The following is a 113,970-nucleotide window of genomic DNA, read 5'->3' as shown; positions in this document are numbered from 1 at the left end:
ATTCCTTCCTAACTCAATCAAACTCCGACTAAAATCTAAACACATGTAGGGAGTGGATCTTGAACTAGCCAGCAGTCATTTTCAGGAAATTGTTCATCAGTGTTCATATGAAACTAAATGCTTACGGAATGAACATGGGCAGCGGTCGGCCTCAATTTCAGTTACGTCAATCCGCTAAACTAAAGTAACATGCAGAATACATTACTTGAGGAAGTTAAACTCATTGAGGGAACTTTTCCCTGCCAAACTTCTTGCTTTTGTTTTATTCCTCAACTTGTCTCGCATTTTTTCTTGTTATTTATGTGGATTTGCTTCATGTCGTTCTCTTTCTTGAGGATAAGCTCCACCTGAAAGGAACATCATTCATTATTCATTGCCATCTTTAGATTGAACACCATTCCTGCAACAACTGAAGGGATGTTTAGATCCTCAGACCACTTTGGGATCCTAATCTTCCAAATCAGAGAAAGATAAGCCAACGTGTAACAGATATGTTCATAATCCATATTTGCATTTCAAATTCTCTACGTTTTGTGAAAAGATATCCTCACAAGATCAGCATCTTCTGCATATTGAGAGTAGATGACAACGATGTACTCAAATGAAACTTATCTTCGTTATGTGGTAGCCACAAGCTAGAAAAAGAGTCGGAATCTATAGGACTGATAGGGATGTAAACCGGTCAGGTCAAAGTGGGTCAATTCAAGGCACTACCAAGTCTTACATGGTTAGGTTGCCCATGATCGGGCAAAAGATCCTGATGCGAGCAGCTGAAACCAAATCCGGATCCAACAAGTTTTAAATAGGACATCTCTTTCAGATGCAAATTAAACTCAAACATTGAGTCTCAATTCCATTAACTACTAGAGTTGATTCAGAGTCAAACTAAACTAATTCACAAATTTGCTTAACCAACTTGGGTCTAAAGCTTACATATAGCCTTAAGGGGTGTAACATAGCTGGTCGAAACGAGGTGCTTGTTGGCGGCACATCTCTACTTTGATTCGCATGGGTGCTACTCACCTGGGCCATTAAATGTGGCAGTACTCTGTCGAGTTGAAAGTGGTCCACTCACCCAAGCCCTGATGCAGCACTGGACCCTAGAAGTAACAGGAAGGAGTTTTAGGGGTAGCTTTCGGGCCTCTTTTTCGGGCAGTGGGTTGCTAACCTCTTACTCACATGAAAAACATTCATATACATCTGTATCACATAGCACCAGTCCCTCCGTGCAAAAATGTATTTTATTCTCGACCTGTTTTCTTGGAAAAATTATTGCAGCAGATCACTGTTACATTGAAACAGATACATATTCTTGTCTGTAAAGTGAAGATGAAGATGAAGAACGTGTTTCTTTTGTACACGGTACAAGATGTTAACCGGATATAATGCATGGAGGGGCCAGGAGATGTTGGCCTATTGCGTAGTACATGCAAAGAGCGATTAAATAAAGACCTTTTCGATTTTATGGGACCAAGTGCAGATCTGCTAGTTTGAACTCATGCCAACGGACAGTGCAACCGCAGAGACGTATGGTCGATAATAATTAACAGATTGCAGCAGAACAGATATGGTTGGACGAACAACCCAAAGTGCATGAGTGGATATGGTTCACGAATGAACGCCATTTTTCATTCCCAGGTACCGTGATGAGAACAAATTGTTCTTTGGGTTCTTCTGTCTACTGTTTGATGCTTAGTTCCAACCACTAAATACCCTCTGATTTGGCTCAGTTCCAACCACTAAACACCCTTGATTTGGCTCAGTTCCAACCACTAAACACCCTTGATTTGGCTCACTGGCTGGGGCTAGTAGCTGGTAGGTAGCAGATCTTTAGTTCAAGTGGCATGGGTGCCACCGAAGAAGCATGCGACTCCTTCATTCATGCTCTGCTTGGCTCGGGGATATAGCTCAGTTGGTAGAGCTCGACTCTGCAATTCGGTCTTTTGAGTTGGATGTTTAATTGTCCATTCGGTAATGATAATATCTTGTACCTGAACTTGTACGTGAACTGGTAGCTCACTTTTTCTATGTAACGAAGAAGAAGAAAGAAATATGCTACTGCAAAGATAGGCTATGATGTTCTTGGCTAGGAGTACTGTAACTTGGGATTAGAGGAGTAGCCTCGAGGTTTTATGCGGCCGCTAGGCAAGCAACAAAGTCTCTGAATCGAGGCAGTTTGTTAGAAAGCAAGAGAATGCAAGGAAAAACTACCAAATACCATCTGAGAGACCTCAAAGGTTTACCAACCAGAAGCTTACTAATGTACCAATGCATGATTTGGTAGGTGTCCGTCGATTCTCCCTTCTTTTAGCACCCCACAAAAAAATGAACCTGGCTTTATTAAAGAAGGAAAAGACACGTGAACAGATAGTAGCACAAGAAAAGTATTGCCCACAGATTTCAATTGGGCATAAACTAACCACTTGCTCACCAACTAAATCTCTGTAAGCATAGCAAGCTAAGGAATAGGCCTCCAAGGCTATGATATCTACCATTTCAACTGTCTTATTCAACAACTGCAGGTGAAGAGCTGATGCTAAATAAAGATCATGTTGATGTTAAAAGATGTAGATGCTACATGGTATCAAGTAAAAGTTGAAATACAAGACTCATTTCATGACAAATTAAACTTTTGTTAATGAGTCGTTGAAAATTGGAGTGCATAATCTTCGGACCAGGGCTCGTTTAAAGAATTAAGAATTAGATTTATGTGGTCAGGACTCTTCCATGCTTCTGGTCAGACAAATCTCTCCTTTAGATTATGCCAAGAAGCTGAATCATGGGCATTATTAAATTAACTATTTTCCCACAAATGGCGACCATAAAAATTCTGCAACAAAGACGAATTCATAAGTGATGATTAGTTCTATTCGTTTTTTTAAAACTGTTTCCATTTTTTTATTGGAAAAAGTTCAGGTCCAACGTAGATTATTGCAGAGAAAGATGTAAGGTTGTGGCGTAGACTTTTGGGGGCATCTTCCGTTGGAACCTATTTGAAGAAATAAGCAGCATAACCACCGATCGATGGGGACTCCACCCAAAGACTTTTTTGCTGTTTCTTTTGTTCTTTGGGCATGAACGAGACTGTCGGTAGAACAGTGACCCTATCACTTAACACAAATTTACCATAAAAAACAGGAATGATGTCATGGGATATAGATATGATTTCATATATAATTTATCGGGATATAGATCTGATTTCATATTTAATTTATCGGGAATTGGTTGAACAACTGACTGTACACAAGAGAGGCAACCCCATCCTCCTTTTTTCTGTCCGTCAACTGGTTCATGGTTGTTTCAGAACTTGGCTGGTTTTAGGTATATCATTCAGCTTGAGTGTCATGCATGCCATCATTTATAATACAAAAGTGTAGCACCTATGAAAATCGAACTTTAACCCTTCAACTAACCAGCCACATAACGTTCCTCGGAATGGATTGATTGAACAATTGGGACTTATGATTTACAACTGGATTTGGATTCACTATCATCTGGTTAGAGTCCTATTTTGTGTTTGAACAGAATTTGGAAGTCTTGTATATAAACATTCTACTACTCCCAAAAAATCAAATTTGAGTTTTGAATTTGAATTCGGTTGTGGACCTAACTAATCAAACTCGATTATCAGGGTCAGACTTGGCAAAGCCTGGACTGGACCCGAGTCCGACTATGCCCCTACTTTCAGCTTTGACATTTTGTGCATGCAAGATTTGACAGCCCTCGTCCTTCCAATATTAATTCCCATCTCTCTCTCTCTCATGTGGAGGGTTTGAGACGACATGGCATGTGCAGACAAGAAGAAAATTCTATCAATTGTTGAAACCTAATCCACCTAAAGACAAGGCCCAACAGGGTTTGGTGACTCATATTATATAATCTAACAATATTTGTTAATGAACATTCTTTGCCTCTTTAAGTAGTTGGTATTTTAAAGAAAGAAAATATTTCACTTATGGGAAATTTATCTCACTTTTGAGACTAGTTAAGGAGGAGAAAGTTCCATCTTTAAGACTATATTTCCTTTTTAAATAGTATAAGATCTTCAAAGAAGGAGATTGATTTATTTTGGCTGTCAAGGTATACATATACCTTAACAGGGGTTAACAGGGGTTTGGCATAGCTACTCACACATACATGAAACTAGCATAAGGTTGGTCTTTTGTTCGATTCCTATAGATGTCAACCTCTTAGCCAATAAACCTTAAACCCTAAACGGTGGAGGGAAGGGAAAAGAAAGGGCGCCTTGGTTTCTGTTGGACTCATTTTGGATGAGGCTTATGTTGGACTCATTTTCACCTGCACTTAGGCACTTTGAACGAGGTCATGACATGGACACGTGGTCTGACGTAGTCCCGTACAGATCTATCTAACTCCACTCCACGTCATCAATTAAAAAAAAATGTCTTCATTTGGTTGCTTTTCTAGAAACCCATCAACGTTGAATTCATGTTGGGCTCGCCCTATAACGACAAACTCCTAAAAGTAGATAGACTCTCAAACAAGTATATGGTTCAGATTCATATCATTTAATTAAGTCGAAGATCATATCTTTAAAACCACACATTAATCGTTTACTTCTCACTCATATGGTGCTGCTTCGTGGCTGTTATGATTTTAGATTTATTTATAAGCTATCGAGGGCCGTTTGCCAAATGCAACAGTTTGTAATTGTTTCATGAATTTTTTTATAATATTTTCTATGGTGTTTTATGAGTGTTTTCATGAATTTACTCCAATCTTTAGTTCATATTCATGAAACAATTACATATTGTTTTGTTTGCAAAATAGTAGATGTATCTTATACGACCTTTATTAGTAACTAGTAAAGTTCTTTATTTGGTCATCAAGGTACTCTTGTATAGTAAATAAGTGTAGTTTCATGATACAACACCAGACCTCCATGTAGGGAAAGGGAAGGGGAGGGGGTGGTGCTCGGGGCTTTGGCTTCACCCTCAATTTTTTTTAAAAAAAATTTACATAGAATTTTTTAAAAAAAAATATTTATTATATACAAAAATTTTGAAAAATTGACATTTTGGTCCTGGTCGAAATTTTGAAACTATAATTCATCCTTCTCATGAAAAATTCCTAACTTCACTCCTGCCTCCATTCATAGAGACTACAAGCATGAGACCTGAAGATAAAAAAAAAAAAATTAATGAGCTCGTGGACTCATTGACACTTAGCATATTGTTAGATGGGAATTTAAACATGCAAGCATTGAATACATTAAGGATGAATAGAGAGCTAATTGTGATAAGATGCTTTGAGCAAGCGACGTGGTGCGAGCTACTACACTTTCAAACCAAAATCGACCTAAATTTCTTGTAGTTCTCAATTGTCTAAGAAGGAGGCACACTTCGCTTTTGGCCAACTTTTTTCCTTTGTATTTGAAATACGGTGCGTTTCCGCGATGATAAGCTCATGAATTATTGAGATCATGAAAGCTCCTTTAATCTATTTTTTAGCATTGATTTCCCTGTATCTTTCTTCAAATGAATTCAAGACCCCAGCACCTTGCACTCCCCCGCACGCATACACAAACCGGATGTTAAATGTAGCCGAATGGTTAGAAATGAAAAGTATGCTGTTAAAATGCTGTTGATATTGAGAGTTTATAGTACTTTTAGCAATGTTTACAGTGTTTTCAATTATGGTTTTTAAATTTTTAGTCATTCAACAATATTCGACATTCAACACATTGGAATACACATCTCTCTCTCTCTCTCTCTTTATATATATATATATAAAAGGCCACACAGCGTAGGTGGTCTGTCGGCAAGTGGGCCTCATCGGTCGTCTCCTCAATTTCCCTTTCACAAATTGTCATGTCATGAAGCCGTACGATAGCGAAAGCGAAATATAAAGTGAATTGATAATAATAGTAATAATAATAACAATGTTTAATACGATCAATTACGAAAACTTTTCATTCAATTGTTAGTGCGCTCTCATCGTTTAATGGATCAACGATGGTTTCGGTAAAATCCGATAATGTAGGGGAGGAGGAACACGGAATCACGGCGACTGCAAATGGTTGGATTTAGTTGAGAGATGGCTTTTGGTAACTCGCAATCTTCTGTACTTCGATGTCCATCTTCGGAAGCACCTGGATAGATTATGTTGTATTTTATCATAGATTATGAATTCAATTGTAATCCATACACTTGAAAATTAATTAGAAAGCACCTTGTCTCTAAGTGCCATAATAAATGTCGATGATGTCATTTTAGATCACAATCAATTGGTAGCCTTCGAATTAATTAGTAAAAGAGCTCAACTATAGTTTTCCAACTACAAGCAGCAATCAGCTATTAAGAGTAGATGGTGATTATTTTGTTTTCCAAATACTATATTTGGATGGAAGAAGATGAAAATGTACTAAAGGATGAAATGAATAATAAGAAAAAGCAAAGGAAAAAACAAAGTAGCATGCTCTGGTGTTAAAATAGAAGCAAACAAATTGGATATACAAACGATCCAATTATACCACGCACTTTACTAGCAGTGGAGTTACATGTGGGCTGCTTACCAACCCACAAAATTTCATGATTTTTATATATTGATGCCTTCAACTGTTTGCACCTTTGTATATATTGGCAACCCTTGGAATCTAAAATTCTTTGAATTAGTGCCTCTCACACCAGGATTTCTGGCTCCGCCACTGCTGATATTACCAATGAACAAGTAATCCTCCAGAAAGCAGTTAGTTGCTTGTTTAGAGATGATTTTTTTGACGAATAAGAAGGTAGACCATACCTCCATGATTATTTTGCTAGAAGGATTCTCTATTTTTATATATATATATGTAAGTCAAAAGTGCCACATTATTTTTCAAAACTGTATACATTGATCAACTACCCTACCCATTGGGGATGACATGACCGCGCAACTACATTCATATTCCAACCATCTCATCTCATTCACAACATGTATCATTTACCTGAACCATAAAATAGATTCATAAACATTAGCAACTATTGCATGTTTTGATTACACTCAGCAAATTGGACACCCTAGCAATCTATTCAAGCTTGGTAGCCAGCCATTGTGCTCTGGTCTGCATTGGGCATCAAGAAATGGGAGACAAACTCATTTATGGTTGCCCCCACCATATGAACTGCGCGGTTTGATTCATCTTCGGTCCGGCCAACCAACTTTCATCCTCTGACCATCGACTTTCGGCTAGGTTTGCGGCCGTACAGACCAATCGTTGTCGGCCTCACCGGTTTCCGGTTGGCGCCGCAGATGCGCCAGGGTGGCGTGTATGCATGAAACTCTAGATCTAAATCACAACCTCTTTTTTTTTCTCTCAACATGGCAACAAGCACCTCTAAAACAGCAAGAGGAGAGTTATGAATAAGTGTTCAGGTGAAGATCCTGGACTAAAAGTCTCGAACAAAAAGATTCTGAGATATGTTCTTTACTACCAACAAGATTTTGGAAAGGCATGGTACTGGTGATCAAGTAACAGTATTTATTTGGTGTACACACACTTTCTAGTGTTTGCTTTTGGGTGATATCTTATGATTAACTATTCATATAGGTGTGTTTGATTTTCTAGGTAGATGCAAACACCTGATTGTTCTTGGTATGGTTGGAAATGGGCAATTTTGTTCCTCGAATAGGAAGCCGGAGAAAGGTTATCCCTTTGAGATGAGTAAATCGGGGATGATTAATCCCAGAGAAGAAAATGATTGAATGTTTTGGATCATTTTGAGAGATTAGATTGGGGTATTAAAGAAGGAAGAGAAAGGACTAAGCCATTATTGGTGTTGAATAAAATAAGCCTATCCTTAGAGTCTAAATAGGCAGCATTAAATGTTTGGTACTCTTAAGTCCTGTACTTGTATTTTACCAAAGACTTTTAATTCTCATTAATTGGTAGTTGGTACATAGATAGAAGAAAATTGAAAGGCAGACTATTTTAATCCACATGATAGCTTATGTGGAGAAGGATCCTCCGTCTCCTCCCTTCCTTTTCAAATGCTCATATCCTTTTAAGTTGGCACCCCGTTCTAAAACTCATATTTGATTTTGCCTTTGTTGGCCAAACTAGTCGGTCCCTGAGGCAGCTCGAATCAAATCAACTTCTAACTGAGTTCAATTCATTAAAGGTGATCAAGTTAGTGATTGGTAAGGCGGAAGTCTAATGAATTCCAGCGTCAGGTTAAGCCAATTCGATCAATTCTGCATGTTGTTTAATGATTCTGCGTTAAGTGTCTTGTTGTATGAAAAGAACTTTGTCAAAAAATGTATAAGTACGTTTACACATTTTTTCTTAAGGTTATGAGTTATAAATTATGTAGCCTTACTTACCCTCTTTTCTTTAACAAACTAAATAAAAAAAAAGTGCAGGTCAATGTTAGAAAAATTGCCTTGAATAGGTAACTGATTATATATTATATATTTTTCTTTTTTTAAAGAGATAAATATAATATAATTTTTTTTGTCGATTCAAATATACTAAGCATTGGTTTATTCAATTCAGATTCTGATTTTGTAACACCGGTGGTTGAAGTTACTGATCAGTTGTCTTGGCCAGGTAATCTTACCGACCAGGTATTGAGTTTGGAGAGTAGGGCTGCACCTGAGCCAAGTTAAACTTCATAGAACAAGCTCGAACTCAATTCAATGATACAACATCGACCTCTAGCTCGACTTGCTTAACTCCTTTATGTTGGCAGGTCTCGTTTCCTTTAACTTGTTCAGTAGTTATTTGTTTAACTATCCTCTCATTATATTTCAACATTCCTTATGTAGTTGAACCGAGTCCAATTTAAAGAGTCGAGTTCTTACAACTCAAACACAACTCGTTTGCATTCTTATAAACTCAAGCTCGAATTGGCTTGACTTGTTGTGCAGCCTGCTCGAGCAAACTGGTTTATAACCACTGTATCGAATAAATGAAAAAAAGAAACGAAAAGCAAATAGTCATTCTCAACTTTTCTTTTTCCCTTTTTTGCTCAAAACGATAAGAAGCAGTTTAGATCTGAATTTCAAACTTTTAGAACTGAATTCTCATTTGAAAAGGGTAGCGGTTGCGTCACGTACAAAATTTAATAGTATACCACTTCTATGAATCACTCGTAATGTTGCATCTCTCCCAAGAACGGGACCCTTTATCATGACTTCTATAGTATATCACTTCTACAAATCACTCGTAATGTTGCATCTCTCTCAAAACCGGGACCCTTTATCATGACTTCTGCTTGTTGCATACCCTGGTCTACTACCATACGAATAGCGTTTATTGCTGCGGTTTGAGCAGCAAATGGGGTACCCCTTCTTGTGCCCTTAAATCCACAGGTACCTACAGAAGACCAAGAAACGACCTGATATGGTTTTTACATAAAATCTGACAGGACCCTTGTCAGATTTTTCATATTTTCAAGTCCTATTAAGATATCTCTAAACTGTAAACCGCACAAATATGAATGCATTTTTCTGTACTGGATCTGATCCTTTTGCAACCCTAGCCAGGACCCACCTTGACCTAGGCAGGTTTCCAACATCTTCACTCTAACCAAGTTGGGTTGAGTGCCTGCTCTTCCAGCACCACATCTTAGGCTTAATAATTTCAGGTGTCCATCAAGGTAGTTGAAAAAGACAAACCACCAATTCACCGCTGTTTCTTACATAGGAGGAACACCTTTATCTTTTCTGAATTATGTCCCTTAGATAGTGCTCTCTCTGGAAATCAATGTGATATTAAATTCTTTAATACCATCAACATCAGAAACTATTTAGTAATTTCTGCTCATTGACAAAGGTTTTACTGTGCACGCATCATCATAGTGGCTTTAGTCCACCAAACTTTCCATTAAGAACAAAGATCACATAGTTCCAAGACATTTTTAGAAGAAAAAGCTCTGAATTTATTTAAAAATATGCATATATGAGGATACGAGTTATTCCGTTAATATCGTGATGAAAACATATTAATATGTTTTAAGTTAATTACTTTTTATTCAGCAACAGTAACATTTTCAAAAAGCTTGCTGATATCTGTGACCAGAAAGAACCAAAGGTACGCCACCAAGCTTAAAAAACATGTCTGATAGCATACTTAGAAGCGTCACCTCGAAGCACCGAAAGCAGCCTTGAATCTTGGGAGGATGATGGGAAAGAGGAGATTTCAGTCTTTACTTGGGCGGTTAGATTAACCTCCCGCGCACCCAAAACTTATCTAGGAACTAAGTGACTAGATATTTCATGTCTTAGTCTATCACTAAAGATGCTGATAGATCCGTAATGTTATCCCCTGTCTCCTTTCAACACTTTTGACAAGGTGGGTCAAGCCCACTAAGCCCAGGTGGGGTTCTGAGCTCGGTTGGTAGGCTGAGCCAGCGAGTTCAGTGAGTCATTAGATCGCTGTTGACCGAGCATAGTATGCCGGGTTCAGTGGGAAACTAAGACTAGTTTTCAGGGAACAAGCTAACGACTGGTCCACGGTGCAATCCAGTCCTGTTTGACATGTAAGCCATGACTGGTCGTGGATAGACTCTGGCTCTACTAACTAAATCCATGACTTCTTACCAATTAATGGGCTTTGGCCAGTCCTGTTGGTGATGGTTTAGACATCGGCCGGAAATTGGTGAAAAATGGAATGCAAGAAACTTTGCGTGCATGAAAGGGAGACGATGACCAGCTTGAAGCTATCTCTATATAAACCCACCAAGTTATCGATGTGCATCAGCAACCGAGAGAGAGAGAGAGAGAGATCAAAGAAAGAGAGAGAATACTGTTAGGCTGTTAGCTCTATTGGTTGCCTGTACCATCCTCCCCAATTTTGTACTAGCTAGCCCAATAAGAAGATCCTAGTTCAACCACTAGCCAGTATTTTAGCAGCAGCTTTGCTTTCTCTTTCTCTTTTTCCCTTGAAAGAGAGAAAGATTGTACCCACTTGGTGGCATTTCTGTTTCCTTCCCTTCTTTCGCAAGATGGCACTGCCACTTTCTTTCCTTCTGGTGATCGTTTTGGAGTTGATGTGCAGCAGCACCATTATTAATGGCCAGCGTCCCCCGTCTCCCGGCTACTATCCCACCTCCATCTTCCCTTCCTCCTCCTTCTACCAGTCATTTACAAACCTCTGGGGGCCTCAGCACCAGTCAGTGTCTCCTGATCAATCATCTGTCACAATTTGGCTTGACAGATCCTCAGGTTGGTACCTCCCTCTGTCTTGGTGTCCATGTATCTGACTAAATTGCAGAATTGTGCTCATAATTCTTGTGTAAATAAATCAGGAAGTGGGTTCAAGTCTAGACAGGCGTACCTGTCAGGCTACTTTGGAGCAGCAATCAAACTCCAACCTGGGTATACTGCAGGAGTCATCACCTCGTTCTATGTAAGATGTCCTTCATCAGTTCCCCTGTGACTGAGTGTGTGTAGCTCTGAAGTCTGAACTAAGTTGAGTTTGTTGAAAATTTGCAGCTTTCTAATGGGGAGCAGTATCCTGGGCAGCACGACGAAGTGGACATTGAGTTCTTAGGCACCATCCCCGGCAGGCCTTACACCTTGCAGACCAATGTGTACATCCATGGAACTGCAGAGAGGAAGATAGGGAGGGAGGTGCAGTTTCAATTGTGGTTTGATCCCACTGCTGATTTCCACAACTACGCCATCCTCTGGAACCCAAGAGAGATAGTGTGAGTGCCCATTCCTCAACTGGTCTTATTATTAAGCAATCTTCTGTTATCAGTTTAACTGGCTCTCTGTGGATTTATGGTGCCTACCCATCTCCCGTTTTTTTGACAAGTGACAACATTTAGTGTTAATTCGACCATGAAGATAGTGATCCTTCGGTGATGCACGTCCGTCTTTCGAGGGACACCTCGTCACAAGGCTCACTACTTTCATAGGTCACCAATAACTGGAAACTTGGACGTCTTTGGCAGCTACTTTTTGCGCCTTCGTCGTGTTTGATAAGTTTTACTGTAAAATGAGTGGCAGATACACATCATTTGGTGAAAAACAGAGTCATACCCTGTCTACTGGATCCTTTTCAGAATTTTTTTGTCTTCTACTAGACTACTACTTTGTTCTGTAAAAGTTTTCCAAATGGTGATTGTGGTATTCAACATTTTTTTCTCTCCTGCTACTGTAAAAGCTTTCTAACAGGTTGTGGTGGTGGTACCCATCTTGTGAAAACTTTTACAAGTGTTCGACTTCCATGGAGAAAACCAGTTCCTGATTCAACTGCTATGCGGCGATTCTTAGATTTTCCTCTCTCCTACGGAAGAAAAAAGTTTCCTAAGTATGGCTTGTTGGAGTGTGAAAGCCTTCCCTAATTTCCACATAGAGCACCTCTTTTTTATGGAAGACAAAAGTTTTCTGTAAGGGCATTTATGTCTTTTTTTGCTTGGCGGGTTTTGCCCTTATCTCATGTTTATGAGGGCCGTCATTTTTGGTGATAGTGAAAACTGATCTAGGTGGCGGCCGTGAACATAAGAGAATATTGTCTCCGAACCACTTAAAAACTGTGTGTTCATACTCTCTTTTCTTTTTCTGATTCGATTCTCTTGGTGTGTTAAAAGAGCGTGAGAGTGCCGAGTTCCTAACATAGCTGTGAAGTTTCTCTTGACTAATCAATCACTTTTTCTTCCAATTGATTTCCCAAACGCCTTTTATCTCTCAACCAGAGAAAGTTGGTCTCATTTCTGAAGTTTGTATAGAACTTCTGCAGTATTTAACAGCGAACCAAACAGGTTTGTTTAAGAAAGTGCGACAGGAACTCTTTTCCTACCCCACCAAGCTATTTTATTCAAGTAGTATAGGGACATTATAAAAGACACCCATGACCAACTGCCCACACCTCCATCTCTTTTGCCCTATTCTGCAACTGCAAGCTAGTTTATCTTACTACATGACAATAACTGAATAACTTATGGTCCTGTCATCTCTCTCTTTTCTTCTTCCTTTTTCTGCCTGCAGATTCTTCGTCGATGATGTCCCCATCAGGATCTACGCAAATAAGTCTCCAGACACCTTCCCCATGAGACCAATGTGGGTCTATGCCTCAATATGGGATGCATCATCTTGGGCTACTGAGAATGGAAAATACAAGGCCGATTACAGTTACCAGCCATTTGTGGGGAAGTACAGCAGGTTCATCGTCAGGGGCTGCCCGGCCTATTCCTCTCAGTACTGCCAGCCGGTTTCAGCCGCTCCCGGCGGGGCCTTCGGCTTGACCTCCATGCAGAGCCAGGCCATGCAGTGGGCTCAGAGGTTCCACATGGTCTATGACTACTGCAAGGACTGGGCCAGGAACCGTGCCCTTTACCCAGAGTGCTGAACCTCCACTGCCACCTTCATTAAAGCTTGAAAACAAAAGAATTACAGTAAGAAACATGCCTCTTGTTGCCAAAGCAAAGATTTTTGGCCTCGTTCTGGGCGTGAAGACAAACATACATATTACATATACAGTTATCTGCATAAGTACATAAAGATATCGGGACAGTTTGGACACTTGGGGCGCATTGAGTGGCCATAAATAAGAGACAGAAATTAAGTATGAAAGCAGTGTAAGAGACAAATGTGGATTTTTCATTGTTTGTAATAATGTACTGTATCTCCCCTTCGTGAAAAGGGGCATTAGTTTACATGTTTATGGTGGAAAGATGGCAAGAATATTGACCGTCTATAAATCTGAACATACTTCTTTTCTTGTGCAACATGCAAGTTCCTAGCAAACTCTTCCTGTTTGTGTCAAAGAAACGAACTTAAAACTGATTTGGTCACTAAGTTTAAACTCCTGGACAGCAGGACTACTGGGGAAATATTTTGGCCCCAACTACTGGAGTAGGAGGGGTTCGCGGAGATTGTGACAATGGAAAAGATTGTATTTATGAGAAATTCATAAGCAGGTGCCTAGGATATAATGAAATAACAAAAACATGCTCCAGTTTTGAAGAATTTTGATCAACCACCTCTTTTTTGAGGGCTATACTGCTAACTAGCGTGGGAAGGCGTGTTCCCACATTTTATGGGAGGTAGGGCTGTTCATAAGTGAGTTGCCTAGATGAGCCAGCTCGAACTGGGCTCGGGTATCTTGAAAGAAACTTGAACTTGACTCGAGTCAAGTTTGATTTCATTATCTCCAGCTCAACTCGGCTCGAGTTCTTAAAACTCACTAATCTCAAGCTGAAGATTGACTTGAGTCGAGCCAAGTATTTCATTAAAAATATATATATTTTTTTAAAATAAAGAGGCGGCATATAGTTTTAAATATGGAACCTTCCACATTCCAATAACATGCATGCCCATTTGACCAATCTATCTGTAAATTTTGCGAGATGTATTTTTATATATTTTTTTTTTCGACCTTAACCAAGTTTTACTGAGTTGAGCCCGCTTAACTTGAGCTCGATTCGTTTAGGTTGTCGACTTCATTTCTTAACTCGAACTCGGTTTAAGCGAATCGTTGAACAGCCCTAATCAGAGGGTTAAAGGGGATTTTTGTGACTTTATTATACCTTTACATGAAGAGGTCTTCCATTGAATAAATAGGAACAGTTTGGTTTTTTCCAGCACATAACACATGGTCCCTTATTAAGTGCTATAACACATGCCCCTCATTTACAAGGAGAAGAATGTCCCAGCCTATGAAATCACTACTTAATGAACAAAAGATCTTAAAGGCGTGTTTGAACTGTACTTGTCTGCACTAAAGGGTACCCTATAAGAGTTGTTCTCATAATCAAACACGCTCTAAAGGTGTCCAAACTCCTGTTTGATTTGTGGAGTCACTGATGGGATTGCTCCCACCAGCAAGGTGCCAAACCGTTCAGGTATGTGTCAGCTAATGTCAAATTTGTGCAGCAGAAAAAATAAAAAGCACCAGAAACATATGTGGGCCTTTATATGAGGACAAAATTGTACCAAGGTTCAAAACAAGGACCGTCTTGGACAAAATTAATTTCCTCATTAATTGTTTCAGAAATGACATGCCTAGTGTGCAATTTCTCAAATGTCATCAACCTTCATTATAAACTTTCATAACCTTTAGTTGCATGGCAAACACACACACATATATATATATATATATATATATATATATATATATATATATATATATATATATATATATATATATAAAAAGTTGGTACCAAGAGAGAGACTGTTGCCTCCTTTTTCACGGTGCCGGCGACCCCGCCAGTGCCTTACCGACAGACTGAGACCACCACTGTGGACTCCAGTTTCAAGTCTGCCGGTGAGGCCCCGGTGTTGAGAAGGGGAGATTGTCGTCTTCCCCACGATACCCAACACTGTCATGGACGGCCTCCCTTCTGCGGTGGTGGCAGGGCGTCGGGTGACGTTGTTGCTTTTATATATATATATATATATATCCAACATTTCTTGCTCCTTTTAGCATTCATTATGATGATTGATTGATGGTAGTTGAAACATCGGTGGAATTTCAACAGGAGTGGTGACGCCGGTAGAAGATGCACACTCATGAAACAGCAAGGCCCAATATAATTGATTGCAGATTTTGGTTGATCCACAAAACTCGAAGCGTTAAACTATAAATTAACCTCCTCCAACTCGAAGGTCTTAAGTCGGCCGACTGGCTGGATATGACGGCCGCGGCTGTCGGCAAGCCATCACAATCTCGGCCGCCGCTGGCGTCTCGTAAGTAGAACTTGGACAAGAGGGTTTCAAAAATATTTCTACCAACATTGGCTTAGATAAGCACCAATAATGAAAGGAAATGGACTACATTGATGTCACGCTACATCATTAAATTTTAATAATCAGACCTCGCAACTAGAAGATTCTGCAATATCTTTATCAAACGCAGCAATGTAAATCTAATGACAATAATACATCAAAGTTTTAGAATAGGAACTCCCAAGATGCACCAACAATAAGTCAATTTTGATTCAATTAATTGGAAGAAGAAGAAGAAGTGGGATCATTCAGTACCTTCTCAAATGACTGCTTTACATCTATATATATATATATATATATATATAAAGAAAGGTCGCGACTGTGATGTGAATAGACCGGACAGATTGGATCATTGATTTCTATTTTGGATTTCAGGTGAGTGGGATTTGACCCACTGCCTGAAAGAAAAACAAAGCCAAAGCTTCCACCCAAACTCTCATCATCCCCAACGAACATTTAGATTTTGAATTTGTTTACCTGGATAATATCCTGATTCGCTCACTAGCCAGGTTTGGATTCGAAGCCCAATATCTGCCTGGAATCCAATAAAATTACGATTTGATTACATATAAATGTCAAATCTTATGCTACTCAGATCTGCATTGAGTTTTAAATGTAAAAGGTTGAAGCCTGAATTCAATCAACAGAATCCGATGTAGTTGAAAAAATACACTTACAGATGGTGACCAAGCTTTGATCGTCAATGTTCTGGTTCTGGAAAATAGGTGTTGGTACTATTCAGGCTAAACGGAGACGATGTGCCGGCAGCCGGTAGGCAGATTGCGCCGGAGATGGGATGCATCATAAGATGTATGTACTTCTTCCACGCCGATCCAGTGCTGATCCCGTTGGTTGATATGGTCCCATGGTTGCAGCTCCTGGCCATTTGTTTCCTTATGTAAGGGCATATATGTCATTTTGTACAAATGCGGGTTTGCCCTAATCCTTATGTTTTGAGGATGGCCACCGCTTGAGAGTGTCTGTTCTGTGTGTGTTCATAGAGAAAGAGAATACAAGTGATCTGTGTGACCGTGGACGTAGGAGATTGTTGCTCTGAACCACGTAAATCGGTTGTCTTCTTCCTCGTTGCTTCTAACCCCTTCTTGAGAGTGCGAGAAGAGTATTTATTGTGTTGTTCCTAACAAGGACACGGCCTCACGTCTTCTTTGCGTCATGATAGGGGCAAATTTTTCATTGGTAAAATACAGGACAAAAATTCCACAATAAATTGGAAAACAAAAATCGCATTTTTTGACTTCTGTCACATGAAAACTTGAAATAGTTCATTATAAATTTTAATAGAACACAAATTTCAAGACAAGAAAAAAAATGCAACAAATTTTCGGGCTTGAAATATTGATTGGAGTAGTAAGTGGCTTCGCAAGTTCCTTGATTAATCTCCTGTCATCTTTGGCTAACTTGACAGATCCCTTAAAGGAGTTGACTGCCCAAGATCTCATCAGATCAGGTGATACGCGATCTTGGCATCTTAGATATTTAGATTTTTTTTTTTTTGATTTTTAACAAAGATTTGCGTATGTTTCATTCAATCATGAATTACAAGAAATATTTTGTTCCCCTCGAAAAAGAGGTTCATGGATTAATTTGATGGATAATAAGATCCACAATAAATTCGACTCCCGACCATAATCAATGGCCTGCTCAAGTTTTCACGACGCTCCCCTCTCTCAGATTTCATACTTGTCTATCAACTGCTGAATCAATTCACTATTAGCTCTTCTGCAAAATTACAGAAAGTGGGCTCAAGTCCACAATGGAGCTAGAAATGTTTGACTAAGGAGCAATATTAATTCAAAAATTTTAGACCACCATAGAATTTTTTCTTAAATTGAATGATTAGGAAGCATTAGCATATAAAATACCCAAAATAGATTGGGTAAACTAACATGTAAATAAACAGCTTTGCTGGACTGTGAGGGCAATTGCCCACACATGCCCAGATGTGGCTCGGCCCCTGCAGTCAAACTCCACCCAGGCTGCAGGGCAAGAGTTATCACCTCATTCTACATGAAATTCCACTGGACCAACCGATTAAATTATTTTGAGTTGTGTTGTGAAAGTCTGAACTAAGTTAATGAGAATATATAGGGAGTGGACACTAGGCAGAAATGTGGATTTGGGACATGGAGTTGAAGTGTACATGGTCAGTTCTTGGGCACCATTCCATGCAAGTCCACACTTTGTAGACCCATCATGTCTACTACATCAATGAAGCTGCCAAGAGGAAGATGGGACTTGGGAGGGAGGTGAGGTTTTCATCTTTGTGGAATAAGAAAATACGAAGCAACGTGACAGATGATCAATGTAGGTTTCTGCAGATTTAGCTCACTCTTGGCCTCCTTTGGTTAGTTGCCTTTTAAGTTTCATGTTTCAACCACCGACAGGCGTCGTTTAAACTGTTTATCTCTCAAATTGTGGTGAGCTAGCTAGCCTTATATTACGGGCCTCCAAAAGAAAGGCAATTAATACCTTTCAAATCTTGTATATTGTAACAGAAGAAAATGGAAATTACATGATCTTTTCTCTGTGAATCATCTTCTTTACGGTTCTTTCTGTTTGCAGAGGGAGGGTGGAGAAAGATATTCATGGATAGCTCACTTGTTCATTGATCTAGTCACCTGGCATTGCAGCTTGCCATGTAAAACATCACTAAGGCCACACTTTTATTGGTTGTTTAGAATTGTTAGTGCTACTAACAAGCCTGTCAAACGCACATGCATGAACAAAATTCCTCTCACTTGAGTTTTATCTACGAAACAGACTGCATTAATGGATTCAATGTTGCCCATGTAACCAGGAAAGGGACCAACTTAGAGAGAGTAGCCCCAACTGTTGAAGAAACAGAGACTGTGTCTTGAAATATGCGTTCTCAGAACACAATGTCCTTCTTAGCAAATATCCCCAGAGAAAATGAAAAGTGACATGCATATATAAGAAGACCTAACTGAAAAAACTCAAGGAGCAAGTGACAAGCATGGCTGGAACTACTCAAGGTTCATGTGAAGCCTGTTGAAATCATTGGAGTTCTTGGGTTTTATCCCTTTCTTTTTTCGGATATCGTTCTCAAGCACGCTAGCTATCAGATGACTTAGTGTCATGAACATGAATTTAGATATGATCTGGTCAATTATTGGAAATCGATTTGGTTTGATCTGGTTCTTTAGTAGCATCCATTCTTTTTGTTGTTGGCATTGGCCTGTGGTGCTTAAAATTAATAATGTTAATGTTGCATGCAGCATCAGCGCAATCAGAATCTTCATTATTGGCAACTATCCAACAAAAATTCAACTATGCAAATTCACTTGCAGGCGCTTTCCTCAAAGTTTCTGGATGGATAATATCAGTGAGACTATAGTTGATGGATCTTCATGAAAGCAAGAGCAGATCATTACCAAAGAACTTCATGATTATAACACAGTGTGCACCAATGAGTTGTCGAAATGTTGTCGAATGAACGGCTGCAACGTCGTTATAACCGGAGAAAATTCATTGATGTATATTGCAGGTTAAACCAGCAAGGCCAGATCTTGAATGATATAGAAGGCAGAAGTAATTTCTCTTGAATGTGCCAATCAAATAACTAGATCATGTTTTGCTGTTTCCAGATTCATCGATTCGGATATCATCTAGTTAGTCTCGAGTTGAACAGCATAAGATGCATGTCGTTCAAATTCTTTCATTAGGATAGATCCAAGAAAATCAAATATCCATAAGATTCAAAATTTTATGAGACAAGTGAGAAAATATGCCAAAATTATTGTTTGATGTACAGAAGATTATTACAGAGAAAAGGGCTGTATTATCTACATCAATTAACTAGTCAGGATTGATATTGTTTTTAAGATTACTGATCTCTGCTGATTCTTATTTGCACTGATATTGATAACAGTAGTAGTCGACATTAATCTGACCAATAAGAAAAAAATACAGTGGGAGCCAGGCTAGCCCCTACGACCACGAAATTGGCAACGGCTCCGGCCGTCGGCACGGCCGTAGCTCATTACCTGGTTAAGGCGCGGACCCGGTGTAGGAACCGACCCGTTATGGCCTGACCCGGACTCGGTATTTAAAATCTAAATACTGAACTCAGCCACAAAACCCAATTTTTCTAATTAAGACCAATTAAAATAAACTTATCAATTTTTTCAAAAAATAATATAATGAATAAATAACAATTATCAACTAGGGCGGAATGAGCCGGGTTGGGTAACTGACATGCTCCTTAAGAAGCCAGGTTCATCTCTCTTTCTTTTGGGAACCGGCTTAAGCTCGGGGAGTGGGCTCAGTATCAAGGTTGGTCTGGGTTCGGCCAGGCCAAGCTCCGGTCAAACTTAACCCAGCCCATCCACATGTCGGCCACAGTCCCATAAACTTGTCAAAATATAATATAAATACATTGTAATAGCTAGGGGCAGAGCTAAAAATTTTTTATAAAAGGAGTCAAATTAAAGTTTCTAAAATTTGACTAGTGCCGAAATATGAATTTTTAAAATTTTTATATAAAACAAGTGAAATTTTTTAAAATTTACATATAAATTCTTTATTTTTTTTAGGTGGGGCGAAAGCCCATGCCGGCCTCGGCAGTTAGTAATAACAACTATAACTTGAACAGGGAATTTTTAGACTTTTGCCTCCAACATCAAGTCGCTAGCTGTCATTGTGCAAGAGAATTATTCCACCAGATCTAACCACAGTGGACGGGTGGATAAGCAAAGAAACCTAAACTACCATGGGCAGTAGAAGTGTCTCAATAAATCAGAACAATTGAAGTTTTGGGTGATCCAAATCTGGGTGGGTAGGTGAACAACCCTTTGGGTAGGCGATTTGGGGTCATTTCCATATGAGACTCTTAAAGAATGATTTCACCAGTCACTACTCTTGCCCAAACACTTTCATGGAGAGTGATGGCAGCCCTAGAGGTGAACACGAGCTGAGTCGAGCCCGAGTTCAGTCAGCTCGAACTGAAGAATAGCTCGATAGAAGCAATTCGAGTTCGACTCAACAGTTACGTGTTGAGCTCGAGCTTAACTCAATTAAGGCTCGACAAACTCGTTCGAATAGAATTGATATTCATTGTTACGTGTTGAACTCGAGTTCGACTCGATTAAGGCTCGACAAACTCGTTTGAATAGAATTGATATTCATCGTTACGTGTTGAGTTCGAACTCGACTCGATTAAAGCTCGACAAACTCGTAAACTCGTTTGAATATGTCGACTTGATTAAGACTCGGCAAATTCTATTAAGACTCGAGCTCAACTCAACAGTTACGTGTTGAGCTCGAAGTCAACTCGATTATTTGAACAAGTCGACTCATGAACTCGAGTTTGACTTGTTAAACAAAAGACTCGACCCCAACTCATTCACAAGCCTAACTTTTAACGCCATGTTCCCCACCTCACATTTCAAAAAAGAATAAATAAAATAAAATTTACACTTTAAAATTGTCAAAAATGTGAGCTCTTATAAAACTTTTGAAAAATAGGTGTTGGCTTATCAAAAAAGTTTCAAAAATTACGTTTAGCTGACGTCATAGCACGAAATCCGAGGTCCTCGATGAAAGGGACAGAAGAACCAACTTAACTACAACCTCCCTCGAGAAAGAAACTGTTACCTGCCTCTTTCATGATCAAGAAAAGCGCCTAACCTTCTTCTTACTCCCTCAAATCAAAGTATCCCATTCCTAATCACATACCTAAACCGTGAAAAAAAATGTCTCCACTTCTTTGTCAAAAGTCAAGTGGATGTGCTTTCACACTCAAAAGCTAATCCACGCACATCCTGGAAATGTGATTGACCATGTAGCAAACCAGTTTTGACCTTCGAATTTCTGTTGACTGTAAAGAAAGAGCAGTTTACAAGACGATGCTTCTGAGGATATCAAAATAAAAGGCAAGCATGATTTTTCATTATTGCGAAAACTTTATATCTTTCATTAATGTCTTTTACAGCATAAAGAATTAATGTCTCATACATTTAAATAGAAACTAGGCAATTTGCATAATTTATCAATGTTGTGGTTCTATAAGCATGTAGACAGATGAAGTTCGGCAGATTGGCCCACCCGAGAAGTCAGGTTACACAGAGCACCGGATTAAGTGGGAAAAGAATTCCACAGCAAACTTAAAGCTCGTGAAAGCTTCTTTTCGGCTTTGGCCCCGACTTTTGACCGTCTTTTGTTTGCATTTGGCTTCTGCTCTTGTTCCTAAATCAACTCAGCAGTTGGCCCGGCGTTGTTGGCGCCCCTCCCTGATCATCAGGCGAAATTGATGTGGAATGGATTGAATCGAATCCTAGGAGTCAAAATTAAGCACGACCAACTACCACCCATCTCCATCTTCTGCTCTGTATAAATCCATTGCTCTCTCTCAGTCTCCCATGATCTTACCAGTACCAACACTGGCAGTATCACTCACTGATCAGCTAATTAGTCGTCTTCCTCCTCTGCTTTGGCAAGAAGAAGAAAGATGGCAGTGCCTTTTGCTTTCCTTCTGCTGATTGTGTTGGAGTTGATGAGCAGCAGCATGCTTATTAATGGACAGAGAGTACCACCTACGGGCTACTACCCGACCTCCCTCCTCCCTTCCTCCACCTTCTACCAGTCCTTTAGAACCCTCTGGGGCCCTCAGCACCAGTATATTTCTCCTGATCAATCATCTGTCACTCTTTGGCTTGACAGATCAACAGGTACTCATCTCTCATCATATGTGTGCGTGTGTTACCTGTTAGAACCTCAAGTTAGAGCCACGTGGTGTTGGTTCTGGCTAGTAAGCAGCTAGTCACGAGTTCAAATTTCTTTGTGGTTTACTATATGCAGTAGAAAATCTGTACTTGCGTATTCAGGTGAAAGTTTCCTAGGCTTCTTAAACTGGCAGGGCAGAAGGCATGATCTAGTAATCAAACGGAGCACTTGCAACTCTGTTTGACAGAAGGAACAATGTGCTCTTAAAACACACGTTCTTAGAACTTGTAACACAAGAACACTGTATTGCTGTTTTAGGAAACATGATGTGATTATAGTCTTGTAGATGTTGTTTCTGAACTCATTAGTCACGCAATTATATCATAATTGAGGGCTCGAATTACTGGTTTGGGGGCACAGAAGTATGCATCTGTTGTCGCAATATTTCTCTAATTAAACACCTTGGCTGTACTAATATTTCTCGTGGTCAAATTAATCAGGAAGCGGGTTCAAGTCCATAAATGCATATAGATCGGGCTATTTCGGAGCAGCTATCAAACTCCATCCTGGCTACACAGCAGGAGTGATCACTTCATTCTATGTGAGTGAGCCATATGATCTTTTCTTTCCTCTGATAGCCTCATTATCTATGTGCATGTGACCTGCTGTTTTACTGAAATATTCATGGCATAAACTTTGCATTATCAGCTTTCTAATGCGGATCAGTACCCTGGACAACACGATGAAGTGGATATTGAGTTCTTAGGCACCATTCCCGGCGAGCCTTACACGCTGCAGACCAATGTTTACATCCATGGAACTGAAGAAAAGGGGATTGGGAGGGAGGTGAAGTTTCATCTGTGGTTTGATCCTACTGCTGACTTCCACAACTACGCCATTCTCTGGAACCCAAGAGAGATAGTGTAAGTCTATCACCACTGCCCACTGCTGGCTTCATAGGCATACTGAAAATCTTCACTGAATCTCCTTGCTATGATTTTGCTGTCTTTTTTTTGCTTACTTTAGGCAGGGAGTTTGTGATCATCTCACTGATTTTTTCTCATGTTTTGCAGATTCTTCGTAGATGATATCCCCATTAGAATATATACAAGAAAGTCCCCAAACACCTTCCCTTTGAGGCCAATGTGGGTCTATGCTTCAATATGGGATGCATCAGCTTGGGCTACGGACAATGGAAAATACAAGGCTGATTACAGGTATCAACCCTTTGTGGCCAAGTACACCAGGTTCATCATGAGAGGCTGCCCGGCTTATTCGTCTCAGTACTGCCAGTCAGTGCCGGCCGCACCCGGCGGCACCTTCAGGCTGACCCTCATGCAGAGGCTGGCTCTGCACTGGGCTCAGAGGTACTACATGGTCTATGACTACTGCAAGGACTCGTCCAGGAACCGTTCCCTCTACCCTGAGTGTTGGATGATCTCCAACAGTGCCTCAATCAGGTCTTGAAAGACCAAAAGCAAAGAAAGAAAAATGCTTCCTAGCATGCCTTCACTTTGTTGAAAGGCAACAGTGTTCGTGGCCCTTTTTAAGAGCAGAAGATGAAGGGCAGATATACGTAGTGTGATATATTGAGTAGTTAGGATACATTTGTATACGTATACAGATATACCGTTCAGCTAGATAGAAAAAAATATCGAATGTAAGAGATGGTACTCCAAAAGTTTACTTGCTTTCCTCAATTGTAACGTATTACTACATGGGATCAGGTTCCCTTGAGAAAAATGCATGACGGATCCTTTCATATGTTGCAAGAACATCAAATTGTTATAAATGAAGCAATTTTCTTTTGGCCTCCATTGTTTCTTGATTTTTTCCCGTTTCTTGAAATGGATTCATTGGTAGAGTGGAAGAATCTAGCGTACCGTGATAGAATGAGCGATCTCCTTATAAGATGAGAGAAAGCAAACAGATTCAACCTGAAGTTCATTCGAGATGTATTCTTCCTGGTCATATTAATCGAGACTTATGAAAGGCATTTCACAGACAGAACATTATTTCTTCGAATATAAGTTCTTAGAAGACATGATTTAAGAATCGAATGTTATTGTTTTAGGAAACCTGACGTGATTATGAATGTTCTTCTTAAATCCAGCAATTGAATGCTGAAAATATTAACACCATGTTCACATTTTAAAAAGGATATCGCATACTCTAATTCAGCTATTCTCATCTGACCAATATTCTCTGTTGATCGATTTTCTTCACCCATTTTATCTTCTGCAGCCATATACAGAACATTTTACCTATTCTCCTAATAATATCTAGCTTGTTAGTTGTTATTCAAATCGTCTTTCTCCTTTTCATTTCTTTAAATTTTATCCTCTGCTTTTTCTTAACTGGACAAATCCATCTTTGTAGTTACAGAGTAAACAAAAACTCTTAGATCTTTAGAATCGGTTCTGCATTTACTTGAAAAGTTGATTCTGGCCCAAAAAATAAAAATTTTTAGTGTTGGTCTAACAGAAAAACACGTTTAAATGTACAATTTTTCAATCAGCAGTTTTTTTGTAACTCAAGCAGCCAACAGTGAAATTAATACTGAAAACATGAGTACATTATTGTCATTCATTTAACATTTTGGTGCTTCATTTGTAAAATGTTCATTATTGAATCCATCTTTTTCTTCTCTTTGTGAATTTATTTGGTTCAGGACCGCCCCAATTGGCACGCGATTGTCTTCTTCCGTTGTGATTTGGTGGCAAGACATAAACTGCGGAAATAGACAATAATGCATGAATTTGCATGATTGAAAAGTAGGACCATGAGCCCTTCAAGGAGAATCCAGTTGGAAGAGCAGAGCCAGAAATTCAAGTCAGGAGCGCACACATGTAAAATTATAGTGGAAAAGGAATGGAGAACATTATTTTCTTATATGTATAGATTGATATTTATCTTGTTCTCCTGGTTGTGTTCTGATCAAACAAACAAGGGCTTCAGCGTCAATCCTTTTGGTATTCACAAGCTTTGTTCGTAAGAAAAGAAAGAGTATTTCATCCTATCGACCACCCAACAAGAAGGCCGAAACCCCACCCTTTCCCCCATCCCTTCGGAGATCTGCAATCTTAGTTAAAACTAGAAATTTGAAAAGTTGAGACTTAGATAATCTAAATATTATGAAAAGTCAGACCCAATTTGAACTTGGTGCAGCTTAAAATGCCATGCATGCTGACAAAAATGGGTTAAGATCCGGGGTTTCTGATTTGTGCTCATGAAGAAGTAAGGAACCATGTTTCATATCATATATTCTGGTATACCATGCGGCTTAAGATAGGATAATTCAAGGAAATATTAGTGGTAGGAATTTTGGAACACATGCCTTCATGGAAGCCCCACCATGGTGGTATGTTTCTGCTTTCAGCTTTGATCTGACCGGTCGGCCAAGCTGGCTAGGACCAAGGTCTTGGCACTACATGGGGCCGGGACGGGCCAAGTCACGCCGGAAGCCCGGCTGTAGAGAATGGGCCGGACCTAGTACGAAGAATTTTTCATTTTTGGCTGTACCCCGATTGGACCGACGTGTTCAACCGGCCCCGTTCGGATTTGGAAAGGAAGTGGTAGGAAGGAGTCTGATTTTGGCGTCCCTGGCAGCCAGGACCGAGAAAGAGCTCGCTTGAATCCTGTCCTTGGAACGCACGAAAGGGATCGGAACATCCTGTTCCCTTGTTACTGCACTTTTCAGGAATGGTTCCAGGAAAGCGCAAGGATGACAAAAGGTGTCAGCAGCTTGTGACGCAAAATAATTTAAATTGGTGAAAAATGAACATGCAAAAGTTGCATTAGAAATAATGGGAAAAGAACGTCACGTAATTACGTTCCATGTGTTCATCGGCTGTTTGCAAGGGGTTAGCCGCGGTCCTCGTCTTACTTGGAACATGGTGTTCCGTACGTTAGCTATCAAACAAGGTCGAAGGCAGCTGGGGTGCGGGTAGCTGCAGTCGGCCTTTGGCCCGGGTTCTGCAGCTTTGGAAAAGTTTCAAATCAAGGTGATGATGATATGCCTAGCCCTGGCCCATATGTGCCTCGGAAACTGACCGGAACCATTGTGCACCCATGTTCCGGTGGTCCCACTGGTTGATATGATTGCAAGGACACATGGGTATGGCTTCTTAAGAGAAGGCAAATATCAGAAAGAGTTAAACCACCTAGCAGAGCTGGATTTGGAGTTTTGCCATATTTTTGTCATATGGTTCTCTATGTTCATGAATTTCTGCCTAGATCGTATACTTGATCAGTTCCCATAATATATGTGCCCCTTAACTTTTCAAAACCAAGATGTAAATGTATATCTTAACGTATTTATCAGTGTCTTTCTTTAACTCTAAGTTTGCATGTTTTTGTTCCACCCACAAAAATTTTTAGCTCTACTACTAGTTCATGTTCTTTCTTTTGTGAATGAACACAGGTGTATGTTGGGTGTTGCGTAAGCAAAAGAAGTATTTCATCCTCACCAACCAACAACAGGGCCAAAACTCACACCTTTCCTTCCAAGGTACCTTGCTTGCTTTCGGTGCCTTGAGGTAATGCTCATACTATGTTTCAACTTGCATGTCAGTGTCATTCCAAAACTTTGAACCCCCAACCAGCCTTTTCCATGTCCGTTGTGCAAACTCCTTTTGGGATAAGTAATCACTACTGCAGTGAAAAACAATTCAAATTGTAAAATATTGGATTCCACAATCTCTTTATTGAAAACTATTGGGAGAACTAGAGTAATATTTCATCCTACCACCCAATAAAGGGCCAAATCTTCCCACCTTTCTCCTATCTCCCTAGGATATAGACTTACTTTTGGTACATCAGGAAAGGTGTGTCTGGTATGTTTCATGTTATATATCGGTGTCTATCTTTTGCAGCACAAGAAATTCACATATCGGAGATTTGAAACGGAAACTAGTTGCCTACTAACTTCGCCCAGCCCGATACACCAACCGGTATGAGATCTTCTCTTACTCTTATAAGAGAAGCATAAAATAATTAACTTTAAAAAATGAATTGAAGTTTTTGCATATGTTTTGGATTTTTAAGTTTAATTGGTGAGAATTCATTTTAGGACATTCAACAAATGTTCTTTTCCCTTCTCGCAAGTTCACTATTTTGTCTCTTTTGTACGTCATAACCTGTACCTGGATCGAAAGGAAAAGTTCAAAGTCAGGGAGCAGCGCTTGGCCTACAAGAGTCGCGCCAAACAAAGAGGTATTCCTTGCCTCCTCGACACCCAAAGAAATATGCATGTATTCTCTTTTTCGTTCTGTAGCTTCACGAGACCTCAAACAGGGCCAAACTTAGTTTTTGACCAGGTACCATCGACAAGATGAATGTGGATAGAGCTTTTGCTTGTGGGCGCGTGCACACAACACACATAAGGAAATCGAATTGTGCATTCCGAACTTGTGGTAACTGTATTTATTATCTTTCAATCACCGAGGACATCCACAACATATCTTTTTAAATTAAAAATGAGTACGCTGAATGAAAGACGTAATTGTGCAGATGTGTGTGTGTGTGTGTGTGTTTGAGAGAGAGAGAGTCAAGTGAATATGAGAATTACGACGACTGGTTTATGAGTTATTTAATCAACTTGGTGAGTGATATATATAGAATGTTGAATATGTGTAAACTTGTTTTCCAAACTTTTCCGTTCATATAAAACAATTAACTTACATATAGGAAAATTGAAATTGGTTGGCTGCCGGATGTTGCATGATGGTTAAATATTTAAATCCTCCGGTAAAGAACACCATGGATCATCGCTAAAAAAAACACCATAAATAGTGGCTAAACCATAAACTACTAATGTTTCTGTTGCAAGTTATTTAAATCTGTCTTTAAGAACACCATGGATCATCACTAAAAACACCATGAACAGTGACTAAATTATAAACTATTATTAATGCTTCTGTGCTGCAAGGTGTTCTTAGCGACGGTTTAAATGATTTTATCATCCAGCAACATTTGGAATCCAGTTGGTATATATATATATATATATATATATCCAGTACCGATCTTGTCCAGGTTCACAAATCAGTAGACCATCCATCTTAATTTTATCCGTATGAAAAGCCCATTCAAGAGAGTCAAGAAGAAATAGTACATGCTAAATATGCACTACTGCTGCATAATAATTGGCAACATACATTTACAGATTAAGTTAAAAATCCCATTCCCCAAAGTGTCAAGGCAGCATATGTGTGTGTGTGTGTTGTGCAACATGTGTGTGTGTGTTGTATGTGTGAAAATTGAGGTTGAAGAGCAAATCCTCCGATCAAGCTCTATATAAACCGATTATGACAACGCAGACATGCTTATCAAGAATCGTTAAGATCTCTCACTCTACTCCGGAGAGAGAGAGAGATTCAATCAATCAATCACTAGCCAGTTGTAGCTCGCCTGGTAAAGGAAGATGGCGATGCCTCTTCGCCTTGTTCTGGTACTGGTCTTGTTGGAGTTGCTGAGCAGAAGCGGCATCGTTAGTGCCCACAAGCCCCCTTCTCCTGGCTACTACCCAACCTCCATCCTCCCCTCCTCATCTTTCTACGACTCCTTCACAAACCTCTGGGGGCCTCAGCACCAGTCTGTTTCTGAAGATCAATCTTCTCTCACTATTTGGCTCGACAAATCCTCAGGTTTTGTATCATATCTCTAGTCCCTTTACCGCTCTGTATTTCTCATCAATCTGTCAAACCACGCTAACTCTTTTCCCTTGAAAACTAATCAGGAAGTGGCTTTAAATCCAAGAAAGCATATGAATCGGGTTATTTTGGAGCAGCGATCAAACTCCATCCCGGTTACACAGCAGGAGTCATCACTTCGTTCTACGTATGATTTCTGTAATCGATCTGTTTTATGTCAACTATTATCTTTTCTGTAGGATCATACTGAGTAAATGAGATGAACTAATTTGATCTGCAGCTTACCAATGAGAACATATATCCCGGGGAACATGATGAAGTTGACATTGAGTTCTTGGGCACCACCCTCGGCAAGCCTTACACTCTGCAGACCAATGTCTACATCAACGGAACTGCCGAGAGGAAGATAGGGAGGGAGGTGAAGTTTCATCTCTGGTTTGATCCAACTGCTGACTTCCATAACTACGCCATCCTCTGGAACCCAAGAGAGATAGTGTTCGTCTCCAATCCTTTTCACTTGAAGCTGGTTTTTCCATTAGGAAACAAGACTTGTGGTGATCTTGATCTGCTCTTTGTGATCTGATTTGTTTCTTTTGTTCTCTGTTTTTGTCCTTTTTTTGGTTCTGCTTAGATTCTTTGTGGATGATGTCCCCATTAGAACATACCCAAGGAGGTCTTCATCCACCTTCCCTCTGAGACCCATGTGGGTCTATGCGTCAATATGGGATGCTTCTTCTTGGGCTACTGAGAATGGAAAATACAAGGCCGATTACAGGTACCAGCCATTTGTGGCCAAGTACAGCAGATTCATCGTGAGAGGCTGCCCGGCTTACTCCTCCCAGAACTGCCGGCCACTGTCGGCCTCTCCCCTCGGCACCCTCGGCATGAGCCTCATGCAGAGTCAGGCGATGCAATGGGCTCACAACTACCACATGGTCTACGACTACTGCAAGGACTCTGGTAGGGACAGGTCCCCTTACCATGAGTGCCCGCCTGCCTCCTCTAGCACCTCCATTGAAATTTGAAGACAGAACTATTCATTCACGAACATGGCAGGTCTTCACTTTGTTTGGCAGATGATTTTGAGCCTCTTGTTGGGAATAATTGTGATGGAAGCGTATATGTATAGCCGCGAGTACGTGCATGTCTGTCGCTGTTTATATTTGATAGTATAAGGTATTGCATGCTTCTGTATTGGCAGGAGAAAATAAGAAGGAACACAGCAGATGGTTTGTCTCAGAAACTTCATTGTCTCAATCAATTATTGTGAACAACTGTTGTGCCATGAGAATGATCGGCAGCTTAAGATCTTGGATGTTGCTTTCCAGTTGTTGAAAATAATGAAAACTTATGTGCATTATCTTTCTGCTATTTAACCTTTCTATGGCTCCACAAGTGGGAAAAGAAGTTATTGTGAATGATTTGACTGATCAAAAGCACAGCGTGTTCAAGTGAAGATGATGCAGTGATCAAACAGAGTAACTATTACTTTCCCCTTATACAAGTGTCATGCTGTTGATGGGCCCATGATTCCTAATAGGACTAATTACACTACAGTTATTGGTTGATAAGAGGTTCAGTATGCTTGGCCCAATTAGTGTAACTTAAGGTCCTTCTTCTCTAGTACACATCCTGGTTAAGCGGAGCGGCCTACGCAGGGGCGGAGCCAAGATTTTGTTTTGGGGCGGGCCAAATAGTTCAACCTTGAATCTAGGTAGGGCCAAACTGAACCGAAATAAAAAAAAAAAAAATACATTGCACAACTAAGAATTTTTTATTTTTCTAATGTAATTTTTTTTTTAAAGTTAGTTAGGGTAGAGACATGGCCTAGGCGGGCCCCCCTCCCTCCACTCCTGGGCCTACGTAGGTCCACTCAAACCATGAAGCAAGTCAAAACCTTTGAGACATAAGGGTATGGCTTTAAAAGCTTTGTGCCAAAGTTGGTTTTCCTTAATTAAACATTAAACAAATGAAGGTTAATATTTCCCTCCTAGATGCTGAATCTAATGGTGAAAACTTGCTGGTTGAGCTAGCCCTTGATTAAAAAAAAAAAACCAACAATTTCATGCTCGTGGAACTTGTTTTCTCCAAATAAGGTCGAATTTTGTGTGGATCGATCTCAATGGTAGTGTGAAAAAGAATGGGAAATTATGTTTTGGCTTGACGCAACATCACCATTAGTACCCAATTGAAATCATCATGGTTCTTCAAATGCATTCTGACTATTTTAATGAACTCTCTTCACTTGTCACTTGGGGGTGAGTAGAGGAGAGGAGATTCTTCACTTGTCACTTGGGGGTGAGTAGAGGAGAGGAGATTCACTACCTCTTCTGGTGTCTCTGGATGCTGCTCCTGCTCCACTTTAACCTATACATAGGCAATCTCCCTCTTCTTCTTTTGCAGCATAAAAGATTAACGCTCTTGACATTGAAAATAGAGACTAGCTGCCTACTAACCGCAGACATTTAATGGATTGACTCTTAGCTTAAAGAATATGGTGAACCTTGGTCTCCATATAAAATTGTGTGAAGATGATATTACTGGATATCTCTGATACTATTTTCAATATATATTCCCATATTATAGCTTATGTTATTGACATGGATTGATTTGACATTTTTTTCAATTCTTTTAAAATACTAGTGTGGCATTATTTCCGTTCTGTTTTTATGTATTATTGCACTTGCTAGCCATGTGGGAGCTCTGCTGTAAAGGTCTGATCTCTTAGGATCCTCCATTGGCATATCAAACTTGAAAGGGCAATGCTGAATGCTACCATTTTCTGGAGTTTCTAAGGTAGCTGGTTTTAACTTGAAACCCTTCATTGGCATATAAATTGAAAGTTTGGTGGGGGTTCATGCTGCGTGTTCGGCCGGCCACATGTTCGGAGGACCAAAAGGAGTTGTAGGCAAAAGGGTGCCGGACTTGTGTTCGGCCGAACACATGACCTGTCTCAAAGTTTCTCCAATAGTTCATGAACTCAAGGCACATTTGAGAGTTCAGCTCAAAGATTTGTCTCTTAGAAGAAATTCCCATAAAAAAAAAAAGCCAACAATGTTCATATCATGAAATGATGTAATCCTCAACTCATTGTTGAGGGCATTCCCATTAAAAAACTAACTCAAATTCATTTTTAAACATTCTCCAAATCTTTCAGTGCCAATGACATTGTTGTGGACTCATTTGAATTTGTAACTTTCCTGCAATGCCAATCAAGCATTTCAATGCCACCAAATTCTTAGCTGTCATAAATAGAGATGTAATGCCTTTGGATATCTTTGGTTGCCGACAAGAAGATGCACTGGAAAAGAAATTCGAATCCCATTTCATCAGTTTTTCTAAAAGGATTTTTGTTTCAAATTTAGGTCTAAATCTAAATCTTATTATGCAAGTCCAATTAGATCAAATTCAATTGTTCTAGCTAGTGGACCGGTGAGAACTCAATTGTCAATTCGATTCTCATGGGTACTGTTCATCTAAACTGCAAAAGGTAGTAGGTGTTACTCTTGAGTTGAAGAAAGTAACTAAAGTACCGATAAGGATGTCAATAGATCATATTTAAATCGGATATCCAACCAAACTGATCTGAAAATATCAGATCTGATAAAAAATTAAGTGGACCCGTGCAAAAGGTAGTAGGTGTTACTCTTGAGTTGAAGAAAGTAACTAAAGTACCGATAAGGATGTCAATATATCCTATTTAAATCGGATATCCAACCAAATTGATCTGAAATATCCGATCGGATTCGGATATACATAAATGGCATTTGATCGAATTCGAATTCGGATATACATAAATATTCGATCGGATTCGGATATACGTAAATAATATGTATCTAATGCTATTAAATTTTGAAAATTGGCAAAATTTGGTTCAAAATTCAAGTTTGGATTCAGATATAAATATAAAAATCGGATTCGGATTGTAAAATTGGATTTCAGTTTCGCATTCGGATATGACTTTTCTTTATTCGAATTCAAATCCGAATTTGAATCCAAATATGTAAATATAACAAAATGGAAATGATTAAGGATATATCCGTTTCGTTGACATCCCTACGTACTGATGCAGCTCTAGACACTAGGAATAACAAAAAATAGGAGGTTTCGACCTTGGATCACCACTTTAACGGCCCTACTTTGTCTCCTTAGAGATTTGTATGACCTAGAGCTGCTGCGAGGATGTAAAGGTGGTTTGACACCTAACCGAATTGAACCAAGGACTTGCCTTCTACCATCCTTTTGACCAACCAAGTCACCAAACAACATTGGTTTTTAAAAGCAATCTTCTTTACTTGGAACGCCCTCATATTCTTGAATTTCCTGCTATACTCCATACTTTTGCCTGCAAATATCAAATATGATCTGTCTTTGCCACTACGCATTAGCCACCTTAGGTTAAACACAATTAGATAAAACATATTTGGAGTGAGTCACATCCTTCTTCTTCCAATGAGAGTACTGAACTTTTCAACTCCAAAGGCCTTCAAAATATTTGTTAAAAAAACAAATTCTCACCCGAAGCTCCTGCTAGAGAGTTCCCATTCAAAGTGCATCTCATATCACAAATCAGAAACATAAGGCTGCATTTGCATTTTGGTCAAAAGCTTGTCCTTCAAGAGAAATTTTTATCTAACCAATAATGTTACCATGGCAGGGTCCGCATTAATTGACGTGTATTGAAAGTTATATGGCAACTGCCTCCAAATTTCTAAGACAGTAATATTAATGAGATTATGACATGCTCCGTTCATGCACCATCGTCATCTTATTAATATCGTATATATTGAACATTCGTTAACTCGGAATTTTCTTTGCTTTTGTAATTTTCTAATACGAAAAGACACATAAATGCTTGAAAATCCTTTCATTGACGTAAAAATATAGAAATCGTTGGCTAAAATAAAACAAAAGATCGCTAGTCAAGGAAGAGCCATGGTCTCCCTCAGAATTTTAGGGAAACGAAAATCTTAAATATAATTGTTAAAAATTTGAATTGATCCTGTATAAAATTTTGAAAATAATATAGTGGTGGCTGACTTTTTAGAATTGTTCAACCATTTGGTCGAGGCCGTCCGATCAAATATGATAAATGATTAAGAAAAAAATTATATGAATTTTGATCATCTATAGTTAATTTGTACCTTTTTCTTTATATATTTTTTTCAACCATTCAAATAAACAGCCTTAATTATATATCAAAATCAAATTTAAATAATAATGAACTGTGAATTTTCTTGTTGAATAATCATAAGTAAATTAATTGAAATTAAATATTTAATTGTATCAGACCTGTCGACATCCCCCGCTTGCCTTCTTCCTTAAGTTGACGCTCCTTCTCTCCTGCTTCGTCCTCCTTTGAAATCGTTGCCGCAAAATGGTGGGCAACGGGAACCGGGCCAGACCCGGCCCCATAAGTTATTGGGCCGGATCCCCAGGGCCTCCGTCGGGACCCGGTTATATATAACGTCGCCAGCTGACCAAGGTCCTCGCACTCTCTCTCTCTCTCCCCGTCCTCCGAGGCTCCGACGGTGAACCGGTGCCGACGTCTCTGCCTGGCGGGTAGGCTCTCTCTCTCTCTCTCTCGCTCTCTCTCTCTCTTTCTCTTTCTCCCTGAATCGACGACCATGGACGACGCAGAGAACAATCGGGGTGTGTTGGCCATTTGGCCACCGGCTTCATTTTCTGTCTACTTTAAATCTCTCTCTCTCTCTCGTTACCGTTCCGTCTCCTAAGTTCAACGCCGAGAGGTGCTGTATCGATGCGTATGCGTGCAAACGGGATAGTTGATGCGTCTGCGACTCTGCCACTATATTCTGATTCCTCTTCCTGTGCTTTATCCTCTGTTAATTCCATTTTCCCCTAAACCTGTTTACTTATTTGATTGCATCAAGATAAGGCGCTTCCGGTTACTGCGTCAACCGCTACTACCTCCATTGCCGGCTGCGGGTGATTCGTGAAAGTCATCGTCATCATCAGTCAATCAATTTCTTGCCGCCATGTTCAGAGGGTTATGGTCTGTTCCTCTTTCTTATTCTTTTTCTTCCTTTCTGTTTCTCCATGTCAATAGTTTTTTTCATAATTGTTTTTATTATTCTCATTGTTTTATTCGTTTTCTATTCCGATTTCCCTAATTCACTAGACTCAAGGTTTGTAGTTCCTTTTCTGATGCCGTTTTGATCGTAGCGGCGTGGATATGACGAGGGGTGCTGCCGACCTTATCTTTTTGTTCGTGTTCCGAGCAAACATAAATTGGATGATGTTTAATTTTTCATTCTTGTGAAAAAAACGTCACGTTTTTCCGTCGTGGTTTCCGTTTGGGCTGCCTGAGCGTTTCCTGTCTTCGTCTATATGTTTTCCTCTTGTTTCTGTCCTTCCATAAGTATTCTATTACCGCTGATTGTTTCCAGGTGGCTGTTCTGATCCATTAATATGGGTATGGTCATCATGGGTAGAATTGTGCTTGATTTGATGCCAGATTCATGGATTTCATGTTATGACCATCTGACTTTTGTTCAACATGTCTGACCGAAAAACAGCAACTCTGTCACTTTATTCTTTTTTTTTTTATGATTTTGTCCTTTTTATTGTTTCTACTTTCTACATTTCTTTTTTTCACTTCCTTAATGTTATGCTAGATTTCAAGATGAACAGAGATGCGTTCGTGGGTTTTGTACCTCAGAGTAAACTTAGTAATGTGTGGAATCTTTGCACTTTACTATGGTGAACCTTGTCATGTCTGTCCATCTCTGGTAGTTTTTAAAGGAAGAACTGTTCATGAGTTGAATTGTTTGAAAATTTGCTCTACAATGATATAAGGTAGTCAATTGACTTGAATCCTTTACTTGCAATTTGCTTTCAGACCCTTGAATGAATCGTAGCAGACAATAAAAGTATCTGCTATGTGGTCTTAAGTTCATTATGGTAGAGTAGACCGAGGTGTTTATGTCAGTGTAGGACAATTTTGTTCTCAAATGAAAACCTGAAATGGGATACGTAATTGACAACTTGAGGGCATGTTTAGTGGGCTGGGTGCAACTCTTTAGGTCCTACTGACTAGTTATGCTTCAGCACAGGCTAATATGATGGGAAAGAAGGGAAAAAGATCCATAGCTAGTTTTATATTGCAAAGCTTTGATTCATTATCCTCTCTGCTGGAAAATATTGATTCTTCACCAAGTAAAAACATTATCTGGAAAAGGGCATTTATATGGTATATTAAATAACTAAGCAGTTGAGATCTGAAATACATGGAATAAGGCAATCAAAACCTCTAATAGGAGAACCAGGAAAAAGTCAAACGGGAGCACAACCAGAAATCAATGTGATGAAAGTTGAGCACGCCGCAAGTCCTAAGCAGTAACCACAATGTAAAGAGGCAAGTAGGCTTCTCACAAGGGTTAGGAAGACACTGCAAGAAGTTTAAGGAGGTGGTATTTATCATAAATCTAATGGTAGCTGCTGGGTACTTTTATTTTCTGCCTTTTAGTCTGGATGTAACTGGCAACTTGGCATGATCACTTATGATATTCTTTTGGTGAGAATAAGTACCAGTAGCCAGTCATGGAATGCAACAACAATTTTGTTTTAATCGCGTTTGGGTACTTGAGGGTGAGGGCTTATTCATGTGCCATGATGGTTGCTGCAGGGGAACACAGGACCAGCAGGATGTCCAAACCCCACATTGGTATCAGCCTGCTGCAGGTTATCCACCAAGCCCTAGCATACCTTCTACTCCAAATTCCACTTCTTCTATGTCAACTGTGCAGCAAAGAGCTCCAGATCATTCCCCATTACCCTCATATGGACAAGTATCGCCTGCTGAGGCTGCAGGTATAATTGGGCTGCTAAAGGATAAGAGGTGAGTTTGATCTCATCTTTAGCCACGTATGTCATGCATCATCTACCCCTGATGTGTTAACCATTAACAGATTGTTTGCTTGGTCAAGTTTTAATATTTTGAACTTCGGCTTTTCCACATTATTTGCTTTTTTGCTGCTTTCTTCTTAATGAACTGAAAAGGCAATTGATGCTTATTAATATTTTGAACAACAGCGAGCAAGTTATTGAATTTGACGCCAAATGTTTCAGTTTCCCTTTTCCACAACTTGGTTCTCTTTCAATGACCTTTTTAGCTACATTATCTGATTCATGATTAAGATTACTAGAGCAGTCATGTTTAAGGATTTAAAATTTTTTTGCTTATTCAACTTCTAAAGATTTGCTTTTCTGTGATTTTTCTATTTTTGGGGCTTCTTGGTGAACTGCAGAAACACTTGACACTTGTTGATCTTTCTATTTTTGGGGCACCTTGGCGAACTGCAGAAACACTTGATGCTTGTTAAACATTTTGAACAACAGCAAGCAAATCTGATAAAACCCATACTCTATATAAACTATTCAATGTTTAACACCATTTCGTAGAATTAAACTTGGCCTTTCATGGGTATTCTGATAATGCTGAATGGACAAGAAAGATATTGCTTAGACCTCAATGACAGTCATCAAACAATGCCTGCGCTGGTGGCTGTCCAAACATGATAGTATATTTTATGACTCTATTTTGCAAGATTAGCATACGACGTTGGTTCATGCCCTCTCTCTGTCCTCGTGTACACACATACACAGGGTCAATGATCAGCTAACCTTCTGAATTTGTGCCACAATTAAGAATTAACATTTTAAAAGTGTGTTTGTATTGAAGGAAAAATGTTGTTCATATATGGATACTGGTACAGGTATGGGAGAGAGGATACGGACACAGCAATTTCAAAATTTATAAACATGGGGATACGGCAAAGTATATATACATGTATATACGTGGGTGCAGACTTCCACAAAAAATATATAAAACTAATACAAAACAGGTGAGAATAATGCAAAACAGGTGAAAAGTACATTTTAAATAATTAATATGAGAAAATAATATGCAAAACTTTAAAAACTAATATGAAAATTGTAAAATATAATACTTTCTTAAGTCATGTTCAAGTGTGTCGCCATACCCCTGTTCGCATGTTGGCATTTCAGCATGGGTATGGCAGCAATTTTACCTTATCCGTGTCACTTAGTCTAAAGTACAACTTTCATTGCCAATTGTTCATGAGTTTGGGCGCCTAATTCCATTGTTGTCTGTCCATGCAGCATTGATGAACTGCGAAAGATTTTGAGCGATAAGGAGGCATACAATGCAGTTCTAAATTCTATTGAGCAAGTGAAGATTCAAAATAATGTAAGGCGTCTGTTATTTCGTGTTTGTCATCAGGAAAAAAGAAAAAAAAAACTTGCAGTTAACTGATCCTGTTTCTGAAACATGTGAAATGTGTGCCTGCCTTGAATGATTACTGAGAGGATAATTAGCATTCGTGAATTATAATGGACATGACGTATTTCTAGTGTTGTGATCAAAGGACAGTGTGCGGAGAACAACTTATTTTATAGAGTGTGGGAAAGAGCATATATATGTATACATAAAGAGAGAGAAAGAGAGCAGAATATTCTGTAGAAAAGTGCAATAAAATACACTCCTATCTGAATTCATGTTGATGAGTCAGTTAGCATGAAGCTAACAGTCTGGATGTGATTTCATGTCCAAGAAACTTAAAATTATTCTTGTCACAAACTTAGATTCTAGATGGACCTAGTTTCAATCGTCTGAGTTTTTCGATTTATAAAGTCTGATTCGTGCATCAATGAAAACATACATGTTGAATGAATTTTTAAGTTGGGAGACATGCATATCACATTAATGTGGTTAATATTGAAAAAACGGAAAAACTTGTGGATGTAAAATGCAGCTAGAATGTGTGCATGTGAGCATAAAAGTTATGGTTCAGTTTTAAGTTAAAACTTAAAACTCATTTGCTGAATTGTGCTTATTCTTGTAGGGGAACCATTTTTTGCGACTTCTGTATTTGCGTACTAGTTTTAATATTTTCCTGTTGCATTTGTATTTCGACATTGCTTTGTTTGTCTCCGACAACGTTTTCTATTGCGTCTTTTTGTCCTATTATTGATCTATTAGTCTCTGTTCTGTTGATTTCCAATTCTGATACTCAATCTCGACTGGTCAGTTGAGCATGATATTGTGGCGTAAGCAGACATTTGGTTAATTTTTTTGGCTTTGCTTTCTTTGGAGTAAAATGCTGACTATATTGGTTTGATTCACTTGTAGTTGCGAGATGAGCTCCGGAAAGAAACTATTCAGCTAGCAAGTACTCTCTCTCTCTCTCTCTCTCTCTCTATATATATATATATATATATATATATATATATATATATATATATATATATATGCATCTGTGTGTGTTATGTTGACAGTACCATTATTGATTAGGGGAAAACCTGGAGAAGGAGCCTCGCATATTGGAACTAAGGAACCAGGTATGTCATCGACAACCGATGCTTTGGTTCACCATTCAACATCTGACTATATCACTATATAACTTCCGTTCTTTTTTATAACAGTGTCAAATAATTAGAACCACAGAATTAGCAGCTGCACAAGAGAAGCTGAATGATCTTGAGAAGGAGAAGGAAGAAACCCGGAGGCTCTATGCACCAGACACACTTATCCGGAAGCTGCAAGGCGAGTCTCCCTGGGAATTTGCTGGCAAGGCGTCTTGTACGTCTTTGAGAAGGAGAGAGCTAACGGTGGTTATTGTTTTGCAGATGCAATGGCGAGCGCAGACGAAGGATCGGAGAAGCTCCACGAGCAGTTTCTCTCTGGAGACATTGACTTGCAGACGTTCTTAAGCAAGTACAAGAAGCAGCGACTGATCTATCACCGGCGATCTCTTCTCCATCTTGCTGCTAAGACTTCCTTGTGATTGGCGGTGTCTAAAGTACCTTGTTCTGTTGTATATGGATTTGTTTGTTGGATTTGCACATTCTATTTTTCCTCCTTTGTTCAAGTGATTTGTTACTAATCAAGCTGCCCTTCCATTCCCTGAGGTGACCACATTGTACGTCCTCAACAAGAACAATGTTTTCATAGCCATAAGTTTGAGGTTGAAAACTTTCAGGTCAAAGAATCTAAAAAGTTTGTTCTCCGATGAATCTCTCTTTTGGCTTAGACTTAGTGAGTGTTTTTTAGCTGTTATGGATTCAGTGTCGGCTGTATTGAGTGAAATATCTACTGATACTACCCCGCCCAAGTATCAGCCAATATTGCATCTCATATAAAGATCCTCGGATTTGATTTTCTCGGCCTGAAAACCCTCTGGTCAGAGAGTCATGTAAATAACAACCGGAATGCCTTTCAAGAATATCATGGGAATCTTCATTATTTCATAACTTACAAAGTACAACCTTCCTTGAACTGTAACCAGAACAAGCCTATAATATCATGACAGCCTCTCGAACAACTACTCATCTGATTTCATCTCCTGGACTCGATGCACAAAGAAGCAACGGTGCCCAGTCACCTAAACTGAGGACGGATACCGACTAACAACTGTATAATCTCCCTTTCTCCTCCCTCAAATTTTCTGTTTCTTTATGTAACGCTATCCTGTTGTATTAACTTGGACATCTGGGTGTTCAATTATATGAACAACAGTTGCACAAGAGTGCAAAAGACTACCATCTGACCTTTAAAACCCGACCTGCAGTCCATTCATTTGCTCTTCCAAACTTCAAAACCTTGGTGCTCAATGACAGAAAGGTGACCAGATTGCAATCATTGCTCCAGACGCAGCAATTCTTTCTCCCAACTCAATCCAAACATTTGGCGACCAAATGGCACAATTAGATTGTAACGGAAAACCTGGAAAGAAATGCAGAGTTAGCTCATAGTGAATCTTTGAAGAGCCGGTAATGCAAAGTTAAACACCAATTTAATAAGAAGCAATTCCAAGATGTTGGGAAGCGTTAACGACTACCATGTCATTGATGGTTCGCATCTGCTTTTTCAGAACTTCGGCCTCTTGTTGCCACTCAGATGCAGTTTCACTTAATCTGCTCCTCCAAGCTTTCCTTAGGCCAGTTCTCCATTCAGCAATTTTAGTCCTTATTTCTTTGTTGAGTTCAACCCATTCTGGTGCACATCCGTTTCTGGAAAGAATTCTGAACAACGTATCGTCTGCCGGATCAGCATGAGGATTAGAGTTCAAATTCAAAGGCTTTCCCTTTCCTGGCAAGTTTTCAAATTGTCCTTCTTCCATGGACTGCCATATTCTTTGTTCCACAACATTTACAATATCAGTTTCTGATCTGCAAATTGAAAAGTGAAAAAGTACGTAAGCCTCAAGTATTTTGTAAGCACAATGTAGGAAATTATATACAAATGAAAAGCAATAAACATAAGTAGTGTTGCCACTTTCAACAATATCTTGCAAACAGTCACAATGATAGCATATTCTCTATGATAGCATACTCTATGAAATAAGCACTAAACTTGACAATTGGACATCCGCCCCCTCTTTTCCCCAACTTTGCCGCCCTCCCATCCCACGGGAACGGAAACGGCGTCCTCCATCATGTCGGTGTCACGGAAAAAGAAAAACTCTAGAGCTCTCCGCTAGATGCAAAATGAATTCCATGAACCAAAAACAGCACGAGAACATCTTCCCGTGTCGTTAGTCTGTATAGTAAGCTCTTCTATATTATGGTCGAGAGACACCGATACAGTCACAATCCTACACAACTTCCAGAACATCATATTGCTAGACTTTGCACCGAGATTATGTTCTGGAGTTGAAGCCCCCCGATGCTCACCAAAGACCCAAAGTTCATGACCATTAAACTTTAAAGATACCAATTCAAGCATCTCATCAGGCCACCCAAAGATCACGATCCACGACGATTTTGCTACAGGAAGATCAATCATGGATCTGTGCTTCAACAATTTCACACTTACTCAGATGATCGGATAAATTTAGGGGAAGAAAGCAATCGCCGACCATAAAATAAGATCACAACTAGGTAAGTCGGAGGCTGCATCCATTCGCCATTTAGGATGCAGCAATTGCAGAACAACGCCCAATTCTCCAGAAGTAGCATTCCAGCACCCACAAACGACAAAAATTGCAGAAGCCCCAACAAGGGTATAGCCAATAACTTATCATATCATCATCAGTGAAAAAATCGACCGATTTCACGATATGCCAACAAGAAATCACGAGAATTCACTGAATGCACCCGAAATGTTTAGACGCCTCCAAATGGGTACGCATCACAGAAGAAGGATGAAGGAAGGAAGGTACCTGACGGCGTTCGGCCTTCCGCGGAGTTCGGGGGGAAGCTTCCTCTCGTGGATGGCGTCCAAGACGGAGGCGAGGCGCTCCTTCCCTCCGGAAGGCGCCTTCTTCTCCGACGCTTTAGACGGTGACGATGCATCCCAATATTCTCCCCACGCCGACGTCGACATGCAACGACGAAGGAGGACTAGCGGTCTTGCAGAGTCGGGGCATCCGTGCAGTCTCGCCATGAGAGCTAGGCGTTTCAAAGGAGCCATCGCCACGAGGCCGTTGTTGGCGGTGAAGCACAATCGAGCTTTCGAGCTTCAAGCGGCCTCCCATGTAAGAGATCCTCGGATCCAGATTTCGAAGGGTTTGCTCTCCGATCCAGATCGAGTGGTCTACCACATCCCTAGAGAATCTGATGAACATATATACAAAAAAAAAACATTATTTACACGTCCAAAACTAAAATTGAATTGTTCTCTTTGGAAGACCTTTTTTGGTTGAGCAACGATTCTCTTTGTCATAAGAAAGGAAAAGACATAATATTTCCTTTGGGCAAAAGATTTAATTGCATAAAAATCATCAATTAAATCGTGAAATGAATTAACAATTTCATCAATTAAATCGTGAAATGAATTACAACACAAGATGAAACCGGATTTTTTATTGAAACCTGGAAAATTTTCATTAAGTCTTATGTGAGAACGACCACTTGGTTTAACGTTCGAGCAGTGTCAAGTAATCGCATTCATTTAACACAATCGTGAAATGGGCAGACAGAAGTTCCAAAACGGACTTAGTTCTTCCAGAATCCATACGTATTTGTTTCAATTACTTAGTTGGCAGCTTTTCCATCCGCACAACCCAAAATAATTTGACACGGTCAGAGTTTCTGAACGATTTTTTCAACTAGAAAGAAGACTTCCGGTTCTTTCAGTGAAGTTCCCAGCCTAATCTTTGAATATGACAATGTCAAATTTGAGCAAATGGATCAGAATAGAATGGATATCCAACTTAATCGCCACCAGTTGACATGGGCATCTAGACCCTCAAAGCTGAAACAACCTACACGCTGGTTAGTGATATGAATTATACTTATAAAGATTGCCTATTGGGCTTGAATCTTCATCCTTGTTTCCAGATGGCAGCCATGATGATGTTGAGAAGGCACAGGATGATGTTGATGATGATCAACTTCTCAACAATAAACATCCGTCATTCACTTGTGCATAACAATGGTATTTTAAAAAATGGCCTGGGCTGCCCCACAAAGAAAATAAAATGAAAGAGTTTGGAGGATGCAATATGAACCCTGGAATCCTATGAAAGTGCAGCAATATAAGCGGGTCACATTTCCTGTAACCTGAAACTTAAAGCCATCAGCAACCAAGAAGAATAGTATTGCCTCTAACGAAGAGCTCATGAGCATCAACTACATGGAAGATATCAAGCACAACGAGTAGAAAACAACACTCACTATTTGCCCTCATTTTCAAAAGAATTAAAAAGCAAAAGCTTCTCTTTTAGTGCCAATGTTTTGAGGACACCTGCATCACTCCGTCCAAAACTTGATGAAGGCACTGAGGAAAGCCTTCATCACTGCCCATAATGGGTTAGTCACTTCCTTTCCCTTTCTTCTTACCACAAGCTTCCTCTCTGAAGAAGATCGTTTACTGGCAAAGGAAGAAAATGTAAGATTGTAGAATCGAAATAAGGAAGAAAAGGAAACGAAGAAAAGGTGAAACTCGTACCTTGATTCTGTATTACTAGAGCTGCTGCCAGACATAACGCCTGCTTCAGCACCAAATCCCTCAGCACTTCCTCTCAGAGCATCTTCCAAGACTTTTTTATTGCTAGCATCCCTGTCACTGATGGCATCTGCTACTTTTACGCTGTTACTAGCTCCAACTTCCGACTGGAACAACAGTAACACCATTCAGCACATGGTCAGGAAATGAAACATAAAGATTTTAATAGGGTTATGTACAGAACCGATCACTGCTTATTAGTTACGAAAACAATTTCAGATACAAACGACAAATACCCATCAAAGCAGAAGGAAAAAGGATACCATTGAAGACAGAGTCAACTGGGAAATCAATATTAAGGCCTTCAAACATTCATCGACATGACTAGTTGATCTACTTAGTTCCAATAAGTCCTGACAGATAACAGTTGGATAGAACACCCTCTCTCTCTCTCTCTCAGACATAGGCAACTTTCATCCCTTAGGAGTAAAGAAAAGTTAAGAATAAAAATGACTTTTTAGAATAAGCTAAACATCTTTCCTACATTGTGCCAAAGTATCTCTGGCTACATACTGATTACTGAGACACTTCCAAGATTTTTGAAGGTTAAAATATGATTCCTATAAATGTTATCAAAAACCAACAACTTGCAATTGAGTTCATACATAAAAACGGTGCTGTTGTTTCCCAAAATGCTTTATTATACAAAGAGTACTTGAAGGAGCAAGCCAATGAGCATACATGAGTAAGAAATAATGTCAGCATGCAAATATTATATAAGAAATAATGCAGGTGTACAGGTTAAAGGAAGTCACGAAATCCAATTCCTGACCTTGAGCGCCGGAACAAGCAAAGGATCATCCACATTTTGAGATGATGAGCCATCATTGCGACAAGTAACAACTTGAAGATCCTCATCTTCTTGCAGACTGTTTAATTGGGAATCCAGTGAGTCATTTTCTGAAGTTCTAGAAAGAGTAGAATCTGAATTTTCACATATTAGACTTTCAAGGGATGTGTTCTCTTGCTTACAATTGGAAGACAAGGAAATGGTTTTTGAGGAGTGGGTTTCATCATTAGTTGATATGTCAACTGGCACAGATGCAACACTTTGTGATATTAGCTCTTTCGCTCCCACAGAAGCCCCATCTGAAAAGCCATCCAGTCTTGCAGCTGATGCTGCAGAAGCTTGCATTGGGACCATTGGGTCAGACGTCCTAATTGCACCATTGACAGCTAATACATCATCTAGGGTCCCATCTTCAGATTGACTGTCTCCTACTCCTGAATTGGAAGAGGAATCATATTCAAGATTAGGGTTCTTGTTGTCATCAAAGTTCTCAGCTCGGCCTTCCACTTGTGTGATTGTATCAGAGGCCATCAACTCACCCAAGCATGATTCTTCAAATTGTTCAAGAATGGAATTGCTCCCAACACTCACGTGTGCTCCCTTGGGTATTTCACCATCTTGAAGTGTTCGACCTTCCTTAGGACCATCATATGCTTCGAGACTCCACTTATTGTCATGGCTGCTCAACAAGGGATCGGCATTCTCAATAGAGCTTGGTAAGTTTATGCACTTGTCACCAGGATCATCAACAGTAGGAGAAAATGATTCAATGTTTTCTAATTTCACCTCCTCAGGGTCTGATGGTTCCACATTGACAACAGATTTATCTGCTTCATCACTATTTTCATTGAATTCACCAACACATGATTGAAGTTGCTCTTGTTGGTCAGATGCAGGCACTGGTTTAATTAAGGTGTAACTTTCCAAATTAGACAAAGATGCATTCAGGGAAAAAGATTTCTCAATTTCACTGCCTTCTTCCTGAGATTTGCAGCCTGCTGAAAGTTCAGAACTCCCCGCATAATTTTGAATCTTTTGATAATCATTATTTGGAATAAAGGAACCTTGTTCATTTCCTATTCCATAGATATCAGCAGATGACAAAGTGGCAAGGTTCAGTTCTTCCTTTTGGGGGAGACTTCTGTTAAGAGCTTCATCCTCCAATGCTAAAACGGAAGCACTGGAGGTTTCATGGCCTTGCATTATTTCCTTCATGATTTCCCGTACAGTGTAAAAAGACCCTCCTACTTCCTTCTGTGTAAGGCTGAGAGAGGGGAAATTGCCATTGTTTGAACTTCTATATCTGCGATGCATATCAAGCATGAACATCAGTTAACAGTACGAAAAGTCAACACTCAACACTGGACAAAATAGAAAGTTTTGTAATGAGAGCGCTGATCATAATTGGCAGTCCAGATGGGATGACAGACTCCCATAAACAGTTGGGAGGCTGATAAAAATAATAAAGCACAGTCAAATATATAAAGGCGAGGTTTCAACATTCAACAGAATCAGCCCAGATATCAATGTCCCTGGAAGTCTAATAATCTGTAGAAGCCTGAGTAGAAATGAAATGCAAAAATTGTGAAAACAAAGTGTAGAAATAAAAAATGTGAAAAAAAAACAAAGGAATGTATTTTTCAAGTTTTTTTGGCATGTTTTTGTTTTGACATCTTTTTCAAAAAGACAATTATTTTTTTGGCTGACCAATTTTTGACATATAAAATGGATTTTTTTGAAAAAAACGGGTTTTCTATGACAATGTTTCATAGTCACACAAAGTATAATGCACTTATAGCTGTGACGAAGTCAAAGATCAAGGGAGGAGAGGAAGTTCCATAGGTAGCCTTTTTACATGGCGGCAGGAGGTTTACAAGTTTGTCAACTAAGAACCCCAGGACTTCAACGAAGCGCAAAAAATAAAAAAATGAATTACTAATGAATAAGGATGTGTGATGAGTAAGTCCCTTATTTCTTTGACTTTGTCGGACTCATATGAGAAGGGGTTATTGTCAAGAAAGGCACATATGCTTCACACGAGAACAAGGTGTAAGAAGGCATGATTAAGACGACCCATGTGATCTTTAAACATGAACTCTCGCATATCACTTAGTCTTCCCAGCCACCAGTGTTTCCTAAAGCCATAGTTATTATTTGACAAATATATAAGTTACTCTAACAAATATATTCTTCTAATTATGGGAGAATACACACACGCATGTATTACATGCGCGCACACACGCACACACACACACACATATATATATAGTTATTATTTGACAAATATAAGAGTTACTCTAACAAATATATTCTTCTAATTATGGGAGAATACACACACGCATGTATTACATGCGCGCGCGCACACACACACACACGAGAGAGAGAGAATGGGTGCCAATGTTTCGATGAGCCCACATATATTGAAAGTTTGAAACAAGACCATATACGATGTATCCATATCCGTTAAAGACTTAAGAGGAAGAAGAATTACGTTGTTATGAAGGACTCAACCAAAGCCTTTCTCTCCTCTCTAGTTTTGCGACTGCGAGGCTTTTTCTTATCGGACTCATGTGATGAAGCCAAGGCAAATGTTTTCCATGTCCAACCAACTTTTAAAGCCTGCATATTGCTGAAAAGAGTTCATGCAAACGTCAGTAGACATTAATAGCTAAAATAACTTCTAAGCAACAAAACCAAGTAACCAACCACAGGTAATGAGGGAACATGATCATTTGCTACATAAGCAAAACTAGTTACTATACTGCCGAAGTGTTTAGCAAAAGCCAGTGAGAAATCAATAAACTTCAAATTCTGACCAACACCATTTCAGCCTTACTCGTCCATAATCTACACAGAAACCAATAGATTTGATGGGCCCAAATGCATAAACCCTCCAATGTTTACAGTATACTGATGTACCCATATGTATCCTAAACAACTAATTTTTCACAAGATTCATGGGAAAACAAACCATTAATTACTTGCAAGCACGTTGACGCCCCAGTATTAAACAATCTCGAAATAGACATGTAGACGAGAGTTGTTTGGACGACGCACCACTCAGAAAAGTGGCAAAGGTAAAGTGAACATTGTAGTCCAAATATAGAAATCCAATATAACCCACATACTATATGCAAGCGAACGAACTCAAGCAAAACATCTAAGAACAGAAGTAGGGAAGTTCCTTCCCACCCTCTTGGCGTGTATATTTTGCGTAAGGCTATCACACACACTCCAATACCAACATATTAAACTTCATTCATCACTCAGCGCCTTGAAAGACTCCTTATCCCTAAAAACCAAGGAACAGAAAAACAGAACGAAAGAAGGAAAAACCCTTTATTCCTTACATATTGCACAACAGCTATCGCTTTCCACTACTCTTTTCATCAGGGAAAGGCATCTAACCTTAGGCTTCAAACCACCGCAATAACCACAACTTCACAGGTGTTCTTCTAAAAAATACACCATTTCAACGTCAGACCTTCTCATAGGAGAGCCACTACAGAAAGAGATAAACCCTGTCAGAAACCAAAAAAGAAATCCACCATTAGTCGAGCAGGAAAGAGGGTAATGGAAAGAAGGGTAGATTTTGCAAGAATCAAAACTAGATAATACCCAACAAGCAACATACTTTGCCACGACCCTTTCACCAACAAAAAAATTTAGAAAACTCAATCTACAATGAATAGTCACAACAAAGAAAGGAAAGGAACAAAGGATTCTGAAGAATACATGTATATGAATTCCTGAATAGGAGAACCAACAAGACCAACCACACCACTCAGAGAGAGCGAGAGTTCAGGAACGAGTAATAATTAGAATCTCTTGAGTTACCATCTATGGCTGCTAATAAACTCAATGCCCCTGAATTCTCAGAGCGGTGATTGGTTTATGTGTGGTGGGGCTGCAGGAATGGGCTCTGCCCATCGCTTTTGTTTTTACATGCGTTTTCTTACGCATTTTTACCTCAGGAGCAGAAAAGCAGCTAAGTTTGTAGCTGTATCGACCAAATAAGTGGAACCGTTTACCGTGTTCCCGAATGGTAAAACGAATCGTCACAGGCTCGTATATGATGCCATGTAAGGACGCTTCAGTGAGTGTGGGGCAGCCGCTGATAAGTGGCATAAAAAAAAAAGTAGCGAATATTTAAAAGAGGTGGGAAGCGGGAAGTTTATAACGCGATACGAGAATATCTGATGAATTTTGTGCCTTCGAATAAAAATTCCTGTGTTATTATTCTACAATTTTACCGGAAGTGTTACTTCATATGCTCCGTGCTTTCTAATATACTGATCATTTAAAAGGAAAAAAAGAATCATCTCATTAGAGTGCACTTTCATCTTAAAAAATCTTTTTCTACAAAAAGATGCAGTTTATTTGTAATTAAAGGTTGAACTTCCGATGATGTTTCGGAAGGTTGTCATCGACAGGTGGGAATTGGGAGATGGATGAATCTGCGGTACTGACACCGATGCAATTAAGAATGGAGGATGTAGAGTTGAATTCCGTATCTGGATACAAATCTTACACCGAGTTGATCGAAACATGGTCAAAAACCTATTGCTTACCACGTCCAATCTGCATCTGGATCAAACATTGATCTATATATTAGATCTAACATAAGATACCCCAAAAGAAACTTGTTACTTTATCCTCCCTAGCATTTCAATAGCCACATTGTTTTGCCACGAGAAATCACAAGCTCAAAAATTAATCACGGTTGTGATTTAACTTTTTGGTCATCAGACATTCTATAATCGACAATCACTCGTTCCAAGGGTCTTTCACTTTCACATAGTCAGAGTTTTCCGGGCTGCATCCTTTTATTGGTATAGCATGCCTTTTTTGTTCATGCAATAAGGAATTTTATGAAAATGCAAATTTTAGAGATCATGTAGCAAAACCAATTAAGCGAGATGTTTTTGCTCATTATTCAACAAATTCCTGTTTTAAATAATTTGAAAATCTGTGATCCTTTTTTTTTTGTTTATTTTAATGCTTTGCAGAAACTGAAAAACCCAAAATTGGTATTCAAAGGAACAGTTTCAACCAAGACTAGGTAAGCCCGAAGATTGTATCGGTTCACCTGATCAGCAAAAAGTTTCAGCACCAGATTATCCCTGGAATAAGATGATTACTAATGCAGTAACCATAAGCTGCCTACCTTGCATAGCAAGGCATTCCACGAACTGTAAACAAGGTCTCGAAGAGAATATTTCTCCCAACGAATTTAAAATGATCGTAGCAAAAATGAACGTCCCAGCACATTCCATTAACTTCACTTGAGGTGTACAAAGTTAAAGATAGAATTAACCAAAAAAGCTACCATCACTCTGGCCGGAGACGTGCTTCTTTCAAAAGAATGAATACACACCGTCAGAAAAATGAACTTACAGATATGTACAGCCACTTGACCCTGGTTATACTGGGGAGAAAAAGATGTTCAGATTTTTCCTACAGCCCAAAAAAAGTAGAACGAGTATAGTGATGCGCCCAATCCAGTTACTACCGTCAGCCATTTCCAAGAGTGTCAGAGGTGTTCAACAGGCTTTTGTTACCTGAAATTATCCGCACACCTTCTCATCCCCATACCTTTTGAGTCACGATATAGATGAATTAGAAGAAAGTGGAAGTATTTCTGGTTAACTTTCTCAAATACTTGTCAATTTGATGGAGTCCGTAAACTGTAACTATAAACAGTGTGAGCTGGTGTCGGTCTTGTTAACAGTTGCAAGGAAAATCTGACTATCCCCCCAGCGACTTCTGTTTATAACCATGTTTCTGCCTCTCTAATAGCTTCTCCTTCACCCTCCTTTTCTTCTCCATCTTCTGCCTGTATCTTTCCTCCCTCTCTCTCTCATAAATTCCCTGCCAAAACACTTCTCCTGTTAAAGGCCATAACCATCGGTCATTTGGATGGTCCTCATCGTCTGCTTCCTCTGCTAGATCTTCATCCATTGCCTTGAGTAGTGTAAAATTGAAGTACTTAGCCCACATTAAGCCATCACGCCCTTCAACGGGGTGCTGCTCTTCAAGTACGCCAGACTTGGGATTGATGTAGATCATCTTTCTTGCACTGTGGTAAGCCCACACATTGACCAGAAGCTCCAAGACGTGGCAATAACAATGCTTCTTCTGCAAGAAAAGTCCTTGGTCAGAGAAAGTTGAAGCTACTTGATCAAATTATGAATAAAATTCTGAAAGCTATACCTCCATTTCTGAGGTCCCCAGCAAGCACGTCCAGTTTCCCTCTGGCTCATGATTCTGAACATCTAATGAGCTAGTGAACATCCTGCATATATTCCAGTGATAACTCTCAGCATTCAAAGAAATGAAAATGCATGTCCCAATATAAGCTGATTACAGACAATAGGTTGAAGTGAAAAAAGGGAAGTTATCATTCCCGTTAGCACCATGCTGAGCATGCTGCACTGTTACACCTAAGTATCTAATACCCAACCAAGAACTGACATCAAACTCCGTACAAGATCAGTTCTTGTGCAGCTGACCATTATTGTAAGTCAAAAATAAATATTCTCAGACAATAGAAAATCAGTACCATATCCCCAGTGCAAAATACTATAAGGCTCTGCTCCTACTATGGTCCAGGCTCCATATATGAGTACACTCACATGTCTCCGACTGCAAGGGAGGGTGCATGTGTCTGTGTGTGTATGTGCATGCGTGTGTGTGTGAGGGTCAGATTTTTTTTTATTTTTCTTTTTATTTTTTTTTTTGTAAAACAACTGGTGAATTGGTACACCGTTTGTATATAATTGCATGGGATTTTATAATCCAAGTTATTGACACATGTCAATGGCATCTGTGCGCAGAAGTATCAAAACTTGCACATAAACTCCCTTCTCTTCAAAAACATATGGGTCCACAAAGTGATGCTTTTTCAGCCCTTGATTTCGGCAATCCAAAAATTGATGACCACCAAATGAACCCCATGCACTAGATCTGTATGGTTGGATTTAGTAAAAAACTGGGAAAAGGAAACCAAGGACATTGCGTGCACGAGTAATTATAGCAACCATACAAATATGCAGACGCACACACACACATACTAGTAAAATGTAAGAGCTTACAAAATATGAAATGCTCGAGAATCATGCTAATCATATAATTGATCAGATTGAAGGGCTTCCAGCCTTGCCACGTCCAAAGGAAAAGGTAGTTTTTTTACTTTTGATGTGGCAAGTTATAATCCATTAATCACAATGATTGTCACGAGTTTGTGAAACCATTCACAAGCTCAAATATTTGCAGGGAGATGCTCCAGTTACCTGCGAGTTCTGAACTCATTTACTAGCCAGTTGCTTGGCTTCTTATGTGGTGTGACTTAGAGCTTTCTCTTTTCCTCTTTTTTTTTTTTTTAGTTGTCCTGATGTGAGGGAATAAAGCTTTTGGTTAGAACACATATATCATCAGCAGTAATGATGTACCTTGAGAACATTACAAACTCCATAAAAGAACGGGTTGGCATCACCCAGCTGTGCAAGATAGACCAGTAACCACCATCAAAAGGCATGGGTGGTAGGGCAGTCACATTGAGTGGTAAACCGTACATATGTCGAAATGCTTTCTCAAATAAGTGTCTGCAAACATTTTAAGAACATCAAAACCAGAAATTCCTTTTCTTACCGCACATAATATACCTTCTCTTATTCAAGCTTAAGAAATCAGAGCAAAAAATGTGTGGTGCTTTATAGATGTGTATGTGTGTGTGCGTGTATACACACTGCAGACAAGTCCAGATGTCTAAAAAGACATTCTCCAGCAAACACAGATGTACTCATTATAGCTTATTTTTATGAACCATGTTCTGGTTTGAATTTTTTTTTTTTTTTGGTAGGGGGGAGGAGGGGGTGGTGGGGGTGGGCTGGACTCGTTCACCAAGCTAAAGGATCACTTCTGCATTGTTAAATTAAGCAAAGAAGCAAGATGAAGATTAAACTATTTTTTGGAAGTGTCTTTATCCATATATATATATATATATATATATATATATATATATAAGGGTTCCAAAACCATCATTCTTCTAATTTCTCAGCCACTAAAATGATGAGGCAGCTGATCAATCCAATAAGTTACAATGAAGAATCACCTCTGTATGGAATTTATTAACAAAATGAATCAACAGAGAAAATGTCATAACAATACATTCATGAAACTACTTGGGATGCAATTTCACATGGCTTTTATTTCTTAACAAAAGACAAATTTTGATATCTAGTTTGAAAAAATTCTAGCAAAAAATATTAAAAGGTAATATGAATCACTAAAGACACTAAAAATACCATTGACATGTCAGTGTCCGAGTTAGTGGCAGCTCGTTCCCATGACAGCCAAAATTGCATGTATATGACATGATTCTTCAAGAACTTCGTACAGTATTCCTACTGTAACCATTTTACAGTCTTGTTTGATGCACATGTTCCATGCAGAGTTCACAGACTATGAAAAGAGAAAACAACAAACTTTATATTGAGATACAGTATCTTAAACGCAAGCTTTAAATCAACTCATTGTAAAGAATTAGATCTGTGAGGCAAACCTGCAGTTTCCACCATTCAAGACATCGCACATAGACCAAAAGTCAAGATTCTTCTTTTGGATGTCAAAAAGTGAATTGTCTATGTCATTTCGAGCCCAGAAGTATATCACGTCTCCTTTAGGTTCTGTATTTATACATTTTTCAAGAACCTGTTCAGCTTCCGCAGACAAAGATACCTTGTTCCACAGGAAAACAAAAATGTCATGCTAATAGTAAAACCTGTCGAAAACAAATCATCCATATTTTCTATAGAAGTTAGGATGCAAATACTGCATGTTGGGTTCAGCAAATAAATGAGAAACAGATACATATACTGAGGGAATAAAAAAGGCACTACATAATAAGAAACAAATATTGAAAATGTTCTGGACCTCTGGTGATAGAAAACCTAATATTTGGATGGAAATGGAATAGAACAACCAAAAAATAAGAGGAAAATAAAGTTAACAACCTGGGACATTAAAGCGGCATTTGATACCTTCGCGTTTGAGATCCTCAGGACTTGATAATCATAGATTTAAGATCAGACCCTCCCCTCCCGATCTTAAATCCGACCCTTTCTCAATGTAAAGAAGTAGAATCATGATTTTAAGTGTTGATTTTAGGCCTATCCTAAGATCCTTAGTCTGATGAACCATGGATATTTACCATGGAACTTTTGCCACATTGGCAAAAACATGCCACGTCAGATCCACATCAGATCCATGGATTTCAAATCCGGAGTAACCAAATGGCCCCAAAGGAAGCTAAATTTATTGATAATCATGCATTTCTTAGAAATATTTGATTTCTCCATACACTTGTACAGGAACTTAGAACTCGAGCAGACTAAGGTATAGAAAGGTATAAGGCTATAAGTATCACACGGACACGGCAAAATAGCCCAGGTGTCCGTGTCGACACTCGGACGCGCGAGTGCGGGTGCGGACACGGCAGAAAATAAAAATTAAAATTTTAATGTTTTTTTTTCATTTTATCAATTTTTTGTGATGCATCCAATTATTTCCATCAATAATCCTTTCAAATACTGTGATAAAACAAACTTTTTTGTAAGATTGAACTATTAATTTAATTTTTTTTTATTGTATCTTTTTTTGAAATATAAAATTTACCGTGTCCACGTATCCCAAAAAAAATGAAAAATGCCGTGTCCGCACCCGTATCCCCGTATCGCACCCGCACCCGTGTGACATAGGCTATAAGGCATAAGCAACTATTACTTAATTCAAAAAAAATTACTCAAATATCCCAATTCATAGGTAAGTATGTTGTGACTTCCTGTCAGAAATGGAAATAATCAAGACCCAATAAGATATTACAAAGTTTCCGTTCTAGCATAAACGTATCAATGTGGAAATTTGTTTTAAGTTCAGCAGTTTACAGGCTCTTTCATACTCTTATTAGATTGTAAAGGAACATCAATACAGCTTATCCTCAGAGCTACACAGCCTAGCAAAGCGAAAAAGCAATAAGCAACTAAGAAAGAAATTGTTCAGCAGAGAAACAATGAAATGAACTATGTAACAGATCCGGTAATATGAAAACATGGTAATGAAAAAAGCAGATGGAAAAACCTTTCTTCCGGCAGCATGCCATGACTGGAACCCAATCCAAGGTATCTTGTGAATATCATCAATATGGTTTGCAACGGAAAACATGCCTCCAGTTTCACAAAGAAGATCCCTGAAGTAGGTATTGTTTAAAAATGGAAGGCGGCCAACAGCATCTACATCATCCGAAACCAATCTTCTGGTGCTAGGTGACTGAAGTAACAGGCAAAAGAAATAATTAATAAGGAAAAGATACAAGTAAAGATCATTTTATTATTTGTGCATGTGCACTTCAGTGTGTTTGTATGTCAGAGAGAGAGAGTGGTCATCAAATGCCAATGCATTTTGTCTATTGGTCTCCATCACATTACCATGCAGGCATTTTCATAAGCTACTCTGAGAACAATTATGCAGTCGTGTCTACATACTAGATCCATCCACTGTAACTAGAAGGAAACTCACAAGGCTTAAGCCACGATATAGAGAACCATGATGTAAGAACTTCCAGGCACCTTGTCCCCAATAAATCTCATATATACACAATGGCTGGCCTATCCTTTCTAGCTCCCCTTCATCCCTCTCGTTTGTTTCAAACTTTATTTTCTCGACTTTTCTGACATTCTGATGCACATCTTCCCACGTACTGGCAACTTTTTCTGTTCGTTCTTCAACCTACATCACAAAGTATGTTTTAGATAAACCTGAATCCTTAATAGTTTGATTTTTAAGGGAGAAAAAATTAGGTCATGTAAAAGCTGAAAATCAACTTACCTCCTCCATCTCAAGCCTTTCAGATTCTTCAGAAAGTTCCATGTCTGCTAGATCATGCCAGTCATGCTGTGTTGGCATATCAAATTGTAGAGCAGCTTCACCCCCTGATGAATTTGTTAAAAGATTGTGGCTTTGCCATTCTTCTTCAAGTGTATACACCACGCTGGATATGGATGTACCATCCAAATCCTGGTCACGGTTTTGGGACAGGTGGTGCTCATTACCAGAATATCTGACTCCTCTAGCCAAAATGTCCCATTTCCATTCATTGGCATGTTTGGAGAGATCACGAAAGGGCATGGCCATCAGAGTATAAGAAGGAAACTGAATAACATTTTCTAGCAACTCTGCATAAGTACCAATACACTTTGAAGCCAGCATGTTTCGTGCCATTTGCGATCCATAAGAAGCAAGGACATGAGAAAGTTCAGACATTTTCCCATTTGATACCAAGCGGGAGAATGCTGTGGTCAGTGTATCAGGATTATCAGCATCAAAAATCAAGCCATGGACTTGATCCACAACCTGGCCAACCATAAGCTAAACATCAGAATAAAACGTGCATAGGACATGTAACATAATTATTGATTAAAGGAAAGAAGGGTCCAAAGAGAATCTAGACTTACATATGCTTTTATCACAGTCAAATTAGGAGCAACAATTGGTATTTTGAAGGTCATAGCTCGGATCAGTAATGGGGGAAAGTCTTGTTCGTCTTGAAATGAGCCATATAGAACAACATTAGACATTAAGAGAATGCCATCAACATCAACATCCATTCCATAATGCCTCATATACCCATCAGGAAATCCCAAAGTTGAAGCAATTTCCTAGAATAAAAAGTGGTCCACACCAATAAGTGCTACAAGTACAAGAATATATAACAATAATAATAATCATAATAATAAACAAAAAGGTTAGTCTGCAATAATTGAAACAACAACAAAGTTTTCCATTTCCTCCACCAGCTTTTGAGATGTGCATTGGACATGCAATTGAATGGCGAAAGTAACTCTTAGGACAAGTTGTAACCCTACAAATGCTGGGATAATTCAGCCATGGATGATTCCAACCCCAAATTCCACACTCACCAAGTTGAGCACGTCAAAAAGAAAGTTGTAAGGTCTCGCTTCTTTATTATTTTTCAATTTCTTATCTGTTGGTCTAGCACAAATATATTATCTCACAAACCCATCCCCAGCAATATGGGATTGTCTAAAAGAAGGTGAGAAATCATTTGTCAATTTTGATGAATAATGACCAACTTTGACATGAATTTCACATGAATGAGATCGATCAAGCTGTCTGCAAATTAGATTCTGTCTACCATTTAAACAGCAATATATATAATAATAAAGAAGTCAAAAGAAATTTCAACAAAAAATTCTATACCCCCAAGCAGTGCTGAACTACCATAATGGCATAATCATAAATGTGAAAATCACTGCATTGAAATAATCAAAATCTAGTATATAATGTATAAAGTTGTCACAAATTTCTATACCCCGTAAGCTGCGCAATAAGAAAAGAAGTTAATGGACTACCATAACAAGCTCAATAAAGAAAAAAAAGGCCTGCTTGCAATTGATTATAAATCGAACTGCTCATACTAATCTGGCAACTACGAAAGCGTAAATAATGATAATCATGACCCAGCCAACCAGGTTTTTGTCAAGCACATAAATAAAGGACATATACTCCACTCCTCTAGAAAATTAATGATATGTGCCCCTGTGGATGCAGAAGGCGAACTTGCAATATTATAAGCTACTTGTTCATCATTTTTCTAAACGGAAAATCAATGTCAGAAAACCTTTCAATCATTAATAACAAAAAGATAATTTTAGGGAACTATAATTTTCAAGGACAACAGTGTAGCAGCATCATGGTATTCATCATTTTGTATTTAATTCCTTTAGTGCACCTTTTGGATCTCCTATCTTTTAATAGAAAGATACAGAAAAAATAATTCTAACAGAAAAGGATGGGAATAACACTATGACATGAAACCATAAGGTATGAGAATTGTCAAAATCATCATGGTTGTGAAAGAATTTCCTTGAAGGTCCTTCACTGTTCCTTATGTTCAGCCTAAAGCTACTCTTGGTTAAGAAGGAAAACAAATGTGCAAATCATGCAACATCACAAACATCATTAGTTATAGGCTTAATGCAAAAGCTACTTTTCTCAGGAAAATATCAGGAACTCAAAAAAGAAAACAAAAAGATAGCAGAGAATTTACATATTTACAAGCTTTCCAACAATTTTCTTACACAAGCACTTTAAAAGTCAAAACAGTTATTGAAATATCAAAATAATCCCAAAAAAGTTTTTAAATATATTAAATTTTTTTGGGAAAAAACTCCAGATCTTATCTCAACGTTTCTGTTTTGGCAATATTTTCAAAATTGTGTGCTTTTCACATTTTTCATTTTTTTTCTATTTTCCTGCTTTTAATGAGATTTTTTGACTTACAACAATAATTTCATGCTCCATGGAGAGCAGAATTGTGGTATTCCTAGTCTGTTTGATGGCATGAAGTTGCTGCAGAAGGCACAGCCTGGGAAACGACTTTCACAAAGGTCTTAGTTAAGCAGAAGGGATGGAAAAGGCATGGTCAATAAACACTACAAGTCTACAAGTCAGCTTTGGATTTGACCAGGTTGGCTAAGACAGTGCTAAGAACTAACATAACTCGGTCAATGCCCAAGCTTGGGGAAGCCTATTCTCCTCCTCAAGCAATCCAGCCAAGGCTTAGGCTTTATTCTCTAATGCAGCTAAGTCTACATTTGATTCACCAAGTCACTAAGTTTCATGCCACCTATCTGATAATGGGTCCTGAAAATGCAACATGCAAAAGTTCCAGCATTGAAGATGAAAGACTGCTAAAAATCAAGTTTTGCTTCCTTTTGTTTGGGCTTCTATTAGATTTAGGTATGTTTTTTAAAAGAATCCAATTAATAAGTACATCTATGAGAAACAAAAGACTAATTCCAATGAAGCCATTATCAAAGTCAATAAAGGATAAGATGCACAGAAAATCAAATAAACTACAAATGTGATATCAGACCACAAGTCACATGTTCACCTGAAAAGCATCATGAGTTCCATCACTGGAGTTTCCACTCAAGAAAATAAATTTGAAAGACCCTTTCACATCATCCGTCTTAGCAAGTTTCATCAACAGTGGTGAGATTGAATGCATAGCCAGTGAATAGTCCAAAGGCAACCCATTGTAAAACAAAGAACTTCCTATCACAGTCACAACCAGATCACTTTCATAGAACCCATTTTTTGCTCGCAATTGGTCTCTAGAGTGAGATTGCAGATACTTCTCCGCAGCCAACACATCAACAGGAGATCCAGGAATAACAAAAAAGTTCCCATTGTCAAATTTGTTATATAACAGCTGCAATGTAAACAGAATCTCAATCAAAACCATGCCGTTAGAACAAATCAATTGGGAGTAAATAGATATGCAATTGCTAAGAAGCAAGTCTGATGATCAAGTACTGGAAAGCGAAAATTAGGAAACACAATAGCATCTGCTCGACTGAAAGCGTTTCTCCACTCCTCAACAAGCTGTTTCCACCCTGCCTCTTCATATAACGTCAGGCGCCTTCCAAGAGTACCATCTTCAACAATCCATACAAGTGGTATGGAAGAAAAAGGCTCCTGCATGAGACTGCACACCATAAAAAACTCAGACACAAAGACAAGAATCTGAAAAGATATAAATGCCAAGCAAATCTTCCCTTTTTCTCTTTCCTACTAAACCCCAACCACCTTCAAGAATGATTGGCTGGATGTCAATGTGAAATTAGCAATATTGCCCATTAAAAAATTGAAAGGTTCTTAAAAACAACAAACGTACAGTTGTACACCTAGTTTCATGAAGGAGATTATAAAAATGAAATTGGATTGTCCCATGGGTTTTCATGGAGACAATTCAGTTCTCTATTAAATCCCTGCCAAATGCCATTTGCTTGAATAAAAAAGAAACTTAAACTATCCAGCCTACAACTTTTGCTGTTGAAATAAACACACCATTGAGAAAGGGATGTGGGATGGGAAAAGGCAAAAAAAGGATGTACAGGAGAATGCTTACTCTGGAACTACAGCTTTTACTGCAAGTGAGCTCAAGATAATACCTTCAAAACTGTCAAACAATATTAAGTAACAAGTTAATAAAGGCATTCTCATGCACACCCACATGCAGGAAACACACAAGGACAGAGACACACAGAGAAATATGTCTACCACTTTTTATAATTTTATTTAGCAATTAGAAGTTTAAAACATATGCATAGATTTGTTGCTGTGACCCAAATAATTGCCACATCACTACACATGAAATGGAAGACCATTGCAAAGATAATTCAAAAAGGATAAAATGCAGATAGATGCTCCAATGCACTCATGAATAATTGCCTAGATAATGTAAAGATGACACATTCTTCAACAAACCTACTTTGTCCAATCCAAATTATCAGCAATGTCCACATCCAAGATAAACACTTGACAGCCAATTTTCTCCCAGAGCTTATGCATGTCAGCCTCTTTTACTGCATACACCTATCAAGCAATTAGAAGGGAATCAAGGAATTATTTCCCACAACTTTAAATATGAATTCCCCATCAACCATGTAGAGTACCAAATGTGACAATTAACATTAAGAAGTCTGACCAGAACTCTCAAAATGAAGTGTACCCACATGCCAAAAACACTACGAAGAAGTAAATGAATTAAGATGCCAAGCTCTATAACTACTAGTCATTGAACTAACCGTAAGTTTATAGCCAAGAAACTTGAGGCCATTTGCTATGGAGAGCAGCTTTAGAGTTGAAGAGACAACCTCATCTCCACCTAAGACCTGAAGAAATTAAAGAATGCCTATCATAAGAAAAGATTGCACAACCAATGTGATATAACATCTAATAACATTATATACACATAAAAGTGGCAGATCCAATGCCAAAAGAAGGTTATGCATAAATATGTGAAGCCATTAGTGGCAAAAGGGGTAGATCACAACGGATATTTTCTGTTTAGCAGAAGGAGAGATGGCCTCCTATGGATATTTAAGGAAAAAAGTCTTCTCCTACAGAAATTCCTTTTTCCATTTCTGGTAGCAACAGTTTTGCATATATCGATAACAGCATAGGCCTGCAGCGACCACACAGAAGCATCGGGGTTGGGCAGGCATAGCAGCTTCTCTATACCTGCAGCTACAGGCATTCCAATCGTCAGGATAAGTCATCCTCAGCTTCTGCATTAGTCCATGCAGCTAAATAAACGGTACCTAGAAACGCAATTTTGGAGGACCTAGGTGAGAAATTATTATGTAATCCAGTTGGAAGAATCTTCCGATGTAAGGTAGAAAAATCAAGTTACTGAGTTGTCTAGTAATCCATAAAAACCTTGAGGTGTCTTACACAAATAAGCAAAAAATCCACAAAATTGTGGAACTCTACTTATCGATCAGTGAACTTATATGACCAACCGTCCTTCGTCAACTTACTGACGTAATCAGTGAACAAGTCTACCAAGCATAGAAAAAGAATGACGTAAATAATATGAGCGTTGGAAACGGACTCCTGCTGAATCTGAGGTTTAATATAACAAAAGCGCAATTAAACGTACTGATTAAGGTGAACCACTTGAAAGTGAACGTCCCGAATCCTTACAGATACCAGATCCACACGTTCAACCGTGCATAAAGCGAAAGCTTACCGTCCCAGTATTATGTGTCAGTATCCGAATGTTCAAGACTCTAACAAAAAAAAAAAATCGTCTGCGCAACGCAAGAATCGTAAACCCATCCAAGTGAAATCTACGCCTCCATCTAATATAGAACTAAATCTCTGTATGACGGTTATTGCGCATTAGAAGCAAGAAATCAGCAAGTTCTTGGTGAATATAGTATGCAGCCCAAGTTCTTGAGCCCCAAAGAAAAAAAGGAGCAATTCTTCTTGGTGAATATGAGGTGCGGCTTGGGTTCTTAAGCATCAGAAGAAATAAATTACATTTTCGTAGATCGAATCTTTGACTTGAGAATGGAATTCAAAATCAAAAGCAAAAGACTAAGGATCAGAAAGTGATTGTGCACATTCAGAGGAAAGAAAGAAGAACCACGAATCTCTCTTACAATGGCTAATCGTGGAGGCCGAATTCCGAATTTGGCGTGTTCCTCTGTCGGATGAAGTCGACGCCTTTTCGCAAGCCTGCCCTGGAGGCTGCCAGGCTCGAACCTTAGATTCTTCCCGATGACAAAGCGCGTCGCTGAGGACAAGTACTTGGAGGGCTCCCCGACGATCATGTTCCACTCCCCGCCGAAGCGTCCGAGCGTCGAACCCCGCCCGACCAGGGTCCGCTGAAGAATGAACGTCTCCGCAAGAATGAACACCACCGCGACGGTGGCGATGCCTGTGAAAAGCACAACGGATCGTCTCCGGCTCTGGAAACAACACAGCAACCGATCGAATCTCTCGCCCCTGCGGCCCCTGATGTGATGGTGATGCGATCGAGGCCGGGACTTGGGATCGGATCTCCTCTCTTTCTCCTCCTCTTCATCGCCGCGATGACCTCTCTTGAAAAGAAGCCCGTCGCCTCTGCTGCTCTGACGGAACCCGCCTTCTTCATCTGCAACTGATTGCTGCATCCCCTCTAAGCGAAGGGACTCTCTCTCTCTCTCTCAGGCCCGCTCGCTCGCTCGCTCGCTTTGCTTGCTCTCCACGGAGTGAAGTTAAGTAGATCAAGAATGAGAATGAATGAGTTACAGAGAAAAAGTGACGGAGTGGCCCGCTTCCTTCTTGGCCATGGTTTTCCGGTGGGCCTCCGGATCCCGTGAACTTTTCGGATTGTGAGATCGGGTCCACTCGTGCTGCGGGCTGACCAACTGCGGCTCCATTTATTGCGACCGGGCGGACGGGGGCCTACGTGCATCAGCGACCGTCAACCACTCATCTTGAGATGGACGGCTTGAAAAGCTTCGGATACAATTACTTCCCCTATGTAATTCCTTTCGTCTATTTCTCATAAACCACCGCATTGGGCGTTGCTGTGATAAAGACATATAAGGGCGTCGGCACCACAGTATGCCAAAAAAAGAAGTTGGTGTAAGCACCGTGTGGGCAATTGCCTCCACAGGTATATATATTACATTGGCATCTTTGAACAATTTTTCGCCCCTTAGCCGAAATTTTTTACTCCGCTTGTATGTGCAAAGCTTTGGCCCATGAGACGTGTGAAAGATTTTTCATCTACATGATGGATTTTTTGACATATGGGTTACATCTATATTGTGACAACATCAAAAAGACATTTATAAAGGACAATTCATCACTCAAATTTTTTGAAGCATAATGAAGTGCATATTTCCGTCTGTAAGTTTTGTATATCCCAACTAAATCCAAACACCATTTTTATGTAGTATGTAATGTTCTTGTTTTTATTGCTTAATTTAGCATTGTTGGTATGATCTTTGCTTCAGTTAAAATTGATGATAGGATCTTCTAATTGATTTACTAAACAAAAGAGGTTAAAACTTATCATTTTCATGCTAAAGCAACTTTAAGAACCCAATTTAAAACTCTTTTTTTCGCATGTTTTTTTCAATCCAAAGCATGGAACACAGCAAATTCGCAATAATAAGCATGGAACTCAATTTAAAAACCAGGGGGGAATTTTGGAATTTTAGAAACAAAATGCTAATTTTTTAAGAAATTGGAATTATCAAAGAAACTCAAACATGAAATTTTGATTCCATTTAGTTTGAGGATCTATATTTTTCATTATTGAATTAAAATTTCAAACCATCAAACGCCCTGACAAGTTAAATATGCTAAAATTGAATGATCATAACTTGTTTGGTTCCCTTCTTTAGTCTAGTTGGTAGGCTCATGTTCAACTCATGAACCTGTTAAAACTATGAGAGCAACATTGTGTTATTGAAACACATATTCATAAATCTTATAATCTATAACAGTGTACGTTTTTGTTTCAGAAAATATAAAAATTAACAATCAAATAAAAACTACACCGTATTATTTAACATAAGAACTTGATGTCTTCAAAACATGTACTGCAATAACATAATTTTTTTTTCTTGCCGGTGAAAATAACGGACAATTACAGATCTCAACGTTGATGAGAGATATAGTGAAAAGAAAAGAAAAAACTGTTTTCCACATATTCAGATCGAATAGTTAGCCTCAAGACCGTATAAGATCCAAATCCAGGAATTAGAACGTCCAGTTTAGATCGAATATCCAATTATGTCCAATTGATTTGCCTCCCCAGAACACAAAGAAGAAGAAAAAAGAAAGAGGGAAAAAACAACCGCCACCAATCACGTGAATCACCAAGAAATTCCCTCCATCTTCCGTCGGACGGAGGACCGAGTTCTGCAACAAGGCAAAAGATGGCCTTCTTCTGCAGCTTCTTTCTCTCCATATCCCCACCACCCACCTCCTGCAACCTCCTCCAATCCCCACCACTATGCCTTCCCAGACCCCTAACACTTCCAGCACCCAAACTCATGAGGATGGTCATGGCTTCCTCTTCAAGAAGAGGCACCATTCCAGCAAGGGACATGGTGATAGACTATGGCAAGTATAGAGGAAGAATGCTTGGGACCCTCCCTTCCTCCTACCTCAAATGGGTCTCCAAGAATCTCAGGGCTGGGGACTACCAGGAGTGGGCCGACCGTGCAGACGAAGTCCTCGCCGACCCCGTCTACGCCGACCGCATCGAGTGGGAGAATGCTCAGAAAATCCTAACCGGCAATGAGGTATCGCGAGTCGCCGGGACGAGGAGCCACTCGAATTCTTTCACCCAAAAACCGGTTTCTGATCTGTTGGACATCAGTAGGCGTTTTGGCTGGGACAACGATGATAAGGAAGGCTGGAGAAAGGTCGATTTCAACCTTCTGGGGACGTCGAAAGGCGGAAGGATACCGCGACTTAAGGATACGCAGAGGTCGAGCGGGGCGGTGCCTTATCACGATGATGGTGGTTCGCATAGGTTGTCTTCTTCATCTTCCTCCCCTTTGATTAAATCGAATGGTGACGGCGACAATGTGAGGTCAGGGGTTGAGAGGAGGCGGGAACTGAGGAGGGAGAGGCAGAGGATGAGGAAGACGGAGGATGGTGGCGATTTAGTTCAGCAGCAACACCAAAGATCGGTAAAAAGCTCCTCTTATTCGCCGCCGTCCGCGGAGGGCGAGAGGCGCAACCCTTTTCCGGGACGTCAAGCCATTCTGAGAAAGCTCGAGATGAACAACCGCGGCTGAATAGGGACGAATAAATTCACGTACATTGTTCTCTCTCTCTTTATTTTTTTTTATTAGGTCACTTTTTCGTGTTTTTTTCATTTATCCACTGGCTAGGTTTTATCTTTATTGGCAATCAGTGTACCTGGAGCCCGATGGTTGAATTGAATGCAACTTCTTGAATAAGAACCAATTTGATGTGCTCGCTAATTTTGTATTGCATCATATGATTATAATGAAGGAGCTCATGTTCCCTGGGAATTTAACCATCTACTTATATAGCTAGCTTTTGTTATTTACTTCCAAATTGATGTTAGTTTTTGGTGCCAAGTCCCTGATTGTTGGCATTGTTAGCTTACCGAGCTACAAAGTGTTTAGAGATTCTCTTTGCCACTGAACAAATTGATGCTAACTTTGGAATGGCTTGTGAAATTTTAGCGACGGTTGCATAATTTTTCTCTTTGGATAGACAGATTTTTTTAGTTTACAATAGCATATCAGCTTCCCATTCTCTGTCCCCCTTCTCCTGGATTACACTCGAACCCACATCTCTTCTCCTAGATTGGATTACACGACAGTTAAAACAATATTCTCGAAGACGTAAGCTCTGTTCGAGTTTCATGTGGAATCCTTTCCAACCAACTATAAGGTTACGTGCACTATAAAAACCAAATAAGCTATAATTCTGAAATGGTAGGGAAATAAAAAGTAGTAGCAATAGTCGCTGGAGGAAAATTCTACGGCCACTGGAAGATCATACCACTAAGCTTTGGAAGTTCACCCCGTGAAGCAAATTAAGGCAACCTTGTCACAGTCTAGTCTACTACAATGTTCTAATATGAGTAAGGTCATTGTGCTGAAGGATCCCCTGTAGATTGTAGACTTGATGTGATTTCATCTTCCAGCAATCTAATTTTAGTGTTCATGTTTGCCTGAATCACCATGCTTACTTGTTGATAGTCTATACTATCTGTTTGATTCCTCTTTTTCCTTGGTCTCTAAGCTTATCAGCCTGTGTCTTCTATTACAGGAAAAGGTTTTTGAAGGCTGACATTGGGTGGACAGTGACAGAAGGCGGTTTGCTTCTCTGCTGCTGAGTTCTATCTTTAAAATATTAGAGAAGGAAACCATGCGAAACATTTCTTTTTATAAGGGAAAGGCGGTCAAGAATTGGTCTGTACGAAGGGACAGCGTAGTGCCATATCCAGTCCACGCCCCCCCCTGCAGAAGGCTGTTTGTTTGAGTTTCGTAGTTTTGCCGCATAGATGTGTATACTTGGCAAATCTGACGCTATTTTCGCACTTCTATTTTCGACACGTATAGGTTTATCGTGTCAGCGAAGTATCCTTTTTCTGCATGCTTCTGGAACTTCGGGGGTTCCATGGCTTCGTTTGATATAATCTTGGGAGTGTTAGAAATGCCCTCTACTACAGCCACAGTTTAACGGCAGCGTTGCGTGTTAAGAGAGAAAGAGACTCATGGATCCTAGGCCTTCTCGCAAGCTGGTAGGCGCGGTGGTGAGAACCAGGAAGGTTGTGGAAGAGACAGTGAAGGTTTCAGCCGTTGTTGGGAACAATTGCAACGGTGACTCTGCTCCAATTGAGTCGTTGGCTGCTTCTAACAACTCAGCGCCTATCGAGTTCTTGGAAGTTGATGACCTTGCTGCTGCTGCTGCTGCTGCTGCTGCTAACCTGTCTCCGGGCGTGACCGATGTTGCTGCTGACACTAAGAAGACGACCTCAATCTCTACCAGAACTCAGAGACAGGTGCCTGTCACTGGACCGGACGGGAAACAAGATGCGTTCCCAAAGCAAGAGAAAGAAGAACGAAAGCCACAGGCTGGTGGAGCTTCTCTTGTTGAGCGCGAGAAGGAAAAACAGGAGGTGGTAGAGGAGACTCGAGAAGAAGAGGCATGGCCTATTGGAGATAAAGAAAGAAAGGCTAAAGTGCCAGATGAGAATACTGAAGAGACTCGAGAGGAACCAGGAGAGGAGCTAGAAGAAACTCAAGAGGGAGAGGAGGAGCCTGTCGAAAAAGAACGGAAGGTAAGAGTACCAGAAGCGGAGTTAGAAGAAACTCAAGAGGAAGAGGAAGAGCTTCTTGAGAAAGAAAAGAAGGCAGTAGCACCAGATGAGGAGCTAGAAGAGACTCAAGAGGAAAAGGCGGGGCCTGTCGAAAGAGAAAAGAAAGCAAGACCATCAGAGGAAGAGATGGAAGAGACTCAAGAAAAAAAGGAAGATCCTCTTGAGAAAGAAAATAAGGCAGTGGCAACGGATGAGGAGCTAGAAGAGACTCGAGAGGAGGAAGAAGAGGGCTTTGGAAGAGAGAGAAAGGAAAGAGCACCAGATAAGTTGCTAGATGAAATTCAAGAGGAAGATGAAATTCAAGAGGAAGAAGAGTCTCAAGAGGAGGAAGAAGGGTTGCTTGAAAAAGACGAGAAGCAAGAAGCACCAGTTACAGTTGAGACACAGAAGGGAAAAAAAAAGGACACCGAGGAGCAGGAGGAGGACGTGGGTGCTAAGAAACGGAAGCAAAGAGCAGCGGACGAGGTAGCAGCAGCTATCGAGGGGCAAAAGAAGCCGAAGGCGGCCGAGGAGACTCCCAAGAAAGAAGAGAAGGCCCATTTTGGAAAAAAAGAACCCAAGCAGGAACCCTCCAAAAGGAAGAGGAGGAGGAGAAGGAGAGTTGAAGACTTGGGAGCGGGAGTGTACAAAAACTATGTTCTCAAGGTATTGAAGCAAGTGCACCCTGAGCTCCGGATATCGTCAGTGGCCATGACAGTGCTGAATGGTTTTATAGCGGATATGTTCGAGAGGTTGGCTGAGGAGGCATCAAAGCTATCCAAGCATACGGGCAAGCATACTTTGTCCTCGCGGGAGATCCAAGCAGCAGTCAGGTTAGTGCTGCCGGGAGAGATAGGGAAGCACGCGGTCGCAGAAGGAAGCAAGGCTGTCACGAAATATCAAGAATATCCGGAACGTTAGCTTTTATGGGCAGTTTTTAGGATTCTGCATTTTGTTTTGCTGCAGAATTCAGCGCCTTCTTTTTCTTTTTGTATAGTCCTTCATGTGTCCGACGGGACTGCATCTTGTACAAAATCTTGTTTTTGTTGAGGTTCATAATCCTCTGGTATAACGTAATAGTTACTTTATTTGCAGTTTTTTGGTGTAACCATCTTAATTACATCTCGATCTTCTTGCATTTTGATCTTCTTGCACTGGCAATCTTTTGAGAGAGAGAGATTTACTCTTAACAGCAATATTGATTTACTATAACAGCATGGTGACCGGCTTTAGGGCCTTTATTATTTAGAACATTCCACACAGGCGTGGTATAGGGCCTTAGCGTAGAATTTTAAAACACGATCGAATCGGAACCCGGCGATCAAGCCGTGGAGGATGTGAAGTTGAAGTTCGCGCATGTGGTCTGCAAGGAGAGCAAAGTCGGACTGAAACCTAGCCTCCTGTTCTCCAAATCAAACAGTAAGAAATTGTCCTGCATCTGGAATGATCCTATGACAACTTCGTACTGTGGTCTATAGCCACCATCTAGGAAAGCCAAGCATAATCTGCTATCGTCGATGTCCTTCATTAGATTGGCACCAAACATGGTCCAGTTCTTACCATCCAACATCAGATCTACTGGTCCTACCGGCGCTCCCACGCGAGTACCACCGAGTTTGCTTGAATTCAAGCAGATCTCAAATGGCTTCACTGCCGTCACTCGAGGGATTCCGCTTGTGGCCTTGTTGAAGGCGCTGGTGAATGCCTTGTAGATCGGCCTTGACAGCGTAGAGTAGGGGACGGTGGTGCTCAGCCTGGCTATGCCGCCACGAAGAGGAGCACCGATTCCTTTCTGAGCAACTGCTATGCCTTTGAGTGGAATCAAGTAATCAAGCGGGTGTTCTGGATGCCGGACAAGCTGAGTATAGGAAAGATATGAGGTAACTGCGGAACTCCATGGTGGCAAGAGGAAGAATGAACCTTCACCGAAGAACAGCACACCTGATGCAGTTCCCGTGCTGGGCAAACAAAGAGCGAACTTCTGCTTGAGGCCAGGCACGGCCGACGCCAAAAGAGAAGGCAGACTGAATTTGGTAAGGCCAAATGGAGCCAAACCTTGGGCATGGTAAGGTAGGGAAACGAGGAAAGCGGGAGGGACGCAGGCAGAGAGCAGGTGAGGGATGGAAATCGGTCCGGTGGGGTTATGCCCATTGGTGGTGTTCAGATTGAGGGTGGTCCGGGTGAGTTCTGCTTTAACGCAGCTGTTGTCGATGGAGTTCTGCAGCGGGATGGTGCAGGCGCCGCTGGAGCATCTCGTGAAGTGGGGAGGTTGGCATGACGGGCTGAAGGAAGTGCCGGTAAATGCAGAGCATTGAGGGGAATTACAGGGGAAGGTGGGGTGGTTTCTCGGGCAGTTTAGAGACAGTACCGAGCTGCTCAGATCTATGACGAAGGAACTGCCATCATTGGCAGAGAAGGTGTACAAGGAGGTGCGCTGGTCGAGCTTGATCGGCGCCATGACAGCGCGGGTGCTGGGAGGCGCACTAGCAGCCAGGATGCAGCGGACGGTGAGAGACAGGAAGAAGATGGCAGCCTGAAATTGAGCCATTTTGGTGATTGGCTTTGCAAGAGCTGAGAGATTGGCAGGTTTATATTCACGTTACAGGCTTCGATTAACTAGATCTGGTCAAAATATATTAATTAATTCCAGTTGTTCATACTACCCGAGAAACCACAGACGGGGTGAGAGGTCTGACATTTCTTGGAGTCTGTGTTCTGTGTTGGACCCGCTGTGCTGAACTAGTTTGTCTTGTTTTAATCAGAAGATCACGTAATCTATGGCATCAACTGGTCAATGCTTTTGGATGAGGATTTGATCCTAGCAAAATCTTGCTGTACTCCATGAAGGCTGCGTCACTGACATCTGATGTCAACCATGCCGACTTTCTGAATATATGGTCGACGGACTTTTCTTTCCCTCGACGGAACTCTTTGTTTCTTTTCCTCGTGGCAATGGAAGTATTCGGTGAGTGGGAGAGACACTCAACTCCTTGTTTAGAATACAGATCTTGCTTTTGATACCTCATTTTTGTTTGTTTGTTCTTTCATTGACAAATACTTGCCTGATGTTTTTACTTGTAAGATATTTCTTGGTTAGCTACTGAAACTTGGAAGTATGTATTTATTTGCCTATGTATCTAAGCTCTCCTTTTATGGGTAGTCATGTTCTTTAACCTGGAAATTTTCATGGAAGTATGTATTTATTTGCCGTATTTATTTGCCGTATTTATTTGCCTATGTATCTAAGCTCCCCTTTCCTGGGTAGTCATGTTTTTTAACCTGAAGAATTTATCTGGAATGGTGAGGTAAAAGTTTGAGAGAATTAAGAGAGCGGCGAGGAGATAAGGTCACCATCGTTTTGCATAAACAAGGGCATGTTCTTGGGGCCACTCATTTAATAGTAAGTTCAATTTTCTTCAATACATTGATACAAGTGATAAAGACTAAAGGGGTTTTGGTTCGCTTGAAATCAATAGAATTCTATAATCATTATTCTTATTTTTTAAAAATGCCAATTGTATTATCAAACAAAGAATTTTGATTCTGGAATTATGCTCATTCTAAAATCAAAATTTTAGAATGATGATCCTACCTTGAGCTAGAAATTGGATTACAGAATTCTGGAATCTTTTCATCTCGCTTTGGCACAAGCCATGATGGCCTTAAGAATTCTAAAATAGATTTCTCTTTTCATCAAACAAGTTAATTTTAATTTTAGAATGAAAATTCCATACTATCAAACTCAAAAGAAAATTGAAATTTTCATTCCCATTTCAAGTTGAGGTGGAAATTTAGTTCTAGAACTTTTGATCTGAGAACCATTAAACACCCAATAAATGTGTCATCTCGGTGGAGAAACACATAATGATCTTGTCCCACTTCACATAGGCAAGCAAATTAGATGGATTCATGGTTTCAAGGTTTCATATTTCATAGGAGATCTTTTTGGTTTTTTATTTATAGTTCTTGCATTGATAACAAGCTCATGTTTCTATAATCTCAATATGTATTTACTTGAATGATGAGACAAAGCTCCTTTCGGGTGAGCAAGAGGGTCAATCCCACCACCCGAAGTGAAGACCGAAGGCCCCCCCCATTCCCCTTACTTCTGAAGTCCTGAGCTGCGTCGGTGTCAGTGCAACTCTCACCAAGTGATGGATAGTGCAACTAGTTGGGTTGGGCGGCGTGTTACAGCCACGTTTTCATTATGGTATTGAGAAATAGTGTTGTTTTTGAGCTTAAGGTGTCATTATGAGGCCAAGTGGATTGGTTCATGTCTCTCCCTCTTCTCTCCTCTCTTCATCACTCTCTTTTTTTTTCTTTCTTAAGCATGCTTTAGTTACACTTCTTTTTTTTTATATAATTTTATGGAGAAGAAAGCTCCACTATTGGGAAATTAAAAAAAAGCCTGAAATGGTTTTCTTCATCCCCTCAATCAAAGCTGTTAGAGTTTGCTCTTTTAGATGAATTATTTAATCAAGCAAACTCAGCCTCTTGGGAGCTTTAAAGGGCAGCGCAGTGCTACCAAACAGAAAGACCACTCACACTCAAAGGCTTTAATGTCTGAATCTGTGGTTGTTGAAGGATATATTATAACCAAAGAAATTAAATGCTCTGCTCAACGCATTCAAGATAATGCAGGAAGGCTAAATGGTTGAAGGCTTGGAATCGGAAAAAGAAAAAATAAAGAAAGGCCATTATATAAGAAAAATTTTTAAAAAGAAAAAGAACAGATTAGCTTTGTAAAAAAAGATGCATACACCATCTGAAAAAAAATGCCCATGACTTGAAAAAAAAAAAAAGAGGCTTCTCCATAGGCTGCATAACATCCCTTTCCAATGAAAGTCCAAAACACAACCCTTGTTTTACAGAAAATGATGAGAGAAGTACAACGGAGACACGTTATTCTGACAAAAAATACGAAAAACAAATAGAAGAAAAAATTAAGTTATCGTTTTAATGCTTGGAAACCTTAAAAAGAAGGCAAAATCGTTTAATGTTGGAACTTGCTGGAAAAATAGTTTCGCAACTATTATAATTGATCAGAGTTTTTCTCGTGGTAGTCTTTTTTTACTCGAGTTTTACGTTTAGCTGCTTTAGACAAATCCAAGGTTTTACTGCAAGGGCCTTTAAATAGAATGTTAAACTGAACGATCCAAAGTTGAGAACAAGTTTGCCTTTAAATTAATAATTTGTGCCTCAGTGGGCACAGGTAGAGGTAAGGATGTGTGAAAAGGTAGGTTTTTAATTATATTACATGGATGTTATACCTCTACTTGTGTTATATTTCTACTTTGTAAATAGAGGTACGGTACTTAAGTTGAAGGCGCACCACTACTATCGTTGATGCTCATGCAACTCAAAACCCTGTAAACAAAAAACCCTGAAAACAAGAGGAATAAGGGGTCTTTGAACCTCCTTTTCAAGCGGTAGTTAACCCAATGTTCACCCAAAAACTAAAAATCATTTGAGACTTAAATAGATAATAAAAATAATATTAAAATTTATAGATGTTTATCCAATGACTAAAGTGGAAATATCTAAAAGTATTTTTAAATCATGATGGAGACACGTTATTTTCATAAAAATACAAAGACAAGAAATCCCAAAAACAAGATGACCAATTCATAAGTCAAGCTTTTCTAGCTTATATGAATACAAAAGCACTAGAACAGGTCTAGATTAGTTCAAAGACAAATCTGAAGTACAAGCACCAGTTGCGGGTTTGCTATAGATTTAAACCTGAACAGAAGTTCTAGCAGAGAAAACATATCCTGGCCAACGGTTACAGTTGCTGCAAATCTCCGACCAGCCTTTCAAACTAAATTGCACCTTTGAAATTGATGTGAAGTCGCAACAACAGCAAGTTAAATCAGCAATATTGCCAATCTTTCATCCATCATCCCGGCCGCAGCTCATCGTCTTTTTTACAGTAACAGCTTCTTCATGTAACAGTCTTTTGGTTAAGGCGAAGGATGAAACCTTTCCCAGCAGGTCAATATGTAGATAGGCAAGCAAAAGGGACAAATTTTTTGAGCTCAAAAACCACTCAGTCCTTGCAGGAACCTTAGCCTTCTTCCCAATCTATGTCATCCTCATCCTCACCTGACTCCTCTGCTACGGCATTCAAATCTTGGACCTTGCGGACCTCATTCACATTACCTGTATCATAGGAGCTTTGTCAGGATAATTCAGTGATAAAACATTTTCCCAGGAACTAGCCAGAAAATGCTCAGTTAAATTGGCCTTTAGGTTACAGTTCCCAAGCTAGTTTCTAAATTCATTCTGCAACACGTACATTGTCAAAAGATTAGAAAGTTATGAACGAAGTTAATGCTGAAGAGCTTAAAACATCAGCATCTTTCAGAATTTGGCATTTGATGATGTCTAGGTCCTCTAGGACATGAACTTGTCACTACAGGAGATTCTTATCAGTAGATCTGACCATGCACATGAGAAAAGGCAAAAGAAAATAAATTAACGAGTATAACCAAACTATGAGGCCAATTATAAACAAAAAAACTGGATGAGTAATCGACTTGCCACCCATGACATGTCAATTTCCTTGCACATAACATTTCATGTGGACCAAAACATGGCTGAAAATTAGTAATATAGCCCACCATGAAGCGTTAAAACTTGCCTAGCAAAGGGAAAGAGAAACTTTCCTTCAAACTCAGTAGTATAGAAAAAGCAACATGTAACCTAATGTCAACAAGAAACTGCAGCCAGGCCACCTCCTCTAAAATCATGGACCATTAAAACCTTATATTATACCTGGAGACTCAGACTCCTCCCATTCAATATCTTCATCACCATCGTCTTCTCTTTTCGCCTTCATTCCAACCTGCCGCTGAGACGTTGGTTCAGAAACAGTAGTTGAAGTGCCCAAAGTGCTGGCATTAGTTGCTGCTGCAGCTGCTGCAGCAGCCACTGCTGCTGCTTTCTGCCTCTCAAGCAGTGCGCTGTAATAGGCCTTGAGATATTCTTCCTATCAGAAGAAAGTATTGCAAATTAAAAAATCCTTCCAGGTGCAGACATGTCAAGCTCAGTTAAGTGCTCCCACAGTGACTTGTGTGCTGTTACCTGTAAATTCTGAGTAGCCTCTTTTTCCTGATTTCCAGGCTTTTTATCCTCAGTTGACCCATTTGAACTTGTTAACCCATCCATTTTTGTTTCTTGTTTAACCAGACCCTGCTGTTCTTTTGTCAACTGCATTCCTTGCTTGATCATCCAAGGAGGTAAAGCTTTCATCGCTGTTGCAGCAACTGCAGGCTTGGAATCCTCTTCCTTGACTTCTACACCAGAAAGAGAGACCTCTACCTGCCAAACCACAGATGATTTGTCAATTACATGCAAAACTTGTCAGCTTCTTTGAAATTTGATCATTGTAACACAAGCCAAAGGTTATCTTAAGGAAAACCAGGTAAGAAAGAAATAAAAGCTGAAAGAAGCATGGAAAAGAAAATACCACAAAGAACATTCACAAACATGTCAATGATCAATTAACGTGATTAGATGACGTTTTACAAGTATTATTTGAAATTAAATACAGAACATCAGGTCAAATATAACCAGGCCAGCTCACTCACTGTGCAAAACGGCTTTATGTGCACCTCACACACAAGCACACCACTTAACCACAAGCACATGAACACACAAAACCACAGATTATATGCTCTCTCCATTTATATCTCACATTTTCTCAAAAATACGTGCATGCACATTTAATTTGAAAATGACCTTCAATCCCATTCCACTGGTAGAATAGAACTTGATAAATGCCGACGACATCTCCCCTCCAACCTAACCCCCATAAGAAACAACCTTTTGTCCTTAACAAACACGTGCCCTACTGCTAATGCAATTCCACATGCACAGTGCTGTAGCCAGCGTTCAAACTAAAGCTAATGTATTGGAAAAGCAAAAGGATCCACAAGAGTGAATTAGTGAACTATGTTATCCAGAAAAATGCCTTGTGCAACATTAGAAGAAGTTTATGAACCACTTATCTGAAAGCCACTTCCATGGAAACGAGCTTCCCAACACATGCACGATCTTAAAGCAATCAAGCTAAACAGATGCTTCAAAATTTTCACATAAATAAGATGACAAATAAAAAAACATGCACATGAAAAAATGAGAACATCCAACCGGACAGAAATGGCCAAAAGTAAAACACAACAAATGAGGTTCTAAGAGAACAAAGACAAAAATAATTCTGAATATCCTCATGTCTATACGTATTAGAATTGTTTATTTTTACTTTGACTGAGAAGCAGTTGCAAGATTGTGCCTTTCAAATAAAAAGCTGAGGGAAATGATGATTTAAAAGGCTAACAACAACAAGAGAAGGCCCAAAATGTCATTGTAATACAAGTATGACAGAGATTTGCCAAAAAGAAACAGAACTTAGGATTTTAAAGTAAAAAGACAGGTATTCATCCATTCTGAAGTAAGAATATAATGAGTCATTCATCTATAACTCCCAGGAAATAGAAGAATAAGAATATAATGAGTCATTCATCTATAACTCCCAGCAAATAGAAGAACCAAGTGACGTTCCTGCAGCATGTGACATATACCTAATAAAACATAAGAAAATAGAGGAACCATAGAGTGTGTCAAAGTAAGGAACGGAAAAATTAAGTGCACATACGCTTGTCTCGCCAACAAATGGCATCGGTGTTCCACCATGTGCATGTGGCTGTGAAGATCTGGAAGGGTCAACAGTCGAATCACCATTGATAACACGTCCAGCTGCAATTGCACGAGCTTGCCATTCTTGGAGAGTTCCAAAATAAGGAGCTTGCAATTCCTTTACTCTTGTCAATTGGTCCATTAATGGCTTTAGCTGTACCTGCATTTAGTTTTAGGCTTTCATTTTGCAGTAAGAAAGAATCAAATGGAAGGCCAAAAATTACAACAGGGGAAAAACTGAGATGACCTATATGGAATATAAATTTCAAAATTTTTATGACTTGATTTGTCAAACATTTAGGAGCCTGAAAGTCATTCACTTGTGGAACCATTCACAAGAAAATAACTAGTTCACTAGCATGGCATCTTCAAGATTTCCAGTTCTAATATATCTCTGGATTGACATCCTCACAAAACAACCTGTAAAAACTTAATAAAATGGAAAAATGGTTGAGCACAATTTCTAGGTGTTTGGAAAGCCAATAAAAATGTTACCATCTGCTAGGACACATTTAGCTCTTCAAATTATCCACAGGACAACAGAATGAAGTCAATGAAGACTACCTAGCTGTTTCTACAGCCATCAAATACATTAACGGTTAAAGAGACAATTCCTGATCAAATTACAGAGAACGTTATTGAGAATCGGTGGCACCACCAACTAAAAAGCTGAGAACCTAGCTGAATGGTAAAACCATGTTAAATGGGTTAGTCGATTTGTTCTCAGCTAGTCATGAATAAAATTTTGAATCTTGGTCAAGTGTGAAGCACCAGAAACACCTTGGAGGTTCACAACGTTCAAGTTTAAAAAGTAAAACAACTACTTTAATCATTACTAGGAATGCTTAAAGAAGAAGCAGAAAATTCCAAAATGCCTAAAAATTCTAGCGGGAAATTTTATAAGCTCGATTCACACTCGCATGCAAGGAGGGAAAAGCATGAGTTTGACCACAAACCTCAATCTTTTGTAGCATATCCTTAAGTTTCTCTCGGCGGCGCCTCCTTGCATTGTCATCGCCTTCTGCTATTTCATCAACAGCAAGGTTATCATTTTCAGCCACAAGTTCTGCATTACAATTCTCGCAGTGAAAGTATTCATCATTTGGGCTTATCAACCTTAGAGCATCCAAAGCAGAATACCTGATGAAGTGAATTTTCTTAGTGTTAGGCATGAAGAGCATATCAAACCAAGAACATGACAAAGACTGCTAAGAATAAAGCAATCAGACGTCAGACTGGTACCTTCTCTTACAATTGGGACAGATATATTCCTGGATTGTGTTTCTGTTATCCAGTTCATCTTTGAGCTTTTTCTTCATTCGGTGTATTCTATATCTAACAACGTCATAAATCTGCAATATAGTGCTATAATATGTAAGCATAAGAAAAGCAATGTGGCAAGTTAATATATTATTACAGCAAAAGTAAAAAGGCAAAAGCATGCAAGAGCGAAACTGTGAGATGCATGATCAGTACATAAATGGAATGCTAATTGCTTGTTTGATACAATAACAAGAATCCATATGCAATAGCAGGAGGAGACAATTAAATTTGCTTTAGAAAACTAAAAACAGTCCCATGACCAAGGTACCAACAGATCACGAACTAGAACATCACTCACGCGAACATGTGATGCTCAAGTGCAAGATTGAGGCTTAGGGTCACTTAGCTCTGGTGAAATTCAACACAATACTGAACTGAAGCAGTGAGAACCAAGAGAATTTAAATAAGATTATTGATTGGAAAAATTTTCAGGCAAGACTGCCCATCCCTCATGTCAAACAAATGATTGCTTTACAAAGTAACCTGTGCATAATCCAAGCAGCAATAAGAATGCATATGTTGCTTTATCTTTTCTTCACCCTCCTTAACAATCTGTTGTCCATCACCAGTCGCAGCCACAGCAGCACTGTGAAACTTCGCCCCTTTTGCAGTCTGAAAGCAAAATCAGCATGCACCCACATAACATGAAGCAGTCAATATGATTAAGAAATTATTATTTTCACAATGGAAAACCTAAACACATGGTTCAAAAGATAATATCAGAAAAATTCTCCCATAAATATCCAGAGATAGGAAACAGATGGATGTGCTTCATTTCAAGAGTAACTGCAAGGATTGGAAAGCATGCATAGGGAGTTCCAGGTTATGCACAATTTAGTTCAGATGAACCACAGGTGCTTAAGCAAAAGTAATTTAATCTTCCAAAATATGTTTGCTTTTGTCATCCTCCCAACCGCCCACCTACTGTGTTCCTATTTCCTACATGTCAAAAACCCACAATAACTACTGAAGAGAAAATCAAAAGCAAGCCGATTAGTGAAGATGAATATTTAATCGTTTCAGTTGACCTGCATTGAATCTGCTTCAATTTTCTTCATTTTTTCCAAAAGGAAATTAATGAATGATGTAAGTAAATGGAAGCTTGATTTCTGCATAACATTTCATTGTCTTTTCTCAAATTTGAATGTCATTTCAATATCAAATTGACCATATCTTATGCAATCCATGTCACTGTCACACAAAGCTTCTTCAAGAGACATGGTGGATCAGTTTTTTCTAGTTGAACTGCTTACCCACCCACAAATGAATAAGACCAACGAGTGGACTTCTCGTGAAATGCATTCCATCATTTCACGTATATTACAAATATATTCAACACATGGCCCAAAATAACAAGCAATTTCTTCTTATTTTGAGATGTGTCGAAGTGGAAAATGAGACAAAACATATCAAAGTCAGCCCAGAACCCAACCTCCCACATGACATTCAAGCTTCACCGTAAGTCATTCTTGTCTTACTAATGCTTTTCCAATAAAATCCAGTATTGGAGATGCATAATTAATCAAGCTGAAGGCCTACAATTACAGTAGTTTTGTTAACACAGTCAGCAAATAACTAATCCAAGAAATGTAAACAACAACCAAATAAAGAAGTTATGAAAACACACATCAAACCTGTAAACAATAATAAAGAATTAAGTCATCAAGATGCATGTCAAGTCCCAGGGGACATAAACAATAAGTCAATAGCAACACAATAAAGTCATCAAGTTGCAATGTTGCAAGTACAAGGAGGCCTGCAACCAAAAATGAAAAATTTTTTATTCTGCCCCTGCATGCACAACCCATGCAGAGGCCATAACCACATCACTGAAAATTCAAGAAACTGCTTGATTTCCCTGGAGACCAGCATAGTCTGTGTCCTCTCAATTCCTAATCTAGCCAGTTAAAGATACCATGTGACATATGTATGCTGGATGTGCACAACACATATCAAAACAGAAAAAGCATAGATGTTCCATAGTGCAAAACTCACTTCCTTCCTTTGGTCTCTAGTGACGAGCTTCTCTTCTTCAAAAAAACGTAAAGTACGACGAAGCTGTTTGGAGTGCAACTTTAAGTCCTTTGCTAAATCTTCTTCTTTAACCCACTGTCGCCTAAAAATAAAATAATCAAGTCACCATTTACTTAGCAAATGCTACTAAGTAATATAGCTCAAGTGAAAATGATTCTTCTAAAATAAACTAACAAACTAAAATAGCATATAGGCTGTAGGAGGTTGTTTAACAAAAAAATGCAGTGTGATGTGCTAACGACAAATTTTGACATGCTTTACGACTTTCGTTGTCATTCAAAGTCAGATATAGGTTAACATAGGTGGTTAACCACACCCAAAAAAAAAAATTACTTTGACCTGCTAAGAACAATATTGACCTGCTTTAAAACGTTGGCTTTTTATTCACAGATTGTAGCCTCACATTCTAGTTTTGTGAAAAAATAAAGCATGAACTTTTAAATGATCAATAACCTTTAGACAGTTTCTGGCCAAATTATGCAGTTGCTTCTAGAAAAAACAGTTGCATGATGTCATTGTTTAATCCAGACCATCTTTTTTGATAAACAAATGTCACAAGGGATCTTTAATGATGCTTCGCAAGCACTCATGCATGTGAAAGTTCTCCTCATTGTTTAAAAACGATCTCCCAAAATTAAATATGACTAGTCTAATAGATTTACAAAAGTGTAAAGAACGGTCCTATAAGTGCAGATTTAGCAGACATCTAAAATTTTCCGAGTGAAGGAGTTCGGATCACACTTACGAGATAAACTGCTTAAGATCTATAAGCATGTGGCATAAATTGGCGCTTCACAAAAAGAGTGTAAGCAGAGTCAATAAGTTAAATTTGACATTTGGGAAAGATCAGACCATACTAAAAGAGAAGGTCACTTCCGAAATGAACCACACACATTGCAGAATAGGTTAACGTGAAGCTAATACATGATTCAGGAGCTCGTTTGACCAATAAGTGCATAACAAGTGCCGACTCCGGAACATAGCACCTCTCGGAGCCAGGTCATATTAATGCTGTCTGGACTAGCGAGCCAAGCTCCCCAAGTAACCGTGAATTTGAGAATGGCATGACATAGAAATTAAAAAAATTCTCCAATGATAATAAAACACATCGACTAGAAAAGCTTGCCTAGTCAAGGCGTCCAGAACAACCACTGCAATTCCTCTGTTATCACTCCGACCGGTTTTCGGCTGGTTATCACCCTTGGTGGTAACGTCATCATAAAAAGCCCGTGCTACCAACCGCACCAATCTGCGAAACGAAAAGAACTCCGGTAATAAGCCCAATCTACTGTGTATTTTCCAGAAAAAAGATGACTGAATAACACCACCCATCAAACACCCCACGAGAAAGATGAACCCGGAAACACCAAAGAATCAAATTATCCCAACTGGAATACAGGATAGCAAAGGAGATCAGAGGCAGTCGCATTTCCTTGACGTTGACCAAATATACTGACAAGGGCATAACACAAACCAATCCATACATCATAAAGCAAGAGCCCACTAAAAGTTGCCCAGTTTGTTGTCAAAGTCCCCAAAAACAACACCGTCAAGGATTCAAGCAGCCAAAAACGCCAAGAACAATACAACCCACGAACCAAACGGTGGCAATCGGGATGCAAGACCATTGAAAACGCCCATTTACTCGAAGTTAAAGAAATTTATTCGCGGGGAATCACCTCAAAACGCAGACTGGACCATTTAGAAATGTAAGAATCAAAAACTCAAGCACAACCATGATGAAATGAATCCGAAGGCAATAACCTTTTGAAGGGTTCTGAGCTCGTTAATGTTACTCTGTGTGCGCTGACGTCCGGATTCATCGCGATCATGAGCGGGCGTTCTACACGCTAATTGAAAACGTGCTTGAAGACGCTCGCTGCAATAGCATTTCACGTACTATCTGCGACGAAATTCTGCCCTCCCCGCCACCAACATCCCCAGCAATATCACAGGCGCCCTTTTGGGGAAGAGAGAGAGAGGAGAAGGGACCAAGAACCGGTCGACTGGCCCTGCTGTTTAAAACGATCCTAGTCGGCCTGAATCAGCCGATTCTCGGCCCCTTTCGGTTCGATACGGTGGCCGATCCAGTGGGTGTTCAAAATGGGCGATTTTACAAATCAGCGATGCAGCCAATTGCTTGTTATTTTTCCCTTTTTTTCTTTTTACTTTGTTCGATATATAATTTGGTTTCTTTAAACATAAAAATAATATATATAGTTGTTCGATAAAAATTTCAATAGCAAAATCTTTGCAGCAAGGATCAAAGTGATGGGAAATTGTGGGACTAGAGTGGACCGGTTCGCGTACGATTCCGATTCACTGAGTCATTAAGCTTTCTGATTCCATTTGTAAACCGATCTTGGTAACATTTGCGGAAAAATATGAAATCAAATGGTTCTTATTTTATTTATCCCACTTCTATCGATTATCGATGGACTCGCACTTACCTTATGCAATGACGATATCATGCTTACCTTTTACTTGTGGGTAAGAAATAATTTTAGTCTAAGGTGATAATTTGTCATGAAGCAGGAAACCTACGGTATTAGGGATTTGGAAGCCTCTATAGCTTTTATGTTTTAAAACCTAAAAAAGCATTTAAATCAAACATTTGGGAAATCCAATGTATGGCATCTATAACTGTTCTATACTCCTCTAATTCTTTTTGGTATATACATCAAGAATACAAAATCCCTTCACCCTTTTCTCTTGCCTCTGGGTTTAGGGCGTACTTCTGAAACTCGATAGGGAGTGAGATAATCAACTAAAATGTGGTGCACCGTCTAAAGAATAGTGCACACAAAAATAAAATTGATGACTGAACTTTCACCAACCTGCCAATCCAACCAAGCACGCTGTACAAGGCGATGTTGATCGTCAGCTAGTTTATGCTTCGAGTTAAATTACTCTTAATGGGTTATTTAGTAACAATAACACCGTGGGAATGTTTAGTAGATTATTGGAACTTATGTTTTCGTATTTTATAAAATTTGTTCAACATATTGGGTAGATTCATGTGACACTTATAAAGTGTATCAATGTCAAATGAACCTTTAAGACACATTTTGTTATCGCACATGCGCTACACTAAAGATTTTAATATATCAGTTGATTAGGTTCCCTTCAATCTCATTCCCTATAATATTGGCTAGTACTTAACAATTTCATCAAGTATGTCACAACACCATATGAAAATTCTAAACAGTTTGGTGCATTAGCCAAAGTCAAGTATGTGGTCGGTCACTGGTTCGAACTCGGAATGCTGCCCAAATCTGGAGCGGTTTCGTCTGCCGGTCCATGTGAGCGAGGCTCTAATCTAAACAAGGCGGACGATCACGAACCAACAAAAGAAAGGCATTACAATAAGATTACGAGTATAAAAAGGCATCGTATAATAGCATTGCACGTGTAAGGAAACGTATAAAATTTACCGCCTTGTCCCCACTATTGTTTCGAAAGAAGGTCCGCTTGTTCTATACGTACACATCTTGCGCTTCCATTGCGCACGCGAAACGTGACCGCGCCAACTATAAAAGACGGGGCGTCGTTGGTTGGGCGCTTGGGAACGCGGAGGGCGTCAGATTTAAGTTTGCCCTAGCAAGATTTGGCGCCAGAATCCCTTCCCTCGCTCGCGTCTTCTCACCACCAGAGCAATCGATCGTTGCTGAGCGAAGGACTTGGCTGAGATCAATGGCTTCCTCTCCGGGCGATGATGTAAATCGTCTCTTCCTTTCCCTTTCGATCTCGTCCAATCGATTGCATTTCGAGTGATTTTTACGTCTAAAATGGTTTTCGCGAATGCAGGACGACGATTTCGGTGGGGATTTTCCCGGAACTCATAGCGCACGTCGCGGTATTTTCAATCGAGCTTCTCCTCTCTCCCTCTTTTGTTGTTTGCTTCACCTCTCACTCTCCCAGCAGCGTTATAGGCATCGTTTCAACGTTTTTTCGCGGTTCGATATATTTTGATTTCTTAGTGTTGCCCAATTTTTCAAGGCACCGCAGGCAGTAAAAGGAGCTTCGGCGATCTCGATGACGAAGAAGAGGATATATTTTCATCCAAGAAGGTATCGTCTCGTGTATCCTCTTGTTTGTTATCCGATTGTGTGGTTCCTCTCATCTTTGAGCTGTCTAGGGATTCGGGGTTCACCTTCTTGCCCTAAATGGTGGCATGGATTTGGCTTACTGAATTTGGGACGACGGTACCATGACGAATTGCCCCAACTGATTGCGTGTTTTTATGAGTTCGTGGCGCTCAACAAAGTATGTTCAAACATGTAAAGCCTTTGTTAGATAAATGGATCAGTTATAAGTACTGTTTTTGCAATCTTTCAAGTAACAGTGAAAAGATATATGATACTGGGAAGACTAGAACGGCCACCACTTTGTACTCTGGCACCGGCTTCAATCAAGAAGGAGCATAATCCGTTAGCGGAGAACCTTTTGTTCCTACTTATGCGTTGGGGTTTTTTGACTTGATCGGCTGGCGAAGACATCGCCTGACTGGGGCGCCCAAGCCATCAGTAATGTCGTGGTTGTTCTCCCTTAGGATATGCTGAACACTAACAGTTGTCTAAGCGAGTTTACTTTGTCATCATGTTCCTCTGAAAGATGTGAATATCAGGAGAGACTTCAGGTGCCAATTTAGATGTTTGCAAATATTTGAATTGATATTAGTTAATCGTTTGGTTAATTTAGATTGGTGCCAGTGTCTGCAAGTTATCTAAAGGGGGCCTACTGTGCTCCAGTTGGTCAGAAGCTACTGTCAGATGATCGTTGAGACCTAACCTCATTGGATGACCTAAGAGTTTGAAACTTGATTTGCTTATATGGCAAAATAAGTCTCTCTCCCTCTCTCTCTCTCTCTCCACAACATCGGCTAGACCAATCACTAATCTTACTTAAGCAGAAGAAATGAAGAATTTGAGCTTGTTTTTCATTTGCACAAGCTTGTCTGCCAACCTGCCACTTTGGCTTGCCTTCATAAACTTTACTTTGTGACATCTCAAATTAGAATGATCTTGTCTTTCTTCTTCATGTATTTATGCCAAATATATCTTATCCATCATGCCTTACTATGACCGGCAGATGTTAGTAGACTGCAAGGGAATTCAATCCTTTTATATACTTTCAACCTTCTATAATTGTTTGGTATACATTTCAATTTTTTTGGATAGCATAACATAAAAAATAATGTTTATGTCTCAAGGATTATCACTGATGCTATAAGTGGTCCTGTAAATTGTTGACCTTTTTGTTTTTTTTTCCCCCCAAAAGAAGGGGCATGGAATGGCTGAAGAAAGTGCACCAGGTGTTGCAACAGGGATGATTTTATCTCTTCGTGAAAGGTAATCTGTTTACGTTTCCAATTCGTACACTATCAAACACTTGCAGAAAAGGAAAGGACATTTGTCTTTACCTCTGTTGACATTATCCTAATTGACTTAATGAGTTTGTTCATGTCAGCCTTCAGAATTGCAAGGACAAACTTGCAACTTGCCAGGTATGCCGTCGTTCTCTTTTCCTGTTAGATGAATGTATAAATGTCTGTTTGTTTATCTTTCTGGCTATCTCATGTGTTTGCCTATCCTGTGCCTGCTATGCAGAAAGAGTATAGTTTTGTCATGTTATATTGAAATTAAATTGTGTAGGCTTTGCATGCACGTGCTTTCTGAAGTTCTCCCTATATCTCTTATGAAGACAAAGACAATGAGGGCTATAAAATGCTGATAATGCAAACTAGAGCAGCAAAAATTGACAGATGCAATTGATATTTTTGCTTACTATGAGTTGTTTATTTTGTGGACCTTAGTTTCACGTTCAATCATTGTTAACATGTACTTAGCATTCCACTTCTATGAGTTGGCATATTTTTGCGTACATATAAGCAGTCAATGCTTTCATACACAAGACAGCTACACAATCAGCAGCTCCTGTTTGGAAGGGTTTTCATCTTTTTACTAGCCGACAAATAAACTTATAATAAGTGAACAATGTGATTGGAAGGCATATTTGCTCCCTAGCCTTCTGTTTAAGTTACCTTGGAAGACTAGCAAAAACGTCAAAAAGCAACCATGCATTTCTCTCTTCCACAAAAAGTAAATCTACAAGTATAGTGCAACAGACTATTCCTATATTTGTTTTCCATTACACAGCATGCTCTAGAATAGCAAGTCTTAACAAAAGTTAAATGCTGAGCACAAGAAGTTGAGAATTGTGATCTATGTCACATAGGTACGGGTGCCGGTGTGGGTACGGGTACGAATCATTTTCCAAAAACTTGGGTGCGGGGGTACGGCCGTACACACACATATAAATAATATATATATATATATATATATATATATAAATATATATAAATTACAAACAAAATAGCATATTCATAATTCATTAAATCATGATCCAAAATTTGTAGATACTAAGAATTTCAAGACAAAAAATCTGTCATTTGGGATTTCCAAGGGGCGAAAAGGCGAGGAATGAGAGGGGGCAAGGGGGGGAGAGGTGAGAGGATGAGAAAGGCAAGAGGGGTGAAAGGGGCGAGAAGGCAAGGGACGAGAGGGGTGAGGCAAGAGGGCAAAGGCATCGTGCGAGAGAGAGGGAAAAAAACGGTTTTTTAAAACGTGCAATGGACGATTTTGGACTCGGTCAACTTTGACCGAGTCTGAAAATGGTCGGATTCGACCTCGGGTATTTTGACCGTACTTGACACGGCTAACGCTGCACCCAGGCCGTACCCGACGCCGTACCCATACTCGTGTTGTACCGGTACGGTACTGGTACTGCTCCTTTGGAGCAGTACCCATGTTACATAGATTGTGATATGTTTTATGCAAGAAAGGAGACGCTGGTAGGAGACCCAGATTTAGAGACCCAAGCAAGCAGTGATGATAAGCAGAAAAGTTCTTTTATGGAATGATGGATGAGAGAAGTTGGTAGTTGTAGAAGAAAATTTGGCTGATGACTGGAAGAGAGTGAGATTTTGGCAGTAAAAGGAGGAGTTTAGCTGGAGATGTTGAGAAGAGAGAAAAGTGGTGGTGGAAATGGTTAGTGGACACAATGAGTGGTGGCATCTGCAATTATTAGCAGATACAAAGATAATGATGTGGAGAGAGAGATGGATAGAGAGAGAGAGAGAGAGGCAGCATTTCCAACCCATGTTTCCTAAAAGGTGGAGACATGCACACATTTTATTTATTTTTTATTATAGATTCATTTCAGCATCTCAACTAACTGTTGTCACTTGTATGCAAATGCTATACTTGCATTGTTTTCTCAAAGCTGTGAATCTGTAAGTTACCTGCTATTAGCTTGAGTGTGAGGTTATTCATTCATGTAGATGTTCCTCCATTCGGTATCTTGTTAGTACAGCCTCTTTTCACTTTTCCGTCTTTGTCATTTCAGACAGAGCTTGAGACTGCCAAATCAGAAATCCAGAAGTGGCGTTCTGCATTTCAAAATGATCCTGCTATTCCTCCAGGTTCATATCCTGGTGTGTGGTTTGTCAAACTATTCTATAGAACAACGAGCATAAAGATTTTAAGTAAAGTTGGAATCTGTGTTTGATTTTGTGCATATTAATAACGGAGTTCGTTGTGTACTTACAGAGCCAGGTTTGGTGGTAAATTATTTACAGAATTTGAGATCTTCTGAGGAATCATTGAAGGAGCAGGTTGGTCTATTGGGTGTTATCATGTGAATAGAAAATGCCATGTTTTCCTAGTTACGTTTTGACATTATTCATTTTTTAGCTGGAGAAAGCAAAGAAGAAGGAAGCTGCATTTATTGTGACATTTGCTAAGCGGGAGCAGGAAATTGCTGAACTGAAGGTGAATCTTTTGACACTGAAAGGCGTATTACCGTGCATCATCCTGAGATATTTCTTCAACAACTAGCACATATTGTCAAAGCCTAAGTTCATTGTCAACCAGTACCTATATTTGAAAAAGTTTTATCCCACTTGGCCCAATTGTTATCTCAATAATGTGAAGAGGCAAACAGAAGGCCTCAATTATGGTTCGAACTTCGAAGGCATGCCCAGAGCATAAAGGAATAACTAAAATTGTTTATATTCAACAGGCAAGCTATAACTACTGAAAATGTCAAATGAAGGTTTAACTGAATGTTGGTATTGTATATGCACATGCTTTCTCGTATACCCGCTACTCACTTGTGTATGGACAGTGCATTAATGATTTAACAAAAGTTGATCCTGCGTATTCATTGTGCATGGTTCATTGCTGTTTGCAGTGTTTCTTTGTTCATGTGTATGTGTGTGCCTGTATAAGTGCTTGTTTGAATACCTGAGAAAATTGAGTCCTTGGTTTTGAAGTCTTATAAAAGTCCATCCACATGTCAATATTTGGAACTACTGATTTCCATAAAACAAGTACAATATGCATTTATGGCTTAATCTTTAACCATAATAATTAAAATCTCTGCATCCAATTTTGCTTGCGATTGTTGGGTTTACCGACCTGTAAGATGAGACAACCATGCACAATGTGGTATGAAAATTTATTTTCCGTGTGCTTTTGTATGTGTGTGCGTGTGTTTTTTTTTACACTAATTTAATTTGTTGCATGGATATGGAAGTGTGAATGGTAGTATGCTATGCTATTCCGTATAATTTTTACTGATTGTTGTTATCTTCTATAAAATTTTGTTTACAACATTTTTTATTGAATTGATGGAAAAATATCAGAATGTGGATAAACAAAAAACTTAGTAACTGTAACAGTGTAACTATGTCTGCACTACATAGCTTATCACGTTAATCTATTATTATTTAACAAGGTACAAGTCGTTGAACAAATTCTTCTGTAGAGAAGTTCCATAATAGTGGCTTACTGGCTTTGTTTTTTTCATGCATTTGACATGTGTATGGTCTGACTAATAGCATCTATATACCTTTATGTCATATATTGTACTTTTAAATGTTCTTTACTATGTGTACTTAGGGATATGATTGTTGGTAATTGGTATTATTTCTATGTCTTACTGATGCCCCTTTCTGTGTTTGGCAACATTGCAGTCAGCTGTTCGGGATCTAAAGGCACAAATGCGGCCACCATCGATGCAGGTAGTATCTTTTTGTGTTTATCTCATGCAATAGTTAATGCAACACCTTGTGGCATTTCCATATGAATTTCCATGATGTTGTTGTTTCTGTAGACAAAATATTTAGCTGCAATTACTGCAATAAATAATTCAATATTCTCGATGATATCGTAATTTTGGCGAATGAATCGTAGGAAAAAAATATTTTCTTTAGTTATACATTATCTTTTGATGTTTAATTTGTTTATGCAATTAAAATGTGAGTTCATTTTGTATCATCAAGTTTTACCTTTTTTGTTCCTGTTATTGCTGTCATGGAAAAGCTAGCATTTGGTTTTTTAACTTTTACCTTTTTCCTTACCGTAGCAAGCTTTGTTCATCATTGATCAGCAAGCTTCTCTGGTTGTTGTATCTTCATCAAAGAGGCTCAGAGCTGATTATGCTTTGTAGTTGTATTAATGTCTTTTGTTCAATGTTACTGGGTCTTGTTTATATTAGAGATGGTTTTTAGCATTTTTTCCATTTTTTTAATGGATTTGTGTATGCGTTCAGGAATCATCTATCATCTACAGAATTTCATGCTTTTTGCACACGCAAATTAGCTGATGTCAATTGTCAATTTATGGTTTTATTGTATATTCAATTTGAGTGACTGTTGTGTATATTTAATTTGATTATGGTTGTATTTAAATTCTTTAGTGTGCTTTTGGTGGCAAAATTTCAAATCTGTCTAGATGAGGACAGGTGCATGAATTTCTCCAATGGGTAATTGGTAATGCTTCTATACGGACTCGTTAGTAGCTATGAAGTAGGGATGAATATGTCTAGGCTCATAAAGTGGGGATGAATATGGAGAAAAAATGTGGTCAATGTTTTGGTAGTTTTATGTAGATCACCTTACTTGGAAATGATTTAATAGCTTAATGTAGGTCACCTTTTTTATTGAATAGCGAGGCTACAAGTTCGGAATGTCATCACACTAATTTTTTCTAAGTTTGTTGCTGTAGTCAGTTGTTCATATGTGCTTATGTTAATTATTCAAACCAGTGTTGTACGTATTGTACGATACGGCGATACGTATCGTCGCGTTTCAAATATGCGATATGGTACATGTAATGTATCGTAAACAGGTGGTGTATCGTGCCCGTATTGCATGCATCGTACGATACAGACACTGATACAGTTACAATACATTACGACACAGTTATGACGTTGATTTTTTATGATTTTTTTGGATTTTTTTCTATTTTTTCTGATTAATTTTTATTTAAAAAAAATACGATACAGTTACGATACGTTACGATATTTTATGATACAATGTATCATAAAGCCAGACCGATACGGCTTACGATACACTCTTTACAACATTGATTCAAACCATACATTACTAGAAGTTTTTCCTTTTCTCCTTTCCATTCTCCAGTAACAAGTTAAAAACTTGATTTCCATGTGGATATATGTGGTAATGAGAGATGCTGATTGACCATATTGATCGGATCTGTTGTGCAGGCCAGAAGGTTACTACTTGACCCAGCCATTCATGAGGAGTTCACACGTCTAAAGGTGCACTCTGGAGTGTCAGAATATGATCTATATGCAGAGATATAGATGGCATATATGTTTTCATGTTGCATATACATTTTCAATATGCATGGACATTACATGCAGCTTCAAACTGGATGGTTTTGTATGTCAATATTATTTTCTATTTTTGAATAAGCATTCTTTTAATGACATTTTCCTTTGAAGCAGCAGTTTTTTCTTGGATGAGAATGGACCAGGCTTAATTTCTTCTTACTACTATCATTTTCAAATGCACTCTTCTCCATGGATAATTGGCTCATTCTTTCAGCAATTGGATTTGTTGAGGCACACATTTTAAGACCCTAGTCATTTATGCTGTTGCAATAAAATCTGATAATTTTTTTTTTTTGGGTCTTTCCCAATCCATGTGTGTTCTTTGATAATGAAAGAATTTGGTTGAGGAGAAGGAGAAAAAGGTAAAAGAGCTGCAGGACAATGTTGCAGCAGTCAATTTCACCCCTCAAAGCAAGATGGGGAAGATGTTGATGGCCAAATGCCGGACACTGCAGGAGGAAAATGAAGAGATTGGAATGATGGCCTCAGAAGGAAAGGTATATCGGACCTCTGTTGCTATATGTTGAGCATATACTGATAAACCATTTATTTTCTTGGTCATCGATTGTATATTTCCAGTATCATGGATCTGATTGTGAAATTACATCGGTTTAGGGTGCAGAAACTCGCTGCAGATGGTGTGACATGGAGGGAAGAGATTATAGATATAACATAGTTCATATTAGTGCACTTTCCTGCAATGTCTACAAGTTGCAATAAATATCAAGAAAGGAAAGTTTGGAAATAAAATAGTTTAACCTTTCACTGGCACATGATACATTTTTTATTCCTCTGTATTGAAAATATCCCGATACTGTTAGCATTTTAAACCCAATTGCTAATTGTGGAAAAACATCATAAGATCAATTAATGTTCCAAAAAAATTATATATTGCAAGTAATGTTGTGAAAATATCATAATATTTTGCCTAGTGCTTACTGCAGGTAACGTGATTTACTGTAATGGACAAGCATTTGATTGGTTGAATTTCTCTCAGATTGTTGGGCAAGATTTAAATTACTAATTCTTGACATTTTTTTTCATGGGTGGCATAATTCAATTGATTATGTTGTGTATAGTTTACTTGCGTGCTTTTCTTTAATGATCTATCCTTTTTTATACCTTCTTTATAGATACACGAGTTGGCTATGAAACTTGCTATGCAGAAATCCCAAAATGGAGAACTAAGGCGACAGTTCCAAGGTAAGTTTGGGTGGGGTTACTGATTAAACATTTTGGTGCAGATGTCCTTCATTCTATGGTGGATATCCTCCTGATAGTTAGCTGCTATTTGAGAAGTTGACAGTTGAATCTTTGGATTTGGTGCACTGAGATTATGATTGTTTGCTTGAGTAAAAAACTGGGCTTGGCTTTTAGTCCTTTCTTTATCAACCCATGCTGTCGCTAAGGCAGTTTCTTTAGTTATTGCTTCAGTCTGGCAACAGCTTCCCTGAACTCTTTCAGTGTAGGGTAATAAGGACCTTTTGAGTTACAGATGATGGGTTAAAATCCTGTCCCTCACCTCTTTTATAAATTATACATGGTGTAACTACGTAACATGGGTTTTTTTATCAGCTTGCTTTACCTGTCTTTCACTCATATTAGTAGTTAGGTGCCTTCTCAAATAGGTCATTGAGCTACGGTGGACAAGAAGTGTCTAGGTCTAATGTGTACTAGCTTGCTACAATTATTAGTGTTTTATTGTTAATCTATAATTTGACGTGTAAAGAGTTTTGCAAAGTTTTATGTACTTGTATACATATAGAGCTGTATCCTTACCAACCTAGACGGTCTCCATATTGTAGCTTGTGTGATGCCCTGTTTGTGTGATACCTATGTTGAGAAGATGATCAACGAGGAAGATTTTTTATTGAGTGGTTCAACTTTGAGATCTAGAGTGGTGGAGTTTAAAGTTGACAGGTTACAAGCTTGAGCCTGTCATATCATGCAATTGATTTTGAACAGGCTATTCATAGGATTGGTCTACCTGGCATGCAGCCTAAGTGATGATATGTGAACCAATTTGGAGGATGAGCTGGTATAGCTATTCATTCACTTATGATGTTCTGATGCTGTGTCAAGCTCTACATGCAAGGCACATGAGCAGCATAGTATTGGTTGACACATCCTTGGTTTGAAAGTGGAGGATTCCTGCGGAAGCTTATTGAGGAGGGCCAAAGAGTGATCTTTCCCTATATTGTGACTTTGTTTCCAAAACTTTCTTTATTTTTAATTCATTGTAATAAATCCCAATAAATTCCTGAGAAGTAGAGAACTAACTCTTCAGGACATTCTCTTGCGATAGTGCCTTGATTTATATCCTTGATTTATAACATTAGATTAAACTGCGGTTTGATGACACAACTTCATGATGAAGTTCAAAAATATTGATGAGCCCATTATCGTTTCCCCAGTATCAAGTGATTGTCATAAACCAAAACTGCTTGTGGTTATATGCTGGTTGATGTGTGTGTGTGTGTGTGTCTCTCTCTCTCATCCACACATTCACATGCACAGACACACGTCCTTATTCTATGGTTTAGGTTACCAAGTACTTTTTATCTTACTTTTGTAATTAGCTTTCAGATATTCCTCCAGTTAACATTTCCCTTGCACAATGCCCTCCAGTATTCTGAGTTCACCTCTTTAATTTTGACCTGAGGTTATTTTCTGGTTTTAATATTCAAGGACCACAATTCACTTGATTAACTTCACACAAGCATAACTCCCAGAAACCTGGGTTCACCTCTTTAACTTTGACCTGAGGTTATGCTTAATGGAGGGAGCATAACTCCCAGCAGCCTGGGTTCACCTCTTTAATTTTGACCTGAGGTCATGCTCAATGGAGGGAGCATTACTCCCAGCAGCCTTTCATCGACACTTGATTAACTTTACACATAAAATGCATGAAGTCATCCCAGGTGAGGTATGTTTACAGAAAGAGCATGGCAATATTTGCATCTCCTGGTCGTCGCGTTTGCTGGTGGGATTTCAGACAGGACTGTCAACTTTCTAATTCAAGAGTTACCGAAAAGCAAGAATTGTCAGGAATAATCTGTCATTTTGTCTGTACATTCTTCTGAATCCAAAGGCTGGGAGGTTGTAGAGAACATTTAAAAGCTGCACTGTTGATGTTTCAGAAACAAGAAATCATTTTGAAGTATTCTGAAGTCTTATTACATGTGACAGAATATTAATTGTTCTAGTTATTCAGTTGTTCTGGTCACAGTAATTTTTTGTTCGTCAGACCCTAATTTATTTTGTTGTGTCTTGTTTTACTTTTCTAGGACTGCATGACTACATGGAGGAGCTCAATGAAACCGTTGAAAAATCAAATGAAACGGTAACCCTTTCTCCTGTCTATCTGTAAATTGTAGACTAGAACAATATTGTCAACTGTTTGAGTTTTTTATTTTGATTTTCATATGGTGAAGATATCTTATTTGTGTTTTTATTTTTATTTTTTATTGCTTTATTTTTTGTAAATAACTTGGAGGACGTTAGGGGTAGTTTGATTTGTGTTTTCTAACACACGTAGAATGGTCATGGGATTTGCTTGTCGTGGGTTTTGCTTGCACACAAATAAGGGTTGCCTCAAGTTCCCCTCAACCCCACGTGAATAAGCACTCCAGAATTCAAGCTCTTAATATCTAAAACTTATCTACCTTGCACATTTAGAACGGATCTTGTTTCTACGGGGTTTAGATTTATGTGCTAGTTGCATTTTAAGAGAAACTTGGTGGCTTTTGACAATTGTTAATAACAGTGGGTTAGATTGTATACCTTGATTCATAAAGGATCTCTCTCCGGGGCTTGTGGATATTTCTGGCAGTAGTGAGTACCTTGCTCTGAGAACAAGGTTTTTTTTTGCTCTAATGGTGTTGAAGTCGGTACCTGGTTGTATTGTATTATAGTCTATAGGTACTGACTTTGATCATTCCCATCAAATGAAAAAAGAACTCTTGAATCTGGTCGGTCAGGGAGGAATAGAGTGGGAAGAGGAAGAAGAAGAAGAAGAAGAAGAATGGAGGGCCTCTTTCCTAGATCTGCTGCAACCTTGACTGGATGTTGACACTCCATAAACCAAAATCATTCCATGAACTGTTCATTTTCTTTTCCTTGAGGGACGATCTTGATGCTTTTTGGGAAGAGCTTTTCATATTTCTCTCTCTCTCTCTATGTTAAGTTACCGTCAGCACATTTAGAGCACTTTCTCATCCCGTGGCCTGATGATATCCCAAGCTTTTGCTTGCACAGTTGTGCAAAAGTTTGTCCCATGCTTTGTGTCTATCGCTGTGTATTAGAAATCTTGCATTTTGAGAACATCATGATATTGCCAGGTGAGAAGTTTGAGGCGAAGACTAGAAGAGACGGATAAAGAGTTGCAGAGACTGAAAGAGGAGTCTGCCAGCAAGGAATCCAGCAAAGAAGATAAAGACCAAGTTGGTGATCAGAAGACCGATCGGGAAATTGAGGTTGAAGATGGAGGGAAAGATTTGATGGACCTGAAGTAGTCAGTCTAGCAATTCCATACGCATTGTTCCATCTCAAGAAGTTGTGGCGATTTTATTCCATGTACCAAACTCTTGTAGCTTCAGCTGGGATTATCGCTTTCTGATCTGTGGTGACAAAGAGAACGCTCTTCTTTTCTGGATGGGCGTGTGGGCAGCATATGTTCGGCCAAATTTCTGGTGGCTATTTGTTTGTACTGTTGCTGTAACTTGTTCAATTTTGAGAACCAGCCGGCCAGAAGCAGGGTTGAGCGGAGATGGGGTACATTGCCCTTTTGAACATTTATTTGGCAGGAGGTGCAACTGTAACATTTGACGTGTCCTTGCTGGGTTTTCTCAATTTGGGAGCCACGTCGCTCCTGTGGCGTCTGATTGCTCGTCTCCTAAGCTTCGTCATTGAAATCCCAAATTCAGGTGTCAGCTCCGTGTGTTTCTTTCTGAGATTTAGAACAATCTTTGCTCTAACGTACTGAATCGTTCAAAAGTTCTTACGTTCTCCGTCTTTTACTCGTGCACAATGGAGGTAGAGATGCGTGTAATGGGAATATTCTATAAGACGGTGCCTGTCCGTTCACCTTTCACCTGCCACCTAAACTTGTCCAGATAGAACTCGCCTTTTGATATATGTGTGCTGACCTCGATGCTTGCATGTTTGATGTTATGTGAATGCTAGGAACATGTGAAAGTATATGGCTAACCCAATAACAAAAGTTTTTGAGGGTCCTGAAGACTCATTTTTAATGAGATTTAAAACTAATATATTAATATATCCAAGGTTTAATATTGAAATCAAGTTCGCTAATACTAGCACCGATAGTGCATAAAAGTAGTTCGCCGGTCAAACAATTATTCAGGGTTCTTAGAATTTTTCTTAAGACTTGAGGCCTAGTGCTGATGATAGAACTGAATAGAATTTTTTTGCATGTGATTTGAAATTATTGGGGATTTCAGATCCGAGGTTTGAGGTCAGACCTCCTCCTCTTAGACCTGAGGCTTAAGTTATATATTTTCCTTTTTATAAAGTGGCTGAATCCGGTGGATGTTTGCTCTACTGCTACCATATAAAAATCCCATATAAAAGGGCTTTCAGATTAGATTCAGCACTTTGATCCAAGGCTATCAAATACAGAAACAATTGAGAAAGGCAGTTCATGTATTGGATCCCTCACAAGCACCGTCACAGGAGAGGAAGCTTACTTTTTTTTTTTTTTTGCAAAAAAAGTTTTCTTTTTTTAAGAAAGTAATTTTAAAAAAAGATATCAAGAAGTAGAATGTGAATCATCTCAACTTGTTTGCGAGGACAAAAAGGCAGTTCATGTATTGGATCTAAGTTGTAAAAAGGTAAGCGTCATGTATTTTTTGCATTTGAATTCAATTTGGCTCTACCCAGATCTCAGCCCGCCCTTGAAGAAAATCCTGGCTCCGCTCCTGATGCCAAAAACTTGGAACTAGTTTATATAAGTGTTGGATATGTAATAACTCGTCTTACTTATGCATAGGTTCTTCATGTTTAAATATTTGCTTTGTTATATATATATGAGTGTTATTTTGAATATGAAAATTTGTAAATAAGTGTTTTTTCATATTTTTTTTTTTACTTGGCCACTCATCCAAACCAAAACTACTGACAAAGATGTCGACTTCGTTTAATGTCTTGTCAATGTTTCCACAAAAGGCTCTCGTTTGAGTTGTCGGTGCACTCTTCTTACTACGGACGAAATATGTGACCTAAATTATTGAGCAATACATACGATTGATGACATAATCCTCAACCAGGAAAGGGATCCCTAATATGCAGAGGCCAGAGCCAGAAAATTTTAGCTAAAGGGCACCAAATATAAAAGTTAAAATTTTTAGGGGCTTCAGATGTAAGTAATAAAAATACTAAAAAATATCAATACAAAATTAATATTTTTTTTTGGGTTCAGAGTGGGCAACTGCCCACACCTCCCTCCGCCCCTGCTAATGTGCCAAAAAGATCCATGTTTGTTTTAATTCGCACTGTAAGTTGTTTTGTTTGCACATCCATTAATCTTTGGATGTGTCTGTTATGCTTCTCAAGTTTAAAAGTTTTCCGACATTTACAGCATTCGCATCTTTCATCTGCTTATTGGAGTTAAAAATAGAAATGGGTTTTCCTATTCCTAATTATGCCTTTAATTTGCTAACGGTACTAACTATGATATCTCTCTGTCTCTCTCTTACACATACACATCCAAATATAAGTGGAGAGCAGTGAAATTCCTATCAACATTTAGATATGTTTAGTGCGCCTCATCAACTGTGCGTGTGGATTATTAGTCAAGAGCATGCACACACGTATAATCTGAAAGCACTAGCTATCAGCCATTTTACAGTAAGAAACTCATGCCATTGATATTGTTAGTTCTTTCATGCATCAACACAACATTTTTTGTGTTTTCAGTTACCATTGAGTTTCAACCACTGAGCTTACAATCACAACATCAATTGGCATTGACTTGATCCGGCGTCTTCAAGTTGAGATGATTCACATTCTCCTTTTCCTACCACACTTAATTACACGGCACTTGATCTTTAGTGTTATTGGACAACAAAAAAGGACGTGGCCCTCGCAGACATGTATTTTTTTAGTCCGTTATGAATAAAAGATATCAAGAAATCAAGAAGTAGAATGGAATAGTCAAGAAGAGGACTGGCAGAGGGAAGGAAAAAAGCACGAAGGTGTATAGAAGAGCAATTGGAAGGAGGTGCATGAAGTGGCGTCGGTTGTTGATTACATCGCAAAAATCAGAGTAGAAAAGTCCAACTGAGGGTGCACAATGCATGCGGAACCACACTCCTTCCTCTTAGTCTGGTGGTGTCCATGACGTCAATTAGCCCCACAATATGGAATAGAGTCTTTTTCTTGCTCCTTTATTCGATCTAAATTGGCAAAAGGAAAGAGGAGAAGGGCCCATCCATTAGCCCCACAAATAAATGTGCAATGTACTTCTTCTTATCCCCCATTATTATGGATATAATTGGGAAAAGGAAAAACGGAAAGAAGGGCCCAACCGGGTTCGAACCGGTGACCTCTTGATCTGCAGTCAAATGCTCTACCACTGAGCTATGGACCCACGGTTAATGATGCTGTTTCCATAAATAGATATAACGTTTAACAAAACAGAAGGGCAATCGCCTCCCAACCACCACGAAGACTTGTATTTGATTGGAGTTCCGAAAAGTTGTAGGAATCTGAGTGGAACTAAAAAGTCCGATATTCAACTAGCGGCAGCGACATCGACAAACTAAACGACATTAAAACAAGGCCATCCATGTGCTTACTGCGATATAAGGCAGCCCAAGCTGCTTCCACTCATTCTGAGACCTCAAAAAGCGGCTACAACCTTCTCGAAGAGGAAGAGTAAAAGGAAAAAGAAAAGAAATAAGCAAATTCTACAGGAAAACGAAAATAAGAAGTAGCTGATGCCTTTGCTCTTTCTCAAAATCATCAAGGAGAAAGGAATTTTAACAGCCATTGACAGGTGCACCTCTTTTCAGGCTTTTAACTTGTCCATTATCTCAAATCTTTTGAAGATGAAGAAGAATGTTACAGAGAGTTTTCCCCAATTGTAGGCGGACGTCAACAATAAGTAGTTCAGTTACCTTCTTGAAGAAGACAACTTTGCTTCCAATACATTCTCCTGCCAACGCTTACATCCTCGATCTTTCGACTCCCCAAACTCTAAAGCACTCTGTGGGAAGGACGCCCTTTAGGAAACAGGAGAAAAAGGACCAGGCTCTTCCTCGAGAAGATTATTGATATAATTTTCCGACGGTTTCAACTTCACATCCTGCTGACATTTGTTGTCGTATAAACGCGTTATACTGTCTTCCAGAAAATCGATCTTTCGGGGTTTTCATGCCCATCGTCTAGATTGTTCCTCGCCGCTCAAGACTGTTGTAGAACAGCAGATGACAGTAATGCTATTTTACTCACTGTCTTTGTCTGTCTCGTCATTTCCCGAAGTCCCCAGAAACAGAACTCTTGGCATATCGGCATGTGGCTTCGAATTGACTCCTTCAGTGGGCGTTCAGAGGCCGTGATTCACAAACTGCCAGGGCGAGGAGCACCAGCATTGGCCATTGACGTCCGTTTATAGCAGGACTCTCTGCAATTTCGCCTGTTGAATAAATTTCTTGTCTGATCATGCGTTATTAAACGATTGATTCTAATTCTATAAATCAAACCTATGCCCATAGAAATAGAAAGAACAAACGTCGATACATTTTATTTCATTAAATAAAACTAAGACCAATTCATTAATTCATTGTTTCAAAGATAATGAACTTTGGTTGTTGTTATACAAAAAGGCTATGAATCTAGGTTCATAAGCCCGGAGACTGACACTGCGTTGGATCCAAGCTTTGTGTCTAACAAAGAACTTTTTGATTTTCTTTTGCTAAATTTAGAGAAATTCTATCAGTTTATACGTGGGTGTCAATGAAGTTTTGACCTGCATTAAATTGATTAAAATTCAAGTCCCAACTCCTTAACCAGTGAATGAAGCATTTGCTGGCACTGGTAAACCCATCTTTTTTCCTTGGATGACCAGAAGAGAAAAGGCAATGCAATTGCGAAGCCTGAGAACAAAATCCAAGAGGTATACTCGGGTTAAGGATTTCTCCATATGAACAGTACAAATTGGGGATTGAGAAAGGGAACCAATATGAAACCTTGAACCTAAATTTTTTCAATTCTATAGTTTGGGCTCCTAGAATATGGGGCTCTTATGGCAATTTATTTGATTATATCCGAAGGTCCAATGCATTAAATTGTCCCTAGTGAGTGAGGTCGTTTAAGATCAATAAACTAATAAATGAGTTTCAAATACACATGAATATAATTATTAAAACCCATGATCTAGATTTGGTTGGCTTTTATGAAGAAGGTAAAAGGCTTTCACAAAAAGATCACTAAAATAGGTTGTGCTTGGAATTCAGGTCTGCAGTGTATGGTTCGCAAACATTTTCCTGTTCCTTAAGGGGTCGTTTGGACTCTTCCAACCATTCAGTTCAATCGCAATGCTTGATTTTACTGTTGTTGCCCTCCATCCATGACCACACAGTGAATAGCCAAGTAAACAGTAAGCAGCGTCATTTCCCGTTCTTATTCATTTTTGGTCCTCAATGTGACAAGAAATATAAACAATTGCTAGAAAGACGATTTTTCCAGAATCATGTTCTAAAATTAAAGCATGGATGTCTATAAATGCATTACCATTATTGGGTTCTGCTTTACGAGTTTTCTACTATAGGACAGCGATAGGACAACTGCCTCCTCGGCTCGCTCTCTCGCTCCGTCGCGGCAGCCCTTGCTCAGCCTCTAGGAAGAAGATGAGTCCTGAGGTCATCAGAGACACAACCAATGACCTCTCAGATTCCCTGAATGACAAGAAGCAGCAGTCCATAACTCTCCAAGGCCACCAATTCTTGGTCCATGGCTTCCCCTTCCTCTTCGACGTACCCTCCAACATAGTTCTAACTCCCTACAGTACTTCCCTCGGTGCCCACCACACAGAAGCACCCATTAATTCCGGCCACTTTGTTGGCTTCAACGCCGATGCTGCTGACAGCCGACATGTCGTCTCGATCGGCAAGCTCGAAGGCATCAGGTTCATGAGCATCTTCCGGTTCAAGGTCTGGTGGACTACACACTGGATCGGCGACAAAGGCGGCGACCTCGAGCATGAGACCCAGATCATGATCTTAGACAGGTCCGATTCCGGGCGCCCTTATGTTCTCCTCCTCCCCCTCATGGAAGGCCCCTTCAGGGCATCCCTGCAACCAGGGGAATCCAACGATGTCGACCTCTGCGTCGAAAGCGGATCGACTCAAGTCCTGGAATCGAACTTCAGGGCCTGCTTATACCTGCTTGATGGTGACGATCCCTTCGACCTGGTGAAGAACGCCATGAAAGCCGTAAGACACCATTTAGGCACATTCAAGCTGCTGGAAGAGAAGACGCCCCCGAGAATCGTGGACAAGTTTGGTTGGTGCACCTGGGACGCCTTCTACCTGAAGGTGCATCCACAGGGGGTGTGGGAAGGGGTGAAGGGGTTAGTGGAGGGAGGGTGTCCACCAGGGATGGTGCTCATAGATGATGGGTGGCAGTCCATCTGCCATGACGATGACCCCATTACTGATCAGGAGGGCATGAACAGGACCTCTGCAGGGGAGCAGATGCCTTGCAGGCTGATCAAATTCCAGGAAAACTATAAGTTCAGGGACTACTGCCCCAGTGGGCAGGACGGCACATCCCCTGCAGGAATGGGGGGCTTCATCAGGGAGCTGAAGAACACGTTTAAGAGTGTGGAGGATGTGTATGTGTGGCATGCGCTGTGTGGGTACTGGGGAGGGATCCGGCCGGGGGTGGAGGGCATGCCTGAGTCGGAGGTCATCAAGCCGAGGCTGTCGCCGGGGTTGCAGATGACAATGGAGGACCTCGCCGTGGACAAGATTGTGAACAATGGCGTGGGGTTGGTGCCGCCGGAGAAAGCTCATCAGTTGTATGAAGGGCTGCACTCTCGTCTTGCTGCCGTCGGGATCGATGGGGTGAAGGTGGACGTGATTCATGTGAGTACCGAAACCTTTCTTCCCGGCCGGTGTTATTTGCCGTGTTATTTCTAGATTAGCAGGTTTCCGATTAGAGGCAAAAAAAAAGAAAAAAAAAGAAAAAGGAGGAAAAAGAAAAACAAGAGGACAGCTTTTAGATCGCAGAAGATTGGGTCCTACGGCGTCTTTTTAAATAACAGGAAATGCTGAGTTCTTAACGGGAATTTCCTTTTTTCTTTCTGGTCATTTATTTTTCTTTTGGGATGGGAAATTACTCATGGGCGAAACCAGGAAGCTTGGGACCCCAACCGAGCAGAGAATGCCACGTAGGTGTACCCGTAAGATGCTTGTCTCTTTTCCGATCAAGTATGCAATAAGGAGACGTCATCTAGATTTGGCATTCAACCATGAAATTTTTTCATGTAGTTGGTAGCGTACTATTGATATATCTAATAACCTCAGCAAAATCATAGATGTAATTAATGCTATTTGGAGATTGAAAGAACAGTGACTTAAATAGTTAAATTCATGCATTTGATAGATGTAAAATTTGCATTAAAAAGTAACGAACAAATATTGAGCTCGAACCAGTTCAAGGAGGTTGGGCTTTGGGCTTCTGCATTGAAGATTGTAAGAAATCTGTAAGAACTGGCTAGAGCAAAATGGCAATCAATGGTAGCGACGAGCGCAAAGGAAAAGAGGGGGCAGCCTAGACTTCTCTTTGTTCGTCGTAATATGAAGTTCGAACTAGCATTGATGTATAACGAGACTTATGCATGGGCGTTGATGACATTGATTGAATTACAGCTGCTGGAGATGGTGTGCGAGAAGTATGGGGGAAGGGTGGAGCTGGCCAAGGCATATTACAAGGCTCTCACTGACTCGGTGAGGAAGCACTTCAACGGCAATGGAGTCATTGCCAGCATGGAGCACTGCAACGACTTCATGTTCCTCGGCACCGATGCCATATGCCTTGGCCGCGTAGGTACATCTCCCTCTCTCTCCCTCTCTAGCACCATTACTTCTCAATATCGTTTCCTCCATGGACTCTGTTTCCCTGCGTTCCAAGGTCCACGGAACACTGTGGAATGAACTTTTTACATTCTGGAACATCAATTCCATTTGATGCCAACGTGGTCACTCTGGACGCCCCGTTTGTTCTTCTCATTCTCGGAATGCTAGAAAAAAGACGTTCTGTTCATGGTATCTCTGAAACAAGAAATCAAACAAACTGGAAAAAGGTTGAAACTTGAAACTTGAGAAACTTACTTGGCTCGTGGACGTTGCACTGGCTTTTGCAGGAAGCGGTCTGTTGTTTCTTACCAAAATGCTCTAAAAGCTCGATTGAATAGAAAAAGTTCTAAGAACCCAATTGGTCTTCGATAGTTCCATGTACTGAGGCTCACATATGCACATTACATAAAGAAGCAATTAGTAAAGGAGTTGGAAAATTGGGATGTTGCAGGTGATGATTTTTGGTGCACCGACCCATCGGGCGACCCGAACGGGACGTTCTGGCTGCAAGGATGCCACATGGTCCACTGTGCCTACAACAGCCTGTGGATGGCTCACTTCATCCACCCGGACTGGGACATGTTCCAGTCCACCCACCCTTGCGCTGCCTTCCACGCCGCCTCTCGCGCCATCTCCGGCGGTCCCATCTACGTCAGCGACTCCGTCGGCGACCACAACTTCCGCCTCCTCAAGACCATCGTCCTCCCCGACGGCTCCATCCTCCGCTGCAACTTCTACGCCCTTCCCACCCGCGATTGCCTCTTCCAAGACCCGCTCCACGACGGCCAAACCATCCTCAAGATATGGAACTTGAATAAGGTATATGCATATGTAAAATGCATATTCAATCATTCCTTTCTCTTTCTCGCCCTGGATTTGCGAACTTTTTTTGTTTTCTTTTATATGTGATTGTTGATTTGAAAAGAATCTTTGATCACCCGTAACTCTACGAGGTAACTGGATTTTTGTTGGGTAGATTCCCATTTATGCCAAAATGAAACTTCTTGATGCACTAGTGATCCTAGGGGAATAGGATCAAGTTGGTGCCTGCTATGGTTCCATTCGAGATCTGAATCTTTCAAACCATGTGATGACCTGTACGGTGTTCTTATGGTATAATACTATAGTTTCTCTGTTACAGTTTACTGCAGTACTTGGAGCGTTTAATTGCCAAGGCGGAGGATGGTGCCGCAAGGAGAGGAAAAACAAATGCTTCTCACAGTATTCCCACCAAATAAAAGCTTCAGCAAAGCCGGTGGATATAGAATGGAGCAAAGGGAAGGATCCCATTTCAGTCGACGGCGTCGATCTGTTCGCTGTGTACCTTTTCCAAGGAAAGAAGTTGGTTCTCCTCAAACCACAAGAGAACTTAGATATTGAACTGCAACCGTTTGATTTTGAACTCTTGACTATCTCCCCTGTGAAGTCTTTCACCACTAAGGGCATTAAGTTTGCTCCAATTGGGCTTGTTAACATGCTTAATACTGGAGGTGCAATTCAAATGGTTGATTACAATGAAAATGAGGCCACAGTGTCCATTAAGGTGAAAGGATATGGTGAAATGCGCATCTTCACGTCCGAAAACCCAAGATCATGCAGAATTAATGGAGAAGAAGTTGACCACTCTTATGAAGACAGAATGGTTGTGGTTCAGGTTGCTTGGCCAGCTTCTGGGTTCTCTCTTATTGAGTTGTTGTTTTAAGCACTGGCCTAGTTCCTGGTCTTGCTGCTGCAGGGATGTGTCTTGATGTTAGTCCCATTCATTGCTTTCATGCAACTGAACTTTCTTGGCACTATTCGGTCAAGATAAACTGTCAGGAAACTGTTACATTGTTGTGGTACATATCATATGCAAAATTCTGATATGTATGAGAAATTTTTATTTTTATGTGAAGGCAGTGATCTGGACCATTTTAGCTATTGACATTGAATAGCTACATTCTCAGTGCAGGACCTTCCACAATCCTGCAATCTTGTGGACTGTTACCCATTGTTATGCTTCCACCTAAGACTAGCTGACATAGAGCCTAACGATCAAAACGACATTTATGGTATTGGTATAAGTGGTCTTTTATTCTTACCAGGATTTCGAAGCTAACCAATTGCATTGGCTTGGGATTGTGCAAGTAAATCTGGCAATAATCCATTTGTACCCCTTGTTTCAAGGTCCAAACAATTGAATGCCTTCTTTCTATGGGCATGCAGCAGTAACCTGCGACAGGAAAAGTTATTCTAAGAGGCTGCTTAAATCACAGGAACCTGAAACCTGTTCTGCAACACTCCACTGATGTTCTGTTTGGACAAGAAAGTAGAACTAGGTATTCACTCAAGACTGCCACGTTCATGTTCCTTTCGCAGCATTTTGGCTCTGAGGGGTACATAGCAATGCTCTTAACTTGTTATGTGTTCACTGCCTTAAAATGTACTGCAAGCAGAATCAGATTTAGACACTCAAAGAATTCCAATGGCTTGCTTAAGGATAAAGAAGTGCCTTCAACTGAATTTCATAGATCCTAACGATCAAAACGACATTTATGGTATTGGCATAAGTGGTCTTTTATTCTTACCAGGACTTCGAAGCTAACCAATTGCATTGGCTTGGGATTGTGTAAGTAAATCTGGCTATAATCCATTCGTACCCCTTGTTGCAAGATCCAAACAATTGAATGACTTCCTTCTATGGGCATGGAGCAGTAACCTGCAACAGGGATAGTTATTCTAAGAGGCTGTTTAATTCACAGAGACCTGAAACCTGTTCTGCAACACTCTACTAGATGTTCTGTTTGGAGAAGAGGGTAGAACTAGGTATTCACTCAAGACTGCTACGTTCATGTTCCTTTCGCAGCATTTTGGCTCTGAGGGGTACATACCAATGCTCTTAACTTGTTATGTGTTTCACTGCCTTAAAATGTACTGCAAGCAGAATCAGAATTAGACACTCAAAGAATTCCAATGGCTTGCTTAAGGATAAACTAAATTTCCACCCAAACAAGCTCACACAGTAATTTGAGGTTATTCGCCAAACATGCAAAGGCATTTTATCTTTGACAGGAGTGCACAGGCCTACCATCTAAAGCAGCACCGGTTGTCACTTGGGAAGAAACCTCTGCAATGTATGGTCTTAAAGCTGCATGTACATTGTGATGACACCTCTAGAGCTGTGAAGATGTCTGATCCAAGTGACACTTGCAACAGGTTTCTGAAAAGTTTCTAGTGCTTTCAGATGTGGGCGCAGGTTGAGCTGTATGAAATATGCCCTGTTTTTGCCCTCTAATTGTATTAGGATTCGAATTCCAAATCATGCAAAAGAGATAGGAAAAGAGAACGGGATAGTTCAAAGAAGGAAAGTTGGCTGGAACCCTAGTTTTATATGGAAACTTAACGTCCAAATTAAAACATTTTCCTCACTTGGATGACCCAAAATTAGGCTCCTGAGAAGGACCAGAAGGTTCTTCAGTCAAAAGCTAAGTTCCTCGAAGCCCTTCTGTCCCTCGCCATCCAAACGGATCCTTAGAACACCGTTTCTCTATCGAATTAAAAAGTCTCCAATGCACTGACAATCAACTGTGAGGGCGTACCATCAAAAGGTGTTCTTTTGCTACTAAAAGATCATGAAAAGTGCCAACAATTTAAGTTGTTTTGCAAGTTCTTCCCTCGCTTACTCAGCAACAAGTTGGACTCATACTGAGCGTCCATGTGGCCATGAAAACTTTGCACTAAGCTAAATTTTATCGAGCACTGGTAAACGGTTAGTTACTGAATTGCCTAAATACAACCTACTGTATTTTGTGAATAGTTCTCTAAATATGTAGAAAATGTACTTTCACATATCAACAAAGAACAGTTTGAATGGTGCATATAAGTTGCTCTAACACAGACAAATAATTGAAGATCATCATCTAGGGATTCCATCACCAATCTTGATTGGTCCACATTTTGTTTGTTTGTTGGAAGAAGAGACCAAAGAGTGGACAGGGGGGGTTCACGGTGACGCAGGTCTTGATCTGCCGACCTGCAGCCATGGTTCATCAACACTCTTTCAGAACAATGGGACCTTCCGAGTTGGTACTTTTTCTTCTTCGTCTTCTTCCCACAGTCACTGTCACCTTATGTAGTGCACAACAGTACAAAGCTCATTGACTATGCCATGGATTCTTGTGGTCGTTTATAGCATAGACACAAGAAACTCGTCGTCAATACTATTTTGACACATCAAGCACCGGATACAACTTTGATAGTGAGCGTGGCTTCTGTCAAGTCTGTCGATTGGCGAAAAGGCTGTCATCTCCCTTAAAAACTACAAGGGTGGACAAACTTGGTCCTGCGAAGAACATGGTAATGGGAATTCATAAACACTTCTCCTGGGAAAGTGAGTTCATATAAGATCAGATTGACAAGCCTATGATCCATAAGTTCATGCGATGAGCCTTGAGGAAGGAACAATGGCATTTATATTCTCGTCCACTCTTCCTTGTGCTAGATCGACAAATCATTGATGAAAAACTTTCCAAGGGTTTAAAGCTATGCATGACAGTGAAGAATCATCAAACTATTTTAGTCACAAGGGAGAGTTTTACCCGGCAGGAATTTTTGTCACAAGGGCTTTACGCATCATCAAACTATTTTTCTACGTCATTTTTTTAAGGGTCGGATGCCACTGACAAATAAAAAGGAAAATTTGCATGCCACTGCTTAAGCCCTCGCGAACTATCTGAACTATCACTGATTATATATATAAAGGAAGTGAAATCAGGAGGTTGCCGCAGTAAATATTTTCTATCTATCTATCTACATATATAGTAGCGGCCGACATAGAAGGGTACATTGGGATCTGATGGTGGGGATGAGATCTCTTGAGAAAGATTCTCATTTATCAACTTCTTTCACGTGAAGAAGAGAGAGAAGGATGTTGCGTTGATGTCAACCAAAGGCAGCAGTGGCGAAGGCAGGGAGTGGCATATAGTTTCGAGAAGAGAGGGACTGTGGAAGCAGAGGAGAGGAATAATGCAAGTAGCCGGCCAAATATCCAGCATTTTCGGTATGGACAAGGCCAGCCCGTAGACCATCAATATGACTATATTGTCATTGGACTCCAAGTCCAGGTTGACTGTACTGTCATGCTCAAGTCCTGTCGTCTTAAAATGGTCGTGACTTTATCATGCCTTTTATCGTATTCGCTTATATATAATCTCATTTCTTTTTTTTATGTTTAGAGAAAAACAAAGACGAACTGATATTATATAACAAAAATAACTCATAATCCTCTTCTCCTTGTTTTTGTTTCTACCACCATTCTGAAAAAAAAATTAAAGATTGAAATTGTTCCTAAGCTATCTAGCACCTAAATGTCTAACATTTCCATGCCTCTCTTCCTCTCTCTCTCTCTCCCTCTTTATATATATATATATATATATATATATATATATATATATATATATATATATATATATATATATATATATATATATATTATAAAATCAGACAAAAGTAACTTTTGGTCATAAATATAGAACAAATGGATGGTCTTCAATTTTTTGTTATGCTGAAACATGGTAAAATCCCAACTTAGGGACATGCAAAATCATGTGTTCTGTTTACGTAGCCCCTGCAAAATAAGAGACTTGACTGAGCCCAAAACCCGCGCTGCACGGTTCAGGGCAACCAAAAATGCCAAAGATTACAAAACTCAATGCTACACTTATAATTTTCTCGAAACAAAATGCTGGAGTAACAAAACTCAACGGGCTGCTTCATCGAAAAGACAGAACTCAATGCTACACTTACAAAATTTGCTTGTGAAGAAAGTATTGTTTTCCAAAGACCGGATTTGCGCCAACAAGAAAGGGAGGCTAAAGCACAACCAATAACTTCCGCCATGAACCCAATAGCGGAGCTAATCTTTTTTCTTGAGGGGCCATTCATTCAATACATTTAATTTTTTTAAAGCACTTACATGTATAACACTTAAATATATCAAAAGATTAACATATATATTAAACTAATTTTGTGAAGCTAGTGTGGGCAACTGCCCACACCAGCCACCATGTGGCTACACCACTGCATGAACCAAACACTTATCCAAAATTTTGACTGAAAAATGGTTTCTTAGCTGTCCAACCTTTCTTTGATTATTACTTTTCCTTGCATCCTTTTCAATTTCCTTCTTAGACCTAAAACCTAACTGGGCCTAAACACATGCACATTAGAAAATAAGGCAAGTCTAAAGTTCAATTCCTGTGGGCGTCAACCCTTTACGTAAGCCGACACTGTCGTAAACCCTGAAAGCAGTGGGAATGGGAGAGGAGTGTTGGTTTCGAGTTCCACTGTGGAACCAAACACGACACCTGGAGAAAACTGATAGATTGATCATCTCGATGTCACCATCGTTGTCACCGCCGGAAAAGGCAAATTAAATGCCACCACGTGGCGCGACTCGACGGCAACACAAAGCAAGGTGCCAATGATTATTGCAATGAAACAAGAGAGGGGGGATGGGGAGGCTGACTTCAGCCATCTGCTCTGAATTTGGCTTGAGCTTTTAAGCAAATCCATACACTGGTGGGCAATTGGCTGGATGTGGGAAATGATGGGTTGAATGTGAGACTCAAAACAAGTGCTTCTCTTGATTAAGATGAACTGGAGAGGCCAATTATTTCTTGGTCTCATTCATGGCGCGAGAAGGACAAGGAACATGATCTTCTTTCACGTGGATCGCTTCATAATATGGGCTGATCTCTCTCTACATCTCTTTCTTTCTCTAAATAATGTGTGCCAGATCAACAGCCGTGCCGATTCTCTCTACCCATGGTTCTGTCTTCCCCTCCCATGATTTAAGGGATTTTTTTTGACAGAAAAAACGGGAGAAAACAATGTTTGTGGTGCCTGACACTCTTCATCCTCAAAATCTTCTATCTGAAAGTCCTCATTGACCGAACACACACACATATATATATATATATATATCCAACCATATCGGATTCTGAGAGGTTAGATTCGTCTGGAGAGGAATCGTGTGGTATATATATATATATATATATATATATATATATATATATAAAAGCTGAAATCCTTGGCTGTATGAGAGTGAAAGAAAAATTGTTTACCATCCATTCAACATGGGTAGAGTTGCTCCTTAATTTAGATGCTATGGCTGGTGCATCAATCAAGGGGGGAGCCAAAAAAAAAGAAAAAGTCCGACTAAGGGGTATTAGGTATAAAATTTTAAATTTTTACTAAGCACTGAATACTTAAATTGAAAAAATTGCTCAGAAATATCAATGTCAAAATAATTTTTTTTTAGGGTCACTATGGGCAATTTCACACTTGTAACTCCCTCCGCCCCAGGAAGGGGATGATGAACTCATAGAAACCTTAAATTATCTTCATTTTAAAGATCAAAAGATCTCGATTATAAAGTTTGAGTAACTGTGTCAGGCTCTGATTTTCTCCTCAAAATAAAGGCGCTTTACATTCTGTAAAGTAACTTCAACTATTTATTCGATTCCCATAGTTTCTTATATGAAGTTGGTGATTTAAGTGAACTGGCTTTATGTTAGATAACAACCGACAATATTATAATTGCCATTCTATTATCTCTATTGATTTCTTTCTTATCCAGTGAAACTTTTGACGCCTTTTCTGATGAAAAGTGGTTTCAATTGAAGATTTAAGCCTCAAGGGCTTAAGTAATTCAGTCAAGTAATTCTTTATGGATGAATTTAGCAAAAAAACGAACTTTTGCTTTTTATGAAATAATTTTGAGTAGTGATAAGAAAGAAGAATCCGACCTTTTCAATCATTTAAAGTCAAGCTAGGTCACAATAACTAAGACCAACTACATTCTATAAGAAAATTTCTGCATTTTTTACATATGCCAAGGATATTTTGTGCCTGTTGTATTTTGTACCAAAGTACTCATATAATGCACATGGTCATATTCAGGTTAGTGGGACTTCTCACTGTCTGTAAAAGGCCGAGTACTTGCATCCAACGCTTTACACCCCTAATGTATAAGACATGCGTTCGATGCTTTAGGGTGCCGCCCCCACTGCCCTTTAACTTGCATGATGGTAGACCCCTTTTTATAGTACAAAGAGTTAATGCCCCGGGGATTGGAAACAAAAACGTGTCCGCCTACCAGCCCGCACTCTGACCGTTACACCAACCCGCTCGATGATTAATGACATGGCCAGTTGCAGCTGTCCTCGTAAACAAGTTTTGATGGATGGCAGAAAGTACGCCATGCCCATGTGCTCCTACCCTGAACTGAAGAAGAGATCTGCAGTTCACATAAATGGGGTTGACATGCGAACTTCAATTCAATCTTCATTAATTAATTATTGTGAGAAATGCTTAGAGATTAATGAAAGTTTGTGCAATCACTAGAGATGCAAGCTGCGCAGATCTGATCAAATTAAATAAGTGGCAAGTTGGAGATAGATCTGATATATAAAACTTTTTACCGTAGATCTTTGTAGTTTGTATCAGGAAAGATAAGATACACAGTTTTCTTGAAAACACTTCTTAGAATACATGATTTAAAAAACTCCATATTTTGATTAGGAAACATGATGTGGTTGTGAGTATTAGTTAGTTTCAAAATTAGCAATGTTGAACAAAATTACACTATGTTTCATAAAACAAAAGCACAACGTGTAATATAAACATGCATTCTGAGAACAGAATATTTCCTTACTAAAGGCTTTCTTTAGGGGGATTGAGTTGTTAACCTCCTTCGAGTTTAAGTCCAACTCCTCAGTGAAATAGCTAGATGGAGCTCACTTGTTAGCAAGATGAATTAAATGATTTACTAGCCTTAAGAGCATGGGTGGGTTTTATTTGTGATAAGTTCCACTAAGAGGGTGTTTGTTTGCCTCGGATATGAAATCACTATAGATCTCAGATCTGTGGGTTTGAGGTCAGACTCCCTAAATCTGACCTCAATTGGGATATTTTTGTCACATATTGAGGATCTCAAAATCCTCATTTTTACGTAGTAGTGAAATCTGATGTGGGTCATGGACATATAAAAGGGATTTCAGATCAACTTTATATGTTTGATCCGGAGCTATCGAACATACCCTGATGAGACGTTTGATTGCCCATGGTCCGAAATCCTTAGGATTTGAGAACGATAGGTTTAAGATCAGCTCATCCAATCTTAAATTAGAACTTTTCTCAATGCAAAAAAAAAGAAAAATAAAAATTTCAAATGTGGATCTTAGGTATGACTTGATACCCTTGATTTGATGAACCATGAATTTTTCCATATATTTTTTTTCACATCAGCAAAAACATACTACATCAAATCTACCTCCATATATTTTAAATTTGAAGTAATCAAACGCCTCAGAAAATACCATACCATTTTCTTGTGTCATATATATATATATATTATTTTTTATATGTTTTCTTCATATATATATATATATATATATATATATAATTTTTTTACTAAAATACAACTGGGCTGAGCCCGGACCTAGTTTTATTTGTGCTGGCATGAGCATGGGCCCGAGTCCGACTGCAGTTTCCGAACTAGATCATACGGTGGGCGAAAAGGATTGACGGAATATGGCTGAGTGGGTTCAAATTGAAAGCATTAAAAAGTTGATGGATGCCCAATCCAAGAAACAGATCATTTGTCAGTGACGCATCCATGACCAAAGGTGAAGTCGACAACACGTGAACCCCGGCATGAGGGGATGATTTTCGGATATATATCCACTCTTCTTCTCCATGATAAACAAAGTTGTCACTTGGCTTATATATATATATATATATATATATATATATATATATATATATATATATATATATATATATATATATATATATATAATGTGTGGCCAATAAGAAGATTGGCTAGTAATCGAAGCAAAATCCGGTTAGTATACAAGAAATACTTATGATGCAAAATAACGAGGAATTATATCATGGTCATGAGGTCCATGAGAGCTCTCAAATCAAGGTTTTTATCTAGAAAAGAAATGCGAAATAATCGGTTGTTGGGACACATAATTTATGAACATGTCTAGTAGAGTGGGATCCATGCTGATGCACACATGATTCTCTTCGGTCCAATAATCTGCATCGGTTAATGCAAGCAAGAGTTGACGAACTCATAACGCCAAGATTTGGAAATAAAATAGTTAGATTACGGGAATAATGCTCCTTTTCTTTGGGTGGGGAAGGATTTAGGGTTCCACATGTGTAGGAATATATATATATATATATATATATATATATATATATATATATATATATATATATATATATATATATATATATATATATATATATATATATATATATATATATATATATATATATATATATATATATATATATATATATATATATATGGACGTTATACCGTCTTTTCCCAACTTTGTTTTTGAGCAAGAAAGGTGTTTGCAGAAGAAATGTTAAAGAACAGCAACTGAGTTATCTGCTATGTATTCACAAAATTCCACTTAATTATTAGGTAAATTACATTCAAACTACTGCTTCTTTGTAGCTTGAGTTTCAAATTCTGAATTCCGATACAAAAGTTCAAGGACAACGTTCTTTCGTCTATTTTAAAAGGTTAAACTTTGTGTAGTTATACGATCCTTGTATTATTGGTGCGTAGAAATTCTATTGGCAATAAAGATTATGAACTTATCCTCAACAAGTCTAAATCGGAAAATTCAATGGAAAGAGGCCCAACAACTCAATAATTGTGTTGCTTCTGGGGTCTTGGGTTGCGTTGGAGCCTGAATGGGTAGCACAGGCTGTCTTCAGCTCGATGGAGCACACTCCACCTTTAATGACCTAGAAAGTATAGGTAGCAACGGGGATGTACCGTTTACACGACCTCCACTCCGACCAGTTATGCGACCACCAAGCCTTCAAGCAAGACTTTAATTGGTCTACTAAAATCACATAAAATCCTTGTGTTTTTATTTGCATGAATCTTTTTTCTTCTTAATCTTGAGATTCTGTGAGGCCCCACTTCTTAAAAATAAAAAAACGAGAATTTCCTAATAGTGGATATATTTTGAGAAATTGTATCTTTTCAATTTGGTGGTCAAGGGATCATAGGGGAGTTCAAGATCCAGGAAAAATAGATTATTAGAACATGAGAAGTTTCAGCTTCTCGACTCGACCAGGTAACTCAGCAACATCTCTCGTTTTGAGGAAAAAAAAAAGAAAAAAACATTTCAGGGCCATCATAGCATCCAGCAGCTGATGGTAAATAACTAAACATTAGGCCGCTTGGGTGAAAATAGCTGATAAATTTAGGCATCCACTTGCAATGTATTTAGGCAGAATAGGGAGTGCACGCGTCCTTTGTTTTTATGTGTGTAGGGTGGCATAAACTTAGAGGCAACCAACCACCTTTAACTTAAATTATTGCTGAAATAGACAAGTTCAACTTTTGCCACAAAAGAAGCAGAGAAGGGACAAACAGTTGACAAGAAGTTCCTCTTGCTATTGCCTTCCCCTTTTTTATTGGATGGAGAAACGAGCTGGTTCCTTGTTCCTTCAGGCACATATAGTCATAAAGAAAAGGAACAAAACAGGTAGCCATTCAAAGACAGTTTAAGCATTGGTCAAGTGAATTTTTTCTTATTGGAATTGACAGTAACTTAAAGCGTTAGGACATTTCACCGTCACAGATGGAATACCTAACAAATAACCTGTTCCGATTGGGATTAGGTTTGTCCGCATTATGATTATAATTTCTACGTTGGTGGTATGAGAAATTGCAGCGAAGGAGGCCATTACACACTTTTCAAAATTTGTACGGGGAAAAACTAAAAATTTTGGACAATTTAACAATAAAATTTGATTTTTCAAAAATGGGGAGGTGTGAGGGTGGCGCGGGGCATGACTCATGTTGGCCTTCCATTGGCTCTGCTCCTGCTGTTTCCTGCGATGATTTTTTAATTGCGCTGTTGGATGAATGGAGAGACTGACTAGAGGTATTATTCTAAATTTTTACTTTTACAGCGTTGCCATAGATTCCACATTTGGAAAAGGCTAGTACTTCTTATGTTTGTCTTGTTTTCGCAGTAGACTTAGCGCAGCAGTGAATA

At 39.4% G+C, this 113,970-nt stretch overlaps 13 protein-coding genes and 1 non-coding gene across 25 annotated transcripts; 8 read left to right on the top strand and 6 right to left on the bottom strand.

Moving 5' to 3' along the window:
* Nucleotides 1-10,685: 10,685 nt before the first annotated feature.
* LOC126409185 (probable xyloglucan endotransglucosylase/hydrolase protein 32) lies at nt 10,686-13,672 on the top strand. The gene is made up of 4 exons (XM_031646885.2): nt 10,686-11,166; nt 11,250-11,350; nt 11,437-11,651; nt 12,937-13,672. The coding sequence occupies exons 1-4, from the start codon at nt 10,947-10,949 to the stop codon at nt 13,295-13,297; spliced, it is 897 nt and encodes a 298-aa protein (XP_031502745.1). The 5' UTR covers nt 10,686-10,946; the 3' UTR covers nt 13,298-13,672.
* Nucleotides 13,673-21,948: 8,276 nt separating this feature from the next.
* On the top strand, nt 21,949-24,124 carry LOC116265892 (xyloglucan endotransglucosylase/hydrolase protein 31-like). The gene is made up of 4 exons (XM_031646884.1): nt 21,949-22,382; nt 22,878-22,978; nt 23,086-23,300; nt 23,451-24,124. The coding sequence occupies exons 1-4, from the start codon at nt 22,163-22,165 to the stop codon at nt 23,842-23,844; spliced, it is 930 nt and encodes a 309-aa protein (XP_031502744.1). The 5' UTR covers nt 21,949-22,162; the 3' UTR covers nt 23,845-24,124.
* A 4,561-nt stretch (nt 24,125-28,685) lies between these two features.
* LOC126409184 (probable xyloglucan endotransglucosylase/hydrolase protein 32) lies at nt 28,686-30,403 on the top strand. Its single transcript, XM_031646881.2, has 4 exons — nt 28,686-29,021; nt 29,114-29,214; nt 29,308-29,522; nt 29,659-30,403. The coding sequence occupies exons 1-4, from the start codon at nt 28,799-28,801 to the stop codon at nt 30,050-30,052; spliced, it is 933 nt and encodes a 310-aa protein (XP_031502741.1). The 5' UTR covers nt 28,686-28,798; the 3' UTR covers nt 30,053-30,403.
* Nucleotides 30,404-34,422: 4,019 nt separating this feature from the next.
* On the top strand, nt 34,423-40,081 carry LOC116265895 (vacuolar protein-sorting-associated protein 37 homolog 1). Its single transcript, XM_031646887.2, has 8 exons — nt 34,423-34,589; nt 34,922-35,043; nt 36,676-36,888; nt 38,172-38,259; nt 39,202-39,241; nt 39,364-39,410; nt 39,495-39,615; nt 39,699-40,081. Exons 2-8 carry the CDS (start codon nt 35,027-35,029, stop codon nt 39,854-39,856), a joined length of 684 nt encoding a protein of 227 aa, XP_031502747.1. The 5' UTR covers nt 34,423-34,589; nt 34,922-35,026; the 3' UTR covers nt 39,857-40,081.
* Nucleotides 40,082-40,281: 200 nt separating this feature from the next.
* On the bottom strand, nt 40,282-42,833 carry LOC116265896 (uncharacterized). The gene is made up of 3 exons (XM_031646889.2): nt 42,233-42,833; nt 40,910-41,240; nt 40,282-40,794 (listed from the first exon to the last, which is right to left on the bottom strand). Exons 1-3 carry the CDS (start codon nt 42,481-42,483, stop codon nt 40,708-40,710), a joined length of 669 nt encoding a protein of 222 aa, XP_031502749.1. The 5' UTR covers nt 42,484-42,833; the 3' UTR covers nt 40,282-40,707.
* A 748-nt stretch (nt 42,834-43,581) lies between these two features.
* LOC116265889 (uncharacterized) lies at nt 43,582-48,769 on the bottom strand. Of its 6 annotated transcripts, XM_031646871.2 has the most exons (7): nt 48,545-48,769; nt 48,218-48,330; nt 47,301-47,438; nt 45,349-46,112; nt 44,792-45,243; nt 43,963-44,126; nt 43,582-43,884 (listed from the first exon to the last, which is right to left on the bottom strand). In XM_031646871.2, exons 3-7 carry the CDS (start codon nt 47,432-47,434, stop codon nt 43,764-43,766), a joined length of 1,635 nt encoding a protein of 544 aa, XP_031502731.1. In that variant the 5' UTR covers nt 47,435-47,438; nt 48,218-48,330; nt 48,545-48,769; the 3' UTR covers nt 43,582-43,763. The 6 variants fall into 6 exon arrangements, with proteins under 6 accessions (XP_031502731.1, XP_031502727.1, XP_031502726.1 ...); XM_031646867.2 differs by having other exon boundaries at nt 44,792-46,112; nt 48,160-48,330; nt 48,545-48,762; XM_031646866.2 differs by having other exon boundaries at nt 44,792-46,112; nt 48,545-48,759.
* A 1,279-nt stretch (nt 48,770-50,048) lies between these two features.
* On the bottom strand, nt 50,049-62,561 carry LOC116265587 (uncharacterized). Of its 3 annotated transcripts, none has more exons than XM_031646296.2 (14): nt 61,843-62,561; nt 60,481-60,567; nt 60,165-60,268; nt 59,802-59,852; nt 59,207-59,378; nt 58,782-59,102; nt 56,320-56,523; nt 55,694-56,218; nt 55,385-55,594; nt 54,947-55,135; nt 53,373-53,548; nt 52,261-52,413; nt 51,023-51,104; nt 50,049-50,947 (listed from the first exon to the last, which is right to left on the bottom strand). In XM_031646296.2, exons 1-14 carry the CDS (start codon nt 62,353-62,355, stop codon nt 50,558-50,560), a joined length of 3,177 nt encoding a protein of 1,058 aa, XP_031502156.1. In that variant the 5' UTR covers nt 62,356-62,561; the 3' UTR covers nt 50,049-50,557. The 3 variants fall into 3 exon arrangements, with proteins under 3 accessions (XP_031502156.1, XP_031502159.1, XP_031502158.1); XM_031646299.2 differs by having other exon boundaries at nt 60,165-60,258; nt 61,843-61,895; XM_031646298.2 differs by lacking the exon at nt 52,261-52,413.
* Nucleotides 62,562-63,991: 1,430 nt separating this feature from the next.
* Nucleotides 63,992-66,136, top strand: LOC116265617 (uncharacterized). The gene is made up of 2 exons (XM_031646349.2): nt 63,992-65,006; nt 65,996-66,136. The coding sequence occupies exon 1, from the start codon at nt 64,117-64,119 to the stop codon at nt 64,984-64,986; it is 870 nt and encodes a 289-aa protein (XP_031502209.1). The 5' UTR covers nt 63,992-64,116; the 3' UTR covers nt 64,987-65,006; nt 65,996-66,136.
* A 300-nt stretch (nt 66,137-66,436) lies between these two features.
* On the top strand, nt 66,437-68,122 carry LOC116265615 (uncharacterized). The gene has a single exon (XM_031646346.2). The coding sequence runs from the start codon at nt 66,444-66,446 to the stop codon at nt 67,947-67,949; it is 1,506 nt and encodes a 501-aa protein (XP_031502206.1). The 5' UTR covers nt 66,437-66,443; the 3' UTR covers nt 67,950-68,122.
* Nucleotides 68,123-68,207: 85 nt separating this feature from the next.
* On the bottom strand, nt 68,208-69,991 carry LOC116265616 (chitinase CLP-like). The gene has a single exon (XM_031646348.2). It carries the CDS (start codon nt 69,574-69,576, stop codon nt 68,350-68,352), a length of 1,227 nt encoding a protein of 408 aa, XP_031502208.1. The 5' UTR covers nt 69,577-69,991; the 3' UTR covers nt 68,208-68,349.
* A 2,640-nt stretch (nt 69,992-72,631) lies between these two features.
* LOC116265952 (uncharacterized) lies at nt 72,632-81,072 on the bottom strand. Its single transcript, XM_031646968.2, has 10 exons — nt 80,850-81,072; nt 80,212-80,334; nt 79,047-79,167; nt 77,535-77,663; nt 76,971-77,080; nt 76,685-76,868; nt 75,688-75,888; nt 74,115-74,351; nt 73,806-74,019; nt 72,632-73,190 (listed from the first exon to the last, which is right to left on the bottom strand). Exons 1-10 carry the CDS (start codon nt 80,915-80,917, stop codon nt 73,096-73,098), a joined length of 1,482 nt encoding a protein of 493 aa, XP_031502828.1. The 5' UTR covers nt 80,918-81,072; the 3' UTR covers nt 72,632-73,095.
* Nucleotides 81,073-82,637: 1,565 nt separating this feature from the next.
* LOC116265737 (FKBP12-interacting protein of 37 kDa) lies at nt 82,638-94,717 on the top strand. Of its 5 annotated transcripts, none has more exons than XM_031646580.2 (14): nt 82,638-82,802; nt 82,893-82,941; nt 83,094-83,155; nt 84,369-84,436; nt 84,555-84,591; nt 86,493-86,580; nt 86,696-86,760; nt 86,840-86,917; nt 88,123-88,170; nt 89,658-89,711; nt 90,122-90,283; nt 90,920-90,989; nt 93,074-93,129; nt 94,127-94,717. In XM_031646580.2, exons 1-14 carry the CDS (start codon nt 82,779-82,781, stop codon nt 94,298-94,300), a joined length of 1,035 nt encoding a protein of 344 aa, XP_031502440.1. In that variant the 5' UTR covers nt 82,638-82,778; the 3' UTR covers nt 94,301-94,717. The 5 variants fall into 5 exon arrangements, with proteins under 5 accessions (XP_031502440.1, XP_031502438.1, XP_031502441.1 ...); XM_031646578.2 differs by having other exon boundaries at nt 83,085-83,155; XM_031646581.2 differs by having other exon boundaries at nt 83,085-83,155; nt 84,366-84,436; nt 86,493-86,568.
* Nucleotides 94,718-97,323: 2,606 nt separating this feature from the next.
* On the bottom strand, nt 97,324-97,395 carry TRNAC-GCA (transfer RNA cysteine (anticodon GCA)). The gene has a single exon. It is a non-coding gene; the product is annotated as a tRNA-Cys (tRNA).
* Nucleotides 97,396-99,505: 2,110 nt separating this feature from the next.
* Nucleotides 99,506-103,781, top strand: LOC116265993 (galactinol--sucrose galactosyltransferase). The gene is made up of 4 exons (XM_031647023.2): nt 99,506-100,894; nt 101,681-101,858; nt 102,339-102,706; nt 103,029-103,781. The coding sequence occupies exons 1-4, from the start codon at nt 99,521-99,523 to the stop codon at nt 103,587-103,589; spliced, it is 2,481 nt and encodes an 826-aa protein (XP_031502883.1). The 5' UTR covers nt 99,506-99,520; the 3' UTR covers nt 103,590-103,781.
* Nucleotides 103,782-113,970: the final 10,189 nt, after the last annotated feature.

This window comes from Nymphaea colorata, chromosome 12 (assembly GCF_008831285.2).
Source record: "Nymphaea colorata isolate Beijing-Zhang1983 chromosome 12, ASM883128v2, whole genome shotgun sequence".
In the NCBI taxonomy this organism is placed as follows: domain Eukaryota; kingdom Viridiplantae; phylum Streptophyta; class Magnoliopsida; order Nymphaeales; family Nymphaeaceae; genus Nymphaea; species Nymphaea colorata.
The sequence above is the reverse complement of the archived record's forward strand: the minus strand, read 5'-3'. Positions and strand labels throughout refer to the sequence as shown.

Bases quoted from the DNA above. Each gene is read 5' to 3' on its own strand.
- LOC126409184 (XM_031646881.2), top strand. From the start codon at position 28,799: ATGGCGATGCCTCTTCGCCTTGTTCTGGTACTGGTCTTGTTGGAGTTG. The intron at 29,022-29,113 runs GTTTTGTATCAT...AAAACTAATCAG, and splicing joins TTGGCTCGACAAATCCTCAG to GAAGTGGCTTTAAATCCAAG. The intron at 29,523-29,658 runs GTTCGTCTCCAA...GGTTCTGCTTAG, and splicing joins TGGAACCCAAGAGAGATAGT to ATTCTTTGTGGATGATGTCC.
- LOC126409185 (XM_031646885.2), top strand. From the start codon at position 10,947: ATGGCACTGCCACTTTCTTTCCTTCTGGTGATCGTTTTGGAGTTGATG. The intron at 11,167-11,249 runs GTTGGTACCTCC...TAAATAAATCAG, and splicing joins TTGGCTTGACAGATCCTCAG to GAAGTGGGTTCAAGTCTAGA. The intron at 11,351-11,436 runs GTAAGATGTCCT...GAAAATTTGCAG, and splicing joins GAGTCATCACCTCGTTCTAT to CTTTCTAATGGGGAGCAGTA.
- LOC116265895 (XM_031646887.2), top strand. The intron at 38,260-39,201 runs GTAAGGCGTCTG...ATTCACTTGTAG, and splicing joins AAGTGAAGATTCAAAATAAT to TTGCGAGATGAGCTCCGGAA. The intron at 39,242-39,363 runs GTACTCTCTCTC...ATTATTGATTAG, and splicing joins AGAAACTATTCAGCTAGCAA to GGGAAAACCTGGAGAAGGAG.
- LOC116265587 (XM_031646296.2), bottom strand. From the start codon at position 62,355: ATGCAGCAATCAGTTGCAGATGAAGAAGGCGGGTTCCGTCAGAGCAGC. The intron at 55,595-55,693 runs GTAAGTTGATTT...TTTGTGATGTAG, and splicing joins AAAGGCTTGAGATGGAGGAG to GTTGAAGAACGAACAGAAAA. The intron at 52,414-53,372 runs GTTTGCCTCACA...AAATGTTTGCAG, and splicing joins TTGAATGGTGGAAACTGCAG to ACACTTATTTGAGAAAGCAT.
- LOC116265892 (XM_031646884.1), top strand. From the start codon at position 22,163: ATGGCAGTGCCTTTTGCTTTCCTTCTGCTGATTGTGTTGGAGTTGATG. The intron at 22,383-22,877 runs GTACTCATCTCT...CAAATTAATCAG, and splicing joins TTGGCTTGACAGATCAACAG to GAAGCGGGTTCAAGTCCATA. The intron at 23,301-23,450 runs GTAAGTCTATCA...CATGTTTTGCAG, and splicing joins TGGAACCCAAGAGAGATAGT to ATTCTTCGTAGATGATATCC.
- LOC116265737 (XM_031646577.2), top strand. From the start codon at position 82,779: ATGGCTTCCTCTCCGGGCGATGAT. The intron at 82,942-83,084 runs GTATTTTCAATC...CAATTTTTCAAG, and splicing joins AACTCATAGCGCACGTCGCG to GCACCGCAGGCAGTAAAAGG. The intron at 89,712-90,121 runs GTGCACTCTGGA...TGATAATGAAAG, and splicing joins AGGAGTTCACACGTCTAAAG to AATTTGGTTGAGGAGAAGGA.
- LOC116265952 (XM_031646968.2), bottom strand. From the start codon at position 80,917: ATGATCGCGATGAATCCGGACGTCAGCGCACACAGAGTAACATTAACG. The intron at 77,081-77,534 runs GTTACTTTGTAA...ACTATATTGCAG, and splicing joins GCTGCTTGGATTATGCACAG to ATTTATGACGTTGTTAGATA. The intron at 74,352-75,687 runs GTATGTGCACTT...GTGGTTTGGCAG, and splicing joins CATTTGTTGGCGAGACAAGC to GTAGAGGTCTCTCTTTCTGG.
- LOC116265993 (XM_031647023.2), top strand. From the start codon at position 99,521: ATGTCTATAAATGCATTACCATTATTGGGTTCTGCTTTACGAGTTTTC. The intron at 100,895-101,680 runs GTGAGTACCGAA...ATTGAATTACAG, and splicing joins TGAAGGTGGACGTGATTCAT to CTGCTGGAGATGGTGTGCGA. The intron at 102,707-103,028 runs GTATATGCATAT...TCTCTGTTACAG, and splicing joins AGATATGGAACTTGAATAAG to TTTACTGCAGTACTTGGAGC.
- LOC116265896 (XM_031646889.2), bottom strand. From the start codon at position 42,483: ATGGCTCCTTTGAAACGCCTAGCTCTCATGGCGAGACTGCACGGATGC. The intron at 41,241-42,232 runs GTACCTTCCTTC...TTCAATTTGCAG, and splicing joins GGAAGGCCGAACGCCGTCAG to ATCAGAAACTGATATTGTAA. The intron at 40,795-40,909 runs GTAGTCGTTAAC...ATTTCTTTCCAG, and splicing joins TGCGAACCATCAATGACATG to GTTTTCCGTTACAATCTAAT.
- LOC116265615 (XM_031646346.2), top strand. From the start codon at position 66,444: ATGGATCCTAGGCCTTCTCGCAAGCTGGTAGGCGCGGTGGTGAGAACC.
- LOC116265617 (XM_031646349.2), top strand. From the start codon at position 64,117: ATGGCCTTCTTCTGCAGCTTCTTTCTCTCCATATCCCCACCACCCACC.
- LOC116265616 (XM_031646348.2), bottom strand. From the start codon at position 69,576: ATGGCTCAATTTCAGGCTGCCATCTTCTTCCTGTCTCTCACCGTCCGC.
- LOC116265889 (XM_031646867.2), bottom strand. From the start codon at position 47,434: ATGCAGGCTTTAAAAGTTGGTTGGACATGGAAAACATTTGCCTTGGCT. The intron at 46,113-47,300 runs GTAATTCTTCTT...TATGCATCGCAG, and splicing joins GTTGAGTCCTTCATAACAAC to ATATAGAAGTTCAAACAATG. The intron at 44,127-44,791 runs GTCAGGAATTGG...CTGTTGTTCCAG, and splicing joins TGCTTGTTCCGGCGCTCAAG to TCGGAAGTTGGAGCTAGTAA.